Here is a 144,179-nt window from a genome sequence, read left to right as displayed (position 1 = left end):
CACTGTTGTAAAAAATCTGCTTTTTAAGACACAATAGAAAGACCACCATTGAAGGCTGGACCAGGAGACGTAGCCCAGGAGGATTGGGTGAACTCCTTATTAAACTTGTTGTGTTTATGTGTTTGCTTATTTTGTTTCTCTTACTACTTCAGTGTCTGTGTATTTCACAATCTTATCGATCCGTTGCATAAAATAACATAGGCACACCCTAGCACATGAGTCTGTAATACCTTCATTAATTCTCTGAGATCATTCACGAATGATTTCAGATCAAATGGTATCAGAGCTCTAGGTTGTTAAGGTTAGACAAGCTTGTTCTAGATTTTGTTGTTGAATGCTAACTAGATCAAAGCTTAAATTAGGAGAAGGAGAATTTGTTGAAACTAACTCGGAAATTGGAAGAGTCTATTCTAAGAGGAAAATGTCAGAAGAAAATCCCTTGGAATCAGACCCCCAGCTCATAAATAGTTTTATGACCCTGAAATCCATGGTGGAGGAAATGTATAGGGACTTTTTGAAACATAGAGATGAAGATGCATTAAGCTCCAAACAAGACAAATGAGTAGAAGAATCTCTCCTCCATGACCACTCCAAAGGCAAAGGGAAAGAATAAAAATTCCTCAGGCCTCCTAATAGCCCTGAACATAAAAAGAAGACATCTTTGATTAAATTAGATGTTAAATTTGACTTACCAATATATGATGGAGAGTTGAATGCAGAGAAGCTGGATAATTGGATCAGACAGATTGATGTTTATTACAGAGTGTAGATTATTGACTTAGACAAGAGTAAGATTCAGTTGGCTAGCCTACGCCTTGGGGGCACTGCCTTGGTATGGTGGGAAGGCAGGACACAAGCTGACATGAAGAAACATGGTAAGATTCTTTCTGTCTGGAGTGAATTTGTTTTTTCAATTTAAAAGAAATTCTATCCACTAGCCTACATGCATCAAGCCATGATGAGCTGGCAAACTCTTTGACAACTAAAAGGGAAAAGTGTACAAGGGTACACCCAAGAATTTAGAAAAAGATCATTGATTCTAGGAATTTCTTTAGACTCACCTGAAACTCTACTGAAGTATGTAGGTGGTCTACACAATTATTTAAGACATACCATTCTCATGTTTAACCCTACTAGCATAGATGAGGTCTCTGTTCAAGCTACCCATTTAGAGGCTAGAGGCAAGAATGTGGTCCCAGAAGTTGGGGGATCATCCAAACCCACTGCAAGCAAGAACAAGGAGAAGAGAAAATAGAAATGGAAAGAGAGGAAGGCCAATGCTGTACAAAAGACCAAGTCTTCATGCACTCACTATAAAAAGGATGGGCATGATGATGAACATTGCTGGATTTTGCATCCGGAGCTGAGACCTAAGAAGTTCGATGGAAAAAAGAAGAAGACTGTTGCATCTCTTTAAAGAGATTTGGGGTCAGACTCAAGAGATGAAACAACCATTGTAGCCATCGGTATAAAAGGTAAAAATTTTGAAGCATCTACTAGTAATTCTACACAATCTACTGATAATGAATAAAATGAGAGGAAAAGACATGAGCTTTTTCATATTCAAGTTATTTCCAAGCATCAAAAGATTGATACTTTGTTTGATAGTGGCTCACAAGTAAATTTAATTTCTGAAGCAATTGTAAAGAAGTTGGGATTACTGACTACACCTCACAAGAAGCCATATCCATTAGGTTGGTTATGTGATAAAGCACAACTACAAGTGACTAGACAATGCAAACTTAGGTTTTCTTTTGGGTCAACATTTGTAGATGAGGTTGAGTTAGATATAGTTCCTTTGGATATATGTGGAATTGTTTTAGGAAGTCCTTACTTGTATGATAGAAAGGCAATTTTCTATAGAGCAGAAAACAAGTATCAACTCGTTAAAGATGGAATCAAATATATTGTAAGAGCTCACAAACTCAAAAATAATTATACTCTCATAAACTCAGGGTAGATGAAAAGAATTGTAAATTCATGCAAGCAATTTTTACTGATGGTTGTAAAGGAAAAGAAACCTGATAAAACCAAAATATTTGAGGGCTGTAATGCTAAACAGCAAGTTGATTTAGAAAAAGTTGTTTCAGAATATGATATACTATTCCAAGAACCTAAAACTCTGCCACCCAAAAAGGAAATAGTACATGATATTAATTTGTAGCAAAATGATCCATTGCCTAACATCGGAATGTACAAGTTTCCGCTTTAGAGAATGCAGAAATCAAGAAGCAAGTACAGGAGTTGCTCAAGAAAGGGTTTACAAGACCTAGCACATCACCATGTGGGTCTCCAATTGTCTTGGTGAGAAAGAAAGATGGCTCATGGAGAATGTGCATTGATTACCGAGCACTAAATAAGATAACGATAAAAAATCGTTATCCCCTTCCTTGCATAGATGACCTATTGGATCAGTTGAAAGAAGCCGTTTATTTTTCCAAGTTGGACTTGCATAGTGGCTATCATCAGGTCAGAGTCGCAGAGCAAGATGCATGGAAGACTGCTTTCAAAACAAAGCAGGGATTGTTGAGTGGCTGGTTATGCCTTTTGGATTAACTAATGCTCCTGCTACTTTCATGAGAGTAATGAATGATGTACTCAGACCGTTTATCGATGATTTTGTAATTGTATATTTGGATGACATTCTTATATTTAGTAAAACATGGGAAGAACATTTAAACCATGTTAAGCAGATATTAGATGTTTTGAAAAGAGAAAAACTTTATGTTAAACTCTCAAAATGTGAATTTGGTAAAACATCTTTGAATTATTTGGGTCATATAGTAGGGGATGGTGAATTGAAGATAGATCCCTCTAAGGTCGCAGTCATTGTAAACTGGCCTAAACCCAAATCTGCTACTGAAGTTAGAAGGTTCCTAGGGGTAGCACAATATTGGAGAAAGTTTATTGCTAATTTTTCATTAATTACAACACCTTTACATGCTTTGACAGGATTGAACAAGGTGTTTCAGTGGGGAGGCAAACAGCAAAAATCCTTCGACACCTTGAAAGAAAAGATTAGTACAGCACCAATACTAGCACTACCTGATCTTCAAAGACCATTTGAGATTGAAACATATGCCCGTGACTATGCCATGGGAGCAGTGTTGATACAACACGATAAACCCATATGTTATCATTTTGAGACATTTAATTATGCAGTAGTTAATTATCCCACATATGATAAAGAATTGTATGCATTAGTACAGAGTGTGAAAAAGTGGAAACATTATTTAATGGGAAAAGAGACAGTTATACATACTGATCATCAACCACTTCAATATTTACACTCCCAAACTAAGTTATAGCAATCAAGACACTAAATGTGGATGGGTTTCCTACAACAGTTTCATTTAGTCATTAGATATAAAAAGGGCATACACAATAAAGCTGTAGATATGTTGTCCAGACCAATCATCAATGCATCTACTATACTTGAGCATAATTCAGTATTGCATGAAAGCTACATTGAACAGTATGCTCAAGATATAGATTTTAAAGATGTATATGAAACTTTAAGTCATGGCAAACAAATAGAAGAATTGGATTATCATATTAAGGACAGACTCTTGTATCATTTGGGAAAGTTATGCATTCCACAAACTGAAAGAGTAAAGATAATTCGAGAAGCACACACTTATCTAATATCAGGTCACTTTGGTGTAAGTAAAACAGTTGCACAGCTACAAAAATTTTGTTATTGGCCTAAAATGAATGAGACAGTTTCTAGATATGTAAGGGGGTGTACTATGTGTGCAAAAAGCAAGCCCAACAATAGAAAACTAGGTTTGTACACTCCACTACCAGTACCTTCTCATCCTTGGGAAAGTGTTTCCATGGACTTTGTTGGGGGACTGCCCAAATCTAGAAAAGGTCATGACTATCTATATGTTGTTGTGGATAGGTTCAGTAAAATGTGTATTCTAATACCATGTAACAAACATATTACAACTGAACAAACAACAAAGTTGTTCTTCCAACATGTATGGGTTCATTTTGGATTACCCACTTCCATTGTATCTGATCGAGATTCTTGATTTGTTGGGAAGTTTTGGTCAAGTCTGTGGGAACTGATGGACACCAAACTAAAGAAGAGCAAAACCTGTCATCCATAAACAGATGAACAAAATAAGTGGTCAACAAGATAGTGATCCAGTTGCTCAGAGGCTATTGCAGCAAGCATCCCAAAATTTGGGATGAACATTTATGTTATGTGCAACATGCTTACAATCGTGCTAAACATTCTTCTACATAAAGATCTCCTTTTGAGACCTGTTTTGGTTTCACACCAAGGTCTCCCTTGGATTTTGTCTTTGGTAAAGACATAGCGGTTGATGGACACAGTGATGTGGACAAAGCAACTAGGTTCATTGAACAAATCCAAGGGATTCACCAAGCAGTAGTGGAACAGCTAGAAAAGAGCCAAGCCAAGTACAAGGCAAGGCATGACAAGCATCGGAGGGAGCACAATTTTCAAGTTGGTGATCAAGTCTGGCTATATATCAACAAAGACAAAACGCAAGGTGAAGGTAAGAAGCTGAAGCCAATAAGGTATGGACCTTTCAAGATACTTGAGAAAATTGGTGAGAAAGCTTTTCGCCTTGATTTACCAACTTACATGCACATCTACTCAGTCGTTAATGCAGACAACTTGAGACTATTTGAACCTTCATTAATTGAAGACCCCGAAGAGCAGAGTCAATTGCCTTCTATTGATGACTTGTTACCTGAATATCTTAATGAATTGCAGGAAGAGAGTTATGGACAGGAAGGTGAGGACGACGCGTAGGGGAGATGTTGAGTACCTCAGGATTGGACTCAAGGGTTCAAAGCCAAGCAGTGCAAAATGGATAGAGATTGGACAAGTGAGACAACTATACCCTCACTTAGTCGATGCTTGAAAACCAACTTTTGGTGGTCCAAAAGCTTTTTCAGTGGGAAGGTCGTGATCCGAATCGGATCCTTAAACACTCTTAAAGTTTCATGAACTCTGTAAAACTCATGCCGAAGTTTCAAAGTCTTATGGATGTCGAGCTTATCAGAAATAACCTCTAAACAATGGCAATTTGTGATCAGCATAGAGCAATGAGGACCCTCGGTCAAAGCACGCAGACCGTTGGCCCATGGTAACCGCGTGCTGGCACAAATTGACAAATGGGAGGTCAAATCCAGAAACGGGGGTAGTTTCTGATACACGATTAGTGCTAAAGCGCTAATCGCATATCGCAGGGCATCCCCCTCAGTGAAGGAAAGCCCCTAAGTGCTCGGTCCCGAGAAAAGCATAAAACCGTACGGAAATCGCCGATTCCATCAGAAGGCGGGTCCCACACTAAAACCGACAGGATATCGGAAGGGCTTCAAGTGGTAAGCAGGTTCGACCGAGTCCCGCCCGATGCCATACGATGGGTGACACGCATCCGGCGGATGAGAGAGAAAAACGCTCACATCGGACGGGTAAATGGCATGCTACTTACCCGCTCGATATGGACAGAGATCGTTGGATCTGGAGGCTCCAGATCAACGATGGAGAAATGATCCGATGGATGATCAGATTCGACGAGGAAATAGGTTGAGGCGGATAAGATTTGAGATCCGGCATGACCGATGAGTTGGCAGAGGAATCAGTTTTGTGGGCAATCTTGGAGCAACGGAAATAACGATTGTTCAAAGAGAACTAGCACTCAGTTCGTGAGGAAACGAGTGGCCACCTCTCTGTGAAGCGTTACACAGTGATGATGATGCAGAGTAGGGGAATTCAAACGGACAGAGGTAGGAAATCCAGACAGCCGGGAAGCGGAAACGAACAGTCAAGAAGCGGATTGGATTTAAGCCACGAATTGACAGAGAGTAAGACAGGCAGAGAGGAAGCAGAAAGCCGAGAGGCCAGAGAGAAGTGAATTGCAGAGAACAGAGAAGAAGCCGAGCTGACCTGTAGAGCAAAGGCAATATCGAGCCAGATAGAGACAGAGAGAGTTCGAGAGTCTGTGAACTCTAGAGAAGGCTTGAGAGGTTCAAGCTAACTCCTCTGAGTAAACATGTCAGGTATTGAGTCTCGGATTGGACTCATACCACTGTAACCAGTTGAGGTCGAGATTCAGTAAGAGGAGTCTGTGTACTCTAGAGTCTTTGGGAATCTAAGTACATTCCTACTAATCATCATCTGTTGAGTGAGACTCAAATTGAGCTCACTGTTGTAAAAACCCTGCTTTTTAAGACACAATAGAAAGGCCACCACTGAAGGTTGGACCAGGAGACGTAGCCCAAGAGGATTGGGTGAACTCCCTATTAAACTTGTTGTGTTTATGTGTTTGTTTATTTTGTTTCTCTTATTGCTTTAGTTTCTGTGTATTTCACAATCTTATCGATCCGTTGCATAAAATAACATAGGCACACCCCAGCACATGAATTTGTAATACCTTCATTAATTCTCTGAGATCATTCACGAGTGATTTCAAATCAAGTCTCGTGACTTGTGCTCACATAAGTGGGATCAAAGCTCACCCCCATGTCCTTTTTATCAAGAGTCCTGAGTTTGTAGCTAGAGTTTTTGGGAGTACTATTTGTTCTCCCATCCGCCTGGGTTCAATTGCAAAAGACTTGTTTGACCCATTTTGATAAGGATTGAGGAATAGGTGCCCCCATCCACACAACATCTCGACTCTTTTCAAGTCATAAGTTATTGATATATTGGCTTTCGAGTGGTCGGATACACTTTTGATGTTATAGTGGTAGAAAGAAAATTTGATTCTACACCTCACCCAGATTACTTCAATGTTTTACCAATTCACTATAGTTAAAAAAAGAAAAAAGAAAAAAAGTTTATAGAAGTGTACATATTCTCCCTTTTAAATTTGAACTAGTGATTTTCTAAAAGAATATAGACCATTAAACCTATATTATGCATTTTTACAAACAATTTAATATATATATAATATTTATAATTCTTCTTTTGAAAAGAGCATGAAGAACATGCTTTAGAATATTTTCCTTTCTATCAAAGCATGAAGAACATGCTTTATAAATTTATTACAAATACATTAGGAGTAAAAATATTAATTATGTGATGTTTAAAGAAACTTAAATTGAACTTTAATTAGATTTAGGTGTTTGAATCACTGTTTATGGAGTTATTATCGAACTAAACTAAATTTAAAAAGCTTTCAATCATTTAAAAACGAAGGTTAAAAATAAGTGATTATTGTTGGTAAGTTAAGCGATTGTCTTAATCTTTTGGATATGAACTATGTAGAATACTTATTTGTCTAAAATCTACCCATCATTAAGGACTAGAAAACAAAAAATGATCAAGAGATGAAAGAAAATTATAATTAAAAAAAATGATTAAAAAAAGTAAAAAAATAAATTAACGAAGTTAAAATGCAATAGAGGAAAAAGTCCCCAAAAATAATTGAAATATATATCTCTATATATTTCACATCATCATCATTAATTGGTGAATAAATTAAGATTTTTAAAAAATATAAAAATTAAACAATTTAGTCCAACTTTAACAATAATATATTAAATTATATTTAAGTAATTTTTTAAAATAATAATAATTTAATAAACCATTTATTTAGCTATAAAATTATTTAAATATATATATATATATATATATATATATATATATATATATATATTAATTTTAATAATATATATTTTAAAATTATTAATTATTATTATAATTGATTATCAAATCATTTTTTATATAAATATTAACCAATAAAATAATAAATTTTATTTATCCAAAAATCACTAGTTCAAACTTTAACTTAAAAATTCTGAAAATAATGAATTTCTGATTGAGCCTATGAAGTTTCACTGTACTTGTGTAAATTTAGGTACATGTTGCTTTCTTCCACGTTAGGAGAAGGAAGATGAAATTTAAAGTTAACCTTTTAATAAAGTACCAATCCGTCCGGTGTCTCATAAAAAGTGGGTAGTTTTTAATATTATTATGGTAAGTTTGGTATTTGTAAATTTAATATATTTTGGGGTTTTTTTTAATAAAATTATTATTTTATATTGAGAGATATTTTTTAGTTTTGTATGGCAGAGATGTGATATAATAATTTTTTAAATATTTGGATTTAATAAAAATAAAATAAAAATAACTTAAACTAAAATAATAATAATAAAACTGTACATTATCTTTATTACTTTTTGTTTTGAATGTTTAGTTTATGAGAATTTATGGTATTGATTTGTGAAATATAGTTTATTTAAAAAAGAAATTAAACTAATTTAGATTTATTTTAATTCTAAATCTAGCAAATACCAAAAATATCAAATACTTTAAAATACAAACTTAAAAAAAAATATTCTCTCTTAATACTTAATAAATCCAAAATTAAAATAAATTTAAACCAATTATAAATAAAAATAAATACCAATTTTATTTATGATTTACATATACATGAAAGCATCTAAACAACTTTTTGATGTAATAGATGAATGCCTCTTCATGTAAGTCTCACAATTAAGGCTAGAACGTTTTTGATGTAATGGATCAATGGACTCTTTAATTAAGATTTTAATAAAGTTTAAGATTGATTATATATAAAAGTTTTTTATTGTTTTATAAATATACTTTTAAGATTTTATTTTAAAGATAATAACTTTTTATAAAGTTTAAGATTATCTATATATATATATATTTGAAGGTTTAATAACAGGAAATTTAATTTGGATAAGGAGAATAATTTTTTTTCTTATAATTACTAGAATTAAATTTATTAGGTTTTTTTTTTTTAAGATATTGAGAAAATGGATTTTTTAAATTATTATTTTTGTTTAAGAAAGATAAAACTGAGGTGCAAACATTTTTCAAATTTTTCACTCTAAAAGAGGTTCGCACTTATCAACCATTGAGAGGGATCAAATTCGTTGAGGTGCAAACTTTTTTTCAAGTTTTGCACTCTAAAAGATGTTTGCGCTTCAAGTGATTCGACTCCTCTTAGATGCTATGCATACATCTATAGTTGTGTGCTCTTTGTAACTAATGGTGGAAAAATAATATGAGATTAGAATGAACTCGCTAATTTGAAAGACATTGAGAGTTGAAACCCCTTAGTCCTTTTAGATGCTATGTATACATCTATTGTTGTGTGCTCTTTGTAACTAATGGTGGAAAAATAGTATGAGATTAGAATGGACTCGCTAATTTGAAAGACATTGGGAGTTGAAACCCCTTTTTCATGCTCTCTCTTGATATCAACAATGACTTCCAAAACTTACTATCACATAAAATATTTACTATGATTGATTTTTTTCTTTTTAATGTGATATGTATAACATTGATATATATATGTGTGTGTGTGTGTAAGATTTTATTCTATATATTAAATATTTATATATTTATTAATTTTATTTTTTGTTAAGCTTGGTAGTACCTCCTTTTTATATTAATTTAACAACAACTTACGACCAGTTTTAAAGATAGTTAGATGGCCTCAACTTGTCCTGTGGGAAACCAAGTCTGTTGGCCACCGAACAACATAGTATACCATCAAAAAATAATAAGTCTCAAGTCTTTCTAACCACACAATATATCACTATATGTCTATGCTTATCATACCATCTACTTTCCTAATGGCATAATTGTCTATACATTGAAAAGTAAAAGCTATTCGCATACTTGTAAACAACATCAAAAACCTTAGAAAGAGACATCATGATAACTAATCTACTTCCTCAGTTGAAGCAGATTCCATCGTTACTGGGTCTTTTGCAGTAGACCCCGAGAGTTCTGTCAGAGAAAGGATGCAGGGTAGGTGGTTTTCTATGCGCTGGAGGCACCCATATTGCTTCTGCATTTGGAACTGGAGTTTTTGTAGGTCATGCTTGTAGTTCGGGAAAGCCTGCACTGCGGTGGCCATGCTTATAGCCATATGTTCTAGGTCCTTGCCCAAAATTCCCTTCATAGACCAATAAAGAAATAGGGTGTGTTTAAACTGGGTTAGTCGACCTTGTGTGTGCCCAGGATTAGACACCAATATTCGCCAATCTTATTTATTAATTAAATTTAACTACGAAGTTATGAAATATTATGGTTAAGAATATGAATCATTATCATGCCAACTAATGTATATGAGATTTGAACTAGTGATCTATTTCAATAAGTGTGTCAACAATGCACTCATTCACCATCAATCAAAGATATATATAGAATATGAATCAGCATTATTTAAATTTATTTTAATGTGATATGCATATAAGCATTTTTTTATAAAAAAATGTTTGTACTATAATAAAAACAAAATTACAATATAACTAGTTAAATTGAATTGATTTATTACTTTATTATTAATGTCTACTTTTTATTACCCTTTTAATTGATGTGACATTATGTTTCATTATTAATATTTTTTAATCTAACACTTCACTACAACATCTCATCCAATGGGTCATTAAAGCATCTCCTCCATATTTGGATATAGAGCACCTCTCCATGCAATCAAATTAAATAATAAACCACTTTATAACTTAGTGTTTTAGCATATTGATATATATTAAAGTGAGAATATTATAAAAGGAATAAGTGAACATTTAAAATCTACTTCTTTGAAACTATTATTTATTGCAAAAATTATTTAGAGAAACCATTTATGCATTATACAAATATCTTTATATTGTTATCATCTTACGCTAGTTAATAAAATTGATACATAATAATATATATGTTTTTTTTGTAATGAGAAAATTTATATCAAAATATGCGTTGGAACACACAATATCACTAGGAAGTAATTTTTTGCATTGAGTTTTGTTAATTGTTCCACCTAGACCATTCAAATTATCTCTATTTACTTTTTCCTTATACAATATACATAAAAATGGTGTTTGGTAGGTTAAAACCTTACAAAATTGATCGCACAAATAACAAAATTTACTAATCATCAATTATCTAATCGTAAATGCAAATTAGGTTTCCCATGTTCAGAGCAGGCTCATTTAAATTAAAGGACTTAGATGAAATTGGTGCACTTGCACTGGTGGACTCAAGATGTCAGTCTTCCATGCTTTTTAATTATGTCTCGAGGTTGTTGATGTGTTGCTTTAGTTCCTCATTTTATCGGCAAAGTGCATCCAACTTGTCATCCTGTTTGGCCATACGAGACTCCATTCTCAATTGTTTATCCATTAGATAGGTTATTATAGCTCACTACTCCCTATTCTTTAGATTCCAACTGAGGAAATCAATCTAGATAATACCCATCCTCTCCATCAACTCGTTAACCAATTGATGCTTAACACCTTTAATTTTCCTGTGATTTAACTCCTAATCCTTCCTATCCTTCCGCACTTCCATCTTCCATGTCCTAGTGTCCCTTGGGATTTGCTGGGCACAAGAGAAATCTTTGGTGAAAGGCTTATCCCACACTAGAAAAATACTTTAAACACATCATTGTTCATAATTGTTCTCCAACCAACATAAATGCATAGCCTCTAGAGTGAGGTCACTCATGTGATATGTCCTGTATAATGAGTATTTGTCCTATTTGTTTGGGGTGAACAATAATTTCCTATCTCCTTGCATGAATAGATCCTCTTATAGAGGCCCCATAATCTTGGTCCCTCAAAATATTTTTGTGAATTCTTTCATGAAGAGAAGCCATAAGGAACATATCAAAATTAGGGAATTAGGGCATATCTAGCTCTCCCATTGATTACTAGGTTCACTCTTTCTAAGTGATTTCCTTCATTAGCCCATTTATTTTCCTTCTTGTTGTTTTCTTGGAGCACTTGGAAGAAGGACATTGAGTCCATACTTTTCATTGTCTCCTTGATTCTTTTCATGTGATGGCCCAATGCCTTGTATTTTGGAATTGTATCTTTCGCTAGATGTTGTATAAGGAGGAGAGAATCCCTTATCACGACGAGGGAGGAAACTTTATATTGTTTTGATAATTGGATTCCTTGTAGAAGAGAATTAACTTTGATAAGATTTTTTTTCATTCTACCTAGGCCTCTCGAGTACTCAACTATTGTTATTTCCTTGGGGTTGTATAGAACCCCTCCTTCTCCTACGACCCTAGGGTTTCCTTTTCAAGCTCCACAAAAATGTAGAGACCAATCTTCATGCTGACTTCTTCATTTTTTGAGTTCCTTTATTGCCATCCTTATATTCCATTTTGCTTGTGGGGGATTTTGATTTCTCCCTAGAGATGAGGTGAACACCTCTTAATTATCATTCTTGAACACTATTTCTATTCTAAATCATCTAACCCCAGCTGGAGTGGTAGTTGGGCAAACTTTAAAGCTTCAAATTCAAAGCAGAGGGATGTAGCTTTCAATGCTATAATTTGGGGATAGACTTCTATATTATTGAAGATGGCATTATTACAAGCCACCCACACTTTCTAATAGAAAAATTTAGGAAGCACTTACCATAAGTTTTTAAATAAAGAGTGACACGAGGAGAAATAATATTGTAGGCTCCTAAGACATAGTCCTCAGATCGAACTTGTTGCCTCCACCTATGAAGCTCGAGCGTATTCACATTCAAGGAAAATGTGTTGCATAGTTTCTTTGTTTTTTTTACATAATGGGCATTTGGATGGGCCTTATATGCCCTGTTTCCTCAAATATTTTGTAGTTAGGATTTTTTTTGTGAGCAAACAACCAATAGAATGAATTTACCTTTGGATTTGCATTGGCCTTTTAGATCATTGCACGAATTCCATACTTTGGAGGGGTATGATGATAGAAGAGGAAAGAGGCATATCTTATCAACCTCCTTTAGTCTCCATGGTGCATAACCAACCAAGTTTTCATGGAGCTTGGTCACCAAAAGGTGAAAATTGCTTAGGACTCCTTGAAAATTCCAACCTGTCCAATGAATTTCTTCGTTCCATTCTATGATGTCTTGTAGAGATGACTTAACTTGGGCACTAAAATATTCCCTAAGAGGGATAAATTCGTGGTTCCCTTCTAAGGGATACTTTCCCATTATTTTATCTCTCCACAGATTGATATCTTTCCTGTTGCTTGGTTCACAGAATGTATACAAGCTAATCAAGGGGGCTTTCATAGTGTGGACCTTCTAGATCAATGAGCCTCCTTTCGAGGCTTGTACTAAATTAATGATCTAAGAATGATAAGTTCTCATAAATTTATATTTTAATACAATTTTCCACCAATCTTCATTATGAGTAATAAGCCTCTAGAATAACTTGGATTCAATTGCCTTGTTCATCAAAGTTGGCTCTCAAATTCTAAGGCCTCCACGACATTTTGGAAGTTTTACAGTTTCCCATTTTAACAAATGACTTTTGTTTGTTTGTTTGAGTGGCCCCCCTCCCATAGGAATTTGCTAATCTCCTTGGCCGTCCAGAGAAGGACACCCTTGGGAGGGCTTCCAATACTTCATTAATCATGACAATGTGGCCTACTAGATTTATCCACCATGCTCCCTAAGCCTCCAACTTTCTTTTAAATTTGGATAAAACACTTTCCCAAGATTTTCAACAATGGTAATTTAGGCAAATGGGAACCCACAAGTACTCGAAATTTGTCCAAACTTCCACTAGGGGGAAAGCCAAATCTAGTGCCTATTTGTGTTTGCCTTTTAGTAGTTGCATTTTAAAAGTAGTTTTATGATTTACCTACATTTGTTTTTCCCATAATGCTTCTAGAAAATAATCTAGAGTTTTCTTGAATCCTTGTGCAATGATAGTTGATGCCCCTCCCAATAGTAGTGTGTCATATACAAAATGAGAGTGGTCAATGTTCTTTATCGCTCTCACATATCTTATCCTTGGGATATTTTCCATTGATCTCTCATATTCAAGTATTCTAATAAGGGAATCCGCCATTAAAATATATATAAAGGGGGACAACGAGAACCCTTGATGGAGGCCATAGGATGCCTGAAAAAATCTTGATGGTCTACCATTTATTAGAGGTGAAATCCCTGGATTAAATACATAATGAAACCCAACATATGAATCTTTGATCAAATCCATATCTAGCAATTGCTTGAAATAAAAAATCATGCCTTATCCTATTGGAGGCATTGGCCATATCTAGCTTTATGACTATTCCTTGATTCTTCCTGCTTTGGCTTGAGTGGAGAGCCTCTTGGCCCAAGATGGTGTTATCAAAAATCTATATGTTGGGCATAAATCCCCCTTGATTTTTTGTGATTAGCTTGGGAAGAAATATTTTCATTCCGAGAGCCAATATCTTAGAAATCAATTTCTAATAAACAATACATAATGATATAGACCTGAAACACGTAAATGAGGAGATATCTTCCTATTTTGGAACGAAATCTAAGAATGAGGAGTTTATTCTTCATCCCATACACAAATTTTTGAATGAGTAATCAATCATTCTATAGAAATCATATTTAATTACCTCCTATAACTAGTGATAGAAGTGCACTGAGAAGCCATACTGGATGGGTGCTTTGATCTACATTGAACGCCGGCATGAACTGCTGAACTTCTTCCATGGATTTTTTCTTTAGGCGATGAATATTATCTTCTTGAGTAACAACCTTTGGAACATGTTCTAACATAAATATTTCCATAGTAGGGGAGGTTGGATCTGATTTTCTATAGAGATCGATAAAATAACAAATGGACACCTCTTTAATCTGATCCACCTCCTTGATTTTATTACCATTAATCCATAGCTCCTTGATATTATTTTTCTAGGTCCTATTTTTGGCTTTATTATGAATGTATTTAGTATTCATATCCCCAACTTGTAGCCATGTACTTATTGATTTGAGTCTCCACTCCTCTTCTTCTTCTTGTAGAGTCTTGTGTAGTGTGGTGAAGCTTTCTTTTTATTCCTGCAATAATTGCTTAGTGAAATGACCTTCTTCTGTTTAGGATTGAAGGGAATCCATTTTATTTTCAAGGCATGAATCTTTGCTTTCTTATCTTCTCGTTGGGATTGTTCCCACTGCTTCAGAGCTTCCTTGAGGTGTTTTATTTTCTTCTCCCATATTACCACTGGAATTCATTGAAACCAAGTACACCAAAATGATGCAACACTTCTATAAACCCTTCCTTTTGAGCCCAAACAAGATTATATAAGAATGGGAGAAGTCCATAATCTATTGTTGTTAATATTTCCAACAATATTAGGTGATTATTAGAACCATTTTGTGAGAGCGTTTGAAGAAACCTTGATGTTTTTAGGAAGGAAATAATAAGATTCTAAATTTAGTGACATTTATGGGAGTGAGCCATTCCATGATGACCTTAATCTTGTCGAGGTCCATATCCACTCCTTTTGAAGTCACGTGCCCTAAATATTGAAATTGATTCTTAAATAACTCACACTTACTGAGATTTTTGTGTCCCCTCAGTAACTGTAATATTGCCTTCAAGTGATCCTCATAATCCTCTCTGGTTTTTTAGTAGAACATATTATCATCCACAAATACTAAAAAAAAATTGTCCAAGTATTGGTTGAGCACATTGTTCATTAAGCACATAAACGTGGCTGGTGTATTTATAAGTTCGAAAGGAACCACCACGAAATTGTAGTGCCCATATCTTGTTCTGAATGCCATCTTGTGAATATCTTCATATTTCATCCTAACTTGGAGATAGCCAGAGCTTAAACCAAGTTTTGAAAACACAATAGATTCTCTTAGTTTTTCAAATAAGTTATAAATCCTCGGTAGTGGATATTTATTCTTTATTTTTGCTTTGTTCAACTGTTGATAGTCTATGCATAACCACAATGTGCCATATTTATTCATCACAAAAAGAACCATTGCTCCCCAAGGTGACACAATGGGTCTAATATACCCATTATAAAAAAATCCTTTAGTTGCAGTTTCAATTCCATCGATTCAAGGGTGTTCATGCGATATGGCATCTTAGAGACTGACACTGAACCATGAATTATCTCGATAGAAAAATCAATTTCTCTCTTAGGAGGTAACCCTGATATTTCATCTAGGAACACATCTTTGTACTACTGTAAAATGGGTTGATTCTAAATTTCAATTTTTTTGTCATTTGCTACATTTTTCATCTGAAGCATGAATAGAGTACACCCTGTTTTACTACACTCCTTTGCTTGTAACTCTAAAACCTGTTAGAAAAAAAATAGGATTCTTCTTTCCTTGCAATTTTCTTCCCTTTTCTTCATCATCAAGGTAGTATAATGATTTATTGTAACAATCCACCATGTTCCTATGGGATGCCAGCTAGTCCATACCAATTAGTACATCATACGAACCTAACAAAAGGATGTCGAGGTTCGTTGTTGTAGCCATGCCATCCAATTCAAGGAAACATGATTCCACTAAGTTTATTACTTTCTTCCAGGACCTTGTGGCCAACTGAACCATCCACGATTTGGTATGCTCTTTCTTTTGCATGGTGCAATATTTTACAAACTTAGGGATAATATAAGAAAGGTTATATCCTCGAGTGAATTAATATTGAAACTAATTGGCTAATGATCCTATCTTCCATCTTGATGACGAGGCCTGATGATCCTCTTGTCAATTACCTAATGCACCATAAATCTAAGGCATACTTAGAGCCACATAATTAATCACCATCACCTATTCCACATTGTATAACCTTTTGTCATTTTTCTTCTAGAGTTGAGGGAAATCCCTTTGCAAGTGGTTTCCCCTACAATTCCAACATTGAAGTTTTTTATACTCCTCAAATTCTTATTTTATTGGCTTGGAGGGTTGCTCTTTGTTAGTTAGATGGGTCCATTGGAATTCATGTTTGGCATGAGTGGTGAATTTCCCCCCTTTTCCCATTTGTTTATGCCTGATGGGTTTTAATACTTCCCACTTAAAGTTGCCATGATATTTCTTCTGCCAATCAATCTAGTTCTTATTCTTATGCGTGGATTGTTCATAATAGTAGTAGGTTTTCTTGACAATATCCTCCAATGTTTTGGGTTAATAAAAATCAATCTTGTCTTTGAATTATTGAAGCAACCCAATGAGGTACCTTTGAATATTTACTTTTTTGTCCTTGATATAAGGTACATTCCTCAGTAGTTCTAAAAAATTATTTGTATACTCATATGCATTAAGATGACCCAATTTGATTTTGTGAAACTCTTTTACCTTAGGGCCAGAATACCTCACTAAAATATACTTCTCCCAAAAATATTTTTCAAACTCACTCCACGACAACTCCTTTTCTCAAATAGATTTAACATTGATTAAGTCCTCCCACCATATATCTGCCTTTCCTTTTAAGTTGAAGATTGCTACCCTGGAATTCATGTTTCAAAGTAGTTGTGTACTCTAAAATAATTCTTCATCCCCAATAAATAGGTCTCTACCTCTTCAATTTTCTTACTCTCCATCAAAAGTGGGGGGTTTTGCTTTCTTAAATTCTTTCGATTTTCATCTTTTGTCACTCCTTCAATGTCGATAATGTCTTCGAGATGTCATTCTTAATGATTGATCAAGGTTACATGTCCTTTCCTCTAGGGTGTTTCATGGAGTTTCTCCTCTCACAGTACCTTTTCTAGCTTTCCTATGCCTTTTTGATTTATTATCTTTCACTCTATCGGCTCCAAATCCATGCCTCTCTATTTCGGTCAGGCTTTTCCTGTATTTGTGTTTGTCCAAGTAGTTGTGTAACACCCTCCTCCAACATTCACCCACATTAACCGGTCCACTAGGATAAACATGTGATGAGAAGCTACTATGATGTGATTCAACTTCCAATGTACAATTAAGGAAGTGGAACCGACAAAATCAAACCAATCTGACATTTCACGCATGCTACAAAACCTTTAGGAGCCAACCAACCCTTGAGGAAACTTGAAATTTCACTAATCTCGACCCCCAACCACTCCCATGACAAGCTAGGCATGCGACTGAGGCCTTATAGTAACTCCCTCAACAAGTGTGTGCCATTGAGTGAGGCATTTTTTCAGCTAGTTCTGAGTCAACAACCCCAGATTCTATGCCACGTTTTCAGAGCCGAGACTATTGCCACTGCCCATAACTTCACGAAACTTTCAAATATCCCAAATAACAATGGAACAAATGTACTAATGAAAACACTTGATTAATTAATTGACTGGTGATGAGCACTAATATTGCAGCAAGGATGTTGCAACTCCTTGGCTACCAACTTTACTTCATCAACCTGGGGTTCATACAAACTTGGAGGTGACATTGTTGTATACACAAATAGATGTAAATGGTCCACTCTTTGTCATTGCTGAGCTGGGGCGATAGACCACTAAGGTTTCTCAAACCAACCTTCTATTTATTAGAATAAGTTTGATTACCAATCGAGACAGAAGAATTTTACCCTAATTGAGAGAATTGAAATGCTACTTATTGTAGTAATGAAAGACTGAAAGAAATTCCTACAAAACACATAAATAATCTAGCTATTTGTTAATATACCTTGCTTTCAGAAGAATTATAATTTAAAACATGTGAAGTCTTAACTAACTTAAGCATGAAATTTGATCTAAACAAGCACTTAACTGCTGTGTGCATGAATGAATATAAATACTTTTATTTTTATCTTTTTGTAAAAATGTGAATGCTAATCCTTCTTGGTTGCATGGCAGGTGAGATAGGTGTGGAGGGAGATGAGTGAAATGGGTCAGATGTATTGGGAGGCAAGCAAGGGTCTATTCCTAGATTTTGTGATGTTTTTTTCACAATTTGGGTTCAAAACATGCCACTACAGGTTTTCCTACAGGATGTCTACAAGATGTCCTAGTTCACCTACAGGATCCCCTGTTTTCCTACAGGAACAGGCCAAAATCATAGGGAGTGGTTTGAAAAGGTGGTATGGGGCTTGGAGAAGGTGAGTAAGGAGGAAATAAGGAAAGGGAGTGGTAGGCACTCACTCAGAACTCAAACCAAAGCTTTACGATGGTTGGATTTTCTCAAGAAGCATGGCAAGTTTTCCTTGTAAAACGAGAATCCAAATTGAGAACTTAGTGGCTTTTGGCGATCATGGGTGGATATGGTTAGGCTGAGGTTGATGATATGAGGTCTTCCTGCAATATAGAAACTCCTGCAACATACACATCATTGTTGGCATTTGTCCATAAATTCATCTCAAAACAAGAAGGGTTACTAAAATAGAAGAAAACAGAATTTTCATCATTCATTTGCCAAGTTTATGCATGGGAATGCTTGAAACCATTATGAAAGCAACATGAAATCCAATACAAGACCTAAGATATCAGAAATGTAAATTGCAACCTATCTTATAAAACAGAAAGATGATAACCTAATTAGCAGAAAAACCCTAAATTTCATAAGAAACTAGAATTCTGTCTTTTTGGGCTGAATGGGAATTATTCCTCAAGCCATGGTCCCAAGAAGGGAGGAGTGAGGCAAGATCCACCTGTTATCAACCTTTTTTGAATATTTTCTTATCCCTATAATGCTACTGTTAAAGCTATTCACAAATGGAAGCAAACTAATCAAATCTACCAATACTTGCAAATTAACAACACCAAATTCAGTTTAACAACTAACTATGAGATAACCTAAGCATACATATACAGTAAGAGGAACCTATGTTGCAAGGGTTGGGCCCTAACCCAAGAGCTTCAGCCCTCTGAGTCAACTCAGTGTTGGATCAAGGGAATGCTGCTCATTTTCATTAACATATCAAAAATACATCAAAATGTTTGGTCACAATCCTTCAACTCGAAAATTGCTTAGCTATCTTGCACAAAAAATACGAATCCTAATGAGGCTTTAGGCCTCTTTATTTATACAACTGAAGTTTCCAACAAATTCCTTAAATCTAGGGAGGCTTGGCTCCCAATATTGAGATTAACTAGTTCTTAACTGTTACTGCCTTGGCTGTGAATGATCCTCATGACTTGGTTGCTTGCAACTCCAAGCTGGTGTGATTTGATTGAGGGATCCTCGAGTGAGTGAGGAGTTAAGGAGGGAGATCCTATCTCTTATAATCTCTCCTGCTTGTCTCATTCGAGTTCCTGCATCCTAATTAGCCACAATTTGCTCCAAAAACCTGAAATCAATGCACATTAGACCATTAGACATGACATCTTACTTTTACCCATCTCAGTAAGAAAAATATAATTAAAACATGTAAAGAATTATGAGAAGAGTTGATTTTAGTAAGCTGGAGGTGCATTAAGGTCCATACATTTTAACCATTGATGAGCCTCATCATCACCCCCTACTAAAAGTGTTGCTCATCCTCTGAGCAACTCAATCTATGTCCATATGTCCTTCATTGCTTTAGTGGCTTCCATGACATCCCATGTTTTTGCTGTAGTCTCTTCCTCCTGTGAATAAAACCCTAGATTCATCTCTGTCTCCTCCCACTGCTTTCTTTCTTCTTCTTCTTTTCTTCCTTCCAACATTCCTAAAAGTAATGGTGGAATGAGCCTCAAGCCAATCCAATGGACTTTGAGTCTTTGTAACGCTTGCTTATACCTCCCTCATTCTGTCAGGAGAATGATATTCTCTGATTTTTAGGCTATAAGGTAAGGTGTTCCATATCCTTTGGCAGGCTTGCTGGCTGTCATCTCCTAGCAATCTTAGCATGTCTTCAAAGTGTGTGACTGCTTGTTCTTGTACAACAAGGTACCTTGGTGCAAGATTTTGATCATTTTCAGTGAGGTTGTGAGTGCTGATGACAACCATTGGGTTAGACTGTTCTTCCCTGATCATAAGGGCTTCTGCCTCTTCTTTTGCCAATACCTTTTTTCATCTTTGTAGCTATTTCCTCCTCATGATTCATCTAAGATGCCAAGGCCATTAATTGTATGTCCCCTAGCTTTGGATTTGGGTCCCACACATTTAAATTTGTCAAAGCTAAATTGTGTAGGTAGAACTCAGATATCTTTTCTCAATCCTCCAAGGTGTTTTAATCATAGAGGTTAATGAATTGTTTGTAGCCTTGGAAAGGCATAGTTCCTCTTTGTGCTAGGGTCTTTATCTAGAATTGTAGCCATTGTTCCTTAAGGTATAAGGCATATGACTTTGCTGGCATCCTGCAATGGATTTCCTCTATGGATAAACTGGCCATAGTTGCCAATTGGCCTTCCTTTTCTTGTAGTTGCTTCCTTGGCCATGTGTTCTCAACCTCTAACTAAGATTTCATTATTTATTATTTATCTCTCATGCTACTTAGTTCTCTGCCTATTTCCTGCAATTTCTCTTCCATGTGTCCTACATCCTCTACCCCTTTTGATTGAGAAATTTGCATCCACCCATATGTCCTTGCCCTCTCTTTTCCAAGTTCAAGGAATAAAGGAATGAAAAACTTCTGTGGTATCACCCTACCTCCTTCAATGAATCAGTAGTAGGAACTGAAGTTTAGCTGTGGACTAGGTTCCTCCAATTTCTAGGCCTCTTCCTCTGTTTCTTCTTGAGTAATTCCTTCCTAGTCTCTTTTCTATGTTTCCTATAGGTTTGACACGGTTTCCTGTAGGATTGTCCCTGCCTCCTGTAGGCTGACTGTGTCTCTTGTAGGAGACCTTTTCCTTTTGTTGAGGTGACCTGGTGACAGGCCTTCTAACATAGGTGATTGGAGACTTGGGAGAAGCTTGTTTGGATGTTTCTTTTCCTTCCTTTTTCCATAGAGGGACTGCTTTCTCTTTTTGTTTTTTGAGTCCTCTATTACAATTGGATTTTTGGTAGGGGTTTGAGGTCTCCCTTGTCTAATCCTGGTGCTCTTTCTTGTCCTGAAGTAAAGTGGGGTTTGCCTTTGTCTCTCTCCCTTTGATTTGACAAGTGTACTTAGGGAAGTTAGAGCAGCTATTGCCTCTTTCTCTGTAGGCTCTGGAGACACTCTTGGTGATTCTCCTTCTTCCCTGCTTTGAGTTGCATAATTCTGTTCATCCTTCTACCTGTCATCCTCTTTTCTACTTCCTTTTTCATCCTCTTCTTTGCCTCCTTTTTCCTCTTTTGTCTCTTCCTCTGTTTCTTCATTCTTCTCATCTGTTTCTTCTTTTGTTTCCTCCTCTGTTTCTTATTCATTTTCCTCCTCTATTTCTTCTTCCTTGACATCCTCTATTTTTTCTTCTCTCTCACTAGAAGTAGGGATTCTGTCATACTCAATGGCTTGAATTGCTCCTTCTTCCTGCATGTCTGCAAATTTTATCCATGCAATAGGGATTCTTAAGTTGTGTAGAGCATATTCAAGGATGAGTTTGATCAACCCATGATGGGCTAGTTTCTGATGTTTTCCCTCTTGCACCTTGATGCTCATGTCTATCATGGATTGTAACAAAAAATAAGGTATACTCAGTCTGTTATGAGGAGGTGTGTTCTCTCCAAATCTCAGTTCTTGGAGGAGTCTGAAGTGGTATCCATAAAATACACTGTATCTCCCTTCACATGAAATATATTTGATGATGTGGTAACTGACTTTATTCCAATGGTATGGAATTCTTTCCCTTCTAACCCCATTTTTGTCTTCAATTGGCTCTTCTCCTTCCAAAAAGAAACTTTTCTTTGCAAGGGTGTTGTTAGTCTTGTCCTCTTTTCTCCATTGTAACCCTAGGGGGAGTGTAGTTATCCTGCTTATAACCTCAGGGGTAATTGCTATTGATAAACCCTTCACTATAGTAGTTGCATTGGATCTAGTGAGGGGTATGAGTGACAGGGAAAATTCTCTAGCCACATCATCATCGTATCCTCTCATCCTCTCAAAGAACCCCATCCATTGATGCCTTGTAAAAATTTCCACCACAGGAGGATGTTGGTGGATTCTTGCTGTGTTGGTGGGTTCTCTTTTATTGAAACCTCCTGTCATATTTCCCTAGTAATTCTTGAGGTTTGGGTTGATACAGTTCAAGACTTCTGGTAGGTGAGGAAATTTTGGAGTTTAAATTTGGTTTACATGCAATGAAATCTTCCTATCCTTATATGCAATGTGAATTCTTAATTGAATTGAGGATTTATTCTTCTTAAATGGAAAATATAGAAGGTATGGCACCTACCTCACTTTGCTATTTTCTAGTGATGATAACCCTTGATTCAATTGCCTTTAGTGTCCATTGATAGATCTGTAGGCTAATCTCCTTGTATCCTACAGGTTTCCTGGTTGCTGTAGATGCTGATTGTTTCCTGTAGGTGCTATTTCAGGAATGCTAAGAGGAACCTCTTCGTTCGATGAATCCTTGAAGTTTCCTCTAAATTTCTTGTATGGGAGTCAATGTTTTATTTCTATTTATTGATGGTCGTGTTGGGTGGTGTGCTGGCTGGCCAAGTACGAGCACCTTATTTTGGATCGTTGGTCCCACTACCGATCCATCATTTCACCTTACCTCGTAATCATCTCCCACTCTTATCCTCTGTAACTTAACCATTTTTGGATTCATTCCCTTTTTCCTTTGATTTGACCTTACCACATGTGTAGTGGTCTAACCCTTTTCTTCTCATTATCTGACTGAGGGTGGCCAAGTTAACTGGTCACCTTCACTTATAAAAATAAAATCCCACATTATTCCTACAGTTTTGATCATATCATACTTATAAGAGAATATTGGTAAGATGACATACCTGTGGGTCCTTTGATTCGTTGATGATGCATACTGGAACGTGGTGCCAATTTGCTGTTCTTTTTGAGCCATATATTTTCACTCTATATTTCCTTTTCTGATGCCTTGTTCCTTTTGAGGATGTACAAGTGTTTGACCTTGTTGTTGTTAATCTTCCTGTTGCTGCTGAGATCTGGAAGAGATTTCTCATCCTTGTAGTACCCGTGTTGAAGATGGCTACAGAGTCTATGGTCTTTTGTTGTGGGATAGGCCGCTATAGGATTTCTACAGGATGTCCTATAGTTGCCTTTCCCATAATCTCTCCCATTTTTCCTCAGCTTTGAAGTAGAAGGGGTGTTGAAATGAGTGGAGAATGGGGTTATGGAATGGAAGGTGAGGGATGCTACTCTTGTATGCCTCCTCTTTCTTTTTTTCTCTCTCTCTCTCTCTTTTTTGATAATTTTTTTTTGAACTTGATTTCTTTGATGGATACATGGGCGACATGGCCATGAAAGGTATTAGCTATGGTTTGGTGAGTTAAATGTTTTTTTCACATTCAAACATAGGATTATGTCACCACCTTGCCGTTGGACTGTTTTTTTTTGTGGTTTTCAAGGCCTCCTATAATTCCTACACAAAACTCTTGTAGGAATACAGGGAATCCTGTAGAAAACACAAAACTGTTTGAAATGATCTGGAGTGGAGTATAGAGGATAATGGAGTAGGGGGATGATGGAGGACATAAGATGGGTGAAGTAAACATGGATTTTGTAGGTCTTGTTGTCCTCTACATGTTGTGCTTCTCTTCATCTTGTAGACCTGCAAAACAGAATTGTAATCTTTGTAATTTTTTTTTTTTTTTCTTGAAAAGCAACTAGTCTTCCCACAAGGAGGTTTTCATCCTAGTTGCCTACCCTAGGTAACTCAATAGAGGTTTTCACCTAGATATATTTTATTCTTATTATTATTTTTGAACACTCTTGCGCCGCCTCAAGAGGTTTTCAACCCAATAGTGGTACTTAGTTGCCTCATGGAGGTTTTCACTTGGGTCTCTTTATTTTTGTTTTTTTGTTTTGGTTTTTTTTTTTTCCTTTAGGGAATTGGTGGGGTGGAAGCTGAGACTTGCTCAACCACCATCACTATCTTGCTGATGTTGTTGATGAATTCATGCTTTGATAAGGGCTTTTTGTAGATTTTAATCTGTACCCATTGACAAGCAAAGGGATGACCTCTACATCAATGGTTCTTATTTGAACAACACCATTATCATGACACTTTTCTATCACATAAGGCCCTAACCATATAGTACTTAAATTGCCTTTGAAATCTTTGTACCAGGAATCATACAACAAAGCCCAATTGCCTTCTTGAAATTGTTTATCTTTTATATTCTTGTCATGCCAGATTTTCCTTTGAACTTGAGTCACTTTTGTGTGCAGGAGGGATTGCATCCTAAATTCATCTAACCCATTCAACTAGAGCAATATTTCTTGTTGTGCCCTTGTGATATCTAGATCCAGTTGTGCCGCCATCCTTAGGGTGTTGTATTCAAATTAAATTGATAGCAGGGCTTTCTTCCCATAGGCTAACTCATAAGGAGTGAAGCCAGTGGTGGTCTTCCAGGTGGTATTGTAGGCCCAGGTGGCCTCAACTAATCTGTCTACCCAATCCTTTCTGTTGCTACTAATCACCTTGGTCAGAATGCCTTCCAATGCTCGGTTGGTTACTTCCACTTGCCCATTAGCCTATGGGTGGTAAGGGGTGGATTTTCTATGCTTGATCTTGTGCTAGCTTAACATATTTTCAATCATGTGAGATGTAAATTGATTGATCAGTGACCAACTCTTTAGGGTACCCAAACTTATAAAACACATTCTCCCTTAAGAATTCTACCACTTTTTCTTCTGTTTCTACTTTGATGGCATTGGCTTCAACCCATTTTGTTAAGTAGTCAGTGAACACAATGATGTACTGCTTCTGTTTGGATGGAGGGTCAACGGGCCCGATGAAATCCATGCCCCACTTGTAAAATGGCTCGAAAGTCACTTGAGGTTGCAGAGGCATCTCATCCCTTGGGGTAGGTTTCCCCATCCTTTGGCACCAATCACAGTGGCTGGTATACCTCCTTACATCTTGGTGAAGAGTGGGCCAGTAATAACCAGCTTGTAGTACCTTGAATGTTGTTCTTTTGGATGAAAAGTGACCTCCATAAGGCCCATCATGACAGGCCAAAAGGATGTCGAAGACTTCCTCCTCCCTGACACATCTTCCCAAAATTTGATCTGAACCTAGCTTGAAGAGATTACCACCAATCCAAGTGAATGGGGCACTTTTTCTTATGATTTTGCTCTTTTCCTTGGAGGACAAATTTGGAGGATACTGTGTAGATGTTGGGTGTGGAGCATGATTATCATCCTAATTTAGAGGTCTTTGTTTCAACTGGATGTATACCCCAGGAAGATCGTACACCCCTCCATGCGAGGGGGACTTGTCCCCTCGGCGGGGGTTCGGGGGGGGGGGGCATCCCCCCCAGCTGGGGGTTTGGGGGCTAGCGGTTCCCCAGTGGGGGTTTCGGGGGCAGTGCCCCCGAAGCTAAAAACATATGTAAAATTGCCTTGTAAAAGTAAAGTAATTTCTAGTCAATCTGGGCCGTTCGTTAGGCGGATGATCTGATGGTAGAATTTATGTTTAGTTTAGGGTTTTTTTGCCCTAGAAGGCAACCCCTCTTTTTTTATGAGGGTATTGTATTGAGACTGTCGGATACATGTGTATTCTCAGAGCGAGAAACAAATAGGTGAGACTGTGAGAGAAAACAGAGGATATTACAACAGATCTGCTGTAGGTTGTGTCTCTTCATTTTGCTGGATAATAGAAAGGAAGAGCTCATTGTTTGGGGTGGACATAGCCCAAACTGGGTGAACCACGTATATCTGTGTCTCTTTGGTTTTATGTGTTTGTGTTTTTCCGCATATTATATGTCTTGGATTTCTCTGTCATATATAATATTTTTCTAACAACTGGTATCAGAACCGAAGGTCTATTTGGCTAATAAACTCGCAGGAAAGAAGGGTTTCTCGTTCGAGTGGGAGCAATGGCAGAAGATGGTAAGTTTAGGGTTGAGAAATTTAATGGCCAAAACTTCCCGCCATGGAAGATGCAGATGGAAGATTATTTGTATTAGAAATATTTTTACCTACCATTGAGCAGAAAAACAAATATGTCGATGGGTATGACAGATGAAGAATGGAACATTCTCAATAGAAAGGCACTTGGAATAGTACGATTGTGACTCGTAGCGTCGGTCGCCTTCAACATTTCGAAGGAAACAACCACAGAGGGTTTGATTCAGGCGTTGGTGAAACTATATGAAAAACCCTCGGCCATAAACAAGGTATTCCTTATGAAACGGTTATTTAATATGAAGATGTCGGAAGGTGGCTCTGTTGCAGACCATTTAAATGATTTTAATACAGTTACAAGTCAGTTAAGTTTTGTAGGGGTAAAATTTGATGATGAATTTAGAGATCTGTTATTCTTGTGCTCATTGCGAGAAAGTTGGAATGGTTTAGTAATGGCCATTAGTAACTTTGTTTCTGGATCTAGTACTTTAAAGTTTGATGATGTTGTTGGTGCTATCCTTAGCGAGGAAATGCGATGGCAAAGCTCCGGTGAGACATTGGGTAATGCTTTGAGTGTAGAGTCTAGGGGAAGAAGAATGGAAAGAGGAAAGAGCTCAAGATATTGCAGTAAATCAAGGAAAGGTAGATCCAAGTCCAGATTGGGGATAGTGTGCTGGAAATGCGGAAATAAAGGACACCTAAATAAAGACTGTAGATCTCGGAAGGGAAAATAAGGAGATGCACAGCAAGAAAACAATCATGAAGCAAATGTGACAGGTGAGGTGTTACAAGATGCTTTGATTCTTTCTTTTGAAAATATTACTGATTCCTAGGTGGTAGATTCAGGGGTCTCATTCCATGCCACACCTGATAAGAAATATTTTCATGACTATGTTCAAGGAGATTTTGGACAAGTCCGTTTGGGTGATGATAAACCCTGTAAAATTGTTGGAATGGGTAAGGTTCTTATAAAACACCAGAATTGAAACCAATGGCTACTAAAGGAGGCAAGGCATGTTCCATATCTGAAGAAAAATCTAATTTCAACAGAGCAGTTAGGCAGTGAAGGTTGTGTGACAACTTTCACAGATAAAGCTTGGAAGGTCACCAAAGGAGCCGTAATAGCAAAAGGCTAAAAGGTTGGTACATTGTATTTATGCAATGGTATTTCTAACTATATTAATGCTTTAACTTCTAAAGGAGTAGATTCAGCATTATGGCATCATAGGCTCGGACACATGAGTGAGAAGGGGATGAAGATTCTTCACTCAAGGAATTTGTTGCCGGGTTTGAAGAATGTTAATTTGGACTTCTGTGAGAATTGCAATTATGGAAAACAGAAGAGAGTAAGATTTCTCAGAGTTGGGAAAGAAAAGAAGAGCAAAAAATTAGAGCTTGTGCATACAGATGTATGGGGACCTACTCAGGTATCATCTCTCGGTGGCTCTAATTATTATGTTACTTTTATTGATGATGCAACTAGAAAAACTTGGATTTATTGTATTAAGAATAAATCTAATGTATTTGATACTTTCAAGAAATGGAAAGTTTTGGTTGAGATTGAGATAGGAAAGAAATTGAAGTGTCTCAGATCAGACAATGGAGGTGAATATTGCAGCAAAGAGTTTGATAGGTACTGTTTAGAGCATGGAATTCGCAGAGAAAAGATAGTTCCAATAACACCACAAGAAAATGGTGTGTCAGAAAGGATGAACAGAACAATCATGGAGCGTGCAAGGTGCATGAGATTGCATGCAAGATTGCCTTTACAATTTTGGGCAGATGCTGTAGATACTGTTGTTTATCTAATAAACAGAGGTCCTTCAAGTTCCTTGGATGGTGTTATTCCAGAGGAAGCATGGACAGGTAAAAAGGTAAACTCCTTCTTTTTAAAGCCTTTTGGTTGTGAGGCCTTTGTCCATATTAATAAAGAAAATAGAACAAAGCTTGAGGAAAAATCAAAGAAATGTACCTTTATTGGATATGGTGTTAATGATTTTGGCTATTGCTTATATGATTATGAAAATAACAAAATCATTAGGAGCAGAGATGTAATATTCAATGAAAGGTCTTGTATACGAATCAGTTTCAGGAAAAGAAACAGGAAAAAGAAAACAAGGAATACACAGTTCTTGATGGGATCACTGAAAAAGTAAAGGTGTCTGAAAATAATAATAATCAACAACCACAACAACAGAAACCACCAAAACACCAACAGGCACCCCAAACACCTAAAAGTGGTGTTAGAAGATCTACCAGGATAAGTATACCCCCTGAACGATACTCTCCTTCATTATATTATTTATTGCTGACTGATTCTGGTGAACCCGAATGTTATGAAGAAGCAATGTACGTTGAAAGCAGGAAGAAGTGGGAGCTAGCCATGGAAGAAGAGATGGACTCCTTAATTCATAACCAGACTTGGGACTTAGTCAGGTTGCTTGCAGGTAAAACTACATTGCAGAATAAATGGGTTTACAGGCTGAAGGAAGAAGATGGAGGGAAACAGAGGTACAAAGCTAGACTTGTGGTGAAGGGGTTTGCACAGAAGAAAGGTATTGATTTTGATGAAATATTCTCTCCTGTTGTTAAAATGAATTTAATCAGAACTATTTTAAGTCTAGTAGTAGTTGAAGATTTGCATCTTGAGTAGTTAGATGTAAAGACAACCTTTCTCCATGGGGATTTGGAGGAAGAGATATATATGCAGCAGCCACAAGGATATGAGGTAAAAGGGAAGGAGAAACTAGTGTGCAGGTTGAAGAAGAGCTTGTATGGCTTAAAACAGGCTCCAAGGCAGTGGTATCTAAAATTTGACAAGTTTATGTCTGAACAAGGTTATACTAGATGTCACTCTGATCATTGTGTTTATCTGAAAAAGAAAAATGATGGCAGCTATATTATATTGTTATTGTATGTAGATGACATGCTTGTTGCAGGGTCTAACATGCAAGAAATAAATGTGCTCAAAAGAAAATTGGAAAATTCATTTGCAATGAAGGATTTGGGAGTTGCAAAACAAATCCTTGGTATGAGAATAACTAGAGACAGGAAAAATCACAAATTAACATTGTCTCAAAATGAGTACATACAAAAGGTGTTGAAAAGATTTAATATGCACAATGTAAAACCAATTAGTACACATTTTGCTAGCCATTTCAAACTTAGTAAGGAGATGTGCCCAAAGACCCAAGAAGAGATGGATTATATGTCTAAAGTTCCATATGCATCAGCAGTTGGAAGCTTAATGTATGCAATGGTCTGCACAAGGCCTGATATTGCACATGCAGTAGGTACATGAACAATCTAGGAAAATAAAATTGGATGGCAGTGAAATGGATTCTCAGATATTTGAGAGGTACCACAAATAAAGCATTATGCTTTGGCGGTTCAAACATATTTCTACAGGGATATGTTGATGCAGATATGGTAGGTGACAAAGATAACAGGAGGAGCACTATAGGATATGTATTTACTGTAGGTGGAACAAATGTTAGTTTGGTTTGAAAAATCCAAAGTGTTGTTGCACTTTCAACAACATAAGCAGAGTCTATTGCTGCTACAGAGGCTAGTAAAGAAATGATTTGGTTACATAGGTTTATGGATGAATTGGGTAAGAAACATGATATGGGCACGTTATACAGTGATAGCCAAAGTGCCATTCATCTTGCAAAGAAGTCAGCATTCCATTCCAGGAATAAACACATATAGCTCAAGTACCATTTCATATGATCAGTGTTGGAAGATGGAGAGTTGAAGCTAGAAAAGATACACACTAGCCAGAATCCTGCAGATATGCTAAAAAAAGTTATAACCAGGGAGAAACTAAGAATATGCTCAGTTTCAATTGGTCTTCAAGGATGATGATGAAGATAAGAAATAGCCAGGTCCAAAGAGGAGTCATTGTCCAACAAATGAAGCAGCGGTGGAGTTGCTACAATCATTCTCCAAGTGGGAGATTGTTGGGTGTGGAGAATGATTATCATCCTAATTTAGAGGTCTTTGTTTCAGCCAGATGTATACCCCAGGAATATTGTACACCCCTCCATGTGGGGGGGTGCGGGGGGGATTTGTCCCCCCCGCGGGGGTTTGGGGGGACCATCCCCCTGGCTGGGGGGTCTGGGGGCCAGTGGTCCCCCAGCGGGGGTTTCGGGGCAGCGCCCCCGAAGCTAAAAACATATGTAAAACTGCCTTGTAAAAGTATAGTAATTTCTAGTCAATCTGGGTCGTTCATTAGGTGAATGATCTGACGGTAGAATTTATGTTTAGTTTAGGGTTTTTTGCCCTAGAAGGCAACCCCTCTTTTTGTATGAGGGTATTGTATTGAGGCTATCAGATATATGTGTATTCTCAGAGCGAGAAACATATAGGTGAGACTGTGAGTGAAAACAGAGGATATTACAATGGATCCGCTGTAGGTTGTGTCTCTTCATTTTGCTGGATAATAGAAAGGAAGGACTGGCTGTTCGAGGTGGACGTAGCCCAAACTGGGTGAACCACGTATATATGTATCTCTCTAGTTTTATGTGTTTGTGTTTTTCCACATATTATATGTCTTGCATTTCTCTGTCATATATAATATTTTTCTAACAGCAGATACCAAGTAGTTTGCTATGTCAACAAACCATGGAGAGAGAAGTGAAATGGTGAATAAATGTTCATCTGGTAACTGATCATCAACCATTCCTTTATCCCCTGCAAGCAAAGTCAATCTGGATAAAAAATCTGCAACTACATTCTCCTTGCTAGGCTTATCAATAATAGTTAAGTCAAATTATTGCAATAAAAGTAACCATATAATAATCGGGAATTTACATAAGGTTTATTCATCAAGTATTTAATTGCAGCATGGTCGGTATGTACAAATGTTTGGTAACCAGTAATGTAATGTCTAAATTTATTCAATGAATGCAAAACAACTAAGAGCTTTTTTTCAATCACTGTGTAGTTTAGCTAAGCTTTCGACAGATTCTTACTGATGAAGTAGATGGTATAAGGCAGTTTGTCATCTATCTGGCCTAGAGCCACTCCTATAGCTTTGTGAGAGGCATCGACATGAATATGAAAATGAAGAGCCCAATTTGGGCCTCGGAGAAATGGTGTAGTAGTCAACTTGTCCTTTAGGGTGTCCAGGGCTGCTTGACAGCTTTTTGACCATAAAATATCAAAGTCTTTGGCCAATAACCCAAATAAGGGAGAAGCTAACTTGCTGAAATATTTTATAAATCTCCTATAGTATCCGGCTAAACCTAAAAAGCTTCTGACATCCCTCTGTTTTGTGGATTTGGGACCCTTTTGATGATGGCTATCTTATTTGGGTCAACCTACAGTGCTTCCTGGGATATTGAGTGACCTAGAATAGTCCTTGCAGTGCTTCCTGGGATATTGAGTGACCTAGAATAGTCCCTGCAGTCATCGAGAACTCACATTTTTTGGGACTAAGGGATAATTTCATTTCAATGCATTTTTTCAGCACCTTACCCAGGTTAGAGAGAGCCTCCTGGAAATCACACCCTTAGGGTGTGAAGTCATCCATATAAATTTCCATTGCATCATGGACTAGCTCTGCAAAGATACTCAGGGCTGCTCTCTGGAAAGTGCCAGGGGCATTACATAGACCAAAAGGAAGGAAAATATAAGCGAAAGTACCCCATCTGAGAAAGAGAACAACTTATTTCCTGTAATACCATCTAGCACTTGGTCAATGAAAGGTAGAGGAAAATGGTCCTTCTTTATGTCTTTTTTTAGCTCTCAATAATCGACACAAATCCTCCACTTTCCATTTTTCTTTGGAACCAACACTAGAGGAGACACCCACTCACTGTCCGAGATAGGGTAAATGAATCTTGCATCTTCTGCAACTCTTCTTTGACTATATCCTTGAGAGTTGGATTCATTCTCCTTTGGGGTTGTTGGACTGGTTTGCAAGTTTCTTTGATGTAAATGTGGTGAGTACACACCGAGGGGTGCACTTCCTTCATTTCTTTGTAATTCCAAGCAAAGGCATCAAAATGCTCTCTTAACATATTACATAACTCTTCTTCTTGGTGTAATGAGAGAGAGGATTTGATTTTTAGTGCTCTTTCAAGGCCGAATTCTATTGTCTTGACACAAGTAGGGTTTGAGTCAGCTAAGTATAGATCAACCTGATGGTTGTCCTTCATTTCCTTCACTACTTCCTCCAGAGACATGGTGTTGGGAGTTGGATTTTGGAGGATGTGTTCAATCAAATCATCTTCATTAGGTTGCCCTCCTCCTATGGCAGTTTCTAGGGTATAGATTTTGGAGGATTAGACTTCATCTTCTTCCTCCTCTTCTAGCCATAAAGGTAAGTCATGTTCTAGAGATGGTTGAGCAGGAGGGTGCAGGACAAACTGCTAGGATAGATGTCCATTTTTGATAGTCATATTTCCAGCCTTGCAACTTATGTAGGCATCGACAGTGGCTAACAAAGGCCTCCCAAGGATGAGAGGATAACCATTAAATTTGGTTTTAGGCTAGAGAACTAAGAAGTCCACAAGGTATTCCCAGGAATAAATGGAGATCATCACATCCTCAACAATCCTTTCAGGGGCTACTATGGATCGGTTTTCGAGCTGCAAGACCGTCGTGGTCTTTCTTAATGATCCCTGGAGATTCAGCTTGAGCATAATGTCCTTAGCCATTACATTGATGGCAACCCCAAGATCAATCAAGGTATGGGGGAAAATGGTGCCATCAATGTGTACATCTACTACAGGGCTCCCAGGGTCTAAATACTTTGGGCAAATTACCTGCCCCATCATTAAGTCAGACAGCTGTCCAATGACATTAATGGTAGGGGTGTCTCTTTTTCGCCTTCCTGGATGTTTGAAACACTTCTCTTTAATCAACTTGTTGTAAATGGGTACATATTTAATAGCTTGGAGAAGCAGGATTTTGACATAAATATTTTTCAACTCACTAGAAGTTCATTCTCTTATGGGGTATGTTGGACTGGATGGGTTAATCTTTTAGGAAAGGGTGGTGGACTTAATTTAGGCATACTTTCCTCTCTTTCCTCCTCACTCTCCCAAGGTGGAGATGGAGGTTGGTTATCTGGGAGCACTCTCCCATATCTAAGGTTGATTTCATGAATTTCCATAGCATAAGCAGGGTAGGTTTCCTCTCCACTATAGACCTATTGTGTCTGTTTGTTGTTCGGGTTCGGGTTTGGTTGGGCAGGCATCTGAGGTTGTTTAGGTGGAACAGGGTCTAAAATCTATGGTTGAGATGGAGGTGAAGGCAATACAACTAGAGCGCTGTTGTATGGGGGCCTCCACCCCTCGGGTGGTGCATTCCATTGAGGTTGTGGAGGAGTATATGGCTAAAATGGTTGGTTGGTCAGCTGTGAATGGTATTGAGGTGTAAAAGACCGGGGAGAAGGTGTAGACCCGGAGGGATGAGTGGGAGGCTGTTATGAAACCAGCTCACAAAAAGATAGAAAAGAGAGATCCACGCCTTAGAATTCAGCCTCTTCGAGGGGGCAACCTCCTTTACATTACATAAATGAACAATTCTTGGATGATACAAATGAAAAGACCTCCTTTCTATATATAGTAGTCTAAGGGGTTATAACATAATCAGAGCCGACATAACAATAATAATGTAAGGGCACAATAATAACAATAGTGGGCTTCTATGTGGCACAATAGTAACAATATGGGCACTACATGGGTACATCAATATAATAAGTGGGTTATACTAACAACAATAGCGGGTTACACTAGTAGTATAGGGGCCTAACATGCCCCTCTCCTTCAAAAAGCATTGTCCTCAACGCTTGAGTAGTTCTTGATGCTTCTGTATAAAATTCTTGTCCTCCCATGTGGAATATTCAGCGGTAAGTTCTTCCACTTGATGAAATACTCCGAAATTGATCGATTTCGTAGCTGTCGGATTCTTGTTTTTGTGACTGCTCCAGGTTCCAATATGATTTTTCCTTCCTCTTCAATTTCTGACAATATTGCTTGAATTGGGATCTTTTGCAACTTTTGAATAAGTGGCCATACTTCTTCGTCCTCCTTCCATTCATCCCTTGCTTCGTTTATCCAATTTGGTTGGATAATATAAATAGCAAAAAACAATGCTTCCACATCCTCATCCTTGAAGAGTATTCTCATTCGGTAAGGTCGCCATTTTTTAAGTGCATGTAGTATTGCCAACATTTCCTTCTCATAAATAGCTTGCTTGAGATGTAGCAGTAAAAATACCCAATCACCTACATCAAAACATTTTTCACTACGATGTTGATCTACCTGTTGTTTCGTTTGATTTTGCACCGAAGTGGCGTTATCCTTTAAAAGTTGGAGAACTTGTTGTTGATGCTCGATGTGATCTTTCTCTGCTTGAACCTTTTTCTTCTTGATATGTCCTTCTATCTTTTGAGGAGTGGTAATTTCTTCCCGTCCTTTACAAGATATGGTCGGATTCATTTCTTGATGCTCAATGTGATCTTTCACTTCTTGAACATTTTTCTTCTTGATGTGTCCTTCTATCTTGATAGTTTGAGGAGTGGTAATTTTTTCCATTGAATTAAAAGATATGGTTGGATTCATTTCTTCTTTCTCGATGTGATCTTTCACTACTTGCAGCTTTTTCTTCTTGATATGTCCTTCTATCTTGAGAGTTTGAGGAGTGGTAATTCTTTCCAATGCTTTACAAGATATGCTCTGATTCATTTCTTCTTTCTCTGGGGTGGTGTTCTGGCGTATATCCTCTTCTTTTGATTTTTCTTGATCCTTTTATTCCTCCTCTTCATATTCTATGTAAAATAATTTCTTCTCAGCAATCCTATGACCTTTAGTGCATTTGCTATCACAATTGTAACAAAGCCCTTTTTCTCTTTTTTCTTCCAATTGTTGTGGTGTAACCCTTGTAGGTTGTGGAAGGCTGGGAGAAACAACACTTCCATCTTTATAGTTGTGAGGGGTATGCTTCCTGGTTTCCATAATTTTTCTTTCCATTATGTCACAAAGCCCTTTTACTCTTTCCAATTGTTGTGGTGTTGCTCTAAAGAAGGTGTTGCTCTTTGTATCCTCATAATGTGCTATCATTTCCTCCGTGAAAATTGACCACGTAACAAGTTTTTTACGAGAAAAAAGCCCTTCATACCATAAAAATTGATCTGGTTCTAAATATGAAGATGCAATACATACCTTTTGTAACAGTTGTACACCATGTAGATCAAAATATTGCTCCATTTGAAGTATCCAATTTACCGGATCCTTGCCATCAAACTTCCTCATCTTGCTTTTTCTTGATTTTAGGAGCTCGACCTTGAAACAACTGTAAATCTGTACTTTTCAATCACCTAGTTTTGAATTTGTGACCTACAGTAGCCCTCTGTGTCGTCTTTCTAATGCCACAAGTCTGACCCAAATTGGATTCTCCAAGGAAGAGTTATGCGAAATCTCCCACAGTGACTTGATTATAGACTAGTTTAGTAGAGCGAACTTGTACGACGTTCCACGAGTCACTGTTTTGACCTTTGGATCTGAAAAACACCCACAATAAACTACAGTCCGTCCTCTTTCTGTACCTTCTTACGAAACTTCAATCCGATCCTCAGATAGAAAGTTATGACGATTTTCCCCAGGTCACCTGTTTTGAATGTAATTCAGGAGTCTACAAAAAGACCAAATTCCTCAGATCATATCTCCGCAAATATCACGCGAAAAGCTCTGAAATTCGGACCCAAGATTTAGCGCGATTTCTTCTCAAATGGGGTTTTTTTACGACTTCTGAAACGTCACAGAAAAAAAGTTATAGCGAAAATTCCACGATGACCTGTTTGGAGCAGCGAAACCCTAGAATCCAAAGCTCTGATACCAAATGTTATGAAACTGGCTCACAAAAAGATAGAAAAGAGAAATCCACGCCTTAGAATTCAGCCTCTTCGATGGGGCAACCTCCTTTACATTACATAAATGAACAATTCTTGGATGATACAAATGAAAATACCTCCTTTCTATATATAGGAGTCTAAGGGGTCATGACATAACCAGAGCCAACATAACAATAATAATGTAAGGGCACAATAATAACAATAGTGGGCTTCTATGGGGCACATTAGTAACAATATGGGCACTACATGGGTACATCAATATAATAAGTGGGTTATACTAATAACAATAAGGGGGTTACACTAGTAGTATAGGGGCCTAACAAAGGCACCAAGGGGGAATGTCTGTGTTTTGATTAGGGTTGTAATATGAATAGGATGACCCTTGCATGCCCTACTGGTATGGTCGAGACCCATGATGCCTCCTTTGATTTATGTAGTAGAGTTGTTCAGTCACCCATTCAATTCCTTGATACATAGCTTTTAGTCCAGGTAGAGAAGGGCACTTGTCTGTGGAGTGGTTTTCCTCATAGACTGAGAAAATTTCTATAAGGTTTAATGGATATTCATTCCTAGGGTGCCTCCTTGTGCATCTAGGGCAGAAGATGGCTAATGCTCTCTCTGCTTCCTCCTGCTTCCTCTTGATTTGCATAATTTTCATCTGCAGGGCAAGGGTTTGCAACATTTCCCAATTTCATTTTTTATAGATGTGTTGGAAGAGGATGAGCCAGCCACTATTTGACTAACCCTACCCCTTTTTCTAGCTACCCTAGAATGATTCTTAAAAATGGTCTTGATATCCTCATAGGGTAGCTGGTAGATGTCCCCTCCTGATAGCAAGTTTAGGGTTTCTAGGAGATCTTCCCTGATCCCCCTGAGAAGGACTAACTTAAGTGACTCAGGATCAAGTGTGCACCTGGTCCTTTTATAGCTGAGTTGGAATCTTTCCTCATAATCCTCTAAGGACTCATCATTTCCTAAGGTCATTCTAAAAATTTCCTCTTTGGTATCTTTGGACCTGCAGTAGTCCCTATACTTGCTGTTGAAAGCTTGTTGCATCTGAGCCCAGGTGGTGATACTATCTCCAGTTAAAACCCATGAACCAGCGTAGGGCTGCATCCTTGAGAGTGGATGGGAATAATTTCAACTTCTGATCATCAAAGGTGTAATCATAAGTTATGCATATGATTATAAATTCGAACAAAGAAGTATCTAGATCTTCTGAGGTGAGGCCATGGAAGTGAGGAAGAGCAGAGGGGCTTATGTTTTTCATCTTGGTATCCCCATTGATTTCTCTGAATGGAAAGTCACCCTCAATTCCTTCACTATATCCCCTTTCATTTCTATTTTCAGCCATTATGTCAGTTGGAAAGGTTTCTTCTTCTTCCCCTATAGGCTCTTCAAAAATCTATGGTTGTTCGCCTAAGGGGTCCTCTAATTCACAACCACCAACAAAGAGGGAAGGTTGGCTATTTGATGTGGTGGGGGTATTGGGTAGAAATTTTCCTAATTTATCCCTATTCCTACAAGGCATGAAAGGAGTGTTTTTGTTTTGTTTTTCAAGATTTAAGACCGATTGCAAAATTGAAAAGACAAACTGAATTGAAATTAACTGCTGAATGGAATCAATTGCATAATGGAAAGGAAAGCAAACCAACTTACAAATACTTCGCAGAATGGAACTAATAACAGAATGAAAGAGATAAGAAATGGAAGAAAGAAATAATAAATCACATCTACTCAGACACCTCCCTGGCAACGACACCAAAAAGTGATGAGGACCAGTATTGCAACAAGGATGCTGCAACTCCTGCGCTACCAACTTTACTTCATCAACCCGAGGTTCGTACAAACTTGGAGGTGACAGTGCTGTATACAAAAATAGATGTAATGGGTCCACTCTTTGTCACTGGTGAGTTGGGGCGATAGACAACTAGGGTTTATCAAATGAACCTTCTATTTATTAGAAGAAGTTTGATTACCAATTGAGAGAGAAGAATTTTATCCTAATTCAGAGAATTGAAATGCTACTTGCTGTAGTAATGAAAGACTGAAAGAAATGCCTACAAAACACATAACTCATCTAGATATTTGTTAATGTACCTTGCTTTCAAAATAATTCTAATTTAACACATGTGAAGTCTTAACTAAGCTAAGCATGAAATCTGATTTAAACAAGCACTTAACTACTATGTGCATGAATGAATATAAAGACTTTTCTTTTTCATCTTTTTGTAAAAATGTGAATGCTAATCCTTCTTGGTTGCATGGCGGGTGAGATAGGTGTGGAGGGAGATGATTGAAATGGATCAGATGGCTTGGGAGGCAAGCAGGGGTCTATTCCTAGCTTTCGTGATGTTTTTTTCACAATTTGGGCTCAAAACAGGCCACTACAGGTTTTCCTACAGGATGTCCTAGTTCACCTACAGGATCCATTGTTTTCCTACAGGAACATGCTGAAAGCATAGGGAGTGGTTTGAAAAGGTGGTATGGGGCTAGGAGAAGGTGAGTAAGGATGAAATAAGGCAAGGGAGTGGTAGGCACTCACTTATAACTCAAACCAAAGGTTTACGATGGTTGGATTTGCTCAAGAAGCATGACAAGTTTTCCTTGTAAAACGAGAATCCAAATTGAGAACTTAGTGGCTTTTTGCGATCATGGGTGGATATGGTTAGGCTGAGGTTGATGATATGAGGTCTTCCTACAATATAGAATCTCCTGCAACATACACACCATTGTTGGCATTTGTCCATAAATTCATCTCAAAACAAGAAGGGTTACTAAAATAAAAGACAACAGAATTTTCATCATTCGTTTGTGAAGTTTATGCATGGGAGTGCTTGAAACCATTATGAAAGAAATAGGAAATCTAATACAAGACCTAAGATATCAGAAATTTCATTTGCAAACTATCTTCTAAAACTGAAAGACGATGACCTAATTCGCAGAAGAACCCTAAATTTCATAAGAAACCATAATTCTGTCTTTTTGGGCTGAATGGGAATTGTTCTGCCATGGTCCCAAGAAAGGAGGAGTGAGGCAAGATCCACTTGTTATTAGCCTTTTATGAATATTTTATTATCCCTATATTTCTACTGTTAAATCCATTCACAAATGGAAGCAAACTAATGAATACCAATACTTTCAAATTAACAACACCAAATTCAGTTTAACAACTAACTATGAGATAACCTAAGCATACATAATAGTAAGAGGAACCTCTACTGCAAGGGTTGGGACCTAACCCAAGAAATTCAACCCTCTAAGTCAACTCAGTGCTGGATCAAGGGAATGTTGCTCATTTTCATTAACATATCAAAAATACATCAAAATGTTTGGTCACAATCCTTCAACTCGAAAAATGCTTAGCTATCTTGCACAAAAAATCTGAATCCTAATGAGGCTCTAGGCCTGTTTATTTATACAACTGAAGTTTCCAACAGCTTCCTTAAATCTAGGGAGGCTTGGCTCTCAATATTGAGATTAACTGGTTCTTAACTGTCACTAGCTTGGCTGCCAATGATCCTCATGACTCGGCTACTTGCAACTTTGAGATGGTGTGATTTGAATGAGGGATCCTCGAGTGAGTGAGGAGCTAAGGAGGGAGATCCTATCTCCTATAATATCTCCTGCTTGTCTCATTCAAGTTCCTGCATCCTAATTATCCACAAATTGCTCCAAAAAACTGCAATCAATGCACATTAGACCACTAGACATGACATCTTACTTTTACTCATCTCATTAAGCAAAATATAATTAAAACATGTAAAGAATTATGAGAAGAGTTGATTTTAGTAAGCTAGAGGTGAATTAAGGTCCATATGTTTTACCCATTGATGAGCCTCATCAACTAGACCCCTACTAGCCATGACATGCATTTCGTCAAACATGTCACAAATATGCAATCTACAGGTCATAACAACAAATATGAGAATAAGGGTCTGATACTTATCTGAGATTTGTAAAGAAGCATTGTTGCCATATCACAATAACTACATTATCATCTATTAGGTCATGTATTCATTTTACATTCATTTACAAATCAAAACATGATGAGAGAAATACACCGAGTCCGTCATAAAACATACTCATAGCCAACATATAAACAACATAAATAACAAGGATATAACAACCATAAGAATCACATATAAACTGATACATTTACACATGAAATACCAAGGATAAGGAGCTCTTATTAATGAATTCAAAACCCAACAAGGTATGGGACTTCCATGAACCACCCGACCATAGATTAGCTTAACCAAAATTTTATTTTAGCCAATCACCCCCATTCCATATTCCAAGCATGAATGTGGGACTCAAAACCAATCCAAACCAGGTTTCCTCAGGCTTTACCACAATCCCCATTGGATCACTAGGACCTAAAAAAGCATGGATGCTAATGGATTTCTCCACCTACACCGTGAGGAATTTTCCTGTCTCCTAGTATCTAGGATTTACCATATATCCCGCCATACAATGGTTGAGGATTCCTAGGCCTAATCAAGACTCCACCCTCCAGGCTTTACTATATATCCTGCCATTCACCATTCAAGGATTCCTAGGCTTGATTGAGGGCACACACCTCTAGGATTTACTGTATATCCCGCCATTTACCAGTCAAGTATTCCTAGTTCCACCGAGGCACACAAAATCTAGTTTTATCGAAATCCCAGTCTGGTCCAGGGATTCCTAGGCCTTGTGTTCTTTCTTTCAGAGACCACTGCACTCAATTTCGAAACCATCCGAAAATCTTGCTTAACCAAATAAAAGAGAACCCATCACACCACGACTATCCAGAAATGGCAAGCCAAGGCTGAAGGACACTATCACATCTGGGAAAACCCATGCCAATAATAGTAAGAGAACCCAATGCACACATGAATGTACCATGCATGCCAAATCTAGCAATGAAAACACACATGCAAATTTATACTTGAAAATAATCCCACTGTAGCTGCTATATGTTTCTCTTCCTTGCTTGATCTTTTCCTTCTTAGTCCTTCCTTTGCTTTCCTTGATCCAATGCTAGAGTGATCCAAGAATACTCTAAGTGTCCAAGAGTGTGTGTGAGAGAGAATAGACAGAGAGCTCCAAAACTGAACTGACAAAAAGGTACCAACTGATCCTCATAAGCATTTTTATTAATGAGGCCTCTATTGTCTTCATTTTCCATTATTTTCCTTCATTTTCCTCCTCACATGCAACCTGTGACCTTTCACCTTCCTTTTATCCTAATTTCCATTATTTTCATAAATAAAATGCCAATTAATGCCTCATGCCTTTCCAAAGCCTTTTCCATTTCCTTAGCCATAATAAATGAAATGAACACCCTCTAGGATGTTTTTCCCAACACTCAACTTGGAATACATATCCCATGACCTTGGTTATTATTTTGCCTTTATTAATTTTATTACATGGACTTTTGACCAGGGCCATTATAGAACCATCCCCCTTGGGGGAAGACCGTCCTCAATGTTCATTGAAATGTACAACCAACAAGAGTATTGAAAGCAAAACATGCTTCCCATGGAGCTTTATAACTTAGCTCGATGTAGTGTTTACAATGATCAACCTATTAAGAAGCAGACCAACATGACAACCATAATGACATGATGCCCATACCACTTATTGGAGCTTTATAACACAGTTGATGGAAGTATTTACATTCATATACATAAGTACATATACCAAAAACATTCTCTCAACCATCAAATAGAGAAGGATACATAGCCCACATCTGATTTGACATCTCCCATGTAGCTTCATCGGGCCCAAAGTGCTTCCACTGCACTTTAACCTGCTCGATTGCTTAGTTTCAGAGCATGCGAATCTTTCTCTGCAATATACACTAAGGTTCCGATTGAAATTCTCCATTTGGCTGCACCTGTAATACAAACGAGTCAATAGTCAATCACATTATCAACATCTTTAACATACTTCTTAAATAATGACACATGGAAAACATAATGGAATTTCACTGTTGGAGGCAGTGCAAGTTGTTAGGCTACTGGTCCAATCCTTTCAATAATATTGAAATGTACAAAAAACCGAGGTGCCAACTTGGCACATGATCCAATCCTCAAGGATCTCTTCTTGGGCTTGATGCGCAAATACACCCATTCCCCAAATTGAAACTCTTTAAACAACATGTTCTGATATGCATAAATTTTCAACCTATCCTGTGATACCTTTAGATTCTTCTTGATAACCTATATTTTCTGTTCCATCTCTGCCAACATGTATGATCTTATCAATACCTTGTTCAATGGATCACTCAAGCTGATGGGAGTATTACAACTTCTCCCATATATAGCCTTAAATGGACTCATCCTTAGTGACTTGCTACCCATTATTATAAGAAAACTCAACCAATTGAAGGCACTCCTCCCATCTCCTCTGTTGATGCATAACATACATCCTCAACATTTTCTCCAATATCTTGTTGACCCTCCATCTGTCCATTTGTCTGTGGATGATAAGCTATGCTGAAGGCCAAATATATGTCCAAACCTACAAACAACTCATTCCAAAACATGGAATTGAACTTAACATCCTTGTCTAGCACAACATTTCTTGGAACACCATGCAACCTCACTACATCTCTGATGAATACCTATGCCACATCACTAGTTGATTATGTAGATTTTACTGGAATGATGGAACCATGCTATCTAGATGTCCTTGGAAAATCTATGATCAAATTGATTGAAATGACATCCCACTTCCACTCTAGAATCAGAATCAGATGTAGTAGTCCACCTAGATGCTTACACTCTACCTTCACTTGATGACAATCCAAACATCTAGCCACAAACTATGCCACTTCCTTCTTCAAATTCGGTCAATGATAAAACTTATTCATTGTTTTCAATGTCTTCTGGTATCCTGGGTGAGTTGAATATAATTTTTCTTGAAACTCTTGTAAGATCGTCTTCTTAAGCTCAATGTTGTCTGGCACATATATATTGTCCCTAAATATGACCAAACCATATGTTGTAAGACGATAGTCCACATCTTGACCACCTGTTCCCTGTTGTAACCTGTGCATAAGCTCCATGTACCTTTCATCTTGTTGTCCTTCCTATAAGATCCGATCATGTAAGTATATCCCATAAGAACTCATAGCTGCTATGTGATTCACTTGCACTTTCCTGCTAAGAGCATCTACAACCCTGTTTTCCTTTCCCTTGATGTACATGATCTCAAATTCAAACTCACTAATCATGGCTAACCATCTAGCTTGCATGAAATTAATATTCGATTGGTAAAATAGATACCGCAGTCCACTCTGATCGCTCATCAATACAAATTTGCTGCCAAGAAGATAGTGTCACCACATCTTCAATGCATGGATGATTGCTGCCAACTCAAGATCATGTGTCGGATATTCTGTTCATGCACATTAGTTTCTATGACTCATAAAGCACTACCTCTCATTCCCACATTAAGACTCCAACAAGTCCTCTCTTGTAAGCATATGTACACACCACAAACTCTTTGTTTGGATCTGCAATCTTTAACATTGGAGCATTTGTCAACAACTCTTCAACTATTCAAAATTGCTGCACATTCCTCTATCCATTCAAATTTATTATCTTACCTCTGCAGTGACGTAATAGGATATACAATGTGAGAGAAGTTCCTGATGAACCTCCTATAATAAGCTTCTAGCCCCATAAATGATATTATCTCATCCACATTTCTAGGAGCTTCCACTCCATGATAACTCTTATCTTCTTTGGATATACTGCTATGATTTCCTTAGAAACAACATGTCCCAAGTAATGTACCTCTATCTAAAAGAAACTACATTTGCTAAGCTTGGCATACAATTGATGCTCTCTGAATAATCTGAACACTGCTACTAAGTGCTCGACATGATCTTCCTCATTTTTAGAATATATCAAGATTTCATCAATGTATACAATAAAAACATTGTCGAGATAGGGACACAATACACTATTCATCAAGCAAATAAACATAGATGGAGCATTAGTCAAACAAAATGGAACTACAACAAATTCATAATGCCCATCCTTGGTCCTGAAAGAAATCTTGTATATGTCCTCTTCCTTGATGCCTACCTAATGGTATCCTGATCTCAAATCGATATTTGAGAACATTGTTGCACCCTTCAACTGATCGAACAAGTCATCAATCCTTGGCAACAAATACATGTTCTTAGTGGTCACCTTGTTCAACTTCCTGTAATCAATGCATAGCCTGAGAGTACCATCCTTCTTCTTCAAAAACAATACCGGTGCACCCCAAGGTCATACACTTGGCCTAATTTATCCCTTGTCAAGCATTTCCTTCAATTGTAACTTCAAATCTACTAACTCTAGTGTGTTCATTTGGTACCAACTCAATGAAAAAGTCCACTTCTCTGTGAGGTGGCAACTTTGAAATGTCTATTGGAAACAAATCCTGCAACTGATGCAAGATCAGGTATATGCTCATTACCTCTGCATCCTCAACATCCTTACCTTTATCACTAGAAATATGCACTACAAATAACACACCCTTTTCTGCTACTGCATTTTTCTTTCATAACTGCTACCATTCTAACTGATGTTGCCTTCTTCTTACCCTGCAATATTCTCTGTTCTCCATTGTCATACAAACACTCAATGGACTTGTCATAAAAATCCACTTTGGTCCTATGAAGGTACAACTAGTCCATACCCAAAAGCATACTATATGATCCCAAGGGAAATACATTCAAATGTGCTGAGGTAGGCATACCATTCAACTCGAATGCACAAGTTGTTACTTAGTGACACACTCTCTTCCTTGTACCTATATCCAACTGCACTAACTAGGATTCTACATGCACTTCTTTATTCAAACCACACTTATCCACTATATAATGACTAATATAACTATAATTAGATCCAGGGTCAATCAAAATGGAAACAACTTGATCACAAAGCTTACCATCCATCTCGACAACAGTTGCTTGGTGATATGCTTGCTTGTTATACAATGCTGCATAAATATGTGGAATGCTCTGCCCAACATTCCCAAATGTCCGCACTTCCTTTGCACTGTAAATCTGAGGCCTACCACCCTGATTCTATGGAAAATCCCTCTTAAGATGCTCCTTACCACATGTCCATCACTTCAACTGTCATGTACCATCACCTTTATTCAACTTCCCTCCATGCTGTGACCCATTAAACTTCTTATGAGGTGCAATATTTTATTTCTCACCTGTATCCCGAGGTCTTGTTCTTTTCAGTTGCCATTTAATTTTAGCTTTGTATTTCCCTTTCCAACCTTGCTGGGATTTTGTCTTTCGATTTGACTGCTCATAACAATGCTTCAATTTCGCAATAACTTCCTCAAGTGACTGAGGATCATCGTACTCAATCTGATCTCTAAGTGTTAATGGCAATCCACTAAAAAATATCTTAACTTTGACCTTCTCATCCTTAAGATATGGTACATACCTCAATAACTCCAAAAACTTATTCGTATACTCCTCATTTGTCATCGTTCCCATCTTTAGCTCATAAAACTCCTTGGATTTGCTGTTGTAGTACCGCTCTGGAAATTACTTCTTCCTAAAAATTATTTTTAATTCATGCCAACTTAACTCCTCTATCATGATGTATCTAACCCGCTTCACATCTTCCCACTAGATATCTGATTTCCCTTTGAGGCTAAAGATAGATATTCTAACCTTCATATTCTCTGTGTATTCATGCAAATCAAAGAATTTATTCATCCCAAGTAGCCATGCTTCTCCATCCTTCGGCTTCTTCAAATCCCCATCAAAGGTTGGTTGCTTTGCTTTATTGAACTCATATGGAAAATATTCCCCGTCACTCCTCTTGTAAGGATGATAAAGATGACGATCATAGTGCCGATCAGAACCAGAGCTAGAATAGAACATGTGTCCATCACCTCTCTATCCAGAGTATCCAAGAGCCTTCCATCTTTGATCATGTCACCTCTATTCTAATTATGCCCACCATGAGATCTACTTCCATATTCCCCATTTGTCCTATCCTCCCGCACATGGATGATCCAAAGTGGTCCTTGTAGAAACTATAAATGATTACTTCATTGAATTCTGCTTGTTTCTCCCGTGCATGAATGATTATGCCATTATCTACCTTGCAACTTCTTATTTTTCCCTTCAAGCTTCTCAATGTGTCTGCTAAGTCAGAAGAATGCCCCACACCACACTGCTCATCTGACCCATAGGGAGAATCTCATGACCTATATTCTACCATCTTACTAGTCATCTTTGATCTCTTTCCTGCAAGTACACCATGCCAGGTAAAGCTAAAACATAACATAATCAACATACCTCAGTATAGTTCAGGGGAGGATATCTCATCTGCAAGATCAACCAAATTAGCATGATACATGTATAATCATAATCACATCAGCATATAACATCAGTTTAACCACTATCCAGTTATCAATACCTAATCATACCAACCACATACCATGACATCATGCATGACAAGTACAACCATATCAATGTATGCGTAACAATATATAAACACTGGCATGCATAACCAATGCATAACCAACATACACTCATGACAACCACATCCAACAACACACCATCCACTTCCACATGGAGACACCATTGCAACCATGGCCACCATCATGCATACACAACAAGTACACAAAGCACAATAATAGAGAACACATATATGCAACCGACATGAATGCATGACGAACACATCGCCCATCCAATCCAAGGGGAGAACCATTCTCTAATACCACTCTCTAACACCCTCCTTCCACATTTACCCAAGTTAACTAGTCTGTTGGGGTAAACATGTGATGAGAGGCTACTATGATGTGATTCAACTTCCCATGTACAGTTAAGGAAGTGGAACCAACAAAATCGAATCAATATGACCTTTCACACATGCTACAAAACCTCCAGGAGCCAACCAACCCTTTTAGGTGACCAACCCTTTTGTAAGCTTGACATTTAACTAATATGGACACCCAACTGCTCCCATGAAAATCCATGCATGCAACTGAGGACTTCTAGTCACTTCCACAAAAAGGGAATGCCAACGACTGTGGACTTTTTCAACTAGTTCTGAGCCAGCGACCCCAGATTCTGTGCCACTTTTTCAAGGCTAGGACTTAGGCCACTACCCAGAACTTCATGAAACTTTAAAAATGCTAAATAAAAATGGAACAAAGGTACTAATGCAAACAATTGATCAATGACTTGAATGGACCCCTAATAGCCATGACAAACATTTTGTCAAACATGTCACAAATATGCAATCTACAGGTCATAACAAAAAATCTGAGCATAAGGGTCTCATACTTATCTGAGATTCGTAAAGAAGCATTATTTCCATATCAAAATAACTACATTATCATCTATTAGGTCATGTATTCATTGTGCATTCATTTACAAATCAAAACATGATGAGAGAAATACATCAAGTCTGTCATAAAGCATACTCATAACCAACATATAACAAAAAAAATAACAAGGATATAACAACCATAAGAATCACATATAAACCAATACATTTACACATGAAATACCAAGGAGAAGGATCTCTTATTAATGAATGCAAAATCAAAACAGGTATGGGACTTCGACGAACCACCTGACCATATATTAACTTAACCAAAATTTTCTTTAAGCCAATCACCCCCATTCCATATTCCAATCATGAATGTGGGACTCAAAGCCAAACCAAACCAGGTTTCCTCAAGTTTTACCATAGTCCCCACCAGAACACTGGGCCCTAAACAAGCATGGATGCCACCATATTTCTCCACATACACCGTGGGGAATTTTCCTGTCTCCTAGTCTCTAGGCTTTACCGTATATCCTTCCATACAATGGTTAAAGATTCCTAGGCCTAATCAAGATTCCACCTTCCAGGATTTACCGTATATTCCTCCATTCATCAGTCAAGGATTCCTAGGCCCACCGAGCCACACAAAATTTGGCTTTACTGCAATCCCAATCCAATCCAAGGATTCCTAGGTGTTATGTTCTTTCTTTCAGAGACCACCTCACTTAGTTTCAAAATCCTCCAGCAATCCAGCTTAACTAAATAAAAGAGAACCCATCACACCATGGCTACCGGGAAATGGCAAGGCAAGGCTGAAGGACACTATCACACCTGGAAAAACCCATGCCAATGAAAACAAGAGAACCAAATGCACATATGCATCTACCATGCATGCAAAATATAGCAAGGAAATCGCACATGCAAATCGATACCTGCAAATAATCCCACTGTAGCTTCTATATGCTGCTCTTCATTGCTTTATATTTTCCTTCTTGGTCCTTCCTTTGCTTTCCTTGATCCAATGCTAGAGTGATCCAAGAATGCTCTAAGTGTACAAGAGTGTGAGAGAAATACAATAGAGAGATAGCTCCAAAAGTGAGCTCCTCACATGCAACCTATGACCATTCACCTTCCTTTTCTCCTAATTTCCATTATTTTCATAAATAAAATGCCAATTAATGCCACATGCCTTTCCAAAGCCTTTTCCATTTCCTTTTCCAATTTTTTTAGCCATAATAAATGAAATTAACACCCACTAGGATGTTTTTTCCAACACTCATCTTGGAATACGTGTCTCATGATCTTAGTTATTATTTTTCCTTTATTAACTTTATTACATGGAACTTTATTTTTCCTTGACTAGGGTTGTTACAAGTTGGCACTGTTGTCCTTTGAGATAACCTAAGGTCAATTGGTTATGCCAAAGCATCTATAATGTTTTGTTGATTTTAATGATTGGATGACCAGTGAACTATTTATAAACAGATGCTTTAAACTTAGATTCTTAAGAAAATAAAGGGCTTTTATTTACATGCAAATTGTTATTTTGATTTTAGTGGGATGGATAAGTAGAATATGGAGAAGTATAAGTGATTTAATATTCAAACTGAGTATTTAACCATTTATAAGAAGAAATTAAGAAAACCATGTTTCCTTAATCAACAAAATATAAACAGACTATCACAAAGATCTAGTGCAATTTATTCTCAAAGAGGAATTTACAATAACAAACAGTTCTATAAATTTATCTCTTATTTAAATTACAACTTCACAAAGGATCCAAAATGAAACTGAAATCCAATTAAACTTTAAATCGTATAAATGAAAAAATACACGATATATATGAAAAATACAAAATGAATAAACAAAATGAAATACAACTCACTGAGAGACAGACCATATGAGGCAAATCTAGAATCTTTTATTATCTCAAAAATGCTGCAACTTAGTACAAATTTGCTTGATAACTTTTCCAAGGGTTCAACCTTGAATACTTCGATAGAATGAAGTATTTAAGAAAAATTACAAAAATATTCCAATTAATGCTTGAGTGACAGGGAATTATATTATTAACTTAGAACTAACAGAAAAGAATTAATTCGATCAAAAGGAATGAATATGAACATCTGGCCCTACTTTGAAGGAGAACAATTGCTGAGTGGCCACTATTCGGGTGCTGCGCTGGTGAAGCTGACCTGTCCTTTAGTCCTGAAATTTAGACAACTTATCTCACTGTTCTTCATCTAGAATAACAATCTTTGTTACCTTGTGGTAGATCTCATCTACCTTAGTATACGGAGAAAAAGTGGGTTTTACTGCAAAAATATGTTTTTATCTCATGTTGGATAAAACTTGTGTTGCTAATAGATTCGTAAAAATCTTTGCCTATCATAGAACCTTTGATGTTGGAAGACTTAGTTGTATCCTTGGCAATGTCTTGAAGATTCTTCATGTAGTCTTCTCTGGTCATTAATTTGTCATTGATTACAAATAAGTAAGGCAGAACTTTCTTGTTCAATGCATCAATCCTAGTGAAAAACCTATTAATTGCTACCTCCAGAGTGTGACACTTCTATGTCAGGTGTACAACTAAGTTCTTCTTTGTTAGAACTTTCTTTACCTCTAGAATAGTTTTTGTTCTATCATACACTCCTAGATCATCCAACTCATATCTATTTTTAGAATTGAGGAACTTTATGATGTTGTTGGCTATAGCAGGCATTTCTCCCAATTGAGAATTGATAGTAGAAATAGTTTTCTTAGCTTTCCCCATAAATTCCTTTTGCTAACAAATAATCTGGATACATGGCAAGATTTCATCTATTTCTTCAATGATATTATTCCAGATGATTTCTTTAACATGACCCAATGTATAGCCAATAGAAGATTCAGTTGCTGACTTCTTCCATGCCTTTATCTGATTTTGAGCTCTCTATAGCTCTGCTGCATGAAAAGTATCAGTCTTCTTTTGATGATCCTGTAGAAGTTTCACTTGATCCTGCAACTTTTTTATCTCTTCAGTCTGGAGAGACATGTTTTGTATTGCATTTTCCAACTAATCTGCAACATCCCCTGTACTTGTTGTAGAAGATATGGCTGTAGGAATGGTTGTGATAGGGAGTGCTTGCAAAGGGACAACAACCATTTTAGGAGCTTTCTTCTTCTCTTTAATCAAATTTTCCGTCTTCGTCTCCATTTTCTTTAGCTGTGTAGTCTGATCCATGATGAGATTCATCATATCTACCTTTTGTGTCTTTGTCTCTTCAATATCCTTGGCTAGAGGATCTTCTATAGATGGTAGTTTTAACTGCTTCCTTAATGCTGCTATGTCTAAATTCTTTTTCTTTATAAGCTCTTCTACAACATTAATGTTTGAAGGGTCATAACCCACTTTAATCACCAATTCCTCTAGAGTTTTAATCCTGGTTTCTTTGGCAAGTGCATATACCTTCTCCATCTTCAGCTGTGATTGGACGTTTGCTCATGTAACTTGCAGTTTAGATAAACTCATAGAAATGTTAGTGACAATTGAAAATATCATTTCCCTAGTCTACTTATGCATCTACATTTGGTCAATGGGATGCATATCTTTTACATCAAACTCAAAAGTTGTCTTCTTGTAGTTTGAGGCTGCCTTGGGATGGGGAACTTGTGCCTGGAGGAATTCCATTTTCATTTTCCCTTTGTTTGAATCAAACGCTGACAATAGCCTGCTTTGAGCACCAAAAGTCTGCTTCCAGAACTGGTTGTAGGTGTTAATCTTCAAGGTCTCATTTGTGATTTTTATCTCCTTAAAAATGTCCATTATACTTTTGTCTGTCTCCCCTTGTGGTGAAGTAAAATTATGAGTGCAGACACAAACAATTCTTCTAGCTCGATAATGGGTCTAGCCACAACCGATACATTATATGGAAGATTTCCTTAGGTTAGAACCAATTAAGAGGGCCTACCTCTTAGTACGCTTATCCCGTTTGATGATGGCTTTGCTTGCTCGCTCCAGCTATCTCTCGCTTCCTTCTTCAAACACCTAAAACAAGTAAACAAAAACAAACAACAACCATGATAATAGTCAAATTGTAATTCAATCTACTTAACAAGTCAAGAAACATTAAGCCATAAACATGTAATATGACACATTATGTAGGAAATCAATTGATAGTTGCATATATATTGAATCAAGAAGAGATTACAACCATTGCCTTGACGTTGTTGTTCTCCTCCGACAAAACCAGGTTCCCACACACTTTCGTTAGCATTCCATGATGGCCTCAACAATGATAGTTTTAAGTCTCTTCCCTTTAGGCTTCACATTAAACCAAATTCACACTTATCCCTCACACAACTAGAGAGCTACAACTATGAATAGCTTGTTGTTTACTCCAAACTTAATTATCACTAGCACACCAACACTTAACACTAACACTCTCTTGTTCTTGGGAAAAAGGGAGGTTTATATAGCATGAATGGATGGGAGATGGTTCCTCTTCTCATGGGAGAAGGTATTATCTCTTGAGGTAGTTCTATCCTAACAGGGGAGAGGAGCCCAAACTGACATCCTCAACTCCATCCGGCCCAACCATTTATGAGACTTCCATTACGAAGCTTCTAGAGCTGGAAGCTTCAACTCCTTATTTAAAAAAAATTCCATAAGAGGATTGGTGCGACTGGAACAAAGCTCATTCTCTCCGGTTGACGCTAGGGACAATTCTAATCCCTGGATATCAGTGCAAGGAGGACAAAGTTCATTAGCACTGGTCTTGTAAACTGGGAAAAACAGAAGATTTTGGGGAAATGTGGCAAAAGGGAATTGTTCTGCTCATGAAGAGGGACACAATGGGAGTTTCTTCATGAAGGGAAAGCATGTAGGTTTCACTGTAGAGGTCCTCCAGGATCAAGGAATGGGGAGTATGGGGACAGTGAAAAATTTTTGTGTAACAGATGCCCCCCTAAAGTGTGAAGGCCAAACTAGAGTGAGGGATGAAATTCTTTATGAATAAGTGCGGGGAATCAGACTTTGTCTTCGGCAAACTTGCAAGTAAGTACAAATACATATACATAACTGAAAAATCTGTCAAATGATACATGAATCGTGGTATGGACACATCCATCCAAAGAATGATCATGTAAATCGATCTAGGCATGGGCACAACCATCTTATATAGAAACCAAGGTATGGTCGCAGCCATCCAATAATGAGAAGGATCACATATGATAACTCATGGTATGGTCACAGCCACCCATCTGAAAGAGACACGTATATCAACATAACCATTTCACATCACTTCACAACCTAGAATTTTGTGATTTGAGCCGAGGGTCTTGCGCTCCAATACGACCTGATCAGAGTACAAATTCTAACATGTGAATAGATGTGTTGACATCGAACATCCTAGAAAGTCGCTTGCTTACCAGTCAATGATGTAAACTGTTAACAAGTGCAAGAGAAACCACCAATAATGACAATGGTCCTCAAGGTACTATCAACACAATCCATGGAAAATGAATAGAGGAACTGAAGTCGAACACCTGTGAAATCACTCGATTGAAAAACCAATGATGTGAACTCGTTGTCGAGTGCGAAGAACTTGCCATTAGGGCATGCAAGCTCTAAGGTACTGTAAGGGAGTCTCTCGATCAAATTCTCGAATAATGAGTCGAAGTCGACAGGAAGCGACCGTGTCGAAGGAGGGCTATAGTGTATCCCACATCATCGACACGAGACAAAGGGATGAAAAATGATTTTGGATGATACAGAGAATTAGGGGTAAGTGTAACTACAGAAGGATAACTCTTGAACATATCGGCGACACAACTAGAAGTTTGGAAACTTTTGGATCCATAGGATCGATGGGCATGATGACGTGGCAGAGATAAAATCAAAAGCAACAATGAATGGCCCAACCCAGGAAGGTCAACAAAAAAATGGACGATATCCCATCCCAACATGAAGCAAAAAGTGTCATGTTCAAGAGTGAGCTGCCAACACAACTGATTGGATTTCCGAATTTTCCCCCACCATATCTGGCAGGTACCCCAATTATTTTTTATCACAAGCTTGAAGGGAATAGCATGTTCTTGCACTGTAACTTCATCTTTTGGACGAATCCGACCTAGTAAGTTGAATGAGCCCTAGGAAGGAGAATCTCATGTTCGTCATGGTGACAAATCTGATGTTGTTTGATATTATAACGAGTCCAACAAAGGTGCAACTCGGTATATTTTTCATGTTTAGAGAGTTTGAAAAAGACATAGAAAAGAAAACTCCACATGGTCCCTTTTTGTACATTGTGTCTCTTGAGCTCGAAAAGGTAGAAAATGATACTTGAGAGAACCGCTTGACCATTTCAGTCAAGGAGTACCTTTTTCGTAAATAGTGCATCCCAGCCCGAAAAAGGGGTAAACGTATACTAGGTGCACGACATTTCACAGCCTTTAACAAGTTCAAAATGACAAGAGCTCGACAATCTTTTTGTGTTTAAAGAGTCAGAAAAGAGCTTGAAAGTAGACCCCCCGTCTTTAACAAGTTAAAAAGGGAAAAATACTCGATAATCTTTTCATTTTTTATGAGTCAAAAAAGATCTTAAAGGTGACTCGTCTTGGCAGAACAAGTGGTATAAAGGGATAGCAACTGGTTTCGGCAATGGTGGAATTTCTCAAAACATGCAATGGTCAAGAGGCGGGCTAACAAAACCACTCATTGTTGCAGTACCTCAGGAAAGGAAAAACAAACAAGTGAAAGCATATGATTAGCCAAAGAGATGGTGGTGATGGAATGAAATAACCAAGGCTCATCTAGCAGAAATTAGCTGATAAAAAAGACAATCATGAGATGTAAACTGGGTATGGGTTCATTTTTACACAAGCCTGAACCATGGAGAACTCTGCTTAGATTTGGTTTCATGTTTACACAAGATTGAAATGAAAAAATATGCTTAGCATAAGTTTTCATGCCCCCAGCATAATGACTCAGTCGAGGTACACGCCCCCCAAGCTTCATTTCAATCAACTAGGTGGATGGAATGAAGGTTCGCTTTTGAGATCTTGGAAAGACTTGACTGGGATTTTACGAGATCTTAATCAAAGACTCGATTTGCAAAATGGAGTTGCTTCATTTTTTAGTGAGGTTGACACAGTAAAAGAACTATCCTCGAGACCATTGTTTCATTTTTTAACGAGGTTGACACAAGACCAGAAACTATCCTCACGACTCCTTGTTTCATTTTTAATGAGGTTGACACAAGACCAGGAACTATCCTCATGATTTTTGTTCATGAACCATACGAGAACAAGGATCCCAAGAGGTCTTCACTAGATGGAAGAACCATGCTCTGGGAGGAATGCATGTCAATTGGTATCATAGACAGATTGGGTTCCAATGCCCCTAGTACATAATGTACAATACCATCTATGTAATCATCAATAGATGCAGAGACGGAATGGGTAGCCACATAGTTGACCTATGGCGGGAAAGGCACTGCTTGCAAACAAGAGGCAATAGGGGACGATGGTTGAAAAGGAGGCACGTGGGGACCAATGAACGACAATTGATCAATGGTCACTATTCTCCCTTCGTGTGGAAAACAAACCACATGGAAGAGCAAAGAAACAAGAGCTCCCATGACATAAACATAGTCACGTCCAAGGAGAATATTGAAATTTGAGGGTCTTTGGACTACCATCATGTCTATATAGAATGTCTTTTCTCCAAAAGTAATAGGGAACTTCAGAATGACCCCTAAGGGTTGACTAGTTCCTCTGTTGAAAGCCAACAGATTCTAAGTGACAGGCACAAGTTGTGGAGAACCCAAAGCTTGCCATGTAGCTAAAGACATGATGCTAACAGATGCGCCTTCATCTAATATAGTGCCATGTACTACCATATTATAGGCTTGTACTATGATATGTAAAAGCACATAAGATGGAAGGCGAAAATCAGTCAAGTGACACCAATCGAAAGAAATTACAAAAGTACTTGGTGGGGGCATCATATGGTTTCCCCCATGCTGTACAGGAATATGAGAGGGAGGGTCACCCTTCGATTCATGAGAATCTGAGGAGACAAGAAGAACATGAGCAGTATGATCACCACTCTCTTCTGGAACAGAGTGAGAAACTGGTGGCAGAACCAAGTCGATACTATTTTTGACCAATGGTTGGTCAGGAACATACAAAAGAGAGTCTTTCTCGGGAAGATTAGGATGGGCAAGAGATGAATCCAATTCAATCTCTTTACCAATCGAGAGAGGGTCAGAAGAAAGCCTTCAATAACCAACAGGAAGTTGGGGTTGAGGAGCTGTTAGGTTTTCCAAGACTTTGGAAGCTTTATGCATAAGAGGAAAAAGGTGAAGAAGATGCCCTCCTTCACATAACCTACAAGGGAATCTAATCTTTCCCTTCTTCTTACCATCATTAGTTGAAGGTGTAGCATCGACATGATCTCCAGAGGTCGACGGGGATGGTTGATTCAGGTCTTGAGACCATACCTCTAAGACTCTGGGAATGACAGGACAATCTCAAAGGAGATGGCCACCCTTACAAAACTTGCAAGGGAATATAACCTTCCATGGAGGATCAGAAGGTTTGTCGACAGGAAGTGCATTTAGAGAAATAGCTACACGGTTTGCTGCAATTGTTGCAAGGGTTACCCCTGCAGTTATTGCAGTTGACTTTGCTGCAGGATCATCTGCCCTTGTTGTTGGGTGGATGGCCCTTGCTGCAACAAAGGTTTCCCTTGTTGCTATAGTGCCTGGAAAATTTCCGAATTGAATCTGGCCATAGCCACCCTAGAAGGTGGATGAGCTAGTTTGAACATATGGCCCAGACTGAAGGACATAAGGTGAATTAACCATTCCTTGAGAACCATATGGAACGTAAGGAGTTTGGTATTGAAATTGAGCCTCATAAGGCTGCTAATACTGGAAATTGCTTGACCTAGACAGACCAACAGGATTTTGAACCTGTTGGTACTGGACATTGCTCGATCCAGCAGGACCAGCAGGGTTTTGAATAATGCCGGAAGAAGGCTGGTTCATACCAAGCACGTGAGCCTGTGAGCTACTCACATTGGTGGTGCCTGAAACCAAAGAAACATTCAGATTCTGCCTCCCAGGCGGTGGCACATCTTGGGCACTGATTGGAGGGATTGAGGAAATGACAGAGATCGCTGGTTGAACTGGACGGGTAATTGGGATGGACGATACAAGAGGGTTTAGAATGGTGGTTTGCACTGGGACTGAGGTAACGGCTTGTTGGGAGGTTGAGCTTACAATGAACGGACCTATAGTAGGCATGGCACCAAATACCCAAACAGGGTTATGGTGAAGTGATGAGGCACTAGGTGTACCTGAAACCAATTGTGCCAAGGATACATAATTAGGCACAAATTCCCAATGCACACTGATGGGAGTGCTCCCTGTATAGGGGAAACCTTCAGAAGGAAAAGGATGTTCTTCCTCCTCGACAGTGTGTGAAGTAGAATCTTCCAACTCATCTAGAGAGGTAACTGGAGCATCGCATTTGGGTTTCGTATCTCAGAAAAAACGATGGTGAATGACCGAAGAGGTATGAGGGGATAATTCCAAAGGAACACCTAGTTGATCGTAAATACTGTACGAACGCCGTGGTGATATCAAAACATTGTCGAATAAGGGATTCAGAGGATAGATAACCAATCAAAGCTGACTATCAGTGGTCGATGAACTCGCAGGAGTTTGAATGGGATTGTCCGAAGATTCCGAGCCAAAATCAGTAGGTGACCCAGTATCTGAAGTAGGTGGAGGACGTGATGACAAGGTTGAATGCTCAGAACAATTCCAATCTCAAAACCTTGGTCCTCAAGTGTCTAGTAATTCAGGAAGCGGCTCCTCAGGCAATCTTTCAGATGGAGGAGAGGAAGAGGAACTAGGTGAACCAGATGGTTCAGCCACGATGACCTTGTCTTAGTTAACAAGAAAAGAGAGAGATAAACTTCAAGGCTTTAAAATTTTCTTTAAGGTGTTAGAGCCTAGATTTGTCTCAGGCTTAAAAGACAAGGTTCTAGGTCCACATCAAACCACGCTCAGCCTCGTAGCTAGCCCTACGAGGACAGGAGAGGGCTCTCTCCGGGTCAATCTCAGCGAAAGATACTCAATGGGGCTGGAGATGACTGATTTAGCAACTTATTTTAGGCTAGGTATTAAGTGCAAAGGATTTTATTTGATTTTTTTAGGGTTTTGTTGAAAATATGGGAAAGGCAAATTTGGGCTCAGGGATGAGGCACAGTTTCTGCAGAGGTCTGATTGGGGCAAGGAAGGCGATCGTTTTGATGCTTTAAAGTGAGTGAGATGGATAGATCAGGCAGGTGAGGATCTAAGGAGAGCAAGAGAGTCTCAAGAATGCTCCTTAAACAGATGAAAACATGAAAATTTAAACAAATTCAAAGGCAGAGCATAACAGTTATGGATTCTACCTTAATTCCTCATTTGTTCAAATTTAGAAGAAGAAAACATGAAAATGATACACATAACACTAGATAAACTTACAATTACTCATAGAAACACACCATCAAAACATAAAGCCACATGGATCCCAAACAGTGCTGCAAAATCCTGGCCTTTCCTTAGCCAAAAATGTTGAAAGTGAATGTACAATAGAGTGCCAAACTTTTCCCAAGAGTCCAACCCTGAAAATGACTTAGAAATTACATAATATAGACAAGCCAACCAATTCCCTTGCCTCTAGGGGTCGAGCTCATCCTTCTAGGAGCTGTTTCAACCAATTCTAAACAAAGCACTAAAATCTAGGCAGTCAAAACAACTTGCCTCTATAAGGTAGGAAACTGATTCATTCATTAAATTTTCACCTTTTAGAGAATGAATCTTCTAGAACAAGTAACTAAGTGCCAAAATTACATCATTTTTACTCAATTACATCAAGATAAGTAAAAAATTACATCACAAAGCAAAACTAGTCAAACTGGCCGAATTTCTGAGCTGGAAGGTGAAAAATTGGGCAAAAAACCTCTGTGCGCCGCGCCAATTTCTGTATGCATCGTGCCACTTTGGTGCTGATTTTGAGGCACTTTCTGAAGTCCAAATTGAGCCCAAGTGTGCTTGTTGGAAATCCCTTCCTGTCTACTTTCCAACCCAAGTGGAATTTCTGAATTTGGTGCCCATTTTCCCCTCCAAAACCTCAATCTCCCAAGACTGCTTTCTATGTGTGGAATTAGGGGTACAGAGGTCATTTTTAGGGTGTTTTTGACCTCCTGAGGACTCAAAACTTGCCCAAACTTCTTGGCCATGCACAAACAATCATAATTTTTCATGAAAAATCCAAAACTATAAACTTTTTTTCATTTGGAGCCTCCTATCGTAAGCACGCGCCACGTGGTGCGGCGCACAGGGAGATAAACCTTGTTTTTTGCACAAAAATTTACAAAATACCAAAAATGCCCCAAATTTCTTGAAATTTGGGCTGGAGCTTCCTTATCAAGTGTTATGCTAGTCTAAAGAGGCTTCGTCCACTATCTGAAGTCGATTGAGGTCCCTTTGCCTCTTTTGCTTTTTGATTGCCTTCCTCAATTTCGCCTTCAAATTCCTAATTCGGGCCTTGCACACTTTGTTTTGCGCCATGTAGTGGAAAGCCATGTGTCTCAACAATGCATGGTCCTTGTAGGCCTTGTCCAGTAGCCTCTCTAATTTCATGTTAACTCTCTCGAGATTGGCCTCCCGATCCTCATTAATCTCTTGCTCCAATGACGTGAGATCAACTCTTCTCCTTTGTGCAGCTTGGCGATGCTCACGAATGTTTTGTAGCTCCATGATTGCTTGCTAATCCTCAAGCTGTTTGTTTCTCTGCTCCAAGTATTTCATGGTCCACTTAGCCCTCTCCAAGTCAAGGGATAAGGCTTCGATCTCTGATTTCTGCTCTTGGATGATCTCTCTAAGTTTGGCGCTTTGTGGACCTGTATCTGTATCTGTATCATGAAGGAGAATGAAGTCGGTCTCTCGTTCACCTGATGGCTCACCTGAAGGCCCCTCATCCTGCATTGGCCCCTTGCCTTTGTCCTGTACCTGTGGTGCTGATGGAGAAAGCGAGGCCCCTTCCACCCTGGGTGGAGATAACACTCGCTTTGCTGCTGCAAACAAACGTCTGGTGCCTTTCTGATATGTGATGAAAACCGGCACACTAGCAGTCTCATGGCGCTCATACTAATGAGAAGGTTCACCCTCATGCTTAACCTCTGATACTCCTCGTGAAGCTCTGAAGAAGTCACGAGAGATGAAATCATCCCAAGTGATGCCCTGCAATCCAAGCTGATGAACCACCAAAATCTTAATAAGAGTAAAATGATAGACATTGTTGAGTTGTTGCTGAGGTTGTATAAAGGTGGTCATCCTCTCTATGTTCCGGCAAATGAAATACGGAATGTTCATCATCCGTACCCTGGTGAAATGCATGAGCAACTTGATGTGATATGCATAAAGACGAGAGAATCGTCCCTCACAGCTGAAATATTTCATAATCAATCTCATTAGTGGAGCATATTCATCTTTTGGATATCGGAACGAGAACACTCTCTTAAGCTGCCTCAAGAAACTGGTTTTGATGTATGGCTCATAATGCTGCCGGTCAAGCTTTTGTTTCTTGTGCCATGGTTCACCAATATTCGGTATACCGGTTGCTAATGAGACAGATTCGGGTGTAATTGTGAAGGTGACACCAGCCAAGATAGCTTGATCTCCGTGCAAGTGCAACACAAAAAGATGAGCCAACTCATGATGAAATTGGACACTAGCCACCTTTTTACAAAACTCATAGCATGACTGATGCTGAAAACACTACATAGCAAGAGGGCAGGCCTGTAATTCTGTAAGGGTGGTCGGTTCTTCCCTAACATGTCTGCCACTTTTATGAGGCCTCCGGGGTGCCTATTCTTCCAAGGGAGAGTCACTTTGGGTTTCCACCTCATAGTCTGATGAATGCTTAGATGCCATGACTGCTGGACAAAATACCTTGAAGACAAGATGCTTCTATATATAACTGTACTTGGACTACTCTTTTTGATGTAAAAAATTGTTGTGTTGTGATTCTACCACCAAGGGGAAAAACATATGTAACCAAGGAATGTTAGGAAGGGGAAAACAATAGGGGATTAGGGAATATTGAAATAAATTTAATTAGGGAGAGGAGGGGGATTTTATATATGGGAATAAGGTTTAGGGTTTGGGATTGTTGAATAGGGTTGATGAGATTTTTATAAGGGCAAGGGTTTTGGAGTTTTGGGATTTGAATGTAATGTAGGATTGATGAGCGTAGTGGGAGGGGGGGGGTAGGAAATGAGGAAACAAGGGAGAAATTGGGAAAAAAGAGAATCCTTGGTGAAAAATCAAAGATTAAAGAACCTACAGCAAACTTCTTTTGAAGGCACTTTAGAGGGAGGGTTTGGATTTTTGTTTCAACTGCTACCACCCATAAACCACCAACACTTATCACAAAATTTGAAGCAACAACAAGAAGAAGGGCCTACCTGGAAAATTCACGCAAGGTATGAGCAAATTGGTGAAGTTTCAAGCAATTTTCGGGCTTGAGGCTATATGCGCCACGCTAAGAACCCAGTGTGTTGCGCTCTCTCCGTGCGTCGCGCCCGTTCAAATTAACACTGGGCAGAAACTCCCACTACACCGCGCGCTTCCAGTGCGTCGTGCTACCTTAAACTCACACAGTCGGCCCCTTTCAAACCAGTTTTGCTCTTACACTTTCAAAACATGATTTCTCCCTTGGATTCTGAAGGACACTTGTTGCAAAGGAATAAATAGCTTTGAGAAATATCTTGACAAGAGATGGTTTTTATTTTTACTTCTTCAAAACCCATTTTGTAATGTTTTGAATCTGGCACTTTTTCACAATTAATAGAACTCTGACCTTTTTTGTTTCCTCCTTGATTTTTGGTTGAAATGATGAATTTTTTTTGGAAATTTTTTGCAGGAATAGCTGACATGAGATTTGGCAAAGGAGACCAGGGTTGCACTTGAAGATTTCAAGAACTGAAATTTTTTGAAAAATTATTACAAAAAACAAAATGTCGACTTGTCTTCAAAACAAAGTTTTGAAGAAAAGTCATAATCCATCTATATGACGATAAAAATCTTTGAAATAACAACTTATCAAGAACCTCCCTCTGGCTTGCTGGATTTATTAGACCTTGTGAAGACACAGCTTGACTAACCCTAGACCTAATGACTAAAATGACTGTAATGACATAGAAACTGAAATAGGACTGCAAATGACTTTTAAGACTTGATTTTGATGACGAGACCTGAGCCAGCAGTGTAAAGCATGAGGGGGATGAATGACAAAAGCCCTTCCGATAGATTTATGGCATGCTCTTAATGGAATGCAATTGATCAAGCGAGATGGGACACCTAAACATGAAATGCAAAAAGAGTTTTTATCTCTGACAGAGGGATGACCAGACTGACTCTAACATTGGCTCCAATAGGGATGGTAGCTCCTTGGAGGTTGCCAAGAATGACAGATCTCTGGAAGAGTTAGACAGTGCCTCCATCCATTGGGCTAAGGAGTCATTATTTCGACAAACAATACAAGATGTTGACTCAATTTATTTGACTGAAACTTAACTCAAAACGACTCGATAATAAAACTAACATGACTGACAAACTAATTCGACAAACTGAAACCAAAGCTGAAATCTTTCTTCAGAATTATAGCCTTCACTTCGGGCCCCAGACTGAAGAAAAGATCACAGCACACACTTACAACGAAACTGAAATAGAATGGTATTTACAATGACAATGATAACAACAGAAATAACTCAGAAAAGGTACCGCTTGAGCAGCCGACCATTGACCGGCCCTCCTGGACAATCTTCCGCATTCATCTCCTTCAAAAGAAAGGCATTCTGACCCCGATATGCTGCAATCTTAAAAGGAGCTTTCCAGAGATTGTCAAACTTACCGTGCTTCCCCTTTTCCTCATTCCTTGCATCCCACTTTAAAACCACATCATCCAACTGAAATGTGTCCGCCTTTGCTTTTCTGTCATATATCTTTTTAATTCTCTCCTGCAACTTGAATGTGTTTTGAAAAACATCTTCCCGTGTCTGCTGCAAGTGGATCATTTGATTTAGTCTTCTCTACATTGGATCCTCTTCGCTACCAGCCTCTTGAAGAAGTTTGACTACTGGAGCTGCAAGAGAGGTAGGGAACACTGTGTCAACTCCATAAACTAGCTCAAAGGGGGACATATCAATGGATTTCTTTTGACTCACACGATCTGCCCAAAGTGCATGGACCAGCTTCTTATGGCAACTTTTCTTGTTTATTTCCAGCATCTTCTTAATGATATTAAGCAAAGATTTGTTGGAAGACTCCGCCAATCCATTGCCTTGTGGATGATAGGCGGTTGAGTGTCCGAAAGTAATATGATATTTACTACAAAACTCAACCATCCGCTTCGACTTGAAAGCTGTTGCGTTATCAGTGATTAACTTATTCGGGCAACCAAAGCGAGACAAAATATTATTCTCAAAGAATGAAATTATTATCGCATCCGTAGCTTGCCTAGTGGGAATTGCTTCGATCCACTTCGTGAAGTAATCTATCGTTGTGAGGATCCATCTATGCTGACCTGAAGAAGAAGGATGAATTTCACCAATGAAATCCAACCCCCACTGCTGAAAAGGGGCACTCACCTCAATGGGCTTAAGCGGCAAAGGCTGTAATTTCTATTTTCCTTCAAAAATCTGGCAGTTATGACAGCTCTTGACAACCTTAAACACATCAGCAAACAATGTCGGCCAATAGTATCCAGCCCTCAGAATTTTGTTTGCCGTTGTTTTCCAAAAAAGGTGACCGCCACAATCTCCTTTATGGAAATCCTCCATGACCTGCTTCGCTTCTTCTTCCACCAAACAATTTAACAAAACGCCACCGGGATCTTTCCAATAAAGTGCAGAATTCAAAATACAAAACTTAGCAGCCTTTAACTTAAGAGTTCTAGCTTTGTTTCTAGCCATACCAGGTGGTGCAGACAAATTCTGAAGTACATATATGATATCTGAATACCATGGAGAAAGAACAAACATTTCTGATACCTGAAGTGACGAACTTTCCTCATTTTCATCGGACATAGCAGCGATCAGATTTATGTCTAGGACGTGTAGATTTGATTCAGCCATCAACTTCGCCAACCCCTGACCTTTAACAAGCTTTGTGGGCCTTATCTCCACATCATATTCCAGCAAAGCTGCTATCCACTTGCCACGTCTTCCTTCAGGATCGGTCTGGATCAACACATATTTGACAGCAGCGTTAGGAACATAAGCTAAAATATGGGAATGCAGAATGTACACACGGAAATCTTTCAGTGCTTTTACAAGTGCAAGGTCTTGCTTCTCGAAAATGTTGTATTTCAACGCAGCATCTCTTATAGTCCGGCTGAAGAAAGCAATGGGTCTTTCATGCTCATCTTTTTTCTACATTAACACAGCTGCCATAGTATGCTCTGAAGCAAATGAAAACAATATAAAATCCTGAGTATAATCTAGGTTGATTAGAACCAGAGCTGAAGAAAGAGCCAATTTTACTAAATTGAAATATTTTACAACCTCTTCCGTCCACGACACTTGGCTGTCCTTCTTAAGCATGTTTGTAATCTCCCTAAGATGTTCAGCAAGATTAGGAACAAAGTGGCGCAAAAAATTCATCTTACCATTAAACGATTGAATCTCCTTCTTATTCTGGGGCAGGTCAATTTGCTGAATTGCTTCCACACATGTTGGATCAATACGGATGCCATGTTTTGAGATAATGTGCCCAAGTAGTTTGCCTTCATCCATGGAAAACAAGCTCTTCTTAGGATTCAGCAACACACCATATTTTCTGCACTTTTCAAAGACAATTTTCAAATGATACAAGTGTTCTTCATCTGATTTGGAAAACACGGTCAAATCATCGAGGCACACAACCCAGAAGACAATTTTCAAATGATACAAGTGTTCTTCATCTGATTTGGAAAACACGGTCAAATCATCGAGGTACTCTAGATCTGTATGTACATAATTAATCGGATGATTAATTGGTTTCTCCTTGCTTGTAATCATGTATTTCATTTTCTGTTCACGATACAATTTTCTCATTTGGCCAAACACTGGAATCGTTGCATAGGAGAAATCAAGCTGCATAGTTCCTTTGATCTTTGCTCCCCAAGACCTTGAAAGAAGCATACCGAATCGGGGAGGAATGTCTGCCACAACAACATCCATCAAAATATTCTTAGCCAGAATCTGATCCAAACTGACCACCAAGTCTTTAATAAGCCCAATACATCTCACCCTGCTGGAATCGAACGAATAGAGATCATGGTACTTCCTTGTGATGTCCAAACCCAACTTCTCCATGATAGCTTTTGGCATAAGATTGTGGGAGGCGCCGGAATCAAACATAGCATTATGCAACACAAACTCATGCACTCTCAAACTGATATAAAAAGGAGGCACATCACTGTCTGGAGACTCACCATTCAATGCTGGTCCAAAAATCAGCTCAGGTTTATCATCTTCCACACTTACCATATCAGACATTGGATCAAAATTAAAAATCTTGGAAACCTGACCTCTATAACTGTTGTTCCTCATCAACTCTGTCAAAGGAATAGATACCTTCAATTTAGAAATTTCATTTTCTAAACTAAAGGTGGAAGTCTTCTCTACCTCTTTGGCTGGAACCTCTTTTTTCTCAGCTTTATCTTTCGGTACAATGGGTTGATTGACTCGTTCATTTGCTGATGGAGATTTGTTAGGCATAGGATCAACAACTTCTTTGCCTTTATTTGGTGCAACCGGTGGCTCATTCTTTGATGCTGGACCTTCCTTTCTCTTTTGGATTGGATTGATGGGGACATTTCTGTTTCTTAATGAATACTGACGCTGCTGGGCAGACAAGGCATGCATATACCCTCTTTGATACTCATCTGACTCCTCTTCAAGAGCTGTTTCATTCGACAAGATAAAATCTACATCATGTTGTACAACTGAACTTTCTACATACTCATCATCTTCAGTGATAAATGTGGGCATATCATCAGGAGTAAAGAAGTGATTTTCTTCTCCTATTACATGGTCTTCATCATCAGATTCTGGGCCAACAAAATTATACTGAAGAGGTGTCTTTACTTGCTGCTGTTGTGATGTCATTTCTTGTGCTCACTACTCACACTGTTTGATCCTGAATTGATGCTGCTGCTGGCCACGGAAATTGGGATTCTGAATCTGTGGTTCAGGCTTATCAAGCGTCAACCTTTCAATCATCTTTTCTACCTTGCGTAGCACCTGATCTAAGGTAGAGGCTTCTTATTTTATTGAGACTTTCTTCTCAGCTTTCATTCTAGCTCTCTTGTCATTCAAATTTGCCTCAACACTAACGGAAATTTTCTGCATTTCTTCTAAGGTAGCTGGATCTCTCTCCCTTAACTGATAAGCCATGTCCGGATCAAAACCATCCAGGAACTTAAGCAAAGCTGATCTTCTAGTTGGCTTTAAATCACTCGGAATTGCATTATAAACCGCATTGAATCTAATACAATAGTCTTGATCGGACTCACCGACATTTTGCTTAATCTTGGTATATCCAGAAGTGATTTGCAGCAGATCTTTCTTTACTTCCCAGTGTTCCAAAAACTGTCTTTTAATCTCTTCTAATGTAGGAATAATTCTGGCTGGCAAAGCTCTGAACCATTTTCTTACCTCGCCATCGAAAGTTTGCACGAGTAACCTCATGGTCACATTTTCTTCATCGATCTCATGGAGATCAAAGAAATTCGTCATTTTGTCGACATGTTGCTGAGCTGTGATACCCTGAGGCATGCCATCAAACAAAGGAATTTTTCTCTGATAATCTGCGGGCATGTCATTCAAAACTTGAGGCAGCGCGAGAGGTGCAAATCGAGCAACCATTGCTCTTGGTGGATTTGGTCTGAGGGATGTTGGAGGAGAGGGTACAGCTGATGTGTGAGGCGTATGAGGCGGTGTATGTGGAGGTGAAGCAATTTTGGATGTAGAAGGAGTAGACGGAGGTGAATTTACAGCAAAATTTTGATCAGCAATGTTAGGCTGCGGAGGAAGGGTGGGAATGAAAGGAGGCTCCGTTGGAACCCTTGAGCTAGATGGGGCTGAGACAACTCCAAGAGTTGCAGATGCAGCTTCTAGGAAATCAATGATATTTGTAGCCTCAATGTCAGTTTGGAGTTGTCTTAGAATGAAATTTTCAATAGACTTATTAGATTTTTCAATATTTAGAGCAACAAGAAAATCTGGATTTGGGACGATAGACTCAAGAGCGTTTTCAGACTTGGTTTTAAATAATGACAATTCAAAATTTTCATCAAAATCAAGCTCTTCAAGATACTAAAAAATTGTCGGGCACGAACGAGATCTAAACACGGGAGTGATAGAGCTCTCTTTGCGAACAATTCTTGAAATCAGATTAGGATTCTCGTAGAAAGGGGCAGGATTTGGATCTGGATTAGCTCTTGTATATCTCTTTGAAGCCAACGTGTTATTTTCAAGAAATGAAAGGAACAAAAACAACTTGATCAACCTGTCAAATTCTAAACCTATCACCCAAAGCTTAGAATTCTCAGATGTACTGGGGTGATTTACAAGTCAAGTGTCACGATTACAAGCTAGACCAGAGATTGACTGAAGCAGCGTTTATCTACTTGCGCTAATGCAAAGGAAAAGCGTTTCGAAGGCTACCTGGCATAACTTCAGGCTCCATCTGTAGCTTAGAAAACCAATGACATCAATAAGAAAACCATTTTCCTCTCCAATATGGTCGCCACTATGTTAGAGCCTAGATTTGTCTCAGGCTGAAAAGACAAGGTTCTAGGTCCACATCAAACCACGCTCAGCCTCGTAGCTAGCCCTACGAGGACAGGAGAGGGCTCTCTCCGGGTCAATCTCAGCGAAAGATACTCAATGGGGCTGGAGATGACTAATTTAGCAACTGATTTTAGGCTAGGTATTAAGTGCAAAGGATTTTATTTGAGTTTTTTAGGGTTTTGTTGAAAAGATGGGAAAGGCAAATTTGGGCTCGGGGATGAGGCACAGTTTCTGCAGAGGTCTGATTGGGGCAAGGAAGGCGATCATTTTGATGCTTTAAAGTAAGTGAGATGGATAGATCAAGCAGGTGAGGAGCTAAGGAGAGCAAGAGAGTCTCAAGAATTCTCCTTAAACAAATGAAAACATGAAAATTTAAACAAATTCATAGGCAGAGCATAACAGTTATGGATTCTACCTTAATTCCTCATTTGTTCAAATTTAGAAGAAGAAAGCATGAAAATGATACACATAACACTAGATAAACTTAAAATTACTCAGAGAAACACACCATCAAAACTTAAAGCCACATGGATCCCAAACAGTGCTGCAAAACCCTGGTCTTTCCTTAGCCAAAAATGCTGAAAGTGAATGTACAATAGAGTGCCAAACTTTTCCCAAGAGTCCAACCCTGAAAATGACTTAGAAATTACATAATATAGACAGGCCAACCTATTCCCTTGCCTCTAGGGGTCGAGCTCATCCTTCTAGGAGCTGTTTCAACCAATTCTAAACGAAGCACTAAAATCTAGGCAGTGAAAACAACTTGCCTCTATAAGGTAGGAAACTGATTCATTCATTAAATTTTCACCTTTTAGAGAATGGATCTTCTAGAACAAGTAACTAAGTGCCAAAATTACATCATGTTTACTCAATTACATCAAGATAAGTCAAAAATTACATCACAAAGCAAAACTAGTCAAACTGGCCGAATTTCTGAGCTGGAAAGTGAAAAATTGGGCAAAAAACCTCTGTGCGCCGCACCAATTTCTATATGCGTCGCGCCACTTTGGTTCTGATTTTGAGGCACTTTCTGAAGTCCAAATTGAGCCCAAGTGTCCTTGTTGGAAATCCCTACCTGTCTACTTTCCAACTCAAGTGGAATTTCTGAATTTGGTGCCCATTTGCCCCTCCAAAACCTCAATCTCCCAAGACTGCTTTCTGTGTGTGGAATTAGGGGCAGAGAGGTCATTTTTAGGGTGTTTTTGACCTCCTGAGGACTCAAAACTTTCCCAAACTTCTTGGCCATGCACCAACAGTCATAATCTTTCATGAAAAATCCAAAACTATAAAATTTTTTGCATTTGGAGCCTCCTATCGTAAGCGCGCGCCACGTGGCGCGACGCACAGGGAGAAAACCCTATTTTTTGCACAAAAATTTACAAAAATACCAAAAATGCCCCAAATTTCTTGAAATTTGGGCTGGAGCTTCCTTATCAAGTGTTATGCTAGGCTAAAGAGGCTTCGGCCAATATCTGAAGTCGATCGATCTCCCTTTGCCTCTTTTGCTTCTGGATTGCCTTCCTCAATTTCTCCTTCAAATTCCTAATTGCCTTGCACACTTTGTTTCGCGCCATGTAGTGGAAAGCCATGTGTCTCAGCAATGCATGGTCCTTGTCGGCCTTGTCCAGCAGCCTCTCTAAGTGCATGTTAACTCTCTCGAGATTGGCCTCCCGATCCTCATTAATCTCTTGCTCCAATGACGTGAGCTCAACTCTTCTCCTTTGTGCAGCTTGGCGATGCTCACGAATGTTTTGTAGCTCCATGATCGCTTGCTGATCCTCAAGATGTTTGTTTTTCTGCTCCAAGTATTTCATGGTCCACTTAACCCTCTCCAAGTCAAGGGATAAGGCTTCGATCTCTGATTGCTGTTCCTGGATGATCTCTCTAAGTTTGGTGCTTTGTGGACCTGTATTTGTATCTGTATCATGAAGGAGAATGAAGTCGGTCTCTCGTTCACTTGATAGCTCACCTGAAGGCCCCTCATCCTGCATTGGCCCCTTGCCTTTGTCCTGTACCTGTGGTGTTGATGGAGAAAGCGAGGCCCCTTCCACCCCGGGTGGAGATAACACTCGCTTTGCCGCTGCAAACAAATGTCTGGTGCCTTTCTGATATGTGATGAAAACCAGCACACTAGCAGTCTCATGGCACTCATACTGATGAGAAGGTTCACCCTCATGCTTAACCTCTGATACTCCTCGTGAAGCTCTGAAGAAGTCAAGAGAGATGAAATCATCCCAAGTGATGCCCTGCAATCCAAGCTGATGAACCACCAAAATCTTAATAAGAGAAAAATGATAGACACTGTTGAGTTGCTGCTGAGGGGTTTTACGCTGTATAAAGGTGGTCATCCTCTCTATGTTCCGGCAAATGAAATACGGAATGTTCATCATTCGTACCCTGGTGAAATGCATGAGCAACATGATGTGATATGCATAAAGACGAGAGAACCGTCCCTCACAGCTGAAATATTTCATAATCAATCTCATTAGTGGAGCATATTCATCTTTCAGATATCGGAACGAGAACACTCTCTTAATCTGCCTCAAGAAACTAGTTTTGATGTATGGCTCATAATGCTGCAGGTCAATCTTTTGTTTCTTGTGCCATGGTTCACCAATATTCGGTATACCGATTGCTAATGAGATAGATTCTGGTGTAAGTGTGAAGGTGACACCAGCCAAGATAGCTTGATCTCCGTGCAAGTGCAACACAAAAAGACGAGCCAACTCATGATGAAATTGGACACTAGCCACGTTTTGACAAAACTCATAGCATGACTGATGCTGAAAACACTACATAGCAAGAGGGCAGGCCTGTAATTCTTTAAAGGTGGTCGGTTCTTCCCTAACATGTCTGCCACTTTTATGAGGCCTCCGGGGTGCCTGTTCTTCCAAGGGAGAGTCACTTTGGGTTTCCACCTCATAGTCCGATGAATGCTCAGATGCCATGACTGCTGGACAAAATACCTTGAAGACAAGATGTTGTTGTATATAACTGTACTTGGACTGCTCTTTTTGATGTAAAAAACTGCTGTGTTGTGATTCTGCCACCAAGGGGAAAAACAAATGTAACCAGGGAATGTTAGGAAGGGGAAAACAGTAGGGGATTAGGGAATATTGAAATAAATTTAATTAGGGAGAGGAGGGGGATTTTATATATGGGAATAAGGTTTAGGGTTTGGGATTGTTGAATAGGGTTGAGGAGATTTTTATAAGGGCAAGGGTTTTGGAGTTTTGGGATTTGAATGTAATGTAGGATTGATGAGCTTAGTGGGGGGGGGGGGGGGGTAGGAAATGAGGAAATAAGGGAGATTTGGGGAAAAAGGAGAATCCTTGGTGACAAATCAAAGATTAAAGAACCTACAACAAACTTCCTTTGAAGGCACTTTAGAGGGAGGGTTTGGATTTTTGTTTCAACTGCTACCACCCATAAACCACCAACACTTATCACAAAATTTGAAGCAACAGTAAGAAGAAGGGACTACCTGCAAATTCACGCAAGGTATGAGCAAATTGGTGAAGTTTCAAGCAATTTTTGAGCTTGAGGCTATATGCGCTGCACTAAGAACCTAGTGCGCCATGCTCTCTCTGTGCGTCGTGCCCGTTCAAATTAACACTGGACAGAAACTCCCAGTGCGCCGTGCCACCTGTTATGTGCGCCGCGCTACCTTAAACTCACACAGTCGGCCCCTTTCAAACCAGTTTTTCTCTTAGACTTTCAAAACACGATTTCTCCCTTGGATTCTGAAGGACACTTGTTGCAAAGGAATATATAGCTTTGAGAAATATCTTGACAAGAGATGGTTTTGATTTTTACTTCTTCAAAACCCATTTTGTAATGTTATGAATTTGGCACTTTTTCACAATTAATAGAACTCTGACCTTTTTTGTTTCCTCCTTGATTTTTGGTTGAAATGATGAATTTTTTTTGGCAATTTTTTGCAGGAATAGCTGACATGAGATTTGGCAAAGGAGACCAGGGTTGCGCTTGAAGATTTCAAGAACGGAAATTTTTTTAAAAATTATTACAAAAAACAAAATGTCGACTTGTCTTCAAAACGGAGTTTTGAAGAAAAGTCATAATCCATCTATATGACGATAATTTTTTTTGAAATAACAACTTATCAAGAACCTCCCTCTGGCCTGCTGGCTTTATTAGACCTTGTGAAGACACAACTTGACTAACCCTAGACCTAATGACTAAAATGAATGTAATGACCTAGAAACTGAAATAGGACTGCAAATGACTTTTAAGACTTGATTTTGATGACGAGACCTGAGCCAGCAGTGTAAAGCATGAGGGGGATGAATGACAAAAGCCCTTCCGACAGATTTATGGCATGCTCTTAACGAAATGCAATTGATCAAGCGAGATGGGACACCTAAACATGAAATGCAAAAAGAGTTTTGATCACTGACGGAGGGATGACCAGACCGATTCTAACATAAGGGAAACTCATTATTTGGTCTAGAAAAGACTAACAGGATGTTATAAGATCATGGGCAATCAATTTATTAAAACACATAAATAGGCTGGTGCTCTTTCACGTTTTAAGAGTCGAGAAAGAAACAAAGATGACTCTATCACTTTCGATTGGAAACGAGATTGAAACGACAAGTGCTTGAATGATCTTTTAAGTTTAATGAGTCAAAAAGATCAAATGAATGCTTTAGATGATCTAGGTAAAAAGGATTACTAGGCAACTGTGAACTGCAGAATACCTCTTAGCGAACCGAGAAGTATGAGCAGGCAATCTCCCTGAATGCTTTGTTCGGTGTATCACATTTGCAAGGAAGCCAAATCAACTTCCTATGGATGAACAATTGCAGCCTAGAGGGGTCTCCCATTATATACTCGACGATACAGGGAGCACAAATCCGTACTAACCCTGTCTAGTGTTGAAGCTAATGAAAACTGCTAGGTTTAAAGATGTCGGAACATGTCCCTAGCCTAGACCTTCTAGATGTGATCGTTAGATTTCAAATGCACCTTAGGTTAATTGAGTTCATTTTAAAGTTGATCTTGAGATATGTCTCAGTTTTCAAGCCTTAGCGATGTGACTCGAAAAACCTTAAATGCAACTAAATGAGGCAAGACCCCTTCAATTCAATGAATTGTCTACACTAGAGAGGGTAGAAAACACACAATCAAATGCAAAAAACCAAGCAACTGAAAACAAAATGATCTTTCACTATTTCACTTTTTGAGAAAATAAACTAATGAAAAATACATTCCAATTCCTAATTTCCTGAAAAGTACATTTCTAATAGTCCTTTCAAAAGCAAAGAGAGTTATTTTTCTTTTCAAATGCAAATACAATCCTAGTCTTCAATGATGCTAACTACCGTAGCATACTGATGCAACAATGTAGAATTTTATACTTTTCATCAAATGATGAAATGAATTTTTCGCATACAACACTTCAATGAAAATGTTTTTGAGACAATTAGCTCTTCAAGAAAATGAAAACGCGAAAGGAGAATATCTTTCAAACTAATGCAATGCAAGGAGTAAATGCACCAACAACTTGACTCACTGAGTTCACAACCAACTGAATGGATGACAAACTAGATGCCCTAGTGCCACTAACCATCTAATAGCCCAAGAAATCAAGTAGAAAGATTACAAATCAACAAGCCAAAAAACCAAATGAAAAGAAACTTTCTAGTTATGGAGAAGACGGTCTAATAGGCTTATAGGGTTGAAATCATGAGAGAAAAATACACTGGCCAAGATTTGGGGAAAACCCTAATATTCACTTACAGGAATTGGTGCGACTACCTAACTAACAACAAGTGCTAGAAGGGGGTTGGAGTGACTGTTTCTCAGCATATCACGCTGATCGACGCGACTGTCAGTGAATTAAGCGCGTTGAGCGAGGAAGCCAAGAAAAAAATATTGTTTTTTTAAAGCTTGGACCAGACTTGCTACTATGAATTTCAAACTCAGACTAGTAAGAAAAGGAAAACAAACATAACCAAAGGGAAAAAGTGGAACTAGAAAAGTTCACACAAAACCATGAAATCCCAAACAAACAAACAGAAGGATTGGTCTCCACAGTGGAGTCGCCAATTTGTGGTGAAGTAAAATTATGAGTGCAGACACAAAAAATTCCTCTAGCCTGATAATGGGTCTAGCCACAACCGATACATTCTATGGAAGATTTCGTTAGGTTAGAACAAATTAACAGGGCCTACCTCTTAGTCTGCTTATCCTGTTTGATGATGGCTTTGCTTGCTCGCTCCAGCTATCTCTCGCTTCCTTCTTCAAACACTTGAAACAAGTAAACAACAAAAAACGACAACCGTGATAATAGACAAATTGTAATTCAACCTACTTAACAAGTCAAGAAACATAAAGCCATAAACATGTAAGATGACACATTATGTAGGAAATAAATTGATAGTTGCATATATATTGAATCAAGAAGAGATTACAACCATTGTCTTGACGTTGTTGTTCTCCTCTGACAAAACCAGGTTCCCACACACTTCTGTTAGCATTCCATGATGGCCTAAACAGTGATAGTTTTAAGGTTTTTCCCTTTATGCTTCACACTAAACCAAATTCACACTTCTCCCTCACAAAAATAGAGAGCTACAACTATGAATAGCATGTTGTTTACTCCAAACTTAATTAGCACTAGCACACAAACACTTAACACTAACACCCTCTTGTGCTTGGGAAAAAAGGAGGTTTATATAGCATGAATGGATGGGAGATGGTTCCTCTTCTCATGGGAGAAGGTCTTATCTCTTGAGGTAGTTCTATCCTAATAGGGGAAAGGAGCCCAAACTGACATCCTCGACTCCATCCATCCCAACCATTTACCAGACTTCCATTACGAAGCTTCTAGAGCTGGAAGTTTAGGCTCCTTATTTAAAAAAAATTTCATAAGAGGATCAACATGAATGTAACAAATATCAGTCGCTCCGATCGGTGCTAGGGACAATTATAATCCCTGCATATCGTCATGAGGAGGACAAATGTCATTAGTGCTAGTCTTGTAAACTAGGAAAAACATAAGATTTTGGGGAAATGGTGCAAAAGGGAATTGTTCTATTCACGAAGAGGGATACAATGGAAGTTTCTTCATGAAGAGAAAGCATGTAGGGTTCACTGTAGAGGTGCTCTAGGATAAAGGAATGGGGAGTACAGGGACAATGACAAAATGTTGTGTAACACCCTTGAAGTAGATGTGCTGGTCTGCATAATTTGCTGCTTCTCTTGTGAAGTCATGGAGGTAGTGGGAGACTGTGTGGTCTGATCACCCACTAATGAGGAAACAAGTGGCTCATTAGTGGTGATAATGGTCTGCTGATCTGAGTCCTTGCTGAGGCTTAGTTTGGAACTAAGCTTGGCCTTCTTCCTATACATAATTTTGAATCCCTCACTGGAAATTTTAGTCCCTGAAGGGGACTCTTCTTCTCTATTTTTGTTAGATATTTTCTAGTGCATAGTAGGATTCTGTACTGTAGAGGATGAAACCAGTTGCTATTCTACCTCTTGTAGGGTATTCTCAAGCCATTCTAGCTGATTTTTGTACTTCTCTATCTCTGGTATGGCAGTGTGAAAATAAGGAGTAGATTTGGTTTCTACTCTTAATTTGTAAATGATCCCTAATGGATCATATGACCAGGTAAAGCTTAGGCTGAATTGCATTTCCTTTAGCAGATTGTCTGCTTCTTCCCCTGCTGCTCTTGTGTTGAAAATGAGAGGTCCAATTTGTGTTTTTATTTTAAACTGGGACTTATTCTTGGCAACAACAAAGTGTATTTCATCCATATTTAGCATCTGCCTTATGTACTCTAGAGAAAAAATCCTCATTGGGAGGAATTTAGGAAACTTGTAAGGTGCAAGCTCACACCCAAATGTTCTCAATTTTGTATAGTTTTGGTAGAGGTACCAATCCCCTATTTGAAATTGGTCTGGTAGCTGCAACATCTTTCTAATTTCTTCATTGATCTTTGGTTTTATCCTGCTGCCTAAGAGACTGATTGGTGGATGCACAAACATCTCTTTGAACTATTTATATGTGAATTCCTTATGTTCCTTCATCACCTGAGTAGTCCAAAATATGAATGACTGTTGGTTTCCTTTTTCATCTAGCTTTTGAAAAGCAAGGTTGATGTTGTCTCCCTGAAAGTATAAGAACATATATACTAATACAGAAGAATACTTGAATACCTCCTCAGTTGGGAATTTGATAAGCTGCTGATGAATTGACTCTGCAAGAAATTGGCTAAAGTTAAATATGATGGAGGGCTTAGAATCAACAGAGAAAATGGACAGAAATCCTATGATGGCCTCATCTACCCACTGATCAAAGTAGTAGCCAAGGAGGTAGGAGAAAACTGTGATGATTTGTTTGACTCTCTCAGGGAAAACAGAGGAGGGATAGGGAGGATTTTTCTTTGGCAATGGGGCATATTTTGTCAAGAACAACTCAAGAGTTTTGGCCCTCTTGGAAAAGTCTAATTTCTGGTATAACTAAACAAGTGCTTCATAGGAAGAGGGGGTGGGATTCTCTACTATGGGGGCTTGCATCATTTGGTCTATGGCTTGAGGAGTAATAGTAAAGTGAATTTCTCCAGTGGGGGTAATGATGGCCGTTTGGCTTGGTAAATAAGATGCATGACACTTCCTAACAAACTCTAGGGTGTTGTGGGTACGGGGAAAAATATAGTGGGGTAAATTGGACTCCCATAGCTGAATGTCATCAGATTTGTCAATGTATTTGACCTCAAGCCTGCAATAAAACTCAAAGAGGTCCAATTCGCAGAGAGTTTCATGGATTTTGAGGTCTCTTTCAGCCAAAGGGATGTGGTGAAAATCAATGGGAGGATAAATCAAAGGATTGACAGGCTCTTCTGGTCCTTTGTCCTTTGGAGGCATCTTTGGATAAGGCTAAGGAAAGTAGTGAAAATCAGATTGGAGGTTTCAATACGCAGAGAGGAGTTAGGTTTTGGGGGAAAAACATAGGTATTAGGCTAACAACAAGTTAGTAGACAGTGATGTTGGCGGGTTAAAACGTCAGAGTTTAGCCCAACGAACCTGTAACAAAGCAATATAGTGACAGTGAATGAATTCAGTAACCTATTACCAAGTGAAAGGGAAGTTTATATCGGTGTGGCTTTTCTGTTGAAGATGGTGCGGGTCCGTTGGATTAACAGCTAAACCATTTACTACTTAATGACTTAATTATGGATGAAGCCGATGCAATTGGTGGAGCTAACGGACGAATGTCATGGCAGAAGGTGAATGGTGAGAGCACAATGGGTAGGAGAGCAGTATCGGAAGTGAGGGAAACACATTTTTGGAGGGCGGGGGGGGGGGCGGAGTGGTTAGCAGTTTCACCTGAGGGGGGTCTAAAAAGCCATAGTGATGACATGTAGGGGTGGGCGCGGTTTGGAATAACCCCATTTTGGACCCCCCTCCACCTCCCCTGACGGTAAAGTTCGGATGGTAAGGGGTGGCCGAAATGCCATGCAGGTCATCGGATCTTGGGAGTTGGGCAAAGATGGAGTGAGAGGTTGCAGAGACTGTAGGTTTTAACCCCATACAAAAATTACCTGCATACGAATTCTAAAGCATAGAAAATAAACAGTGCGAGAGCATAACACATAAAACACATATACACAAAGATTTTCCCCTGGATTCCAAAACAAGGACTACCAGCTTGATTTTTCATTATGCTCCTTTCAATGTTACAATACATATTTATACATGCTGAAGCATCCAATACCATGGATCGAAAACCATCGCATCCAAAAGCATGGACCAAAAACCATCGCGTCCAAAACCATGTGCGAAAATCATGCATAAAACCATAGGTAGGTTTTCCCAACGTAACATAGAGTCCAAAACCAAAATTTTCCATAGAGTGGGGTTACCTGCACCCCTCAAAACCCTTGTGACTCCCCCCACTATGAAATCGGCGCAACAAAGGGGGGGCTCCGTCCCCCTTCTAACCCCCCAGTTAACTACGTGGGCTAGTCGTGAAAGAATATAACATAACCCAACAAAGACTTATCATGATTTGACGGGACACCCGGTGGGGCCAAGAGAATTAATTTATCGCCCGAGGGGAATATTTGTAATGTATGAGGGGGGTAATAAACTTAGGAATAGGTGGGTGGAGGGTAATATGAGTGGAGGGGGAACTTTGGGGTTTTGAAAACTTAGGGATAGGGAATTAATACCAAAATTAATTGATATATAAAACCTTAGAGAAAAACCTTTACTCGTTTGCCTTTTCTTCTTCACATGAAAATAACATTTGATATTTGACTTGTGGTGGATTTTGACTAACAACCTGTGCATTTATGAAAATATAAAATGAAGCCACTCTTTTCTTTTTTCTTCCCTAACATTTTACTTTCCTTTTGCCTTATTTGTTTAGGGCTGCTAACACCTAACATTTTATTGATATGGATGCCTATAAAACATTAAATTAGCCTAACATTTTAACTTTTCTTTCTTTTGCATCCATATCCTAACTTAACATTTTAAAATTATTTTTAACTAATATACTAACTTATCAAAACCAAATAATGTTACAACATCGGCTCCAGCTGGGGACTGCTTCCCCCTGTGGGATGTAGAGAACAAGCAGATCCAAGTGCCTTCTCCTTGGGCTATGGAGTCTTTGCTGAAATAGATACTCACTTGAAATTTTTTCAAAAATAAAATAAACTCTTTGGATATTTACAGATGATGAATGAATGGAAGAAAAATTAATACTGAATGTAACGTTTCACGTATTTCCCATTGACTAGAAATGAGGAATACTCTCCTTCCAAATTCTGTAGGATGAATGTATTGTTCCCTTTGACTTCTACAATGCTAAATGGACCAAACCAAAGGTTGTCAAATTTTTAATTCTTACCCTTATTTGCTCTCCTTGTATCCCACCTAAGCACTAGGTCACCTTTCTTGAAATTTATTTCTCTAGCCTTTTTGTCAAACAATTCTTTCATCTTGTTTTCGTATTTTCTTAGCTTGTATTGAATTTCATCCCTCTCTTCATTCAACTCAATAATTTGATTAATCCTTCTTGAGAAATCATATTTTTTCTTCATAGGATTCTTGAAGGAATCTCATAATAGGTAAAGCTAAATGAGTAGGAAAAAATGCTTCCTTGCCATAAACTAACTGGAAAGGAGACTTGCCTATTGATCTCTTAGGAGAAACTCTGTTTTCCCAAATTACATGAATTAGATGGCTGTCCCAACTCTTTTTATGGTCTTCACGAGTCTTCTTAATGACCTTAACTAGGATCTTGTTGGAAGACTCTGCTAGGCCATTACCCTGTGGATAGTATGGTGTAGAATGGTGTAATAGGGTTAAATATTTTTGATAAAACTCAATCATTTTAACACTGCTGAAAGCTGCAAAATTATCTGTAACAATTTGTTGAGGACCTCCAAGTCTTGATAGGATGTTTTCTTCAAGAAATTTAATCACAACAATATCAGTTGTATTTTTAACAGGTATGGCTTCTACCCACTTGGTAAAATAGTCTGTAGCAATTAAAATCCATACGTGTTGATTACTTGCTTGTGGATGAATTTCACCTACAAAGTCCAACCCCCATTGTAGAAAAGAAGCATGAACCAATATTGGAACCAAAGGAAGTGCTGATAGTTTTTGTTTTCCTACAAATAATTGGCATGGTATGCAACTCCTCACTCTTGCTCCAACTTCTTTAAAAAGTGTGGGCCAATAGAAACCTGCTTTTAAAATTTTGTAGGCTCTTTCTATCCAGGCATAGTGTCGACCACAAAACCCTGGATGAAACTGATCTATAATTCCCTCTGTTTCATTTTCAGTTAAAAAAAGAAGAAGGATATTAAGAGGATCTTTCCAGTATAGATTAGCATTGATAATGTAGTATTTTACTTCTTTAAGCTTCAGGGCTTTGCACTGCTTCAAGTTAAGATCAGTTGGACATTGAAAATCGCTAAGAAGCTCCACAATACCAGAGTACCAATCAAAGAGTAGATATTTCTGATCTATGTGAATAATAATGGCTTGATCTGAAGAAGGAGGTTCTTGTGGGTTCTCCCCTTCTATGAGAGGAGGAGGTTCTTGTGGATTCTCCCTAGATATTAAGGAAGGTTCTTGTGGATTCTCCCCTGATATTAAGGAAGGTTCTTGTGGATTCTCGCCTAATGAAATTTCAGAAACCAGATTTATCCCCAAAACTTTGCAGTTGGACTTAGCTAACAATTTGACCAAGCCTTGGCCTTTTACTAGCTTTGTGGTCTTAATTTCAAGGTCAAATTCAATGAATTTTTCAATTCGTCTCCCTCTTCTTCCATCAGTATCAGGCTGGGTCAAAATAGTTCTAACAACATGATTAGGGACATAAGTTGTAATGTGTGAATGCAGGACATAGGTTCTAAAGGCTATTAGGGCTTGAATTAAGGCATAATCTTGTTTTTCAATAATTTCATACCTAAGTTCAACATCCCTCATAACTTTGGAAAAGAAGGCTATAGGTTGGTCATCACCATTTGTGTTCTTCTATAAAATTACAACAACTGAGGTTGTCTCAGATGCAAAGGAAAATATGTTAAAAGGCAAAGGATACTCAAGGCTAGCTAATGTAGGGGCCTCAGATATAGCCTTTTTTTTATGATCAAAAGCATATTTAGCAGAAACTGTCCATTTCACTTCATTGTTTTTCTTTAGCATATTGGTTATATCCTTAACTATCTATTCATAATTAGGGATGAACCTTCTGAGAAAATCAATCTTTCTAAGGAAGGTTTGTATCTCTTTCTTATTCGCTGAAACTCTCTTTGGGTCAATTATAACTCCCTCCTTGGAGATTATATGCCCTAGTAATTTCCCTTCCTTTACAACAAATAAAGATTTCTTCAAATTGATGGATATGCCAAACTTCCTCCACCTATCAAAAACCTTGCTCAAGTGTTTTAAATGATTTTCATTAGAATCAGAGAAAACAGTTAAATCATTTAAATAAATGACAATAAATTCAGATGTTTTACCTACAAATTATAGATACATGGCTCTCTGGAAAGTGGCTCTAGCATTGGTTAACCCAAATGACATTCTAGCATACATAAATGTACCCCAAGGTGTGGTGAAAGCAGTTTTGTCTTGGTCAACTTGACTTACCATGATCTGGTTGTAACCAGAAAAACCATCTAGCATAGAAATCCTATTTGCACCTGAAACTTTTTGAAGCAGATGATCCATTTTGGGCAATGGATAATTATCCTTTAAATATGATTTGTTCAGATTTTGGAAGTCTACACATAGCCTAATCTCACCTTTTTTCTTTCTGACAGGAACTAGGTTGGCTACCCAATTAGAATACCTTAAAGGTACTATGATATGAGAATCAAATAGATTTTTAAGTTCTTTCTCAATGGTTGGAAGTAGTATGGGATTGATTCTTCTTAGTTTTTGCTGAAAGGGTTTTGCTTCCGGTTTCAAAGGAATCTTATGCTCAATCAAAGATGTATCATAAGTTTTTAAGTCATTATAAGACTAGGAAAAAACATCTTTGTAATTTTTAAGAAGATTCAAGTATTTGATTTTTACATCCAAAGGTAAGGTTGATGATGATTTAATATTTCTCATATCATCCAAAGTCCAAATATTGCATTCTTCGATTTCTTCTTTAGGTGATTTAAACAAGGGATTTTTAGGGACGTCATTATTATCAAATAGTTTTTCCAACAGAACTAATCCTTTAGGAATAAAATTATTAGATAATTTGATGATATCATGATCAAGAATTTTAGGACTGAATGAAGTTTCTGGATTTAGGTGATTTTATTCTTGAACATCGTTTTGATCTTATTCAATTTGCATATTTGAGAATTCATTAATGACTTGAAGAAAAGATTTTAATTTTTCATCATCTTCAAAACTCTCCCAGTTTTTAAGGTTATTAGGAATTGATGGTCTATACTTGACTTGAATTTGGTATTCTAACAGTACTGGCTGAGGGATTTTGAAAAATCTTGCTGATACATCTAGTGAGTCAGCATGCATATTTTCATCTCTCGGAATAGCAGTTATGTTAAATCCTTGAAATAAATTTTCAATTGTGTCCCAAGCTTCATTTCTAGAGGACCTAAGCCTTGGGTGTTTCGTTTGACATAGATTTCTAACTTGGTTCACTATAAGCTCAAAATCAGAAAAGACACTCAAGTTTTGAACCTTTAAACTCCTATATGGCTCAAGACGAAGAAGAAAATCCTTATACTCAGCCACATTATTGGTGGCCTCAAATTCAAGTTTACATGACTGAGTTATGTTTTATTTATTTGGTAAAATTAAAACAATTCTTGCTCTTGCTCCTTCTTTTGAGCAAGTGTCATCAAAATAAAGTTTCCAAATATTTGATTCTACAACTGTAGGTTTGGAAACTATATTTTCAATGGCAAGTTGAGTGTTTGATGCATTTTGTGAAGATAACTGAAAGCAACCAAAATCTTGATCTACTGCATAGATAGGGTGGTTTTTTTCTTGATTAGACCTACAAACAGTATGAAGGAATCTGAATTCCCTATATAACCTTAAATTTTCACCTCCATAGATTGGAATAGTAGCAAAAGACATGTCCAACTGAAGTGATCCTCTAAGTTTAGCACAACATGATCTAGATAGAAGCATGCCAAACTTGGGAGAAATATCAATGACAAATATGTCTAAAACTATACTCTTGACATGTATTTGAGCTAAGGTCACAACTAGGTCTTTGATCAATCCTAGGCATGGTACTTTCTTTGAATCAAAGGTGTAAAGATCATGATAAGAACAGGTAACTTGTAACTGAAGCTGGTCCATAATTACCTTTGGCATAAGGTTATGAGAAGCTCCAAAATCCAGCATGCAGTTATACAAAAGAAAGTCATGAGCTTTTAAAGTTACATAAAATGGTGGAACAATTTCATCAATCATATCAGAACTAGGGCCAAACACTATTGAGGGATTTTCATCTTGCAAACTAATAACATCTCCCTCAGCATCTACACTAGAGGACTGTATCCATTTAGACACTTGATTTTTATAACCAGGGTTTTTGGAAAGTTCAACTAAAGGTATAGGAATCTTGACCCTTTCCAATTCCTTTTCAATATTAAAAGTTGTCAAAATGGTCTTGTCAGATGAAAAGGTTTTAGTGGATGACTTTGTAGTCTGAGGTGTTGGAGTTTGTGTTTGAATGGATTTTATTGCAGGTTCAATTATAGTGGTAGATTTTGAAGGTCTACTAGGACCTGATCTTGGTCTTAGATCATATCTCTTATTCAATTCTGCAATCAGAAATTCAGAGAATGCTAGGTATTTTGAAAGTTGAGCATCTCCTTGTTCTTGTTCAAAAGATTGAGGTGAAGATGAAGGAACTATTGCCATTTGTACTGTTGAAGAATCAATATTATTGATATCTTCAGTGATTAAAGGGCCTGTATCCTGTGGTTGTTGATCATCAATCAACAAAGGTGGTTGAACGTTTTGATCAGAACCTGGTCTCTGAAGAATCTGCATTTGAGGAGTTCTTTGAAATTGAGTTTGAGCTTGAGGTATGACAACAATTTGCTGAGCAGTTCTAGGTTGTGTTTCAATTTTAGAAATCCTATTAGAAAGGTTTCTGAGTAAAGATGTAATTTCATCAATTTTCTGATCTTCAAGTTTAGATTTGGAAGAAGATGAGTCATCAACCCTAGCTTTTAATTTTCTTTCTTCTTTCTCTGCTTTAGCTTTAAGTTTTCCAGAAGCTGACCTATTGGCTTATACCTCTATAGCATTTGTCCGCATGTATTCTAATGTATTAGAAACCCTTTCCCTTAGCATGAATACAAATTCATCTTCAAATTCTTTGGAAAATCTGACCTTTGCAGCTGCTACTGGTGGTTTACTATCAACGAGAATTTTATGATAGAGTTTGTTAAATCTTTTGATGAATTAAACAACTGGTTCACTGGGGTTTCTATTTAGTTCTTTAAATTCAGTGAGAAAGTAAACAAGATATCTCTTTACCCCCAATTAGTTTTTAAAGATAGTTATGAGCTCATTCCATGTTCTAATAGAGTCAACTTTAAGTTGCCTAAACCAGATCATAACATTTCCTTCTAAAGATTGTACAAATAATCTCATATAAACATCTTCCTGTTCTATGTTCATATTGTCAACAAAATCAAGGAAAAATGATACATGTTCCTTTGCTGAGGGACCTGTTTCTCCATTAAATCTTGGTAGATGTTTTAGATATCCATCAGGAAAATTTCCCAAGTTTGCAGGGAGAACTAGAGCAGCATACCTTGCTTGCACAATGGGTCGAAAAGCCATAACAACATGAGGACTATGGGGTGACTGAGTGGATGATGATGAAGAAGAGGAGGATGATGAAGATGAAGATGTAGGAGATGAAGATGAATCCATAGGGTATTAGTATGTGGAGGAGAGAAAGAGGGAGAGGATTTTAAAGGGTTTTTGATAACCAACTTCTAAACTCCTAGTGGGAAGTCTTCCTTATTATTAAACAAAGGATTTGAATAGACAGAAAATGTCTCTTCAATATTAGTAGAGGTTGATGGAAGAGAATAAGGAGTTGGAGTACTGAAATCTTGAGGTTTGAATTCAAGTAAATGTAAACCCAATAACCAATTCTTCCTCAGATGAAGGTGATTTGATAGGAATGAATGTGACTTGATATGACTCAAGTGACTATATTAAAAAGGTTGATGGAAGATCTACTCCTCTAGAATGGATTTCAGAAACCCTAGGAGGTAGTTCAATCCAATCAGGATGTGATAGTACAGATGAAAAAGGATCCACACATGAGATGTCTTGAAGGTGTAAAGCTGAAGAAGAAGAAGAAGGGGTTCTATGTCTTCTCCTTGAAAAGGCTCCCCTAATAAGTCTTTCTCGGTCTAGTAGAGGGTTAACAATCTCAGAATCAGAATGTGATCTAGTGTGCTTAAAAGGATCCATCTTGGACCAATGGAATCACCAGGTGAAATATTTTGACCTATATCCTTATCCTTTATTCACCTTAAAGGAAAGGGGGAATCATTGCGCCAGGGAAAAGTTAGCTTTCAATTCTTCGCTGCCTGGAAATGACGCCAATCTGATGTTGTCCTTTGAGATAACCTAAGGTCAATTGATTATGCCAAAGCATCTATAATTTTTTGTTGATTTTAATGATTGGATGACCAGTGAACTGTTTATAAATAGGTGCTTTAAACTTAGATAGATTCTTAATAAAATAAAAGGTTGTTATTTACATGCACATGGTTATTTTGATTTTAGTGGGATGTATAAGTAGAATATGGATAAGCATAAGTGATTTAATATTCAAACTGAGTATTTAACCATTTATAAGAAGAAATTAAGAAAACAGTGTTTCCTTAATCAACAAAATATAAACAGACTATCACAGAGATCTAGTGCAATTTATTCTCAAAGAGGAATTTACAATAACAAATAGTTCTGCAAATTTATCTCTTATTTAAATTACAACTTCACAGAGGATCCAAAATGAAACTAAAATTCAATTAAATTTTAAATCGGATAAATACAAAATACACGATTTATATGAAGAAGACATAATGAATAAACAAAATGAAATACAACTCACTGAGAGACAAACCATATGAGGCAAATCCAGAATCTTTTATTATCTCAAAAATGCTCTAGCTTAGTACAAATATGCTTGATAACTTGTTCAAGGGTTCAACCTTGAATACTTCGATAGAATGAAGTATTTAAGAAAAATTACAAAAATATTACAATTAATGCCTGAGTGACACGACATTATATTATTAACTTAGAACTAACAGAAAAGAAGTAATTCGATCAAAAGGAATGAATCTGAACATCTGGCCCTACTTTGAAGGAGAACAGTTGCTGAGTGGCCACTATTCGGGTGCTGCACTGGTGAAGCTGACCTGTCCTTTAGTCCTGAAATTCACACAACTTATCCCACCATTCTTCATCTGGAATAACAATCTTTGTTACCTTGCGGTAGATTTCATCTACCTCAGTATACCGAGCAAAAGTGGGTTTTATTGCAAAAATGTGTTTTATCTCATGTTGGATAAAACTTATGTTGTTGATGGATTCGTAAAAAGCTCTGCCTATCATAGAACCTTTGATGTTGGAAGGCTTAGATGTATCCTTGGCAACGTCCTGAAGCTTCTTCATGTAATCTTCTCTGGTCATTAATTTGTCATTGATTACAAATAAGGAAGGCAGAACTTTCTTGTTCAATGCATCAATCCTAGTGAAAAACCTGTTAACTGTTACCTCCATAGTGTGACACTTCTCTGTCAGCTATACAACTAAGTTCTTCTTTGTTAGAACTTTCTTGACCTCTAGAATAGTTTTTGTTCTTTCATCCACTCCTAGATCATCCAGTTCATATCTGTTTTTAGAATTGAGGAACTTTATGATGTTGTTGGCTATAGCATGCATTTCTCCCAATTGAGCATTGATAGTAGAAATAGTTTGCTTAGCTTTCTCCATCAATTCCTTATGCTAAAAAATAATCTATATACATGGCCAAATTTCATTTATTTCTTCAATTATATTATTCCAGATGATTTCTTTAACATGACCCAGTGTATGGCCAATAGAAGATTCAACTGTTGACTTCTTCCATGCCTCTATCTGATTTTGAGCTCTCTGTAGCTCTCCTACATGAAAAGTCTCAATCTTCTTTTGATGATCCTGTAGAAGTTTCACTTGATCCTGCAACTTTTTGATCTCTTTAGTCTGGAGAGATATGTTTTGTACTGCATTTTCCAACTGATCTGTAGCATCCCCTATACTTGTTGTAGAAGATATGGCTATAGGAATGGTTGTGATAGGGAGTGCTTGCAAAGGGACAACAACCATTTTGGGAGCTTTCTCCTTCTCTTTAATCATTTTTTCCATCTCTCTCTCCATTTTCTTCAACTGTGCACTCTGATCGATGATGAGCTTCATCATATCTACCTTTTGTGTCCTTGTCTCTTCAATATCCTTGGCTAGAGGATCTTCTGTAGATGGAAGTTTTAACTGCTTCCTTAATGCTGATATGTCTAAATACTTTTTCTTTATAAGCTCCTCTGTAGCATTGATGTTTTAAGGGTCATAACCCACTTTAATCACAAAATCCTCCAGAGTTTTAATCCTGGTGTCTTTGGCAAGTGCATATACCTTCTCCATCTTCAGTTGTGATTGGGCATTTGCTCATGTAACCTGTAGTTTAGACAAACTCATAGCAATGTTAGTGACAATTGAAAATATTATTTACCTAGTCTACTTATGCATCTCCATTTGGTCAATGGGATGTATATCTTTTACGTCAAACTAAAAAGTTGTCTTCTTGTACTCTGATGCTGCCTTGGGCTAGGGAACTTGTGCCTAGAGGAATTCAATTTTCATTTTCCCTTTCTTTGAATCAAACGCTGACAACAACCTGCTTTGAGCACTAGAAGTCTACTTCTAGAACTGGTTGTAGGTGTTAATCTTCAAGGCCTCATTCCTTATTTCTATCTCCTTAAAAATGTCCATTATACTTTTCTCTGTCTCCCCTGAAGTAGATGTGTTGGTCTGCATAATTTGCTACTTCTCTTGTGAAGTCTTGGAGGTAGTGGGAGACGGTGTGGTTTGATCACCCACTAATTAGGAAACAAGTGGCTCATTAGTGGTGATACTGCTCTCCTGCTCTGAGTCCTTGCTGAGGCTTAGTTTGGAACTAAGCTTGGCCTTCTTCCTATAAATAATTTTGAATCCCTCATTGAAAAATTCAGTCCTTGAAGGGGACTCTTCTTCTCTGCTTCTCTTAGTTGTTTTATCTTGCATAGTAGGAGTCTGAACTGTAGAGGATGAAACTAGCTACTCTTCTGCCTCTTGTAGGGTATTCTCAACCTATTATAGCTGATTTTTGTACTTTTCTATCTCTGGTCTAGCAGTGTAAAAATAAGGAGTAGATTTGGTTTCTACTATTAATTTAGAAATGATCCCTATGTTGGGTTATGTTATATTCTTTCCACGTAGTTAATAGGGGGTTTGAAGGGCACCCGTAACCCCACTTTATGGGGTCTGGGGCAGCGCCCCGGAAAATTTTGGTTTTGGAACATATGTTAGGTTGGGCGGACCCACCTATGGTTTTTTGCATGATTTTCGCACATGTTTTTTGGACGCGATGGTTTTCGGTCCATGGTATTGGACGCGATGGATTCGGTCCATGGTATTGGATGCTTCGGCATGTATAAATATGTATTGTAACATTGAAAGGAACATAATGAAAAATCAAGCTGGTAGTCCCGGTTTTGGGATCTAGGGAAAAATCTCTGTGCATGTGTGTTTTATGGGTTATGCTCTCGCATTGTTTATTTTCTTTGTTTAAGAATTCGTATGCAGGTAATTTCTGTACAGGGTTAAAACCTACATTTGGTATCAGAGCTGTTTTGGCTTCAAGGGGACGCCTTTGTTGCTGAGGGGTTTCGCTCGGGCCTGTGGTAGACCCTGTTCAGTGGGAGATCTGCGAGATCGATTCTGGTGGTGAAAGAAGATGGCGATCAGTGGAAAGATAGAGATTGAGAAGTTCAATGGTCAGAATTTTGAGTTGTGGAAACTCAAGATGGAGGATCTATTGGTGGATAAAGATTAGTGGATCGCAGTAGATCCGGGTACTAAACCATCGGGAGTGACTGATGAAGAATGGAAGAAGTTGGATTGGAAGGAAAAGAGCACAATACGATTGTGTGTCTCAGATTCAGTATTGCTGAATGTATCAGGGGAAGCTACGGCAAAGGCTTTGTGGGTCAAGTTAGGGACTATGTACCAATCTAAGTCTCTGGTGAATAAAGTATTCCTGCGGAAAAAGCTGTATAACCTGAGGATGAAAGATGGAGACTCGGTGACAGAGCATCTGAATGCGTTTAATACTGTGGTAAGTCAGTTATTATCTGTTGATATTAAAATTTCAGATGAAGATAAGTGCATCAGTCTGTTGTGTTCTCTACCAGATTCGTGGGATAGTCTGGTTATTGCAATAGGTAGCAATGCAACTGCTTTGCAGTTTGATGAAATAGTCTCAGCCTCGCTGATGGAGGAGATGAGACAGAAAAATATGGACAACCAGAATTGTGATGCCTTGTCTGTACGAGGACGGTCCCAGAACAGAAACAAAAATAAGTCATCGAGTGGGAGATCTAAATCTAGAGGGAGATCTAAATCTCCAGGAAAACCTACAAAGGTGGTGTGCTGGAAATGCGGAAAGGAAGGGCACTTCAGAAGGGATTGTAAATCTAAAGCTCCTGATAAAGGAAAGGGATCTGATGATGCTCCTTCTGCAGAGGCGAAATCCACCTCAGATGAAGGTGGGGATGTGTACTTGGCTTCTTCAAGTACATATGTAGATCATGAGGCATGGTTGATTGACTCAGGTGCATCCTTTCACTTCACTCCCCATAGAGAGTGGTTCTGCGAGTATGAGAAATACGATGGTGGTGATGTCTTCTTAGGAGATGATAGGAAGGCTAGAATCATTGGTCGGGGAAAAGTAAAGTTGAAGTTGCAAGGTGGAAGGGTTAGAACACTTCCAGGTGTTCTACATATTCCTGCATTGGCCAGAAATCTGATTTCTGTAAGCAAGTTGGATGATGCAGGTGTAAAGATGGTGTTCGAGAAAGATACCTGCAAGATGGTTCGAGGAGCACTGATATTAATGTGGGGAGTTCGGATTGGAACTCTGTACAAGCTGCAAGGTAGCACTGTTGTTGATGGGTGCAATAGTTCTATGGTCCCTGAAAATGGAGTAGAGAATCTAGTGGTCTCTAGAGAGAAGACCATGTTGTGGCATCAAAGGCTTGGACATATTGGAGAGAAGGGCCTTCGAATACTTCATGATAAAGGTATGGTAGAAGGTATGAATAATAGCTCTCTGGATTTTGATTTCTGTGAAAATTGTGTATATGGGAAGCAGAATCGGGTGAGTTTCCCCTCTGGTGGTAAGAGGGCGAAACAGATATTAGAACTTGTGCACAGTGATGTGTTTGGACCTGTGAAGGTTCCATCACTGGGTAAGTCTGTGTACTGTGTATCATTCATAGATGACTTCTCAAGGAATACATGGATATATTTTCTTAAGAAGAAATCTGAAGTCTTTGACAGGTTTAAAGAATTTAAGGCTCTGGTGGAAAATCAGACAGAGAAGAAGATAAAGGTGCTGAGAACAGATAATGGTGGAGAATTTTGCAGCAAGGAATTTGAAGAATTTTGTAAGAAGTGTGGTATAGCACGACACAAGACTACTCCATATACACCTCAGCAAAATGGAGTCGCAGAAAGAATGAACAAGACGTTGATGGAAAGGACAAGAAGCATGCTCAGTGGTGCCGGGTTAGGACAGGAATTCTGGGCAGAGGCGGTGGATACTGCATGTTACCTGATCAACAGATCACCTTCATCAGCGTTGGAGGATAAGACTCCACAAGAAGTATGGACTGGTAAGAAACCCTCTCTTTCACATCTAAGGGTATTTGGATGTGATGCATATGTACATGTTCCAAAGGAGAAATGAACCAAGTTGGATAGTAAATCTGAAAAGTGCATCTTTATTGGGTATAAGGATGGTTTAAAGGGTTATAAGCTTTGGAACCCAGTCACACGGAAGGTTGTTTATAGCCGAGATGTGTTGTTCAGAGAGGTAAAAGATGTTATTCAACATGAAGTCCAACCAAAGGAACCTGAGAAGATAGAGTTTGAGCCAAAGGAGGAAGAATCAGACTCTGCAGCAGAGGAGGAATCAGAAGATGAAGAGCCACAAACTCCGACTATGAGAAGATCAGTTCGAGAAAGAAGGCAGCCAGAAAGGTATAGTCCATCTACTTTTAGTTCAAATTTTGCTTTGTCTGTTACTGATAATGTCCCAGAACTGTGAAGGAAGCAGTGGATTCAGAGGATGGAAAACTCTGGAAAGAGGCCATGGTCGATGAATTGGCATCTTTGCACAAAAATGAGGCTTGGGATCTGGTGGAGTTGCCAGCTGGAAGGAAACCCATTGGCAGCAAATGGGTGTTCAAGAAGAAGACAAATGCAGAAGGAAAGGTGGAGAAATACAAAGCTCGATTGGTAGCAAAAGGTTATTCCCAGGTGCCAGGAATTGATTTTGGTGATATTTTTTCTCCTGTTGCCAAGGTAACTTCTATTAGATTACTTTTATCTGTTGTTGCTGCTTTTGATTTTGAGGTAGAACAGATGGATGTGAAGACAACATTTCTTCACGGGGATTTGGAAGAGGAAATCTACATGAAGCAACCTGAAGGCTTTGCGGTGAAGGGTAAGAAAGAACTGGTATGCAAGTTAAAGAAGTCTCTGTATGGGTTAAAACAGTCACCAAGGATGTGGTATCAGAAATTTGATACATTTATACGGGGACTTGGCTTCACCAGAAGCAAAGCAGATCATTGTGTTTATTTTAAATTAATTGGTGACCGTATTATTTATCTGGTCTTGTATGTGGATGATATGTTGCTGGTTGGAAATGACAAAGAAATTATCCTGGATTTGAAGACCCTATTGTCCTCCAAATTCGACATGAAAGGTCTTGGTGCTGCAAACTATATTTTGGGCATGGAAATTAAAAGAGATCGGTCAAAGAGGAAGCTCTGGTTAAACCAGAGGAAGTATGTCGAGACAATACTCCAGAGGTTTAATATGCAGGATAGTAAACCGGTGAAGGTTCCTATTCCTGTAGGTGTGAGGTTATCTGCTGAACAGTGTCCCAAGACACAAGAAGAGGAAGAGGACATGTCCCGTGTTCCATATGCAAGTGTAGTGGGTAGCCTGATGTATGCAATGGTCTGTACTAGACCAGACATTGCACATGCAGTGGGAGTATTGAGCAGGTTTGTGTCAAAACCTGGGAAGGAGCACTGGACAGCAGTGAAGCGGGTTTTCAGGTATTTGCGTGGCACTAGTGATTATGGTTTGTGCTACCAAGGAAGACCAGGATTGGACAGAGTGTTGGATATTCATGGCTTTGTTGATGCAGACTGGGCTGGAGATCTGGATCAGAGAAGATCTACAAGTGGGTATGTGTTTAACCTATTTGGAGGTGCAGTCAGTTGGATGAGTAAGAAACAATCTGTAGTGGCACTATCAACTACAGAGGCAGAATACATGGCAGCCACTCATGCAAGCAAGGAAGCAGTTTGGTTGCAGAGATTGTGTTCAAGTATGGGGTTAGTACAGGGAGCTATAAGAATAGACTGTGACAGCCAAAGTGCAATTTTCTTGGCAAAGAACCCTGCTTATCATTCAAAAACAAAGCACATTGATGTTCAGTATCACTTTGTGAGGGATATGATAGAAGACAGAAAGGTGTTGCTGGTAAAGGTGGACACTTTGAAGAATACTGCAGATGCATTGACAAAATCTGTGAGCTCTGAGAAGTTCTCTTGGTGTAGAGAAGCAATGATAATCTCAGGGCTGAAAAAATGACTAAGCTTTCCTGTGGAAAGAAAACAACAAGTGGGAGATTTTTGGGTTGTGTTATATTCTTTCCACGTAGTTAATAGGGGGTTTGCAGCGCCCCGGAAAATTTTGGTTTTGGACCATATGTTAGGTTGGGCAGACCCACCTATGGTTTTGTGCATGATTTTCGCACATGTTTTTTGGACACGATGGTTTTTGGTCCATGGTATTGGACGCGATGGATTCGGTCCATGGTATTGGATGCTTCGGCATGTATAAATATGTATTGTAACATTGAAAGGAAACTAATGAAAAATCAAGCTGGTAGTCCCAGTTTTGGGATCCAGGGAAAAATCTCTGTGCATATGTGTTTTATGGGTTATGCTCTCGCATTGTTTATTTTCTTTGTTTAAGAATTCGTATGCAGGTAATTTCTGTACAGGGTTAAAACCTACACCCTAATGGATCATATGACCAGGTAAAGCTTAGGCTGAACTGCATTTCCTTTAGCATCTTGTCTTCTTCTTCCCTTGCTGCTCTTGTGTTGCAAATGAAAGGCCCAATCCGTGTTTTGATTTTAAACTGGGTCTTCTTCTTAGCAGCAACAAAGTGGATTTCATCCATATTTAGCATCTGTCTTATGTACTCTAGAGAAAAAATCCTCATTGGGAGTAATTTAGGTAGCTTGTAAGTTGCAAGCTCACACCCAAATAATCTTAATCCTATATAGTTTTGGTAGAGGTACCAATCCCTTGTCTAAACTTGGTCTGATAGTTGCAACAACTTTCTAATTTCTTAACTGATCCTTGGTTCTATCCTGCTGCCTAAGAGACCGATTGCTGGATGCACAAACATATTTATGAACTATTTATATGTGAATTCCTTCTGTTCCTTCATCACTGGAGTAGTCCAAAAGATGACTGGCTAATGGTTTCCTTTTTAATCCATCTTTTGCAAAGCAAGGTTGATGTTGTCTCCTTGAAAGTAAAAGAACATATAAAATAATACAAAAAAATACTTGAATGCCTCCTTAGTTGGGAATTTGATAAGTTGTTGATGAATTGACTCTGCAAGAAATTGGCTAAAGTTAAATATGATGGAGGGCTTAGAATCAACAGAGAAAATGGACAGAAATCCTATGATGGCCTCATTTACCCACTAATCAGAGTAGTATCCAAGGAGGTAGGAGACAACTATGATGATTTTTTTGGCTCTCTTAGGGAAAATAGAGGAGGGATAGGGAGGATTTTTCTTTGGCAATGGGTCATCTTGTGTCAAGAACAAATCAAGAGTTTTGGCCCTCTTGGCAAAGTTTAATTTCTGGTATAACTCAACAAGTTCTTCATAGGAAAAGGGGGTGGCATTCTCTACTGTAAGGGCTTGCATCATCTAGTCTATGGATTGAGGAGTAATAGTAAAGAGAATTTCTCCAGTGGGGATAATGATGGCCCTTTGTCTTGGTAAATAAGATGAATGACACTTCCTAACAAACTCTGGGGTGCTGTGGGTACAAGGAAAAATATAGTGGGGTAAATTGGACTCTCATAGCTGAATGTCATCGGATTTGTCAATGAATTTGACTTCAAGCCCTCTTGGAAAAGTTTAATTTCTGGTCCTTTGTCCTTTGGAAGCATCTTTGGATAAGGCAACGGATAGTAGTGAAAATCAGATTGGAGGTTTCAATACACAGAGAGGAGTTAGGTTTTGGGGGAAAAAACATAGGTAGTAGGTTGAAAACAAGTTAGCAGACAGTGTTGCCAGTGGGTGAAAATGTTGGAGTTTAGCCCATCGAAACTGTAACAAAGAAATATAGTGACAATGAATGAATTCAGTAACCTGTTACCAAGTGAAAGAGAAGTTTATATAACAGTGTGGATTTTCCGTTGAAGATGGCACGGGTCCGTTGGATTAACGACTAAACCATTTACTGCTTAACGACTTAATTGTGGAGGAAGAGGATGCAATTGGTGGATCTAACGGATGAATGTCGCAGCAGAAGGGGAATAGAGGGAGTGCAACGGGTAGGAGATTGGTATCAGAAGTGAGGGAAACAACTTTTCAGAGGGGGGGAAGTGGTTAGCAGTTTCACCCGAGGGGGCTCCAAAAAGCCATAGTGCTGACACGTGGGGGTGGGCGCGGTTTGGAACACCACCCATTTTGGACCTCACCCCCCCCCACCCCGCTCGACGGTAAAGTTTGGATGGTGAGGGGGGGCTTGAAATGCCATGCAGGCTATTGGACCATGGGAGATGGGCGGAGATGGAGTGAGAGGTGGCAAAGACTTATCATGACGTGACGAGACACTCGATGGGGACATCGTGAATTAATTTATCGCCCAAGGGGAATATTTGCAATGTATGAGGGGGGTAATAAAATTAGGAATAGGTGGGTGGAGGGTAATATGAGCAGAGGGGGAACTTTGGGGTTTTTAAAACTTAGGGATAGGGAATTAATACCAAAATTGATTGATATATAAAACCTTATAGAAAAACCTTTACTCCTTTGCCTTTTCTTCTGCACATGAAAATGCCATTTGATATTTGACTTATGGTGGATTTTGACTAACATCCTGTGCATTTATAAAAATATAAAATGAGGCCACTCTTTTCTTTTTGATTCCCCAACATTTTATTTTCCTTTTGACTTATTTGTCTAGGGCAGCTAACACCTAACATTTTATTGATATGGATGCCTATAAAACATTAAATTGGCCTAAAATTTTAACTTTTCTTTCTTTTGCATCCATATCCTAACTTAACATTTTAAAATTATTTTTGACTAATATACTAACTTATCAAAACCAAATAATGTTACAATAGGCACTAGGTTTGTGTTTTTTTTTCCTTTGTAAGTTTGACAGACTCTGCAAGATCATCATGTTCACTTTTGCTTGTTTCTCTAGAGCCTTGACAATTTTTTCATTATCTTCCTTGCAACTTTTTAGCTTGGCCTTAGATTTCTAAGGGTGTCCATTTAGTCAGGAGAATCTTCCTCTACCCTCTGGTTAATAGATTCCTCTTCTTCATTATATGGGTGTTGGGCATGGAATCCCCCCACTACATGTTTTGGGGCTCAAAGCCCAAGTTTGGAGTAATATTATTGTAAAGCCCCATGAATTGCGGGCACGAAATGTATGTTAGAGTCATAGGGTTGTCCGCCCTAAGTTTGAATGTAATGTCGGCCTACCCATGGTCCGCGGACCATGGGATTGTATAAATAAGAGTGAGGCTCTAAGTTGTAGAGAAGAATCAGATGAAAATAGAATAGAATGGATAGAAGAAGATAGCGAAGCGTAGAAGAAGATTCTAAGTGCATCTTGGGTTGTAGTAGTAGGAAGAGGCTCTGCAACTGAGTGCACAGAGGCCTAGTAGAGTCCGCAGCTGAGTGCGTGGACCCCTGCAGCTGAGTGTGCAGGGTGGAGTCGAGTCTATAACCAAGGAAGAAGAGTAATAAAGAGAAGTTTTATCCGAATTCTGTGTATATGTTCTTGTGCGATTACATGTTTGATATCATTTGCAATTATATTGTTTATTTACTGCGTGCATTTGTATGAATGGTGAATATTGTTAAGTATAACTGAAAGCATACAGATAAGCTAAGTTAATCAACTAATATCAGGTTACTAATAAGGACTTGGGTGATAACACTATTCGGCCCCCGAGTAGGGCTGCGTGGAGGCAGTATCTCAGGATGCGAGGTACATGAAGGTGCACGTAGCATCGAGCGCAATCGCGGACCACTTGAAACCATCAGACATCTCCAGGGAGTAGAAACATGGTTCTAACACCCTCCCATACTACTTCGGGTGAAACCTCAGTTCGTGCTCCATGGACTGTTGCCAAAAGGGCCAGTAGTACCAAGATTTGTTTGGCTAAATCATCTCCGAACCTGGGTCAGGCCCTAACAAGCCAAAAAATGGTTTCGTTGTCGGGACTGGGATCTGGATAAGAGATGTCTGATGTCATGTCACTGGAATCCGACGAAGAAAGAAATTGAAGGGTGGTTGGACAAAAAGATTCACGAGTTCGCAGCGCAAGAAAATAGGAATTTGCGAGTATCAAAAGAACAGTGGTTGGAGCGCTACTTATATAGGGGAATCCACGAGATTTTCTTTGCATCCTTCCCCTCTTAATTATATGAGTGGATCGCGAAGCCAGCAGACAGTCAGGGAAGGTGTAGGCTTGATAAACTGATTGTGTGGACTCCAGAATTAGTGCGCAGACGAGAAGCATCGGAAGATAAGATTGTGCGTGATGTGGACCATTGGCTCGATCGAGTTATAGGAGGGTTTATCACCGAGTTCATGGTAGATACAACAGTTAGTTATAGTGAGGCAGAATGATGCTTCCTCAAAGGACCGCGAGGTAAGTACATTAAATCTTTGAACACTTGGATTAAGATGTTATTGTGTGAAAAGTGGGTTATGAAAATAAATTGATGTTTGGGGCTACGCGAAGTGGGAGGATCTATAGAAATGAAGGTAGCACAGAGATAGAAAATAACCCCTTGATTTTGCCTCGGTGGGAAAGCGAAGAAGATCTTGCGAAAGTTTCTCCGAGAAGCGCGGTCGGTTTGATAAGGCAGTGAATTCCGCACCGACCACCTCCACCTACACCACCACCAGTTTCACCATCTTCACCTCCATCTCTGCCCAAACCACCTCCGCCACCACCACAGTTCAATATGGTGAGTGTGATAAAATTGTCGATATTCAGAGGAGTAGGGAACAAAGATCCAGACCAATTTTGGTTGATGGTAAGGGCCGTATGGGAAGCAAAAGGAGTCGTGGATGGAAATATAAAGAAGGCAATGCTGGTAAGCGTGTTTCAGGATCGCGCACTAACATGGTACATTAAGCATTCTAATGACCATCCAAACGCGAGAATCACAAATATCCAAGGCACGCTAAACAAGGAATTTAGCAGGCCAAAATCGGAGACACAATCGATTATCGGGTTTAAGGAAATTGTGATGCTTCTAGGCGAGAACGCATGGGATCTGGACCAGAGACTAAAGAGTATGATTTGCGAAGCCAACATGACCTTGAAGGATGGGAAACACCGTGCATGGTTTGTAGCGTCACTAACACCGCATCTAAGGACAACGTTGTCTCAGTAGAAGTTATCCACCCAAGCCGAAGCTTTGGAAATTGCAATGAGACTGCACGAGACCCAAATATAAGATCCTGACCTAGGAGTCCAACAAATCCACGCGTAACTGAAAAATTTGTGTCTGGAAATGTAGAGTTTGAAATAGAACAGGACAACTCGCCCCGATGCGTGCGAGGAAGTATGGTGCATAAAATGCAAGGGCCAGGGGCATGACAAGGACCATTGTCCAGTTTTTGTGAACTACTTGGCAGGAGAAGGGCTGATGCCATTAAGACCAGAGGCACAGGCAGGATCAAGCGTGGTGCCTGCATTATGGTGCGCAATTTGTCAGATAGGAGGAAAACACACTAAAAATAATTGTCACCAATTACAGAAGTATATGTAGACATCCCAGCAATTGTTCTGCAGGTTAGTAGGCCATGATGAGCGCACCTACAGAAGTTTCGAGCTAATGATGGATCAGACTCCTGCCTACAGAGTGCAGACCAAAACATGAGCCCTCAATCCAAATGCAGGGATGACACGCGTTGGATTTCAGGGGTGCGGACGAGGTCGAGGTGGAATGGGACCAGGAAGGGGTCACAGATAGCTGATTTGTTACAATTGTAGAGGGCCAGGGCATTATGCCTTCGATTGTACAAATCCAACAAGAGCATCATGTTTATATTGTACTCAGTTTGATCATGAGATGGAGGACTTCCCTACACTGATAGCGAGGCTGTGCGATAAAGGGATACTTAGCCTCCCTCGACTTAGAATTTGAAAATGATGAGGTTTGAGCCGCGTGAAGAGGACCCGAATGTAAACATAGTGTTCCGAAGCGGTATCACGACATGAGATGACAAATGTAAGCAACCTAAAGACAGTGCGTGGGTTCACAAGGCTCTACAAAGGAACCTGAATTTGATTTGGAGTGTGCAAAGCAGACATTCATGGAAGCTAAGAAGAGCTTCACGGAGGCCTCCACTTCAGGTAGTAAGGATCAACTAGAGCCGGAAATGGATCCTTCAATTATCACTACATTTCTGGAGACATGTATGAAGTTGCTATGCGACAGCAAGGCTGTGAAGGGACTGCAGGAGCTTATCACTAGGTGCGCTGGGTCGGGAGAACCACACGTAGTCCGGAAGCTCAGAAAGCACACATTGCGAACAGGAAGGGAAATGAGATTGACTGCGCAAATCGGAAAGTATGAAATGGATCAAGTAATTCTGGATCTAGGATTGGATGCGAATGTGTTGCCAAAGCAGACCTGGGAGCGCATGGGTAGGTCCGCATTGCAATTGTCCCCTATTCAATTACGGATGGAGAACCAGAAAAAGATCCTATCGATGGGAATATTGCAGGGGATAACCGTAGACATCGAAGGTGCGAGCGCGCTTATAGATTTCGAGGTGATAGAGATTGTCGATGACAGCAATCCCTGTCCTGTGCTGCTAAGAATAGATTGGGCCACTGATATGAACGGATTGATAAATCTAAAGAAGTGCAAAATGATCTTTGAGAAAAAATCACTACGCATAGTGGTACCTCTAGACCCTGCGGAAGACTCGCGCTACACAGAACCAATGCATGACGACGATCTAGACTTTATCTACAAGATAACCACTCAGGAATAGGGTTGGGTTAATCCTACAGCAGATGGAAAAATTTCGTGGGAGCGCGAAAGTTCCTACACATCAGATTTGGATGAGGAAACAGAACGATGGTAGAACCAGTTACACGAGGTAACCACGCTCAATTGCAACATGATGGTAAGATCACTGCGTTGCGTGACAACAGAGGTAAGGGATCTGCCTGTGTATAATGGGTTGATAACGGCGGATGAATACATGAACAAATTTGAGAGCGAAGTACCAGAATAGCAGCAGTTCGATGCTCTAAAATGGGCACTACGTGCTATGCCCGCAATGTGGTGGGGTACACATCAGAGAAGTATTGAGAGCTGGCGCAAATGTAGAAAGACGATGAGCTTACAATTTGGGAAGCCTCAGATGTGGGTGGGAACCAGGCGTGATGGATGAAATAGCCTGCGCACTCACCTTTCCATATGGGTACAGGAGAATGGTACCCAACTTGCACAAATGCAAACCTCTCTTACAATAGGAAACATGAACAACACGCAGAAGCAGGCAAGACAAGTGCGCGAATGACGAAGCATGATAAAACCTAGCGTGACAAAAATCATACACAGGGAAGCCTTTGACAAGGTGTGCGAAGTGCCGAACAGGGTCCACTATGTGAGACGCATCGACTGGGACCTGCGCATACCAGCGGTTGTATGGGCTTATAATACCATGTGAAAAACTATGACCATGCAAGCGCTTTCGAAGCTGAAGTATGAAGTAGGGGTTGTAGTCCCTGTGGAGTATGCGAAGACGAGTCCGAGTGTAATAGCACCCGTAGATACAATGGTCCGCGTAGACCGGAATGAATAAATCACACAATTGTGAGGAACAAAATATATAAGACTTGAGGAAGAAATCCGACAGGGAAACTTTAGACTTCGCGAACTTGAAAAAGACTGGGTACGGCTAAGGGAGAAGAGTGCTTTAATGGACGCAGAGGTCAAGAAGCTAGAAAACGAAATAAAGAAAGCATTTCTCATCGAAAAACCGAGGATGGAAAGGCAAGGTGCATACAGTCATACTAACAAATTGGAAAACTATCGTTGTGGACTGGTTAGTCTGTTGTCGTGGTTGAGATCGCATCTCGCTAAATGTAGTGACGAAGGTAGAATAGTGAAAATAGTAGAGTGGATGATGCTGATCACCACAGTGGAAGATGGGGATTCTCTGCGAACCATGGTGGAGGATGAGATGAAGCCCCGCACGAGTGGTGCACCCACCTGACTAGCCGTAGGAAGGACAGTCTTAGCGCTCTAGGCAGTTGAAAGGGAGCACGGGAATATACAATATTCTGCCTGTGTGTTGTGCAATATGGGAGATGCACGTAGAATTATAAAGTCACAAGGTTCGTGACCACGCATGGAGGGTTGTGCTGCCACGTGGGTTGGCTGGGAAGTGACTATTGGTGTCACTATTCATGACGGGATGTCCGATTTGAGGCCAAATGGGGTGGGCGACCGACATTTAAGACGTGAGTTATGGGCAAGATTTGGGAAAATCTGCCACCAAGAAAGCATTAATGGCCCGAAATTGGAGGGAACAGTCGAATTCAAACTTGAAAGGTGTTATAAAACTCAAAGGGTTGGCCAGCGAACAACACTTGGTCATTTGAGAATTGAGTGTTTGAGCAGAGCACAGAGTGTTGAGAGCCGAGCGATAATTGAGCTCCTAAGTTCACGAGAGATAGAATACAGTCTAGAGATGATGACGGCCACTAAGGATGGGTTAGGAATTGAAGAGGTACCCGCCGGCGAGGCCGCGCAGACCCAAATGGTGGAGGACATTCCAGAAGGCACCGGGGTGGTGACAGAAATCCCCAAATCACCGTGAACACCACGGCCCAAGAAGGATAAATAGGCGATGGGTCTAGTACGCATGTCCCCGAGGAATTTGCAGCACAACAAACTCTCCATGGAAGAGAAGGGGAAAGCAATCACAATAGAAACAGATGAGGAAGAAGAAGACTTACAGGCCCTAATTGCCACAGCGGAAGAAGAAGAAGAAGTGGAGGAGGATATCCAACCATTGCGCTCTGCAACAAAACTGCCAGCATATGTCCCTCCACAGAAAGGGAAAACCAAAGTGCCGAAGAACCTGGATGAAACGAAAAGCTCACTCTAGACCTTGCTCCTCCCTGACAACATTGTACTTGAGGGCATGCTCCTAAGTACTGTACCAACCATGAAATTTGAAGACTAGGACGTCGCTGACAGTGAGAAGTTCCCGCGCCTAGAGACTAGGAACTTAATGAAGCAAAACACTGAGGGGGCGGTGATAACGTTAGAGTCATGAAAATGGTTATGCGGTGTGGAGAAGGCCGGGTTATTGCACTTGTTATTGATACCAAATTTCCACTGCATGCCCATCACCATTTTTTTCATCAGGCGGCTACTCTACCTGGTGAATGATGGGTATCTATGGCTAGAGGAGCCTATTCCCATCACGGCAGACCTCATTCATAAGATTTCTTGGCTCCCCTGTAAAGGAAAGGACCTCGCGACTATAGCTAGAAAAGGTAGCAATTTGGCTCTTGCGGAAGCCATGAAGGTGAAATATAAGCTAGAGAAGAAGAAACGGGGCTACTTCATCTCAAACATCAAGGACAAAGGGGTGCGCATAGCAACCTAACTTCTGGCCGGCAAAGTAATAAGGAAGTGTCATGCCGATGAGGTACTGGTGTCGGTGGTAGCGCTGGCCGAGCAGTGCACAGAGGGGGTCCAGTTCAACCGGGTTGAATTCCTCTGCAAGGAGTTTTTGATAAACTATCACGAAGCCCAGGAGCAGGGTAAGACCTTCCACTACGCGTGGTTGCTATTATCCATATTTATGGTAGCGGGAGAACTGCCGAAGGATAGTAAGTTCCCCAACATTGACAGGGAATTACCAGATGCCACAAAGTTCGCTTCGCTCTGGGCCACCAAGGACGCGAAACAGATTTGCGACATCAAAATTTTTTGGGTACTCATGGAGGCGAGCATCTGGATGTGGATCAATAGGAGGCCGTGCCTGTCACCTATGGTGCACAATAGTCTGCAGAGTTTTGCAAACTTCAAAGCTGATATGCACAACATCTATATCAGGGCGCGAAAGGATCCAACGAAGTAGTGGATGAAGCTACTGTTTGTAGCCTTTGACGATGCGATTTTTACTATCTTGGAAACATGGCCTCCCGAATGGCATGCCCCAGACCTAGCTGAACTAGAGAAGGCGGCAGCCCAGAAGAAAAAGGACGATGCTAAGCTATGTGTCACTCAATTGGAGGAGAAGAGGTGGAATGAAAAAGCAACAGCTGAGGTAAGGGCAGTGCGCGAAGCGGACAGAAAGTCGCTGAGAAAAAGAAGGTCGCAAAAGCAGTAGCAGCAGCGCAGGCAACAACAACACATGCAGATGAGGGCCAAGCAACATCTTTAGGGCAGGAGGCAGAGGAAATAGAAATAACAGAAAGGAGCACGGACCCAGGGGTCACGTCCACACAGTTAAAGTGACCACACATCGCAGAGAGATCAGGCCCAAGGAAGAAGGTCAAGGCCTTGAAGTTGGCCATTGACCTGATCACCTTAACCGAAGGTGATCTCCATGACATCGGTGAAATGGTCCACGATGTCACCAGTGAAGCGCTTCAATATTTTATGCAGGAGCACCAGACTATGTTGGGGGCCCTCAGGGCGCAGCTGCAGGAGTTATAGGTGTGGCCCACTCAAGAAGGCACCATGTCAACACACGTCGCAGCGGGCACTTCAGCAGCAGAAAAGATGTTGCGTGCAAGGATGGAAAACACAATCGTGTTTCCAGAGGGAGATCTAGTGTCATCCAATGCGATGGATTGAATGTCACTTAACATGATGAAAGACATTGGCCTTAACCTAGCTGCCCTTCCCCGGGAAATGCTATATCAGTTACAGGATGGGATAATGGCAAAGCTGCAGGCCAAGGAGAGCCACGCGATCTAGGTTCTCAGTGAGTAGAAAATCAACATATAATAGCTCAGCTTGTAGCGCGACGAGTTGGTGTCGCAGAATCAATAGTTGGTGAATATGGTAGACAACGCTTGCCAACGTGTCCCGGAGCTAGACATTGTGGTAGATCTACTGGTAGAAGTGTGGATCCACAGTTTGGCAAGTGGAGTCCGCGACACCAGAGAAGAAATGACAAGGGTGTAGCTAGAGCTGAATCTCCAGATCGTCAATCTGTGGTTGAAGGTGCAACCTTCCACTCCCCTGGAAATCAGAGAATAACATACCAGTGCTATTGCAGCAGGGTTGGAAGATATTGGAGGTGCAGTGCACAACTGTACGAATATGTTGGAACAGGCACTGGAGGTCCTCACGACTTTGCAGGAGGATCCCAACATCCAACGGCTAGAGACAGAGGCACGCGAACTCCAGCAGTAGTACGACAACATTAGAGGGATTGCGCAAACAGTAGTCCTCACTCAGCGGCTTGCGAGGATGCAACAAGCCAAGGCATTAAAGGAACAGGTGGACGCGACACGCCATAAGGAAGTTGTTCTCAAAGAGCACATCTAGCCATGGATTGACAAAGCCTTCACAATCATGGAAAAAATTGAAGGGAAGCTCGCGCACATCTAGGGGATGCATGTGCAGATGCAGGGCAGTACGTAGGAAACAGAGGCTTTAGAGGAACGAATGCAACAGGTTCAACAAGCAACGGCTCAGTGTGGTGCAGACATCAAGACTATTCGGGGCCAGTTGGAAAGACTCCATGCCAAGATCGCCACGCTAATAGAGTGACTCGAGGGCGAGTCATGATGTTTGTGTTGGGGGTCTGTTGGGCATGGAATCCCCCCACAACATGTTTTGGGGCTCAAAGCCCAAGTTTTGAGTAATACTATTGTAAAGCCCCGCGAATTTTGGGCGCGGAATGTATGTTAGAGTCATATGGCTGTCTGCCTTAAGTTTGAATGTAATGTCGGCCTACCCATGGTCCACGGGCCATGGGATTGTATAAATAAGAGCGAGGCTCTAAGTTGTAGAGAATAATCAGATGAAGATAGAATAGAGTGGATAGAAGAAGATAGTGAAGCATAGAAGAAGATTCTAAGTGCGTCTTGGGTTGTAGTAGTAGGAAGAGGCTCTGTAGCTGAATGAGGAGAGGCCTAGTAGAGTCTGCAGCTGAGAGGGTAGACCCCTGTAGCTGAGTGCGCAGGGAGGAGTTGAGTTTGTAACCAAGGAAGAAGAGTAATAAAGAGAAGTTTTATCCGAATTCCGTGTATCTATTCTTGTGTTATTACATGTTTGATATCATTTGCAATTATACTATTTATTTATTGCGCGCATTTGTATGAATGGTGAATATTGTTAAGTATATTTGAAAGCATACATATAAGATAAGTTAATCAAATAATATCGGGTTACTAATAAGGACTTGGGTAATAACATTGTTCGGCCCCCGAGTAGGGCTGCGTGGAGGCAGTATCTTAGGCTGCGAGGTACAGGAAGGTGTGCATAGCATCGAGTGCAACCGCGGACCACTTGAAACCATCAAACATCTCCAGGGTGCAGAAACTTGGTTCTAGCACCCTCCCATACTACTTCGGGTGAGACCTTAGTCCGCGCTTCGTGGACTGTTGTTGAAAGGACCATTAGTACTGGGATTTGTTTGGCTAAATCACCTCCGAACCTGGGTTAGGCCCCAACAAGCCAACAAAGAGGCTTTGTCTATATTGTATTGCACCATCTTGTTGATCATCTTTTACTCTCTAGGTAGGACATGTTCTATCTCATCTATGCTATTAAACACATGTAATTATTACTCAAATATGACATAAAATTTCAACATGTTAATAACATATTAATTTACATTAATCATGATTGCAATTGCTAAGATATATCTAAATTTTATTCGTGAATCTTTAGTTTTCAAGGCCCATTCAGTCCAACTATTGAGCTTGGGATTTGGTGCCACTTTGTAACACTACCTATCACCCCCTTGTAATATGAATGATTGCGGGAGATGTTATTAATGTTTAAATTCAATTTTTCAATGTTTAACAATATGTTGGAATACAAAAATACCATATTTTAAAAATTTGCAAAAAAATATTGTTATAGTATCCAACTCGGGTGAGAGCATTCCAACAAAGTAATCTCTTTGTTGATCTAAGGCATAGTTTAAAATTAGGTTAATGTAATCCTTCTATCTTGTCAATGCAAGCCACATAAGTACCAATTTGTTATGTGGTACCTGAGATTTTTGTACTTAGTCTACATAACCATGCCACATAGACCAGTGTTCCAATGCAAAAGATCAAAATTATATATATATATATATATATATATATATATATATATATATATATATATATATATATATATATATATATATATCTCTCTCTCTCTCTCTCTCTCTCTCTCTCTACCTATTATATGAATGAGGTGTGTTAATTCACATCATATGTATGTGTGCATGTATAGATAGGACCACCCCTCATTCTCCCATCAGGGGTTGGGTAGTCCAAGCCCTAAATTATTATGTTACATCCACTCTATATTGATGGGCGAATCACACTCCACGACCTACCTCAAATACATGTAAATAATATAGGTCTCAACATGTATTTATGTGTAACTTAAATTGTATTATAATATGGGTAGAACCACCCCCATCGCCCCATTGGGGGTCAGAGGGTCCAAGCCTAAACTTAACATAATACCTCCTATCAATGCTGATGGGAGAATCACGCTCCATGGGGATTACCTTCCAACATAGTTCTATGCATATGTTGGAAGGTAATGGGTTCTATGCATATATATATTTGGTAATGGGTTGTTACACATGGCATAGAACTATGTTGGAAGGTAATCCCCATGGAGCGTGATTCTCCCATCAGCATTGATAAGAGGTATTATGTTAAGTTTAGGCTTGGACCCTCCGACCCCCAATAGGGCGATGGGGGTGGTCCTACCCAGATTATAATACAATTTAAGTTATGCAACAACCCAAACAAGATTATATATATATAACTCGAGAGCAAGGTGGATTTATATGCAAGGATTATCACCAGTAACAACCCACTTCCATATTTATATATAGACAATTATTTACCTTGAGAGTACAATGAATTTATATACATACAATTATTTAACTTGATAGTAGGGTAGATTTATATGTAGGGATTGTCATCGAGCATATTTACATATGTGGTTTATCATCGGGCGGACACACCCAATGCCCCATTAGGGGTTGGGGGCTCCAAGCTCGGTTGGAGTTCGTTACTCTTCCCATGTGCTAGTAATGGATCTACAATGCACATAGCAAAGGGTGGAACCACCCATCGCCCCATTGGGGGTCGGGGGATCCAAGCCCAATTGAATTTTTTAACCTAGCTAACAAGTCGATGAAGGATACATATATGTACAATATCATTAAACATTATCAAGTTGGTGTATGGTTTGGGACAACCTAATTTCATGCCGAGGCCGAAATGCGTATGCTAACATAGTTAACTAAGTGAGAACACACAACATCAAAACAATGAAATAAAACCACATGCCCGTGTCATCAATGCACATGCTAACATAGTTAATTAAGGACCGGGTCAATTGTCTACATCCAATTTGCAATCTTCATGTGGCCACTCATGACCTTCACACTCATTAAAATCAGTATTATTTAAATGGGTGTGTAGTATTGATGGCCCAACATTAGCATTAGTGAAAATAAAGGCATGAGTTCAAGCTGATGTCCATTGCCCCCAATTTTTTCATACATAATTACACACACACATATATTCTAGTCAAATATAGAATGTGGTAATGTAAGATGGCCTAGGCATTAAACTTTACCAGGCTTCATTATTAGAATTGACATGTATTGCTCCCTTAATTTTTACGTGACAATAACACACCATTTCATATGTCATACATTTCATACGCAACATGATAAACCAAGGATTAACATCATGCATTCAAACCAAAACAAAGTGGGCACAACCTAGTAATTTTCTTTGTGATTAGCATATGCATGTAGTATTGGGAAATAAATTTGAGCACTATTACTACATCAATTCACAATTTAGATATTCAACATATTTCATACAACAAAATTTTATATGATAATTCAATGTTCCTAAATAGTATCTAGACCAGGTGACTTATCTGGTCAAGTTGAATTTCACTAGAGATAGGAGAAGGGCCTCATGCTATCCTCCCAACCTTAGGTAATCACAATGTCCTGTTCCATAACTCGCACCCCCAGGCTAGGTCCAAATTCCGAGAGTTATGAATTTCCCAGCAATTCGCCCATTAATCTATAGGAGTGATGTCACAAGCATGGTTTTTTATCAATTGTAGCCAACACTAATGGTTTATTAATCTCAACAAGCACCAATGACTTGTTGTACAAGTGGTTTCTCAACTACGGACAAGCACACTAGTTTATTAGCCATAGTAAGCACCAATGGTTTATCAAATCCTAACAAGCACCAATACATTTAATTAGTCTTCCTTTTCACTCAATCTTGGAAACTCCAGGTAAAGAAACTGAAGAGTGAGCAACAATAGTTCAGTGCAGGTGATTACTCTCTGTGATCTACTCTATCAATGGTTTTTTCTTTAGGAATTCTCTCTTGCAAGATCCAAATTGAATCCTTGTTTTCATCTTCTAGTGTGTTTATGGAAGTTTGAGTTGCCTCCCAAGTGTAGCCAAGAGGAACTATCTACCCTTGCTTTTCCTTCCTAAACATGCCACCCTTTCAATTTATGAGAAGGACAATTATTTGGAGTGATAATGCCTTGCATTAATGCCCAGATTAGGTTAGAATGGCCATTCTAGTCTTGGGAAAACTTGGCATTAAATTAGATGAGAGGGGTATGGTAGTTCACACCAGACCCCATCCCCTCATACTTTGGCCTATCTCTCTTCTCCTTGAATTTATTAATAAAAGAAAATTTAATTAATCTAATTATTAACATTATAATTTAATTAATTATATATAATTAAAAAATACTAATCAATAGTTACTTTATTTTAAGCATTAATATATGCCTATTTTAACTTCTGTATTAATTAGAGTGATAAAGCATGATTAACCATTAGACAAAGATTTTATACCATTTTGGCACCATGAACAAAATATGGATGAATTTCACTAGTAATAATTTCATTATATTAAAACATAGTGTCTACCAACAATCAAATGTTACGCTGAGATAATCAATTACACAAAATGTCTATAAAAGTCATAATAAACAGAGGGGTGCTACAGTCTGAATAAGTTTACATGAATGATATTGTCATCAGGTAACATATTATGATTTTATATGCTTCAGAAATAGATGTAATTGAGTAAATACATGCTCTTGAATTTCTTCATAACCTTTCCTCATCGTGCCAAACTAAACAACTACCAATGATGATATAAAACATTTCTATATAACTTAGAGCATTAATTGGGTTTAAATAATAAAGTATTTTTATGCATTCCTAGCTACATTTTTTTCATATGATTCAACCCTACGAGGAGGAACCTTCAATTCAAATAATATTTACAACAAAAGTGATTAGAAAAAATCTCTTTCCCATGATTTTATAAAGAATTGTGTTTGAATATTTACATGCAATTTTCACTTGAATGAAATATACCAAATGATCCACTTATAAAGTTCACTACATATGGCTATTTTAACGTAGATTTCATATTATTATTTTTGAGGTCAACTATGAACCAAAAAATCATTAGTAAAGAACTAATCATCATGGATTAAGGATTCCATTTGAGGGCAGGTTCATTGTATTACCATCATTGAAGACAATTATGAACCATGGAATGATATTGGAGGACTGATCAGGGTAGATTAAACACTTTGAATAAATTGGTAATTGAGTTAGTTTTGGTACTTTTTACTTTCTCTTTCGTTGTGATCGTAATATTTCAAGTGCCAATATCACGTATTCAAAATTATATAAAACACACATAGCATTGCAATGAAAAAGGAAGTGATTATTAAATTTGTGTTATATTTTTGTTGTTGTTTTTATCAACCGTCACGGAGTATATGACTAGATTACATGACCAAAGGTAAGACTCATAATTTATTATTGAAATTGGTATATTAGTGACTATATACACATAAAATAGAAATACAAATTATAATTAATAATTAAACTAATCTATATCTACTTAAGAGATTTGATCCCTCTAAGTACATGGTAGATCCAAAATTGAAATGAATCTAAACTAGATAATATGATAATTAATTAATTAAATTGTTATTATTATTATTATTTTACAAGAAATAGTTAGATTTTTCTATTAAAAACAATATGGACTCAAGGCCAAAATCTTTTACATCTTCGATATAAATTTCATTTTCTAAGTTCAACTACAACAAATTTTTTTTTGTCTTTCTCAGTACACTGCCTACTTATTACACTTTTTTATTTTACATAGTTTATATAATCACCAAAAAATTCCTAATATTATTCTAAGTTCAACTACAACCAATTTTTTTTTGTCTTTCTTAGTACACTACCTACTATTACACTTTTTGATTTTACATAGTTTATATAATCACCATAAAATTCTTACTATAGACTGGAAAAACATTGGTTAAAAAATAAAATAAGCTAGATATCTTGCTTCATTTTCAGAAATTAATTCTTCATTTTTCTCTTTAGAGATGCAAACACATCACATGAACTCTGACCTCTAAAATTTTGGTATTTGGAATAGATTTTCAAGAGTCAGATTCCCTATGATAAGGCTCTTCGACCACTCCCAACGAAACTGTCAATTCCACACCCTCACTTACCGTGGCACCTAAATCATATACGCCCTTCCGAATCAAAGGTATTAAAATTGATCTGCACCCTATCTAATTTGGTTTGCAATAAACCAGTTTTATAGTTAATTTAGCACTAATTGAACCTAGAATTTTGAGTTCCCTGTGCACCCCTGCCTGGTAGGCAAAGTTAGAATGTATTCCATGGTCATTTTGAGTAGTCTAGGTGCCTTCCAAATTCTTCCTTCTCAAATACGACCGATTGTAGGAGAGGGACACCATTACCCGTGCGCCCTCCTCTCCACCTCAACTACTATCATGAGGCTGTCACTCCCGCTTGTACGACACTTGCCTAAAGTATTGTGCCACATGTTGTGGTGGGTGTCAACCTTGATAAACCTAATTTGGACTCATTCATTCGCTTGCTTTTGCCTGTTTTCCGTGATCTCTGTTTTGCTCCATGTATTTATGTTTGGGTCCGGTGTTTGGGTGAAGCGCTCCGCCAACGATGGCGTGGGACGGCTCCATTACTTGTGCAACTTGTCCGCCATTGTTGACCTGCTAAAGCTAGTTTGCTTGCACATGCTCATTAATGAAATAGGGTTTCTATTGTTCTTATTTCATTCCGCCTACCAGTGTTGTTCGTTCTGGACCGCCGAGTGTTTATGGATACATTGATGGTTGTTTCATTCGCGCAACCTATTGTTTGTGAAGGATTCGTACCAATTTCTAGCTAGTTCGATGTCGAAGGTAAATTTATAGGTTTTTATGGTTTTTGTTTCACATTGTCTTTAAATATTTATGCCATTGCCAAATTTCCTACTTTTTTCATGTTTTCCAAGTTGGTTGCAGGTCTGGTGAAATCTAGAGAAGGTCTGGCAAGCTCTGGAGAAGGTTTGGACATGGAAGACGCTTGGACATGGCTTCTATGTCTATCCGGTAGGAAAAATCCTACCAGCCATTTCTAATGTTTTTTTCAACACCTCACCTTCTGTGTTTTTCAACACCTCACCTTCTGTGTTTTTCAACACCTAACCTTCCTATTGGAATTTTTGTTATTTTTGCTCTTGGAGTTTCAGTTTCTTTGCATTCAGCCAGTATCCCTTTGCATTTCAAAGGGTTTTTCAGGTTTTGCAGGTTTAGGGTTTTGAGGGTTTTGCAGGTTTTGCAGGTTTTGGGTTTTGTGTGTCTTTAGGTGTTTTCTTAACTTTCAGTTATTTTCATTATGGTTTTGTGTGCATTGGCTTTCCCGTAAAAAGTTGAAGGTCTTGTTTTTGGAGGTCAGTTTGTATGCTAAAATTGTATTGCTATGGATTAATCTGGTGTTTATTATCAATTCATTTTAGGTTTTATGATGAAACCTTTTTATCGGGATTGGTTACAAGTCCGTGTCTCTAAAGTGTTTTGAAGAAACATGCATTTTATTCTCTTATTATGGCCTATATGGAGTTTGATTATTATTGAATATGTATATCTATGAGTGATAAATAAGAAAGTTTCAGGATTGATGAAGTACTAAAGTAATGGATGATTTTATGTTGGTTGTATGTTGTAGTGTCCCTTAGGGGAAAATTACCCTTAGCGTTGAAGAGAGCACATGACAAAAAATGTATTCCAACTAGTATCACAATATTCTTTCAATTTCTGCGACAAAGATGATATTGAATTAAGCAAATAGTGCAACCAGTATTGATTCTACCAATGGCTCATACATATTACAAACAAACCAAGTCAACAATTACAAATCCATGATCCCTTACAATAGGATACTATAGTTAATTCACCATCAGTTCCTGGCACCTGCTGCCCCTATACTACTAATCTAACCTTACAGCTAGCTAGGGTCCTGCCTTGGATTTGACCTTGTTGTTTTAGCCCCACTCATCTGGTTCCTCCAATTTGATGCGGCCTCTTTTTGTTCTGCTAATAACACCTCGAAATTGGCTACCACAAGCCTGTAGGTTCCTCTGTGGCCTAAGTGCTCCATTGTTGTCTCCAATGATGTTTCCAATTGTGCTGCTACAGGGAAGATTTCCCATGCTTCCTTGATTCTCAAATATACTGACTTGTTACCTCTCAAAGGGGAATTTTGGTCGTTAGGAGTACTATGTTGCTGAGACCAGACCTTAGGAGGGCTTGTTGCCACCATTTCATCTTCAGACAGATCTGCGATCCTCAACAGAACTCAAAAATGATTTCACTACCTCATATTTGACCTTAGGTGTGAGCAGCTACCATTAAGAACCCTTCAGAGGTGCCCTGCTGTCAATGCTATCAAAATGGTGTTTATTCAAGCTCTTACTGTCACAAAGCGATAAAATAGACTTAGACCTAACCTCAGGGAACTTCGCTACCAAAGATTTAACCTTATAAATAATTGTGCTGCCACAATAAAGACTCCTTCAAGGTGGGTTGTTGCCTTAGGTAGGATTTCAGGGTTATTTCGTTGTCTAGTTTTCACTTGCTATCCCTCGTTGCCCTTGGAAAAACCTTGAACAGGTCTACGCTATGACATATTAGCCCTTCACTACCCATACTTTCCTTTGCTATCCCGCATTGTCCCAAAATAGCCTTAAACCTTTTAATGGATTTGAACTTGAAAGTAACACACTCATCAGATTGATTATGCTTACACTTTATGCATCTCAATCAGATAGTTGTTACATGATGTGGTAGAGAACGTGCTTGCAACAAACTACCTTTAGCCATAGAACACTTTGTCCAATCTAACCTTGGGGAGTTCATTCTGGTGATCTTTGGCCATCTTAGATGCCACTAAATAGATTGGTGTGGATTTGCTTTCTTTTTATGGTTAGAAATGTTGGGGTATGTAGGGTTTATGGTGCCAATTATTTCCAATGACAGTGTATGAATGGATGTATATAGGGCCATTTTGGCCTCTCTTATGGAAAATATTATAATGAACACTTGTTCAATTTTTCTCATGTTCACTATTGGAGCTATTTCATGTGGCCCTACGTTTTTGTCTGCGGGGGATGAATGTTGACCATTTCCTATGTATTTCTATTTCAGTGGCTCTAAACCTTTGTTCTTTTACAATTTTGGTCTATGCTCTCAATAAAAAATGACCCATTTAATTGAAAATTTGAGTTGGATTTTCATCAAGGAGGTAGTCCATTTAGGCTTTTACACTTGTTGTGTTTTGTTAGGTCTGTTAGTTTTAATTTTTTCTAGTAGATTTGGGTTTTCAGATGCTATGTATATTTTCTGTGGTAATTTTGCATTCAAATATTTTGATTTATTTTACTAGTACTTCTGGTATTGGTTAATTTTTTCAGTGATTTTACTATATTGTAAATAATGAAGTTGATTGACTTGTTTCATATTTTTTCTCAACATAAATAAAAAAAAAATGTATACTATTTGGAAAGATGAAAGATTTTTCCAGAGGAAAAAACTGTAATTTTCACTCATTTGTAATGGTTCAAAGTTACTTCTGTAGACACATTTCTATGGTGTTTTCATGATGTTTATGATTATCAGTTCAGTGATGTTTTTGCATAGCTTCTAGAGAGGATTTTATACAATGTTCAGCCAAAAAAGACAAGGAGTGAATAGACTACTTTCATAATGCTGTGTGCAACCAAAGAACATATGGAGAGTTCAAAATGTATAGTAGAAAATGAAAGGGATGCAAGTAGTCAATTATCTTTCTTCCCATGCAAGGAAATCCTTGTAAGGTCTGTGATAATACTTGTAGCTGCTCGCTTCTCTCTGTTCCAAGATATGCCATGTCCCTTGGTCCAAAATGCAATGTTTCTACTAGATTTCTCCATGATTTTATCTTAGATGGTTATTGCTCTGGACATGCTAAGTTTTGTGTTGCCTTCCAAAAATTTAAGTTCCTATACCTTTAACTTTGATCGTTTGCTATATTTTGTGAAGTATGCAGTTTCTAATGGTATCAATGGGGGTTTAGGGGGTTTTATTAAATTGTTGCATGGATAATTATTTTATTTTTGGTACTTTTCTAAGTGAGTTATTTCTGATTAGGTAATTATATCATCTTTGGAACGTGTTTATAAATGTCTTTGTGCTTGCAAATGTGAAATTATGGTATTTTTATCTCTCTTACTGATTTTACTAAGCAATTTTTCTACAATGTTTATTGTAGCCATGTGTCCCTTTTATAGTAAAGTAATCTGCATTTGTAACTTAGTTAATCAATCAATAAATTTCTGAGAGGTTGGCTGGGTGCATTAGTTGTATTACCCATTTGTATTATGTTTTAATTATAGGTATTATGTGCATTATCTGTTGTTTCATCATGAAGTATTTCTACAATCTCATGAAATGTAAACTAAAAATGTTGTCATTGTTTCACTTGTGTAAATCATTTGGTGTGTAGATGCATAACAGAAAATCCCATTTGCATTCTCAGGTAAGATTTCTACATTATTATAGACTATAGTTGTTCCTTCTAAAATGGATTCTGGTTACAATGCCGCACACAGTATGAAATAAAACAACCTAGGTTGCAAGCCAAAATGTTTCCATGACAAGAAAAAGATATAATCCATCCAAAATCCACATCATAATGTGGTTACAACCAAAAACATATGAAACCCCTATTATTTATGGCCATGAGAATCTTGAGTGCCAAAACTCCCCGAGTTACCTTCTTAAGCCATGTAGGTAAGCCTACCTAAAAAGGGTTGATTAAGAAATGGTTGATTGTTTCCATATGATTGAGTCCAATTTGCAGCTTCCAACCATGGAGGAATTGAGTACCCATACCTCACATTTGCACTACTAAACCTTGCATTAAGTGGAGGTTTGTAATGAGCATACATAGAATTGACACCTCCTTTGGTAGGAATAAGGCAAGTGGGTAAACGCTCAGTTTGATAGTGAGGCACTTGAAATTTGATGAGATCTTGGAATAACGGTGTATTATCTGCAATATGGTCTAATGAGTTTGAAATAATCTTGGTTTCATCAACTATGATTGCATCATTTCCAACCATATTGATCGTCCCTTTTTCATTTTCAAGCATTTGTTGCTTCATCTTCTTCCATTGATCTATTGTCCACAAAAAAATGAACCATTTCACTATTCAATTCTGTTGGTTGTGAGGGAATGTTCATGATTTGTTCATTGGTTGTTGAGACACTATGTGCATTCATATTAATCATTTCTTCTACTAGCCATGACAGTGGGGTTACTTGGCTTGGCAATGTCAATTGGTCATTGTCAACTGCATGTTCAACAATGTCATTAACAATATCAATAGAAGGAGATTCATGTTCTTGAGTTGGTGGAACGATCTCCATGTTACTGTGAATTTGTTCATGATTATACTGTGTTTCACATATAGTTTCATCATCTTCATCATATAAGTGTCCTTGAGAGAGCGAAATCATATTACCAGCTGTAACCACATCATCTTGGTCATCTACTTCTTGCACTTCAACACCTGTTTGGGCATTCCCTTCTTCCTAACCATCCACATGAAACGCCTGGCTACAACCAATATCATGCATAAGATCATCATAATTCAATGGCTAGATTCCTATCCTCCTAAAGCGAACCTTGATATTTGATGGTGTCAGAGCCCTTTTAAAAGCTTTACTTGCAATCTCTGCTAGCTCAAACCTTTTCACCTCAACCCTTGGATTATTTTCCATCCATGCAACACGCTTTGACATGAAATAGTTCTTGAAAGGGCCGAACACACTAACATCAAGGGGTTGCAGTTTGTGAGTGGTATGAGTGGGCAATGTCAACAGGTTGATGCCTAAATTGTTTGCTTCCTCAATTGTTGTACAACGATGTGGCTCCCATGGCCATATAATATCAATAGGTGTCTATTATTAGGTGAGACGCCACCTAGTACCAATGCAACAACGTGAAAAATCCAACTTAAAAATAGTTCTTTAGTCATCCATGCATGGGGATGTGCAACCATTCATGCACCTGGTTCACAGTTCTGTATACAGTTTTTAAATTGATTTTTACCTTTAAATAGATAAAATCCTGGGATTGAAGTACCAATTGAATTGACACAACATAAAATAGTTATCCACTCCCTACTCTTAGGCAAAATATTTGGCACATTTCGGCTCCCTTTCCTAGAAATTACCTGCATGCCACAATTCCTCCCTAACTATAAACCTATTTCATCGCAATTCCATATATGGCATGCTCCATAAGAATGTTTATCGTAAGCACTAGAAAGTGTGTCATAGAACTTCTGCACAACTGTAGGGCACAAATTCAATGCTCTGTGTCAAGGCCCTCAGCAGTATGCAATACAAGTTCTGGATGCATTTTTTTAAACCCAAACCACCATGATTTACTGGGAAACCCATCTTTGAATGGGTTTGGCTTCCCTTGACAGATTTGAGCAACTGTGGATTTGAGTTGTATCAACTCTAACCCATGTCCCAATTGGGCCATCTATTTACACAACTCAACCACCTTGGCATCCTCGTCCTCAGTCATAACTGTAAGAGTCCCTCTACATTTTGTATGAGTCCGTCCATTTATCCAATAATGTATTGAGGGAGGAATACCATGTTTTTTTGCAGACGCACGAACTGAGTATCCATTAAACTCTATGCCATCAATTGCAACTAACATTTCATCTTTTTTCCATCCTCTTATAGCACCGATATTTTTCGTTGAACCTGCCCCTTGGAATGTTGTTGACGGTGGTTCTATGGGTGATGTTGTGATAACATCATTTTCAGTCACATGGTCATCCTCAACAACGTTCCTTGGGGAATTGTTAACATTGGCATCACCTGTCCTGTCCTCATCAGACGATGGGCATCGTAGTTGTGCACCCCTTGTCACTCTCCTGCCACTTCTCCTTGTACGAGCAACATAACTAACTTTTTCCATGGATGCAACAACCTATAGAATTATTGCATGCATTTAGATAAGAATATTTGTAAATTATGCTTTCATACAAGGCAAAATTACTTCTTCTTTATTACAGGAAATTATCAACATTTATGTTAGTATCCTTGAAAAATCAAATATGCAGAATCATTTTGTTGTATGTCTTCAAAATTATCAATGATTGTTGTTTTGATAACTTGTCTTTACACTGAAAATACTATGACTATATTGATTGGTTTTGTTATGCATTTCCCAGCAGTGCCTCTTGTTCAGTTGGAATACTTAAAATATCATTTTGTTGTTTTGATAACTTGTCTTTACAGTTAAGATGCCATGAGAAGATCTGGTAGTTACTGTTGTTTGAATTAATTTGTTTAGACTCCTGTTTGTTATCGCAATTGAATTCATTCACAACCCTCGTTGTCTCACCAAGTGGACTTGCATAATGCCTTATAGGTCTGTTCTTTTTTCTATTCTTCAATCTTCAATCTTCAAGAAGACTCTTTGCAGGTTCAAAAAATACACAGAGAGACTCTTTGTTGTTTTGTTGTGCTCTACAACAACCCCCCCATTTCATAAAATTTTTATTTTTCAAAACTATAATATGAAATGGGTCCCTTTTCATTTAATTTGGTATCAACTTATCATTATTCAAAAGGTCCGAAAAGAAATAAAACATTATAAAACCTTTTTGATAAATCACTTAATCGGTCTTATAATAAAGAATGAATAATCTTTTATTATTGCGATAAAGCGATCGCAAGATCGCATATCACAATGACAAAGGATGCATGACTTAAAGACCCATTGATTTTCCCCGATGCGACAATGCACAAATGGCTATTGGATATCGGGAAGGCAAGCGATCATAACAAAAGGCCCCTCTTCGCTCCGATGCGATATCGTTATCGGCGATCGGGGATATACCATGCATGCATCTAAAGCCCTCGTTTAAAACTCCCGACGCAAATTGGCGATATCGTTATCAACGATCGGGAATTCTGAAAGGACACCAATATAACAACTTAAGCTTTCCCCCGATCGCCGATTGCGATAAAGCTAAGTGCATATTTCAAAAAAGGTTGATAAGGCCGGGATATATTATGGTTATTTAGTATTAAAGACCTTTCTCTTCCCCATAGCGATTCACTTACGCTCAACCGCCAAAACATTAAAGCCACGCTTAAATGAATCATTCGGCCAATAAGCGATATGATGAGAATTTAAAGGATTGACAGGTTTAAACGGCCATTTAATGAAACAGTAAGGCTAAAATATCTTCAGAGATTGTATCCGCGACCACCTTAAGTTAAATCCTCCATTATTCATTGATTAATATATCTCGTTAATCTTTGGTTTGTGCCACCAATTCTCCGCATTACGTTCATTTTCTCTCCTGTACAGAGCTCTTCCGAAGCAGAAAATTCAATCCAAATGGGGAAGAAATCTAAGAGAACTGGAACAGCTTCCGCTTCGGCAGTTACAGGACAACATATTGCTAATTCAGGACCATCCAAAAAGGGACTGATATCGGACACCACATGTTTAGGACTCGGTAAAACTACTTGGCTGAGCATCTACAACCTGATTGAGGCCGAAGAACCTGAGGTAACAACAGTGCAAGCCACAACAGACCCGACTCGGAAGTCTGATGCTACTCTAAAGGATTTAGCCGACTCTTACCTTCATGGGATAGCAACCCGAGAACAAATTCTCCCATATACAGATGTGGTGAGATGGGCAATTGAAGAAATCCTAATCACAAACAGGACATTTTGCACCATGGACGGGAGAGTGTTCGGCTCGTTTCAACCTGATGATTTGAGGCAAATGTACCATTTGCCTGCACCGGAGAAGAAGTACAACAAAGCATTCCTGGAGAAATTCAGAAATGAAAACGACATTGAATCAGAACCCATACGGGATTGGAGGAAAAACCCAGCAAAACACAAGCATGAGTCTTCAAGTAAGTACTTTGTCGATTCCTTGTGTTCTCCTTATTGTTATGCCGGAGTAATGATGTGTAGGTTGTGGGGGTTACATGATTCCGTAAACTTCACTATAGAGATGGTGCCTTTAATGGAGGCATCATGCAATAGTGAAATAATGGATTGGGGAAATATACTGTCTGATAAGTTAGCAACCGCGGTTCTTGAATTCAGAAACAAATCCCACATTACTGAAAGGTTCATTCCCCCATTTTACTATAGTGCCTACATTTTGGACACCCTGTGTTTTAATTTCGAATTTCCTGTGCTTGGGTGGAGATGGACTCCACAAGACCCCATGCCCATTCATATATACCACCAGAAGTTATGGAAATCCAACTATAAACACCATTTATATCAAGTTTGCAATGGTTTTATGTTACCCATTCACTATGCCATTTTTGACAAACCTGCTCTGAAAATTTCCTCACAAGCGGGGATTGACTTGACAGCCAAAGGGAGATGGTTCGGAGAAGAAAAATTCACCTATGTAAGAGTTTTTGGCAGCCAGGCCAAGCCTCATGTTCTCCCTTTGTATATACCTGACAAACTGTTAGCCCGAGAGGTAACATATTATATTACATCCGAAGGAGTTACACAGACTCTAAGGAATAAAAAGAAGCAGGTTTGGCCTTCTTTTCCTCTAAGATGTGGTGTCTATGCTCTGCATGACTTTAAATATGCAGAGAAAGAAGGAGATAAGATTAAGGCACTTAATCTCACCACTCTTCCTAATAGGCGATTTGATCCAAACAAAGTCACCTACAATGCACTTGAACAGGCAAAGCTAACTAAATTTGACCATAAAGATGATGATTTTGATGACCTGTTCTCCTCAGCCGAGTCGCTATTCCAGGTTCAATCACTAGCCAGAATGAAATATCATGATGATGGGTTAGTTGAATTTAACAGACTTAGAGAACAGAGGTTGCAAACTCTGCCTCTAGATCTATTAGCAATGACCCCGATGACACAATCAAGTGAGTCTGAGCAACGACTCACTAATGAACCTCCTTCTACATCGGAAATTGCTGGAGAAATCCAAACAAAAAAGTAGGAGGAAGTGCAGAGAAAAGAGCAGGAGGAAGTGCAGAGAAAGAGCAGGAGGAAGTGCAGAGAAAAGAGCAGGAGGAAGTGCAGAGAAAAGAGCAGGAGGAAGTGCAGAGAAAAGAACAAGAGGAAATGCAGAGGAAAGAGCAGGAGCAGAGAAGCACAGATGTGAATGTAGATGCCCAGATTGACCCGAATTTGCTCCAGGAATGGCAACAATTCGACTCAATCATAAGCAATCTTGAGAGCTCAAAGGAAGCCGATACATCAAAAGCGGCTGACACACAGGATACAACATCTAAAGAGGTTCCAAGTGGAACCGGCGGCCTACCCAATTCTACAGGAATAGAGATAATTCCCAAGGATCCTTCGGATCAAATCATTTTGCAAGTGGAGGAGATACCTCCATTGGATGTCTTTTACAGCCCTAAGCATAGGGCTGTAGTAAAGCGACAACGGAAAAGGAGAAGGACTGATCAACCTTCCCTATTCCCTGAACAAACGGTGACAGCCAATGTGGTTTGGAAAGAGGAATTTGATCCTTCTGATGACCTTACAAAATTGTCCCAATATGCTAGAGCCTATTTGGTTGCCGCCATGGACAAGGCATCAGAAGTGACTAATCTGTTAAGAGAAAAGGACCAAGAAATCACATCGCTACAAGTACAGTTATCGGAGGCACAGTAGAAAGTAGAGCAACTTGAACAGCAGTTGTCTACACAGCAACAAATAAACAATCAATTGAATAAACAATTGCAGGGAGAGAAACAAAGAATTGATTCAAGTGCAATTCAAAAGCAGAAATAACTGTCAGAAGCGTTGGAAAAATTGAAAGCAGTTCATGAACAGATGGGGAAATCTAAAGCTGAACAAATCGCTCAATTATCAGCCCAAATAGAAAAGTCAAAGAATCTTCCATAGCCTGTTGAGTTTAGAGCCGAAGCATTACAGATTAACAAAGCATTGGTAACACAAATAAGGCTGTTATGTCAAATCGCTCAAGCAGAACCCTTATGTGACATAACAACATCAATAATTGATAAATCGGTTGATGCTAGAACAGACTTGGAGCAGGCCGATGAGACCTTGACCAATTTTCTTGAGTGGCAAGACACTGATGAGGGACAGGCAGCTAATTTGCCAAAAATCTTAGAATCCCATAAAGAGATCCTATTTATGGAATGGAAATCCCAGTTAATGAAGGCAGACAAAGTAGTTTCCAGATGCAAGTTAACCACAAGTAATTTGGTTGAATTGATTAATGATACTCTCTACTTATCTAACATGATCTCTCAATGCACCCCAGGTAAATTACTATCGGCTAAAACATTGGAGCAGTCATGTTATCAAGAGCTGGAGAAGAATGGGAGATTGATCATAGGTATTAACAGTTTGACTTGGGACACCTATTGGTTGTTCCTAGTCAAACCATACAACCAAAGAGCTGCCCTCAAGTGCCTGACAGATGCAATCGGGTGTATCATTCCCGATATACAAGATGCCACCTATGCTGCCCAACTCAATTCTCATCTCAACCGACCTCCAGAAGTGGAACCAATGCTTGCAATATGCCAACTCAGGTTGAAAGGCAAATAGCCTAAGTGATGAATCATGCTGCCGACTGCCAGATTGCTATGAGGAAGATACTCCAAATCAAGTTGTACCAATTAAGTAGGATTTTAATTTCATAGTTAGTTAGTTTTAATCAAGTATTTATAGACCCTTTCAATGCATTGGAAAGGGTCGTAAGTTTTTGTATATGACTTAAACTTGGAGTTGCACTACTGTACTTCAGGCATATTTTTTTATGAATACTGGGCCAATTATTCCAATTTTGATAATGAAGCTTTTATGTGGATGTGCACTACTGCCTTTGTTTAAAAGTATTTTTGAGTCAGAAGAAGGAATTCAAATAGCGATTGATGTTGGGAATGATTTGCAGCTCATATGGTACTAATATCTATGTCTGAGTTCATTCTGTTTATGTGAATTGTTGTTTGATCGCTCTTGCTATTATCAGATATATGCGTGTGTTTTTAACAACATTCTTTACAATTTCCACTATTGGATGTTTACAACATGCTTTTCTTTTATCATACATGCATCAGTAATATAAAAGGATAAGTGTAACAATGTTTTGTTAATCACTTTGTTCAACTATTTGAACAAAGCAATCATTAAGTGAATGAATGTCTATGTTTATTGTGTAGAGTCATCTATATGCCTATCAATGAACAAAGATCATCAAGCGTTGCACTTAAAAGAATAGAAGCCTCCTGGGATAGAATAGTCATTTATGTTTTTGCTGTTAGATTAAGTCATCCATGCATTATCATTTATTAGAAACCAATCACTCATCCATCCCGTTTTATTCATTATTGGGAAACTGGTCCCATTATATCCAGTCGGAGCCACCATCCCAAACGAAAAAGGAGCTATATTAAGGTCCAGACCGGGTGGTTATCCCCCAATGTTGATACAATGATTTTTGAGGCATCAACATTTTTGGCGCTAGAAGGAGGGCCCAAACTATGAATGGCGAGCAAATCCAAATCTACAGACCATTCTGAGAGTAATTATCCCTCCACATCACCTCGTGCTTTCCAATTGCATGTTGGATCTCTAGTATCCAAGCGAGAAGGAGAGGAATCAACTACCACTGATCAAACCCATAACACTCTAGAATGATTAAGTCCTGAGTCCCCTGAAGTTAAGTTACTCATCCATAAACTTCAAGGCTTCTCGATATCACCACAGAAATCTAAAGTATCTCAAAGCAGTGAGACTTCACAATTCAATCTACCTCATCCTCTCACTAGACTTCAGAGCGGAAAGCTCGGTATTGAACCCACTGAGCTGCCCTTACCTAAAAGGAAAAGGGAAAAGAAGAACACTGAAGGATCTGATAGTGAATCATTTTCATCCACATCCTCCATCTCATCTTCCTAGTGCAAAGTCAACCATCCACTTGCTCATTACACATTGTTGTTCATCAAGGATTAGGAACTTCAACATCCCAACCTGCTCAATCCTCAACATCAAGTCCTTCCCAAACATCTGCAATCTCATCAGCCATCTCATCCCCTACTGGTGTTTCAATGGCAAATCCATGGAATAGACCGGGTGTGGTCAATATGCCTTACCTGATGCTCCTGAAAAATGGCTACCCAAGTTTAACCCAGATGATGGAATACAAGCTAAGGAACATATTAATAACTTCATGTTATCAATTAATTTGAAAGGAGTAACAGAGGAAGATGTTGTCGTTAGGCTTTTCCCTTACACTTTGCAAGGATCAGCAGGATCTTGGTATTTTTCCTTGCCTTCTGGATCCATTACCAGTTGGACCACTTCCCAACAACAGTTTCTCACTAAGTATGGTGATGATAGACCTTTAGCCACATTAATAAATGATCTCTCCAATCTTAGGATAGAACATAGGGAACCGATTAAAGAATTCAATGCGCAATTCAATAAACTCTTGAATATAATCCCAACGGCCTCCAAACCAAGTGAGAAAATCAGAAGCAAATGGTATATAACTACCCTACCTGCCAATATGGTTATTTTAGTAAGCAGGGCCGGAAAACCAACTTTAGCTAAAAACATGAAAGAAGCACTTGCTGTGGAGAAACGTATTAATGCTCTAGAAAAGAAAACTGCTCTTGAAGATAGAAAATCCAAAAAAGTTTCTTTTAAAGACGATTCAAAGAAGAAAACCCCTAAAGATCCATATGATATGGAAGGTCTGCAAAAAGTCCTTAAGACTTTGTCAAATGAAATGGTTGAAATCAAAAAACAAGTAGCAGAAACCTCAACTAAAAGGCCCTTTAGAAATTTCAAGAAAACCGAATCAAAACCACCAAATGTTATATCTAATGCAGATTCAGATCCTGAAGAAGAAGTAGAAGAGGAAACAATCTCACCAACAGATGAAGAAGAGGAAGTTATTGAATGTCATGGAATGTGGGATTTCATACTGCCTAACTCCGATACAGAAAATGAACAAGAAGCCTTTCCTGTCACTACTAGGAGTAAAGGTGCCCCTGAACTCGTCCAGGCAACTTCAAAGGAAAGAAGTGCTAGTGCTACTACTACAAAGGAAAAGGTATCCACAAAGAAGCCAGCTGCAACAGTTCCCCAAAACCAACCTTCATCCTCAAATATACCTTCAACATCTAAAACGTTGGTAGTATCCGATTCAATGGATTACAATATTGTTGATGATATGAAGAAAACTAAGGAAAACATTGCTATGTTTGAACTTAGTAAACTAAAACATCAGCAGAAATTGCTTCTCAAAGAATTGAATGTTGTTCCTTCTTCACCTCTTCCCAGTGCTAAAGCTACAAATGATTCAGGTCAACCACCTTCTAGTAGGATTGAAGCTACTGATACAATTCTGATTGGAGACAGATCAAATTCTCATACTCCTCCTTTCCTCTTAACCTATGAGATTTATAATCGAAATCTGCACAATTGTTTGATTGACTCAGGGGCATCCTCAAATATAATGCCAGCTTCGGTTTGTTCCAAACTGAACATTGAGCCCCAAAAGTCCGTAATCCACATTGTGTAGTTAGATAGAACCAAGGTCCAGGTTTTAGGATAAATTAATTCTTTAACTATCAGGTTATTGGCCGATCCACGAGTAGTTCAAAGAATTGATATCTTAATCGCCGATATACCTGAATTTTATGGTTTAATCTTGAGTAGGGATTGGTCTGAGAAGCTCCATGGGTATATTTCTACCGATTGGTCCCACATGCGGCTACCCTATAAGGGAAAGCCAAATCAAATAAAAATAAATCGGGAAAAACACATGACCCACACTGTTACAGAATTTGAACAGGAAAATCAACCAATATCTTTTAATAACAATATCTTGGGGAATTATTCATCTGAATCATTCTTTGGCAACTTCACAGCCCAACCATCTCCTTTCTCAGTAAACAATTTACATCTCAGATAGAAAATTATTCACAAACAGATAGGTCAAGATGTTTTAACAATACTGAGGAAACTGTAAATAAAATTGCTGATAATTCTTTATTTTGGTCACTATATTTTGATGGCTCTAGGTCTAGCGAAGGCTCGGGAGTAGGATGTATCTTGGTTAGCCCTCAAGGAGTAAAAACAATGTTGTCCTGTAGGTTGGAGTTTGAATGCACAAACAATACAGCTGAGTATGAAGCCTTAGTCCAAGGACTATACAAAGCGATTGGCCTTAAGGTTCAATATTTGAAAGTGTTTGGCGATTCAGAAATTATTATTAAATAGGTGAGAAATATGATTCATTGTCTTTCAAACCACCTCAAACATTATCAGTCGCTGGTACAAGAACTCACCTCTCACTTTTCAGCATTCAATATTTCTTCCATCCCTAGGTCTCAAAATTCAGCAGCTGACTTGCTAGCTAATGTTGCTTCCAAACTCCTACCTTTCGAAGATTATAGCCCAGATAGATTTTCAGTAGAGTTGCTTTTTAGACCATCAATTCCTGACAATGTCACTAATTGGAGAGTATTCAATCACGATGAAGACATCTTACAATTTTTGACTTCCGAAAAGTCCTACGATGATCAGATCATAGAGGAAAGCGAGCATGATCTTCAAATGAGAGAAAAGCACGAGGAAAACTCAATACTGAAGCCTGTGGTGAAGCTTGAGGATCTTTATGTTATTAAAGACAGGTTTAAACTTGTGACCAATATAAAGCTCCAAAGTTCCACCTTAAGGTTTGAATTGATAAATCTTGGCACTAAGCAAAATCCTCAAAACATTAATTTAGGATTAGGACTTTCTGTGGAAGAAAAGACAGCATTCGTTAGACTGTTAAGAAAAAATAAACATGTCTTCGCTTGGAAATATGACAATTTAAAGACATATGACACATCTATCATCCAGCATACCATTCCAATGCTTGCCGAACAAAGACCAGTTCAACAAAAGTTGACGAAATACATCCAAACTTAGAGAGTCAAATAAAATCAGAACTCAATAAACTCTTGAAAGCTAAGATTATTTTTCCCGTTCGGCACTCAAACTGGGTCTCCAATATGGTGCCTGTTAGGAATAAAAATGGTGACATCAGGATTTGTATAGATTTCAGAAATTTGAATAAGGCAAGCGTAAAAGATAATTTCCCATTACCTACTATGGAGCAGATACTCCATTCAGTAGCAGGCTCTAAGTTGATGTCCTTTTTAGATGGTTTTTCAGGATATAACCAAGTTTTGGTCCATCCTGATGACAGACTCAAAACTACCTTCAGAACAAAATGGGGAACTTATGCTTATCAGAAAACCTTTCAGACTTATTAATGCAGGAGCCACGTTCCAAAGAGCTATGGATATAGCTTTCAAAGGATTGATCAATAAAACAGTAGTTTTCTACTTGGATGATATTACTGTATTTTCTAAGAAGAGATCCAATCATTTGCATGATTTAAACCAAATCTTTGAACGCTGCATAAGGTATGGTATTTCACTCAATCCCAAAAAATCCTTCTTCGCTCTTAATCAAGGAAAGCTCTTGGGCTTTATTGTTTCCAAAGATGGCATTTATATTGATCTGGATAGGATTAAAGAAATCTTTGAAATCCCTTTTCCTCATAATAAAAAATACATGCAGTCATTTTTAGGCCAAATCAATTTTGTCAAAAGATTTGTTCCGGACTTTTCTCACATCATTTTACCACTACAAACTATGATTAAGAAAAATTCAGTGTTTAGATGGGGATCAACAAAAAAGGAAGCATTTGATTCCATTAAACAATCAATAATCAATGCCCCCACTTTAAACACTCCTAATTTTTCTAATCATTTCACATTGTATACTATCGCATCCGATCCATCTTATGCAGCAGTACTCACTCAGATTAATGATCACAACTTGGAAGCACCGATTTGATTTTATAGTTCAAACCTATAGGGTGCTGAACTGAATTATTCTGAAGTAGAAAAACAAGCCTTTGTTTTGTATAAAGCTATCAAAAATTACAGACCCTTCCTTTTAAAAGCCCATACAAAAGTTATAGTTCCTTTTCCTGCAGTAAGGAAACTACTAATCCAAAGGGAATTAGGTGAAAAAAGGGCAAACTGGGTTACGGCACTTCAAGAATATGACTTGGAAATCAAGCCAGCAAAGATTGTTATAGGCAAAGGTTTTTGTAGGTTATTGGTAGGAGCATCAACCATGAAACAACCAGGTGATACAAAACATATCGAAGAAATCAACTAGATAAGTAATACTGATTCTGAATCATAATATGCATACTTGATCTTTTATTTGAAAAATGGATATGCACCTCCTAACTTGTCTTATAAAAACAAAAGGGCCATTAGATTAAAAGCAAGAAACTTCACAATCATTGATGATGTACTTTTTAGGCAAAATTATGATTCAATTTTACTAAGATGCCTAGAAAAACCTGAAGCACAAAAGGTTTTGCAGGAACTACATGATGGACCAGCAGGAGGACATTTTGGAGCTGACACAACAGCCCACAAAATCATTCATGTTGGATACTATTGGCCCACCCTGTTTAGAGATGCTCATGAATATGTAAGGAAATGCCGAAATTGTCAAACTTCTAGTGGAAGACAATGAAAGCCAGCTTTCCCTTTGCAACCAGTCAACATTGAACAACCATTTGAGCAATGGGGATTGGAAATCATTGGAGAAATCACTCCACATTCTTCCAAACAACATAAGTATATCCTTACTGCCACTGATTATTTTACTAAGTGGGTTGAAGCGATTCCTTTAAAGACAACAAATTTTGAGGCAATTATGGAATTCATAGATCAGTTCATCATTACCAGGTTTGGTGTCCCTAATGCTCTTGTTTTTGATAATGCATCTTATTTCTCTGGAAATTCTATGTTTGATTTCGCTATTAAAAGAGGGTTTAAATTGAAATATTCTGCCAATTACTATCCCCAGGGTAACAGTTTAGCAGAATCTACCAATAAAAATCTAGTTAAAATTATTAAGCAAACTATCGAACATAATCATAAAAACTGGCACAAATATTTAATATTCGCACTATGGGCTGATAGGATAACACAGAAGGCTTCCATAGGCTCTTCTTCATTCAATCTTGTATATGGGAAAGAAGCAGTGCTACCAACAAATCTTGTCCTTCCTTCTCTAGCCCTAGTTCAGTTTATTGAAGAAAGCCCTTCTTCTTCTATTCAACTTAGACATGATCAAATCTTAAAGTTAGAAGAGGAAAGAGAAAGGGCCAAAATTACTCATGCAAAACATCAGCAAATTATCAAGTCATCCTTTGATTCAACTTCATCCAGTTCTAAACAGTTGCAAGTCGGTGATCTAGTTCTGAAATGGGACAGAGCCCATGAGGATAAAGGAAAACACACCAAGTTCCAGAAAATGTGGCTTGGACCATTTCATATCTGCGAGAAGATAGGACATTTGACATTCATATTACAAGATTTATCAGGTAAGAGAGATTCTCTTCCTGTTAATGGCCTCATCTTAAAGAAATTCTTCAATTGAGGAGGTAACCCCTTCTCCCTTTTTTTATTTTAGTAGAATTTGTAGTTTGTAGGACCATTAGGAAATAAAGTTGTAAGGTATCTTCCATTGACCTTTTTTGTATTTAAAATTTTCTCAAAGAAGTAGTGTTGATATTTACTTTTAAATAATAGAAGCCTTAAACAAAAGGGACAATTTCTAGGAAAATAGGTATATTCGCATTCTGAAACCACATTTCAATTTTTGTGAACTCTTCTCAAGGTTTAGAAGTATTGTAAATCATTTTATGTTTTCAAATTGGTCACAAAAAAGGTCATCAATATCAAAATAGAAACTAATCCAACTTCAGCATCTTCAACTCTTACACTGTCATCCATTCGATCTTAAGGAGAAAATTGTCCATTCCATTCATCAAAGTTTGTGATTACTCAGAGTGTAATTTTAAAATATTTGATATAAAAGATAAGGGGTCTTATTACAAGCCTGCTTACCATGATCATCGGGAAATAGTTTAACCGACATTACCAATACTGCATACCAAAACAGGGTAATGGCTTGGAATCATAAGACAAGGGGTCTCATAACGAGCTAGCTTGTTCGGTTAGATTACTACCAGTGAATGGCATTGTCAAAAAGCTCGCCACCAAACCAGACAATGGCTTTTTATCTTACAAAATAAATAGAAAAGTAAAAAGAGATACAAAATATGAAAGCATGTTTTGAATTCATTATTTTAATCATACTCTGAAATGGATGGGATAATGGACAATAACATGGTTAAAAGGTATCCTTGTCGAAACTATGAATGTTTGCTGGCAACATAGGCTCTACCTATGGAAAAGGAGTCAATTAAAAAGGCTGATTTGGAAAGGTTTTCTGCTTTATCATTATCAACCAATAGAGGCCAATTTAAAACTTAGAATGTATCTAATTTTAACAAGAGAAGAAATTAGCAAAGATAGTTTTTATTTTATTTAGAATGCATATATACCTAGTTATTTTAGAATTTTCCTCTTTGATAAGATTCCTATTTAAAGAAAGATTAAGTATTTCAGTACTTCTCAGAGATAACTGTTTCTCCCAGCGAATCGCCAATTGTTGTGCTCTACAACAACCCCACCCCATTTCATACAATTTTTATTTTTCAAAACTATAATATGAAATGGGTCCCTTTTCATTTAATTTGGTATCAACTTATCATTATTCAAAATGTCCGAAAAGAAATAAAACATTATAAAACCTTTTTGATAAATCACTTAATCGGTCTTATAATAAAGAATGAATAATCTTTTATTATTTCGATAAAGCGATCGCAAGATCGCATATCGCAATGACAAAGGATGCATGACTTAAAGACCCATTGATTTTCCCCGATGCGACAATGCACAAATGGCTATCGGATATCGGGAAGGCAAGCGATCATAACAAAAGGCCCCTCTTCGCTCCGATGCGATATCGCTATCGGCGATCGGGGATGTACCATGCATGCATCTAAAGCCCTCATTTAAAACTCCCGATGCGAATTGGTGATATCGCTATCGGCGATCGGGCATTCGGAAAGGACACCAATATAACAACTTAAGCTTTCTCCCGATCGTCGATTGCGATAAAGCTAAGCGCAAATTTCAAAAAATATTGATAAGGCCAAGATATATTATGGTTATTTAGTATTAAAGGCCTTTCTCTTCCCGATAGCGATTCACTTACGCTCAACCACCAAAACATTAAAGCCACGCTTAAATGAATCATTCGGCCAATAAATGATATGATGAGCATTTAAAGGATTGACAGGTTTAAACGGCCATTTAATGAAACAGTAAGGCTAAAATCTCTTCAAAGATTGTATCCGCAGCCACCTTAAGTTAAATCCTCCATTATTCATTGATTATATATCTCGTTCATCTTTGGTTTGCGCCACCAATTCTCCGCATTACGTTCATTTTATCTCCTATGCAGAGCTCTTCCGAAGCAACAAATTCAATCCAAATGGGGAAGAAATATAAGAGAACTGGAATAGCTTCCGCTTCGGCAGTTACAAGACAACGTATTGCCGATTCAGGACCACCCAAAAAGGGACTGATATCGGACACCACATGTCTAGGACTCAGTAAAACTACTTGGCTGAGCATCTACAATCTGATTGAGGCCGAAGAGCCTGAGGTAACAACAGTGCAAGCCATAGCAGACCCGACTCGGAAGTCTGATGCTACTCTAAAGGATTTAGCCGACTCTTACCTTCATGGGATAGCAGCCCGAGAACAAATTCTCCCATATACAAATGTGGTGAGATGGGCAATTGAAGAAATCCCAATCACAAACAGGACATTTTGCACCATGGACGGGAGAGTGTTCGACTCATTTCAACTTGATGACTTGAGGCAAATGTACCATTTGCCTGCACCGGGGAAGAAGTACAACAAAGCATTCCTGGAGAAATTCAGAAATGAAAACGACATTGAATCAGAACCCATATGGGATTGGAGGCAAAACCTAACAAAACACAAGCATGAGACTTCGGGTAAGTACTCTGTCGATTCCTTGTGTTCTCCTTATTGTTATGCCGGAGTAATGATGTGTAGGTTGTGGGGGTTACATGATTCCGCAAACTTCACTATAGAGATGGTGCCTTTAATGGAGGCAGCATGCAATAGTGAAATAATGGATTGGGGAAATATACTGTCTGATACGTTAGCAACAGCGGTTCTTGAATTCAGAAACAAATCCCGCATTACTGAAAGGTTCATTCCCCCATTTTACTATAGTGCCTACATCTTGGACACCCTGTGATTTAATTCCGAAGTTCCTGTGCTTGGGTGGAGATGGACTCCACAAGACCCCATGCCCATTCATATATACCACCAGAAGTTATGGAAATCCCACTATAAACACCATTTATATCAAGTTTGCAATGGTTTTATGTTACCTATTCACTATGCCATTTTTTACAAACCTGCTTAACAGGTTGCCTGCGTACCCTGCTAAAAATTAAGAACTTTCCATTTTTTACATCTTTCCTCTTAGATTTTGCTTTTTCTTAGTTTTTACTGCCCAGATCCATTAGTCTCCTGTCAAAGATCTTCACGTGAACTTGTTTCGATAGCATTGAGTGTTTTAGTGGATTTCATAGAAGTTTAAGCCCTAGGGTTTTATTTTTGAGTAGGTCCTGTAGTGACTTTGACAGTAGAAGTTGTCAAGCCTTAGATCTCTCTGGTTTTGTCAGCCTTCTTAGGAGTCGGACCTGTCATAAAGTCTACCTGTGAGAGCAACCTACCTTTGAGTTGTCTCTTTGGCAAATTTCGAAGTACTTGTTGATTGAGTATTGAATTCCATTTTACAAAAAGAACAAAAAGATTTGAGTTTTGTTTTGACTGGTCTTTTGATTCTGCATTAGCTGGTCCTTGGCTTGATTGTGGTCAAGTAAAACAACCTAGAATCATCCTTGTAGGCTTTTGCCTCGTTAGGTTTGCTTTAGAGTAAATTTCTTTTTGATTTTCTTGTGAGTCAATTTTTCATAGATTTTATAGATTTTGAGATTGATTTTCGTTAAAATAGATTTATATGCTTTGTTAGATAAGAAAAAATACAAAAATATCTCCTTTGAAAAGTTTTGTTTCAAGTAGCTTTGAGGTATTTTGAAAGAAAAAGAATTTTTTGTGCACATAAGGAGTGGTCATGTTTGTATGCTTGGAAAGATAAAGAGAATTGTTTCTTTGATTGTCTTTACTAAGAAAGTTGTTTTCTATAAAATTTGCATTTTCCAACTCTCTTAGTTAGGAGTTTCATTGAAAGAAAAAAGTAGCGTAAATCATCTTAGGTGCATCTTTGTAGTGGTTTGAGTCGAGTCTACACACCATTGGTTTCATTTCCGCTACCTTTTGTCTTTAAGAAAAACCATAAAATTAACGCTTAAAGTAAAATCAACTTAGTAACTTTTATTTACTAGGGCTCTGAAACACCAATTTAGATCAGGCTAGTGTCTTGGAGTAGGAGAGTAATTAACTCTCCAAGACAACAAAACCAAACAAGTAGCTTATCTTGTGATAGAATAAATCCAATTGTCTCATTTGTACTCTGGGAAAGCTCCTCTTAAAGGAGAAGCACGAGCTCGTGTCCGAACCAGTGAGGGGATCAATCCTCCCTCGTTGGGAACGACGCCAGACACGCACGTATTACAAACGGTAAACCTCGGATTAACCATTGTCGAGGAGCCAGGGGTCACTTGTCGGTAAACCTTGGATTATTGTCAAGGAACCGGCAAGGGGATTGAGCTTGATACTCTGCCCTTGCGTGCTGTCGGAGTGTAGACTGTTCCCCCAGGTGCATTTTTTGCGGTTGGTAACCTTAGTGACCATTATCTTTAGGATTCTACCGAGGTGATGGTGGAGGGAAGATCCCACTGTACCTGGAGCAGACGTCGGCTAGACTCACTTGGATTTTCTGGGGGGTTCACTTCACTCGAGACGGTTAAAGTGGAGGAACTTGTGCCGGTCTATTCATTAAGCAGGTTGTCGGGGTAACTGTTCCACCCGCCACTTCTGTACTGAATCCGGCGACGTTGGGTTTCATCTCCAACTAGCGTTTTCGGTCTGGAAGGCTACTGTTTGTGCTTGGTTTAACGCCCTAGATTCTTTAGGCGTGTGATTCAAATTTGTTTGGTTCTTTAGTGACCTTAGGTGGTTTGATTTGAGATTTTACTTTGTTTTCGTGTGTAGTAGTTAAAAGTTTTTAGCTGTGGCGGAATTACCGAGACAGTCCCGCAGACTTCGGGGCAAGTCACCTGAGATTGTTACCGGAACTTATTTGTTGAGGAAACTCCGTAGGTCACGGGGTGGATCTCCTGAAGACGTCCCGGGTCAATACGAAGGATTGAAGGTCCTTGTAACTCCTCCTAGTGGCAGTAGAGTAGGTTCACCTGAAGAAGGAGAATCTTCCTTGGTAGTCCATCCAGATTACCAAAGTATAGAGACAGGTTATAATCCTGAAGCTGTTACAGTTTCTGAGCTTGCTGGTAGTTTTTCGTCTACTAGTGATATAGGCGAAGAACCTGAAATATCTGAACCTGTTACTCCAACTTCTAGTGTTCCAGATTCACCAAGAGTAGAACGAGTTATCACCGAAAATCTTCCTACTGGTTTGATTGCTATTGAAGAACTTGCTCCAGAGGAAGAAATAGGCGTCTCTAACCTTGAAGATCAACTTACTATTGAGCTCAGGGAGCGTGAATCTATCTTTTACAGTCCTCCTAGAAGTACTACTTGGTACCTTTCGTTAACCAATTATTTAGACAACTCAAGGATAGGTTTTTCTATACCTCGTACTCCTTTTCCACCTGGAGGTATTTATACTCCTGTAAATATGTCAGGTCAGTCGTCCGTGTTCACTCAAACTCTTGAATCTTTCTTACACGGCGGTCCTTCTGTTCCCACTGGGTATCAGTCACTTTCTGGTACCTTTGCGGGGGCATCTCCTCAACCCGTCGATCATGGGTTATTAGCTGGAAACAATGGTAATAAACCGTTGGGTATAGGGGACATTTACATGATGTCAGGTTCAGTTCCCGTTTCTCAACCTCAAGGTGGTCAATTACCGCCTGGGGGGCAGCCTCAGTTAACACCTGGGGGGCAACCTCAAGGTACAAAAATTGTGTCTGGGGGGCAGCCTCAAGGTCAGTATGTACCTATGGTACAATACATGCCTCAAGGTCAACCCCAGCCTCAATATGTACCCCAACATCAACCTCAGTATCAATATTTACCTCAAGGATATCAACCTCAAGGGTATCAACCTCAAGGTCAATACTCGAGTCAAGGTTATCAACCACCTCAAGGTCAGTCATATGTTCAAGGTATGGGAACTGTACCTTTTAATTATCAATCCTATCCTCAATCCGGTTATGGATCTCAGTATTCTCAACCTGTTATGGGAAAATACCCCGGAATGCTAGTGTGGGATCCATCACAGGGTCAACAGATGTTGCAGCCAAATGTACAGTTGGTACCTCAAGCTGGAAAACCTGTAGTTTCTGGTCCACCCCAGCAACCGCAACCTGTCCAGTCAAATATTCAAACTTCTGTAACTTCGGTAGTTACTCAGCCACCAATTGCACCTAGTACTCCATCTCAAACGGCTGCTGCAACTACCGCAACATATGCCGCACTTACTTATGGAGTATCGACAGCTCCAGTTTCTACTGTCTCTGCAACCACTCCTCAGACATCTTTACCGTTGTCTGGATCTACGATTCAAACCACGGTCCAGATGCCTACAGGTCAGCCTGGTATAAGTACGGTTGTCACTACTCAACCTCGATTTGTTCATCAACCGTACCAAGGACAGTACCAATATGGGCAAGCTGTCCAGCAGCCGGTTTACCAGTATCAACCGTATCCTGGGTACACTTATCAGCAACCTCAACAACCCCAGTACAGTCCGGTTAATCCTGGTTTTCCAGGAGGATACAATATCCCTAATGCGATTCTTGTTCCTAGTTATCCTGGATATCCTCCTCCTGGGACTGGTCTTGTGACCCATAGTTTTAGAGATCCTAACCGGCAATTACCGTTTATCGCAACTTTGGATTTACCAGACTTGATGCGCCTAACGAATGATCCAATTCAATATCTTCCGTTCTGGCCGCCAATGCCAAATAAGTTGCCCAGTGATATACCCAAGTTCGAAGGTAAGTCTGGAGAGGATCCGTCCAATCATGTGATGACTTACCACCTCTGGTGTGCTTCAAATTCTATCTCGGATGATTCGATCCGCTTACGTCTTTTCCAGCGTACACTCATTGGTCTCGCGGCCAAGTGGTACATTGAGTTGCCACGGGCCTCTTTTTACAATTTTAGCCAGTTAGCTACCTCGTTCTTAACTCACTTTCAGTTGCCGGTCAGATACGATAACGGCACGGAGTTATTAACTTCACTAAAACAATCGACGTCCACGTATATTTCTGATCACATTCATGAGTGGAGACGTCGAAGGAGGTTAGTGAAAGTTTTTATTCCGGACCAAATCTTAGCTGAATGGTTTGTTAAATCATTATTACCGAAGATTACTGAAGATGTAGCTAAAGCCGGAGTAGTTACTGAGGAGCAAGTCATTGCTCAAGCGCAGTACCTTGACTTAGTTTATACTCAGTCAGGTACGTTACACGAGAAGATCCCAGATCTTCCAAAATCGAATCAAATCGCTGCTGCTCCTTCGGGATCTCATGCCGCTGATGGTATGATTGGTACGGTGAACACAAAGAGCAAGAGGAAATCTTCCAAGAATTCTACTACTCCTATAATCACCTTGCCTGATTCCCCGACAGAAGAGTCTTCTCTTGAACTTTCCGCTGATATTCACGCCGTAGAGTCATCTATAGCCAAATCAAAAAACGGTGGAAAGAAGAAAGGAAAGAAGAAGGCTAAAGCAGACAAGGCTCCGAAGGAGAAAACAGAAAAGTCGGAAACCAATGATGAAAAGCGCAAACCTCGATATCCTTGTCTTATTTGTGAAGAGGATCATTTTACAAGAGATTTCCCTCATCGGGCCGAGGTTGTGAAAATAGTCAAAGGTTCTCCCACTCCTGCTGTGTTAAAAGATCCATTTCCAAAGCAGGAGAGTAAGATGATAGGTTCTTCCTCGACTGCCAGTGAAGAACCCATTTTGATGATGTCTCATGTGAGGATTGCGACTTGATCGCAAGATTATGGTAGTAAGAATCCTGTTGATGGTAAGGAAGCAGAATCTTCTCATTCTAATCCATCAACCTCAGCTCCTGGTTCCGATCCACTACAGATCGAAAAACCTAACCCGGACTTAGTAATCAAACCGCCCGCCAAGGGTGTACTTCGAAGGTCTGCTTTTAATCCACATGCGAGAGTGGCCCAGAATTACAACATTGTTGAGGACTTAGCTGTTTCACCCTCAGCAATGTCGGCTTTAGAAGTGCTGCAATCATGCCCAGCACAACGAAAATTACTTTTGTCGGCTATCGGAGCTGTTGATGTTCAGGACCCGAATCTGATAATCTTCGATCTAGAAAATAGTACACCGCGCCTTCCCCATCAAATGGCTTTCCAGATTCCAGTGATAGTAAAAAACAGGCCTATTCATCGGACTGTAATTGATGAGGGAGCTTCTACGTGTATTATGTCGATTCAGTGTTGGAGATCGCTTGGTTCTCCTTCGCTGAACCAATCCCCGACCATCCTTAAGGCCTTTGATGGCCGTGGGTTCCATCCGTTTGGTATTCTACAGGAGTTGCCTATAGGGGTAGAAGGTAAAACCATTAGTCTGGATGTGGAGGTGGTTGATGCCCCTCTAGACTACAACCTTCTTTTGGGTCGAAGTTGGTCATATGCTATGACAACGGTCGTTTCATCAGTCTTCAGAGTAATAAATTTTCCACATAACGGTAAGATCGTGACAATTGATCAGCTGACATACTTTTCATCCGACCCAGCCTCTTCAGAGAGTATCCAGCATGTCGGTAAGACGACAATCCCTTACAGGGACGTTGGCGTAGGTTTAGTTAAAGATTCCGGTTTACTGGGAACTTTTCCTTTCCCTCCAATCAACGCAGACCCTTCATTTGCTTCAATTCATATGATTACATCAGACACCATTATTTACGACGATCCTTGGATTGTCCCATCTGAATCTGAGATAGACTCATTCGGTGATGCTATGCCTTTGAGTCCATATGAAATTGCTTATGAAGCCGTCATGTCTTTTACCGACTCGCGTTCAACCCAAATCGACCAAATGAATGTGGTCAGTGAAGAATCACTTTTCACATCAACCTCAGAACGGATACCGTTTCCCGAAGTCGTGTCATCTGACGAGCAACTTCGCGAAATCCTAAGTGTAGACAATCTACCATGGGAAGATCTCCATCATAGATCTTCGTTTTTACCTGGGGATGATGCTTTTGAAAATGATTTTTCATCTATTTTTACCGCTGAATATGTCAAAGACGCTCAGGATCCAACGAAACATTCTGATTCAAAGTCGAATTTAGGGAATATTTCTCGCACTATTCCCATTGACATTTCAGTGAAACCCGGAATTGAGGAAAACATTCATATAGGTGCCTCATGTACAGAAGATGAAATTCAAACTTACAAGGCCCTATTCCAAGAATTCCGCGATGTGTTTGCCTGGTCTTACGAGGAAATGCCAGGAATCGATCCTGCCATTGTTGTTCATGAAATAAAGACCTACCCGGATGCTAAACCCGTCCGGCAACGGTTGCGTCAGATTCACCCTCAGAAAGTGGCTGCGATTAAAGCAGAAGTCGAGAAGCTGTTGAAAGCAGGTTTCATTTATCCAATCCCGTTAACGGATTGGGTATCGAATATTGTTCCGGTTAACAAGAAACAAGGAACAATAAGAATCTGTATCGACTATAGGGATATAAATCGAGCTTGTCCAAAAGACAACTATCCAACGCCTTATATCGATCAAATCATTGATGATTGTGCCGGAAGTGAAATGTTTTCCTTTATGGATGGTTTTTCGGGCTATAATCAAATCAATATTCTACTTGCCGATCAACCAAAAACGGCATTCATTTGTCCATGGGGGACATTTGCTTATTGCAAATTACCTTTTGGGCTTAAGAATGCCGGAGCCACTTTTCAACGGGCGATGTCTTACGCATTTCATGACATCAAGCACATTGTGCAACCGTACCTCGATGATTTGCCTGCTCATTCTTTACATCGAGCTGATCACCTTGTCCACTTACGAGCAATCTTTATGAGGTGTAGGCATTATCGTATTCGGTTGAATCCCCACAAGTGTGTATTCTGTATAGAAACGGGTCGATTGCTGGGATTTGTTGTTTCAAAAGCCGGCATTCGCGTCGATCCCTCGAAGGTCGAAGCCATCATCAAATTGCCTCCTCCTTCGAGTTTGCGGCAACTCCAAAGTTTGCAAGGGAAAGCAAACTTTTTACGCCGATTCATTCCAAATTACGCCGAGGTCACTAAAGGTTTTACAAGGTTGTTGAAATAGAACGCTCAATTCTTGTGGGACGAGATTGCCCAACAATCTTTTGATGCACTTAAGCACGCGTTGACCCATGCACCATTGTTGCATCCTCCCAACTACAACCAGGACTACTTCTTATACCTCGCAGCTTCGCATTCCACTATTGGAATGGTGTTAGTTCAAGAAGATGAATTCGGAGCGGAACATGTGATATATTATCTTAGTAGGACATTAAACCCCACTGAGCTAAAATATTCGCATGTGGAGAAATTGGCCATGGCAGCCGTTCAAGCTGTCCAGCGTTTTCGTCACTACATTCTTCTCCGTAAAACTACAGTTATTTCGGATTGCAACCCTATGATTTATATTTTGACAAAACAACTGCTAGGGGGCAAGTACTCTAAATGGATCGTTATCCTGCAAGAGTTCGACTTGGAGTTCAAGAAGTCCAAGTCTAAGAAATCCTTAGTTTTTGCGGAATTGATGTGTGATTTCCCGCGTGCTGACACAGAAACTGTGGCAGAGGAGTCCATTGCGGACGAATCTTTGTTTCTTATCAGTACTTTAGATCCGTGGTACGGGGATATAATCATCTATCTCCAAACCCAAACCTTTCGGCCTGAAGCTTCAAAGTCGGAACGTCGAAAAATTCGGTTTCAATCCCAGCAATACAGAATTATTGGAGATACACTTTATCGCCGGGGGGCAGACTTAGTTTTTTGACGTTGTTTAACTCACGAAGAGGCTGAGAGGGTTTTGAATGATTGTCACTCTGGAGCATGTGGCGGTCATATGTCTGGGTATGCCACAGCTCAGAAGGTGTTGCGCGCTGGCTATTTCTGGCCGTCCATGTTTAAAGATTGTATCATTGCGGTCCGAAAGTGCCACAACTGTCAAGTGTTTGATCGCAAGATGCGCGCACCACCTGCTCCTCTCCATCCTATAATTGCCGTTGGTCCTTTCGCCAAATGGGGTATCGATTTTATTACTTGTAACCCTCACTCGGCCGGGGGGCATGCGTATATCATCCTCGCAGTTGATTATTTTACTAAATGGGCCGAGGCGATGCCTACATTCGACGCAAGTGGCAAAACAGCTGCAGTTTTCGTATTCAATCACATTACAACTAGGTTTGGTGTCCCACAAGCAATCATCACTGACCATGGGAGCCATTTTCGAAACATCATGATGACTGAGCTTACAAGCCAGCTTGGTTTGCGCCACGATAGCTCTACTCCTTATTATCCGCAAGCCAACGGTTTGGTTGAGTCTATCAACAAAGTTCTGGTTACCATGATCTGACGAATCATTGGTATTCATCGGTCGAATTGGCATAACATGTTATTTTCAGCGCTATGGGCATACCGAACTTCAGTGAAAACTTCTACAGGGTTCACTCCTTTCTAGCTAGTTTATGGCTTGGAAGCTGTGTTACCCATTGAATGAGAAATCCCATCACTTCAAATGGCTGTCGAATTACTCCCAGCTACTTCCGAAGAGGAGAAACGTTTATTATACTTAGCTAAGTTAGATGAGACTCGACGTGACGCTGCATTGGCAATCGAGACTCACGCGAAGCGAATGAAAGCTCAGTATGATAGAAATGTGACCCCTCGAAGTTTTTCGGAGGGAGACCTAGTGCTACTATATGATCAAGCTAACGATAAGCTAGGTGCTGGAAAATTCATTCCTATGTGGCATGGACCCTACATTGTAAAGCGAAAGCTAGCAAAAGGGGCCTATGAGCTGGTAGATTTTGATGGGGACTCTTTGGGTAAACCCAGAAATGGACTTTACCTAAAGAGGTATTATGCTTAAATGGTGGGTATGGAGAATTTTAGTTAGGTTAGGTTTTCTTTCTAGCTAGTATGTTTGTTAGTTTAGATAGTGTGCTTAGCTTAGAAAGTGTGTTTTTCGTCGTTATGCTGGCTTATCTTGGTTTTACTCTTGATATTGCAGATGTCGACGCCTCTCCAAACGTACATTGGATTTGCTAATGGTGCTTGTCATAGTACACGGAATATCTCTTCCGCAGCTTGGGTTATCTATTCGCCCTCTGACGAGTTAGTTTCTATGCATGGGGTGAGCCTCGGTCAAACGACGAACAACATTGCAGAATACAGTGTAGTGGTTGAATTATTGTCTGAATCTATTTCATTTGGAATTCGACGTTTGATAGTGAGGTTAGATTCTGAACTCGTTGTATTACAGCTTAATAGAGTATATGCCATTAGAAATCCTGTGTTATTAAGGTTGTTTTTGAGAGTGTGCCTCTTGGAACGTGAATTTGATTACATTGAATATCAGCATATTCCAAGGTCTTTAAATACATTAGCAGATGCAATTGCTTCTCGAATGTTGGACAGACATTTACGATAATCATGCAAATAAATTTAAAAAAACATTTCATCACATATGTTAAACAAAATGAGCCGGTAATAATGATATATATATAGATAGGAGTGTGTCAAAAAATATACATCGTCTTAGATCATAGGTTTAAAACACCTTATGATCGGCAAAATGATAAGTACAAAAAGTCAAAATGTCACATGTGACTACAAAAGGTGACCATCCAGTCACTGGTGATGCTCCCTGTAAGACACCACTGCACGGGCTACCCTACATAGAAATCTCCTAAAAGGCCCCGAGACTGCGACTACGTAACACTGCAGTCTGATAGGAATATCATCTATGGTCGTCTCTGGTATGTCTACCGTCAGACGCTCTAGATCCTGCTCCAACTCAGCTAGCGTCTCTGCAGCCGCATCTTGTGGGGCCGGTTCTGGTACAGCTGGATGTCTCCTCTCAAAAGCCCGAAGATTGGCTGGACGCCGTGGGCCTACATCTGCATTTTGAACATTTTTACTATCAGTTTGAGACGATATATATAAAAAACAAAAAAAAAATAGATAATTTAAAAACTCGTGAAAAATGAAATACCTCTGTCGTCCCACTGTTCTCCCTGTGGAAGAACCATGTCCGGATCATTCCGAAAATCCATTCCGGCATAAGGAAAGTCCTGAATAGCAAAGACCTGGCCCTCTAGCCAGTGAAAGTAACCATCAGGAAATCGAACCACTGTCGTGCCCTCATCAGGATGCCGGGCCATCACTGTAACCCATCTCGTCAACTTAGGCTCCCGAGGAGCCCCAACTGGAACAGTAAGCTACTGAGGGATCAACATAGGAACTCTCTCTAGGGCAAAGCTCACAACCAAAGGCCCATACCCAAAGGTCTTTAGTTTCCCGGTCTTTACCCTGGTTAGTTGGGCCTTCATGTTGGCCAACACAGCTTCGCACCAGTTGAAAATGGTGCCTTGGTAGCAATCTATCGCTATACGCATTTGGGACGCGGTGGCAATGTGCAAGGCGTCTGCCTCGCAAAGTCTGGTAACTGTAAAGGCAATTACCATAAGTTCAGGCAGGGATATATATTTGATTTCTATCCCTTTCTCCTGGTTCTGATTGTTGCACCACTCTAGCGGGAGGCTAGCAAGGGATTGGCCACCCGGCCTAGTCCCGGAGAGAGTCAGTTGCTTGCCCCTGTTGGGCAAACCAGTGAGAAAATATATATCAGAGGGCTCTATCTCGAGCTGGTGCTCTCCGATGTAAAAGCATTGTTCCTGGATGTTCCACCTTTCAACCAGCCACTCTAAGAATGGCACCTGTGCCCTCATGCCAGCTATGGCCCAGTATTTGTATAGTCCGCATGCCTTCAAAACATCAATGGAGGGTTGATGATTGATTGCAGCTAAATCAACGTCCTCATGCTCTCTTTCGCGCCAATCAAGCATGATGTGCTCCCTACACATCATAAAACATCAGTTAGGATCCATAAAATTTAAAAATTTTGGTCTATTTTGGAGGTATGAGGGTTTCAATTTGCGTTTTGCGGGGTACGCACCCCGGCCTTTAGGAACAGAGCGCCTGGATGCAGCTTCCCTTAAGGCCGGGTGCGTACACCCCGTAATTTTCCCATTGAGAAAATATCGGGGTACGCAGGTCAGCAGTGCATGACCTGCGTACCCCGAAGTGCGCATCTTGAAACCCCAAGACCCCCAAAAAATCAAATGAAAGCTTAAAAATGAATTCTAAACAGATGGAAATCAAGAGAGGGGTGTTGTAGAATACCTGGTGAAACGGCGTTCGATTCTGACGGTCGGATTCTCCGCAACGACCACAGGAAGTTTTCTTGTCAAAAGCCCTTTTCTCAACCTCAACAGTAAAATGGTAAAATGACATGGTAAAAAGTCTTTTTATAGGTTTTTTGGATAAATAAATGCTAAATTTGTTTATTTTTCACCGTGAAAGGATATTTTCGATGTATTTTTGCCCATCTTAAACAGGTATGAGTAATGTGTTGTTTTTGTGCAGGACAAAGGGACTTTAGGGAAAATTATCATTTTTCACGTCAGAGTCATCTTTTAAGCTCTTTTTTGACTCCTAAAACATGAAAAGATTGCCGAGCGTTTCTTTTACACTCGTTAAAATGGAATTAAAAGATGGTCCCCTTATAGCTCTTTTCTGACCGTAAAATCAGGAAAAGATTGCCGGGTTTTTGTCGTTTCAAACTCGATACGGAAATAAAACGACGTGTCCTTGATCGCTTTTTACTTTTCAGGTCAGAGACACTAATCATGAAAGTACTCCTTGGTCGCAAGATCAAGCGGTTCTCCCAGGTATTATTTTATACTTTTTTCGGGCTTGGGAGACACAAATTTATGAAAAAGTTCAAACCTGGAGTCTTCTTAAGTTTTTCAGACTCTCTAAAATTGAAAAACGCCGAGTTTCTCCTATACTGGGTTCGTTAAAATTTCATAGTAAAGGATCTGTTCAATTACAAACAGGAACGAACCACTCCTTCCTAGGGTTCGAATCAAAACTAGGTTGGACTCATCCGAAGGATGAGCTTATAATCAAGCATATGTTATCCTCCTCAAGCTTGTTAAAAAATAAAGAGGTACTTGCCAGAAATGGTGGGGGAAAAGAGAGAAGAATGAGCCTATTTGTTATCCTTTGTCTCAGAAGAAACCTTATTACCACTCTTGAACACGACACTTTTCATTCACCTGGGTTGGGAAATCCTTTACCTCACAGTTGATCAAACCACATTGAAAGCCTTCAGCCGGGTTCCGGGGATTAACTTTGAGTCATTCGTCACCAAGCCATCTGTTGTGTCGTTATGTGTTCAAGAGGTCTGCAAGCAAAACTTCATCTGCAAAATACTTGTCATCCATTTGACCATCCCTGAGTCAGTCCTTACAGTAACATTTCTTCAACTTGAACAATGATTTCGTGTTGTGGGCTTGCCTGCAACGGGTCTCTTTCTATCGACATCAGCACATTATCTAGAGAGATGACTTAGAAATCGTCAGTACCTTGAAGTCTGCATGCATCAATGGCAGGTTTCTCGCCTTTGACGTCAGTTTACATCATTGACTTTCGATCGAAGGATTCCGTGAAATGTTCGACATCAACTCATTCATTCACATCTCATGGATTGTACTGGGTACTTTGAGAACCATTGACATTACTGGTGGTCTCTCTCACACTTGTTAACAGTTTACATCCTCGACTGGTAATCAAGTGGTTTCTACCATGTTCGACATCAACTCATTTATTCGCATGGCTAGAATCGTACCAATTCGGGAAGTAGAAATGAAGACCCTGGATCTAGTTTCCACCATCCAGGCTGCGAGGAGTTTTGTATTCATTATCTAAATAGACTAATCATAAACAGATGGCTGCGCCCATACTGTGTCTACAAAAGTCTATGATTATGATGTACTGCAAGATCATTCCTTTATCAGAGTAGTTAGTCTGTTAGTTAAAGTTTTGATCTGAGTATGGGAATGCCTACCTCAGCGATGATATAATCTTATACATGTATTTTGTGTTGAAAATTGCAGGTTCTGACCAGGCTCTCCACAAGATAATCCTTGAAATGATAAAGCGCTTCACCCTTCCTAGATAATACAAAACCCTAATCTACTACAGGCTTCGCACTTTAGGGGGCAATCTGTTACACTAAAAAATGTCACCATGGCTATTTACAGTTAGGATGGCTCTATCAACAGTCATGCTATCCTCCTGGGCAAGTCTTATGCCTCTGCTCTCCATGTCAAACTCCAAAAAGAGAGAAAGTCTTTGTAAATGTGTTTATCTCTGGGTACGCAGTTTCTCTCGGCCTTACCTGCGTATACGCACCTAATGTTCACAAAAACTGCGTACTTGTACGCT

This window comes from Pinus tabuliformis, chromosome 2_1 (genome assembly GCF_031772625.1).
Source record: "Pinus tabuliformis cultivar Carrire ecotype Pingquan chromosome 2_1, CPIR1, whole genome shotgun sequence".
In the NCBI taxonomy this organism is placed as follows: Eukaryota; Viridiplantae; Streptophyta; class Pinopsida; order Pinales; family Pinaceae; genus Pinus; species Pinus tabuliformis.
This window is presented reverse-complemented; position numbering follows the sequence as displayed.